We start from the raw sequence: 141,421 nt of genomic DNA, 5'->3' as shown, positions 1-141,421 counted from the left end.
GTAATACCAAGAGATTATTAGAAAATAATGTTTAAAAATCATATTTTTATGCTGGCATCAGAAACATTAAAAAAACAAGAATGCATCTAACCAAAATTCTAATATCTTTTCATAGAAAACTACAAACATACCATTGTATTAGTTTCCTGGGTCTACCATTACAGATTACCGAAAACTAGGTAGCAGGCTTAAATGAAGCTCTCTTGTTAAGAAACAAAATTTAGTCCCCTACATGCAGACTTTTTAAACCCAAAATGCTTTTGGAACAGATTTAAGGCCATTCCAGATGCAAGGAAGAGAAGTAAATTCATACATACAATAGATGCTTTAGGGTATTAGGGCTTAATTCCATGTGGGATCCCTGGTTGAGAAGTGTTGTCAGATTAGTCTCTCCTAGAAGTATGGTGGGAAGTTGAGGGGAGAAAGCCAGAGTCCATATCCTACCCAGTCCTCCCAGCTGCCCTTTGACCCTATTAGCAGTACAGTCACTTATTTCCAGATACTGGAGAGTCAGTTTTCAACATTCAAGAGGTAATTGTGCCCTAAAACATAATTGTGTATTTAAGAGCTTCTTTTTTCCCTTCTTTCTCAGAATAGACTCTGAGATGTTGGCTGTACTTGGATTTCCTTCTCTCATTCTGTAGCACTCACTTCTCGGGCTGGATAATGTTTTCTATTTAGGAATCACAATTGAAGAAGTGGTTAAGCCACTTACGCTTCCAGGGACTATTGTTTGAGCATTTCCAATGAGGGCTAAGCTAAGAAGGGAATCACAAGGGGCCTAAGTGTTTACAAAGTAGGTATCTATAGCAGATTGCCTGCATCTGGGCATTTATAGACTTACATGAGGACGTTGGTCCCTTCTCTTTCACCCCACTCTTCCTTAGTTCCACCTCTTAGGTCAGTAATGGCCATTGTAATTGGGGAGCAGTCTAGAGACTAAACCTACCCTTGCTATATGTACTCCATGGCCATCATCATGGCCTTAGAGCCCTAAGAAGTTTCAATAACAGTCTGACCTGGCAGTGACTGTGGTTACGTAAGACTCACACAGTGGGGGCTTCGTACGGGTTGGCTCTTCAATGAACTTGAGCAGACCAACACAGAACAGAAGACTAGAAGAAGGAGGGAAGACTGCTGGACACACAGAAGCGGAGAGGGGGGGGGGTTCCTTTCTCTGGAGAGTGACCCAGAGATATAACACTCTTTCAGCTTAATAGTCTGCAGGCATGTGTATGAGAGAATGTCCTAGACCTTCATCACCTAAGAAAGAAGATAAGCCTTCATTTCCATGGGATTCTGGACTGGGTTAACGTTAAAGCATCCCACACAGGTCAGTCATTGTTATGCAGATTGGGGTGCTCAACCATGTTCCTCTGCTAATGGCTGGTGAAGATCCTAGCTCACTTCTGAGAGGCTTCCGTACCCACAAGGCTCTGAACGTTAAATGTATAATAGTGGGTTATAGTCTCAATAGTGGGACTGTGATTCATTCCTATGACAATCCTTTAATTTGCCGGCCAAAATATATGTGTGGAATGGGGATAATGTTTCAGAAGTGGCCTTATGCTGGTGCAGAATAGGCACGAAGGAAGGCAGTTCCTTATCTCTGTCAGTTGTAGGAGGCATGAGTCAAGAATGGATTTTTATCTTATCTTTGTATCATTTAAGAAATATTTATTGAGTACGTACTAGGTTCTGAGGAATGTGATGGCAACTATAACCTCAAGGAGCACTCAATGTAGTTAGGAAGATAGACATGCAAACCAATAGTCGAAATGTCATGGGATAGGGTTCATTAGATCAGGGAAAACATCAGAGTTTCTGTGAATGCAGAGATGCTGGAATGGAGTTCAATAAAATGAGTGGAGGAAACAGGATGTGCAAAGGAATGATCAGAAAGACCCAGATGTGTTTAGAGTAGTAATTAGGTAAGGCCAGGCAAGAAGACAGTTGGAGAGAGAGAGAGGAGAGTGAGAGAGAGAGAGAGACAGGCAGAGAGAGAGAGAGAGAAGCTAGATTGCAGGTACATGTGTGATGCTGGGTGGTAGGCTGAGAGAGGACATCAGATCTTGAAGCTGGAAAGACATGTAGAAGGTCTCTAAAAATCATATTATAGAATTCTGACTCTCAGAGCCAGTATGTACACTCAGAAAGCTGGTTCTTGAGACCAAGAAAATCACTGGAATCATGATTTCCTTTTGGAATTGGTTGGTGACATCATTCCACGCTTCAGAAGCAAATGGTTGTGAAGGAGGGTGGCTCAACCAGCATACCCCTAAAGGCGCTAAGAAGGAATTTTGTCCACCAGCCCATAATACCCTGCTATTCAAAGGCAATCCAAGAAGTGTTGAAATTATATATATATTTTTTCCTCTTCAGGTTTTTAAAGACTTGACTTATCCAGCTACAGTTTGGTTTTTTTTGGGTTTTGTTTTTGTTTTTTTAATCGATGAAGAGGGACCAAAACCTTACCATGAGACCTTATGTAAATTATCTAATCCCGCTAAGCTCTTGTGTTTTCTCAGCTTTGAGGATACTAATGGTCCCCATCCACCCGAGAGTTTCTGAGAAGATTTTATGAGAAAGTCTATGTAAGATACTTAGCACAGTGCCTAGAACATAGCAGAAATGTGATCAATGATGAACTATTATGGGGGTTTGGTTTTAAAAAAATCTATCAATTGATTGTGCCTCTTCGATCCTGTACCCTTGACCCTCTCTAAAACATCCTATTGGCTTGATCTCATTTTCAAACCTTATCTCTCTTCAAGGGAAGTTGAGTCTAAAATGTAGTTGGGAAACTGAATTAGGATCTCTTCTGCATGAAGGCCATGTTCTGATAAACCCAATCCAACTGTATTCCAGTTATGAGGGTGAATCAGGATGATGAGCAAAGAGCTTGGGAATCCTGGCATGAGATCTGTCCACAGGTTGCTGCAGCTGGTATAAATAGCTATGAATTGCCAGATGATTTGCTAAGGCACCACACCCTATACAAGGGGGGTACATATCCCTGCTAAGGGAAGGCAGCTAAAAGAAAACATTGTACTATGGAAAGAGCAAAGGGCATGTTCCATGGACAGCAAGAGCCAGTGAAAAGGCAAGGCTCACCTTCTACATCCTTGGAATGGCTGGAGAATATGCCCTTGAGCTTCACAGATGGCGAGTCTGAGAACAAGGAATGCAATGTCCTTGGAGAGTGGCTGCTGGGTGATTGATGAGGTAGGGACTCCACAGCTGTACAGAGCCATCGGCCCCTCCCGGGAAAGCTCAGAGACTTGCAATAGTCAAAGCACGTGACCCCTTGCAGAGTGAGCAATAACACAAAGATATGCAAATGGACAACATGGCCTAGAAAGATGGCTCTCTCCCACTGGCCTTTCAAAGGTTTTGGGATAGATCTCAATCTCACCCTTTTAACACGCTTTTTGGAGTTTTTCTATTTTGGTCAGTGCCTATGATGATTATGAATGCCTTGGAAACTGGCAGAAAATGAAGTGATCTGGTTCTCTGAAATGCATGATGTTGGGAAATGGCTTCATGGCAGAGACTGGACATGTAGAGAGAGCTCAGAAGTTGGCTGCCATTTCTGTTCTGGTAGGGGGTAAGGGCAAGGAGAAGAAAAGGAATGGTAAATGCTATTTTTGTTGAGAGCATGTCAATACCTACCATCTGCTAGGTATTGCCCAATGTGTTTTTGGAGGTATTTTGTCAGTTAATCCTCAAGATAAGATACAGACAAGGGCTATGATCACTCCCATTTTGTGGATGATGAAACCAAAATTTAGAGAGCTCAAGTAAATCACTCTTGGTCACAGAGCTAGTATATGGTAGGATGGGGTCTTTGAACAGGATCTGATCCTGAAGGCTGTACCCTTAACCACTAAGCTAAACTATCGTGACTTTTATCCAACCTAGAGAAATACTGGTCTAAGCATGTTTCTTCAGGAGCAGCACTTATATCTTTGATGAATGTCCTTGACTTTGACTAAGCTTCTAAAGAAAGGAGTCCGTGTCTTGTTAGAATTTAGTGTCCCTGCACCTGGCTGGTGGCCCATACTTGATAGCTGATAAGTGTTAGTCAGCTGAACTGACTGAATTGATGAGTTCTATATGACATTTTCTGAAAGCTCGCCTTGCAATTTAAGAAACGTGGTCCCTTTACATTCGAGCGAACAACAAAAATCACAAACCTCCCTCAAGAATTAGAATCCAATTCAATTAAAAAACATGACTTATTTATTTCTGGCAAGGAGTTGAAGTGAGAAACATTGTCCTTCTCCCCATCTATTTGCCATAAATTATTAACTTGCATGGTGCCTGATATGAATTTGTATTAAGTAACTGTGGCTTAAAAATATTTGTGAAATCATCAATGTATTCTTTACAAGACTTGACTTAAATATGTGAGGAGACAGGACTGCTGGCCACCAATGGAATGTTGTGGGAATCTGTTTAATGTGGGTTGTCACATTTGGGCAGTTATCAAGCCCAGGAGTTGTTTGGGACAAAACTCAGACCTTTATCTATAATTGTGTAAGTACCAGTGGCTCTGATCAAGATGAAAGTGTGTTTCTCCCCTGGGTATGCTGGTAAACATCTAACAAAGAGCTCTCTTGAAAATAAAAAAAGCCCTAGTTTGTAGCATTGGCTTGTTTGTGTAATTTAATATTCACTCCATGGTTGATTTTAATTCCATTGAAGATGGAACTGAAAAGAGATGTACATAATCTTGTCTCTTGAAATGGTTTAAATGGCCTCTAACATATCACTTATTCCTCTAGAACTTCTATCCTGGTCTATGTGGGATTCCCATCTCACTATCTATGCATAGTGGGTGCTGGGCTGGTTCCACTATTATGGCTTTTTGTCTACTGAACCAGATGCTTAGGATTAGGCTTCAGATTCATAGGCTGTGCAATTTCCTGTGATGTTTTATCCTGGACAGAGTAGTAGCTAGAAGGTCCCTGAGAGTCCATATAGCCCAAGACTTTACAAATAAACAATCATGAGGATGGTGGGAGCAGAGTACACCCAGTCTTCATGGTCATCTGTCCAGAGTGAGAAATGCCCACCATTTAGGGACCAATGGGTGGAGGAAGGAGCCATGTCAACCATCAGATGTAGGTTGAGTGGGGAGGTTCTGCAAGCTGCCTTGATGAACTCTTACAGGCAGCATTTGTCCTCTTCCATCCTTGAATCCCCAGAATCCTTGGCTTGGAAGCTTCTGTGTAGTTTAGTAAACTGTCATGTGCTAGACCCACGAGGCGACTGATGCCCAGACCTTCTGCCAAGGAGCAGAGCATCAAAACTCTGTGCTACACACACAGAATGGTGATCTGTCCTTCGTGCTAAGGGCTCAGAGAGGAGCATGCCTGAATCAGACAGCATGCCTAAATCAGACTGAGCTGTGTGGGGGTGGTAGTCAGGGAGGGCTTCTTGAAGAAGGGAGGCCCAAATGAACTCTTAAAGGATGAGTTTCTTTCTTCACAGCTCACTAGATAGGACTTAAGTCATTCAAGTTAGTTGGACTCTCATTCCTTAAAATCTTCATAAAGGAGTCTCTTTCATCTGCTTTGGACCCCAGGCTCCAGGAAATAAGAAGCATTTGGTAAGATTGTCTCTAGATGAAGCTATTAATAGTCCTATAAATATAATGAATTTTTGTTGGGGGAATTTACTAGTTCTTAAAAGAATATTTCTGATCAGCAGATATCAAATTTCTAACAGAAAAGGGGCCGAGGGCTGATCCTATAAATTCCCCTTGCCCTTTCAGACTTAACCAATTATAATTGTTTAAAGAAGAATGAAGATTATTATTGCAAAATGAAAGTTTACAAGAGCCACTAAATGAAGACAAGTCTTCCCAAGGCTCATGAAGAAGCCAGAGTGAATCATCCAGGATGGGATGATCACCTTGTCCAGTAGGTTTATTCCTCTATGTCAGTATGCTCTTCTGAGATGAGTTGGAGAACTTCCACAGAGTTTGAGAACTAACACATGCATGGTGGGTAAGGTCTTTGGCTACCAAAAGACTTCAAAGTAAGGACATGCTTCATCCCAGTTCCTATGAATATGGAAGATTACCAGGGGCAGTGTTGAAACTCTAGCTATGGTACAAAGCCGCCCACTCTTTAGGACAAATAAAAAGGATGAAGGGTGTGTTCTTAAGAAGAGTTAGGCTTTTATCACTGTAGAAAAAAGGATGACTGCCCCAGGGTGGTGGCTTTGGTTTGGGGGAGACCTGAAGAACGAGCTGTTTGTGTTTTGTGTGGTTTTTTTTTTTGTTTTTTTTACAAGAATATCCTAGTTACCAATTTGTCTTTCAAGGGACTGATGGTGGCCAAAGGACACTGCCGGAGGACTGGGAAGGGGAGGTCCCCACTGATGCCAATGGTGGGACAGCCAGAGAGGACTCAGGGTGGCCTTCAGTAGAGATGCCTGTGTGGTTTAAAGGGATGGGTGGGATGGGCCCATCAGAAGTCAGAGATAGTACTAGCTAATCTACTCTCTATTCCGTAATCTCAGGCTTGGAAAACTGCCATGGCACTTGGCTTTTGCCAACCATAGAGATGCCCTGGGAGACCCCCCCAAATTCAACTAACTCTATGAAAATGAGTTCTGTGAGCTTTAGAATTCCTCTCAGTGGGGGGCAGTGCCTATATACCCAACCCTGTGTTGCAAAGAGATTATAACTTTATTCAGCATTTCTAAGAGGCTATTCTGGGGAATGTTATACTGATGATGTTGAGGGAGGGGTACTGTGGAAAAAAGTTATCTATGTTCAAGCAAGTCTGTAAAATATGTAGTTAAATAGAGTTAGAATGTTTATGTTCTACAAGCTTTTTCCAGGCTTCTCACCTGCTATCCTGAATTGTGGGTCCCTAACAGGGATATCTTAGGGACCCACAATATCTCAAAATTCAGGTTCTAATGTAAAAAGTAGGTGATGTTTCTACTTTGGGGTTACACTGGTAACACAACATCAACAGCACACTGCAGGCATGGATTTGTGTATTTTGAATAAGAACCAAACAAATGCCATATGTACAAAGAAAGGACTAGTGGGGGCAGGGGCAAAAGGGAGAGACTGGTGGCAGAGACTTAGAAGTCAGCCACCCCTGGTTGAGGGTTAAGTGCCCATGATTCTAATTCTGAATTACTGGGTGACCTTTGCAGGATCACTCAACATATCTGGTTCTGTTTCCCCACATGCAATGCAGAAATTTAAAAACTCTCAAACTTTTCTTACAAAATATTGCAAGCCTATTACACAAGCCAATGCCGTGAGAAGGTCTTGAGCTCTGTGGTCAAGTACATGGCCTAATGACAGGGCAGGATGCTGGCCATCAGCAGGATTAACTGAAGAGTTTGCTGGGCAGGCACAGAGAGCATCTCCTGCCAGGACTGGGGGGCAGCTGACATCCTGGGGTCAGGAGGAGGCAAGCCTGGTGTGCATGAACACTCGGGCAGGTATTCAGGTTGCACTCCTGGGTGTTAGTGGCTTCCATCCCCAAAGGACAACCCTGAAGACTTGAAAAGACAAGAGAACCCAGAACAATAATAAGCAGGTGGTCTCTCTTCTGCAGCAGGCAGACAAAACAGCCCAGCTGACCCTCGTGGGAGTCTCTCTTTCTATTTGTCCTGGGGCTTTCTTAGTCACTGGATGTTTTATAGGACTTGCCCAAGGGATTATTTGCTTAGAGCACAGCTAAATCCTACTAAAGGACGGGACTTCCAAGAAAGGACACATCTAAAAAGTGTTTTCTTGTTGGTTTTTCTTCCTCAGTTGGTGGTTATGGCAAGCTTGTGTACATTGGGCCCATAGGCGATATCCTTTGTCCTAATTTTATGATTCCTCATTTCCATTGCTGAGTCATCCATTGGGCTGTCTTGGAATCCCAGGGGAAAAAAAAACCTGGAAGGAGGAGCCAGCAACAGGGCGGCCTGACCTTTTTGAATAGAGCAAGTTCGCCACCTTGAGTTGCAAGTGAGTACTGCCGGCCCTTGGGTGATGAGCAAAAATTGGGAGAGGGGACAAATGGGGCTGGTTCTCTTTCAAAACAGAACAGTAAGGCCTGGCCTACCTCTATGACATCCTGAATTTTTTAAAAAGATTTTTATGTATTTATTCATGAGGGACACAGAGAGGCCGAGACATAGGCAGAAGGAGAAGGAGGCTATCCGCAGGCAGCCCGATGTGGGACTTGATCCCAGGACCCCGGGATCATGAACTGAGCCAAAGGCAGACCCTCAACCACTGAGCCATCCAGGTGCCCACATCCTGAATTATCTTTAAGAAGACCTAGTGTAGGGATCCCTGGGTGGCGCAGCGGTTTAGCGCCTGCCTTTGGCCCAGGGCGCGATCCTGGAGACCCGGGATCGAATCCCAGGTCGGGCTCCCGGTACATGGAGCCTGCTTCTCCCTCTGCCTGTGTCTCTGCCTCTCTCTCTCTCTCTCTCTCTCTGACTATCATAAATAAAAATTTTTAAAAAATTAAATAAAAGAAGACCTAGTGTATCAGTCACGGTTGTTCAGGGGAACATAACCAATAGAATATATATGTATACGACTAAGAGATTAGGCAGGAGTTGATGTTAGGGTCTTGAGGCAAAATTTCTTCATTTCTAGGAAACCTTGGTTTTTGCCCTTAAGGCCTTGGACTGATTGGATGAAGCCCATCCACATTAACCAGGTTAATCTCTTTTACCTAAAGTCAACTGATTGAGGATTTTAAACACATCTCAAAATACCTTCACAGCAACACCGAGACCAGCATTTGATTAAATAACTGGGTATTGTTAGATAAGCTGACACATCATCAATGTGATGTTGAACGAGGCAGATGCAGCCCCAAACACTGGGAATCCCTCCTGTGCAGACCCTTGGAAAGCACAGAGGACGACAGGAGATCACCACGAGTCCCATTGATGTGGGGAACAAAGGCAAAGAAAAATTATTAAGTTTCCTTACTACCGACAGCCCACTGACAAGTCCTTGAAGCCGTCAGAGTGACCTTCCTCTAGGGACTCAGCTGCCTCGTTAATACTTTGCTAAGGGCAAAAGGCAATCTTAGCTCAATCCCCCAGGATCCTGTAAGTCTACTTTAACATATAAAAATTCCTTTGGAAATGTCCTTAATCTCAACACCAACCCCTGAACGCAAGACACACGTTGGCAATCAGCCCCCAAGTATATGACTCACTGATATACATCTGAAGGGTCTCATTGAATAAAGGACAGGTGGGGCTAGGTAGGGAGTGATAGGTAGGGGGCTAGGGGATCAGGCTCACAGAAATCTCAGAAATGCTGAGGCATAAAGAAACCAGAGATAAGGGAACAAACGAGACCACCCTGCCCTAGGTGTGGGTGGGGAGGGTGTCTTTTTATGACAGCCACTTGTGACCAACAAAGAATAACCAGAACCTAAAAGAAGTAAGCCATTAAAGATGTTATCACCAGCCCTTACTCAAACCAGGACATCACAAGAATGATCGGGCCATAAGCTCTCTGGTCAGTTCTAAATAAAAGACTGTCGGTGGAGGTTGGCAACCCCATCAGGTGCCCTCTCACTCCTGAGAGCTTTTTCTCTATCTTTGCTTAATAAACTTCTATCGCTTTACTGACTCTCCTCTGTCTGCAAGATTCATTCTTTGACTGTGTGAGACAAGAACCTTGCTCTCCTGCTTCAAACACACTGCTGTGCAGAATTTTCTTCAGCAATCGTCCATGGGGTTTCCCGACCTTCCCTGTCTTTTGAAGCTAGAAGCTGCATCTGTAGCTGGGGCCATGTGTGCAAAATGCCTACCTTGCCCACCTTGCCTCTTCCAGCTGCCACCACCCTCCCCACAGAGCCCTGGCCTGGGAAGCCCCTGAACCAGGATGTGATTTCTGAAATGCCTTCCTAAAGCATTTCCCTTCATGAGCTCATCGATCGGTTTTCTGTGGGCTTGGCAGGTGTTTGCTACAGGTAAGGAAGGAGTAAGGAAGAGGAGGACATGATGGAGAGGCCCTCCCATCTGATGGGAAGAGAATCATGAAGAGAACTCTGGGTTCTGGAAACTGAGGTCAAAACCTGAGAGGAGGGGCTGTCTGTGTGTAGCAGGTTCCGACAGAGCCCCAGTTTCAACAGGTAGGCAGCTAAAGAAGAAACATAGCAGGTGAAGGACACCCTTCTGTTTGGCAAAAACCATTAATTACCAATCAGCGGATGAATCTTGATAGTGACACGTGACCAGATGTCTGTGTCTCTTCCCCTAACAGAGCTAAAACTCATGTTTCCCTGCTTAAAAAAAATAGGCAAAGAGGGCTAAGATAGCTAGCTTAATAATGGAGATCGAGTTTCCCATGCTTCCCCTATAATACTGCGGGGCCCCAAACATCCCCACGTCCACCTGATTGGGGAAACTGTCTTGGATCTTTTTTTTTTTTTTTTTTTTTGCAAAAAAGAAAGGAACGTTAAATATGTTTCTTAGCATTGTCTCTCCTTTTCCAGTGCAGGAGTCTCTGTAGTCAATAAGATTGTCACTGGCTGTGTTAGCTTCAAAGTACAAGAAGACAAGAGTGAATAATCCCTAAAAGGACTGGGCTGTGCTCATGGAATGTTAGCCTAGGAAATGCTGAGATGCACACGCCCATAGGGGGGCAGCATTTCTCCTTGCCTAAAATGTCTTAACTATTTCAGACACATCAGTAGGGCAGGGTATCTACATCCAAGAAGTGAAGGAAGTCATCCGGGTTCAAGAATGACCACAGATGCCCCCTGGAAGGGAGAAATCACTGATGATGTGCTCGATTGTCGTTAGAATTGGTTCCTTCACCTCCTCGGCCAGGGACAATGGAAGCAGATGGAGGATCAGAGGATGAGAAAGGATAGATGCCCCCTAAGAAGAAGGTTTCATAGTGAGAGCTGGGAATTCCACTTTCATAAGACCAAGCAATGGTCACAGTCTCTCTTTTGGGTTAAATATTGTGCCGTTTCATGCCTGTCCCATGCTCCATGCCAACAAAGGCTTAGATTGTTTTTTTTTTTTTTTTTTTTTAGTATTTTATTTATTTATTTATTTATTTATTTATTTATTTATTTATTTATTTATCCATGAGAGACACACAGAGACAGGCAGAGACACAGGCAGAGGAAGAAGGAGGCTCCCTATGGGGAACCCGATGTGGGACTTGATCTCAGGACCCCGGATCACGACCTGAGCAGAAGGCAGATGCTCAACTACTGAGCCACCCAAGCATCCCAAAAGGCTTAGATTTTAAAACTTGAAGAGAATGAATGCCTTGTTGAAAAAGAACACTGGCAATCTCAATATTTCAAGCCCAGTAAGTGAGATAGAGCCTTTTGGAACTCTTGAAGAGTTAAAATTCTAAGGGGACGAGGTGACAAATTTATTTGGGGAGAATCTTGTCCCAGAGCATCCCCTCAGCTTTCAGATCCTGGGTATTTTTTTTTTTCAGGATTCTCAAGAGAAATGCCAACAGTGCCTCCACACCCTGCAAATGACAGCCGCCTAACTCCTCTGAGGCTTTTCTCTTCACCTTAATCACAGCTAGATGAAGAAAAATACTAGCAAGGGCGTCATCAGTGAGATGAGTACATCTACCCTCTAGAATATTCATAATTGCACCGGTCCCTGGAGACAGGTGGGGACTCAATCGAATTGTCAGGAAAAGCCTGAACTGCTTGCTCCACACCCTGGGCCCCCCAACCCCACCCCACCCCACCCCGCCCCAAATGTCTTGCTTTGACTTGCTGCATGGTACCAGCAATTTGTGATCAGAAATCATCTGATCTCTCAGTCGTTGTGGGCAGAAGTGACTATGGGAAGCCCCTTGACTGTGTACAGATCTTCCCATAGCAGAGTGGAGAAGGACTGGAAAGATACAGTCTCTCATCCTTGCATGAAAATAAAGACTGTGTTCATGAAAGTAGAAATGTGGCTCTTCTCTGACTTTTACTGAAAAGAATGCCTCGCAGTCAGATGACCATCCCTTTTGTAGATGATGAGACATCAGGTTGAGCTCCTCAGTGGGAAAGAGAGGAGATCTCCTTTCCCAACATCATCTGACAAGTCTCCTCGGGGTGGGGGTAGGGGGTCATTGATGGCATTCATGCGATTATGTTTAAGAAACTCAGGGTAGATTTGTCAGGGCATGGTGTTTAATTCTTTTTTAATTGTATTGGTTTTTTTTTTTTTTTCTTCTTCAGATAGCAAAATACAGGGAACCAAATCCAGAGGAAGTCTCTGTGGAAGATGAAGGTCAAACAGAAGGGAGGAAGTGGCCAGTTTATGATTTAGCACTCTCCAGAGGCAAAGCCAATTGCATTTCTCCAGGGAGATTTGCTCAACCCTCAACAGGTTCAGCCAGAGAAACCCATTTGCAATTCCCCAGACAATGATTATGAAACACACTTCTCCCTCCCCCATCCAACTGGGAAACACAGTCCCCATGCTAGTGACCCAGAAATAAAAAGTCCTTATGCCCAGTGTGGAGAACATACAAAAAGTATTCGTACAAATTTAAATTTCCAGGGAAGGCAGAGAAAAGGACAACACAATGGATTTCTTGTTCACTGCTCATGAGTGTCATGAACTCTTAAGGCTTGGTGGGGGGCGGTCTTTGCAAGCCACCCCAACCCAAGTGTTGTCATTTTGCGCAGAGGACATTTTTGGAAGAGTGATGTCTAGTGCGAGAATTCGAGGAGCTTTAGCAGAGCCAGACTGTTACTATAATCACGTTAGAATCCAGCTCCTCATGTACCACTTGGATGATTCACATCCAAAATTGTTTTTTAGGGAAGCTGATTTTGTTGTTGTTGTCATAACTACAAGCCATGCTGTCATTTCCCAGCACCCAGAGAGTTGTTACAGGCAAAGCTTAATGGAATAATATAGATGGGTCTTCAGCAAGTCAAGGATCTATGGTTCTATGTCTCCTTTCTGCTCTCAGGTCATGGAGTTGTTTTCATTGTCACATAGCAATGGCACAGTGGTCCCTATATTGAGGCCCGTCCCTCCTGGTTCTGGGAATCGGATCATCAACATCAACCAAATCATCATGACCAACAACAAAAATCTCATCCAACCTGCTTGCTTTGTGAGCAAAGTTTCTTACACTCTGTTCATTAGGGCACTGGTTCCTTGACATCTTCTTAGATCTGCCTCTACATGAGGTTGTCTTAGCCCATAAAGTTTGCAAATTTTGATGATCAGTGAATTTAGTCTGCTAAAAAAAATTAAAATAAAATGTGATCTGCTAAAAAAATTTTCCTAACCCTCCAAATTTCTCGAGCAAAAGCTTCAGATATTGCTAGAATTACCAAAGGTGGCACAGAGACACAAAGTGAGCAAATGCTGTTGGAGAGACGTCGCCAATCAACTTGCCCGGTGCAGGGTTGCCACAAACCTTCAATTTGCTTAAAAAAAAAAAAAAAAGAAAAAGAAAGAAAGAAAGAAAGAAAGAAAGAAAGAAAGAAAGAAAGAAAAAGAAAGAAAGAAAGAAAGAAGAAAAAGAAAAAAAGAATGCAGTATCTGCAAAGGGCCATACATTGAAGTGTAATAAAATGAGGTATGCCCATAAACAAATGGAATTTCAGATCCAGGATCTTGGTTCTCTCTCTCTGTCTCTCTCTTAATCTTTCATTATTAGAGACACAAAAGTAGTTTTGAGTGTGTTCAGACAACTACAAACAAACGGCTTATGCATCTGATGATATTGGCAGCTGAGAGCATATGACAAAGGTCCCCATTCAATTTCCCTTCTCAGGGTTGAACCAACCTTTAAACATAATGGGTAATTATTCTTCAGTAGGAACACAGATTTCCAAATCAATAAGCACTGAACTTTTGGAACCCTCCCATGGCTTAATTTGAATGCAGCTCAAGCTGTCACCACCCAGGAGGCCCGGATTAAATTCTAGGAAGAGAAGTGTTTCTTGTCCGGCCTTCCTGATGTGGCAGAGGCTTGGCACTTGGCTAAAAAGCAAGCAAGAAATTGGCCATGGCGGTTTCTTTGTTTGACCAGGAGGTGGCACGATCTGAAAGCCTATTACCACATCTCACTAGAAACAAGGAGTTTCTGTTTTTTCACAGTGAGGTCAAAGATTCAAAGCAGGACTGGAAGAAGACCAAATACTGTCAAAGACCATAATTCATATCTTGAAGGTTCTTGCAGTCCCTGGGTGTATTTCTTTGGGAAGGCCCAGAGGAAAAAACAAAAAAACAAAAACACAACCAGGCAATAAGAAATCTCATATGTACATTCTGGGAATTGTAGAGACGGTTTCCCATGTTCTTTTAGAGAAAGGTACAAAAACAAGGCGCTTTTATGTTGTCATAAATAATAAATTGGAGTAGAGAGTGGGAGAAGGACCTTTCGTTCCTTTTCTAGAAAGAAACAGCTTCATGATTCCATGACCTTTCCTGTTGCCCTGGAGGAATAGAAACTTCCTGACTTCTACAATTAGACCATTTGACGATTCTTATCTCTCATGGTATTTAAGAACTGGGAAGGATTTTAGAGAACACTTGGTCCAAGTATTAGCCAGCACAGGAAGCGATCTCATGAGCAGATAGAAGAAACGCTGTCTATTTGCAAAAGTCACTAGGGCCAGTGGTACATTTCCACATCATTCAGCTCATCCTTGGGACTGCATGTGAGGTTTTTGTTTTAGTTGAGCTACTGATAGTCCTAATGCTGCTTATTGGGTACTTCATTCATTCACGATCCATTCATTACATGAATATCCGCTTCTTTCATTAGTACTTAACCATGGCTTCCCATGCTAGGCACTGAATGAAACAGGTTATGTGCCTTCTCTCACTAAACACTATAGTCAGCACCTGAGACAGGTACTATTATTTCCCATTTACAGATAAAGCAATGGGCACTCAGGAAGATTAGGTAATTTGTCCACAGGAACCACAGATCCAAGGGACCACAGCTAGCAAGTGGTGATGGTCACTGCGATGCTCTCATGGACCCAAAGAGCATGTGGATGGCCCTGTAGGGATCCTGTCTTCTCACCCTGCCACCAGAGCATCTTCATCTGAACTCTGCTGGGCACATCTGCCTTACCGGGCACCTGGATCGATCTTCAACACCTGAGTTTAACAACTTCCTTTTCATCCACATGATGACCCTTCAAATACTTGCGTGCAATGAACGTATCCTGGCACTCATTCTATCAATTTGGTTTCTTTTAGGCTAAGCAGACCCAGTTTTCTAACTGTTCCTTTAAAGACATGGCTTGTGCCTTCTCACTACCCTGTTGGTGCTCTCTGCAAGCAACTCATTTGTCAGTGTTTCTCTTTTTTGAAAAGAAATTACCTCACCAGAAAACAGTGGGCATAATTGCTTTCCTTGATCCACACAGTGTCCTGTCCAGGGTGGGAAGATATGAGTTCTGATGATATTTCTGAAACCAAACCAGCTATCATTTGACGCTGTGTACCACTTAATCTCCGTGGTATTCTATTTCCTTATTATTTCCTATAGGTCTCTTTGTACCTGTCATAACCTTCTGAGACTTGCCATTCCTCGTTCATGGGCCATCTGCCTCCTGCGTTAGCCTGGGCTTTGTGATGGCTGAGGCTGGCTGGGGCTGCTCTCACCACCCTTAGAGACTGGCCCAACCTTAGAGCACCACACAGCCGTGTAACTGGCAAAATCATGGATCCACCACATAGAAAAATTATACTTCCTCTTCCTCCTTCACAGGATTGTTGTGTAAATCAAGTGAGAAAATCCATGTAAAAGGACTCTGCTAAAAATAATGCTACTCCCATTACCTGCAGACTCCATTGCTCATGCTTTTTTAAAAAAAAGGCGAATCATGGTTTTGCATGGAATACAGCACTCCCTGGGTAGTTGTTCCTTACTTTATTCAGCTGCTCATTAATTCTGTATTTTTTAAGAGTCTACTATGGGCTCAGATCATGTATTTTAGTTTAAAGGACTATTTATAAGCTCAGCAAATTCCTCTGGTCTACTCAAGTTGCACTATTTTCCTTGTCTAATCCTGGCACTCTTTCTTCTCTTGCATCTACTTTTATCACTTACATGTGGACAATCTAAACCTATTACTTTTACTGCAATATGCAGTGACCAAGTTGGGTTTTGACTGCGTTAGTTAGATGCATAAAATCCACGTGTTTGATTTTGCTTGCCTGAAAAATCACATGGGGAGAATGGGCCGTAGGGGCTGTTTCCAATATTGGAAGGGGTTGATGTGCTTTAATTTATTTCTCCTGATAGAACAAGAACAAGAAAGCATGGCTCAAGGTGATTTAATCACATCAGGGAGAATTTTATCATGATGGAAGATAATCAATCCCTACATTAACTTGCCCAGTTCAGGCTGAAAGGAGCCTAAAAAGTAAAGACCTTAAGAGAAATTGATACTGGTGATGATGGTGTATTTTTCTTTTCCATTAGAAGTCTTTCAAAGTAGGTGAAATGCCTTTTTACTTCCTAATGTTTCCTATGAAGGTGTTCCATGGAACTTTATGCAATTAGATTCCTTACAAAAGACTCGTCTATTATGTGCCTTTCTGGGAGATTTATAATGTACAGTAAAGAAACCAATAGAACTTTGTTTAACCCAGTGTTGTCCAATCTTGACTTTAGAATTCTTTGTTCATAGGACTGTTTATCATCTGTTATCACCTTGGGAAACGTATGCATGCAATAATTTTGGACAGATCCAGCACTTGAAGCCAAGGAATCCCACTCAAACTCTAGTGGTCTCTGCCTTCTATACAGTCTTCTTCATTCTTAGACATATGCTATTTGCAAAACCCTCCAGCAAATATGCAAGTGTCTTAAAAAAAAAGTCTTTCCTTCCTGTAATTTGAGTTTGAGGTGCAAATATCAGATGAGGCCTCAGAATTCTCTATTACCATAATTTATAAAGGTCAATGTGAGACCTGACCAGACTCTAAAGTCTTTCTGTGCCTCAAGATATTCCAAGCGCATTTCATGGAGTTGTCTTCCAGCCACAGGGGCTCTTGTCCTTTAAGTTTAGCCAACAGAGTGGAGAAGGTTGCCTCTTTGGGGTCAGCCAGCTGAGCTGAAGGAAGTGTTCTTTCCTTCCCAGACATTCTGCTTTGGTCCTCCTGCAGAAGGTGGGACTAGGTCCTACCAATACCCAAGCCCAAAGCCTGGGAATCTCACTCTATCCAACACTCATGACATTTTACCTAATGCATCTGGCCCAGAGTCATGCCAAACGGAAAGTGGGCTTGCCATTGCAGCCTGCATCAACTTTGCTATGGAGAACTCTATTGTTCTACTCTGCTTCTTCCTTGAGGGATCTAACCAGCAGGGACTTGTAGTCCTTTAATCTGTCTCACAGCAGGAGGAGACTGCCACAGCACCATGATTTTGAGACTCAGTCTACTTTGGGGGATCTCTGCTTCCCAGATCTTTTTTTTTTTTTTAAGATTTTATTTATTTATTCATGGGGGACACACAGAAGGAGAAGCAGGCTCCTTGCAGGGAGCCTGATGCGGGACTTGATCCCCAGACCAGGGTCACACCCTGAGCCGAAGGTAGATGCTCAACCATTGAGCCCCCCAGGTGTCTGCTTCCCAGATCTTAATGCCTGCCTATTCTGTCATAGTCCTAGGGCCACAGCCTTACTCCCTAACCCCTCCAGGATCAGAGCTCCATTTTACCCAGAAGCTGATAAAACAGGTGTTCTTCTTCTTGAGCATTTACATACTGGCCGACCCTGACTCTTTCTGCTCCGAAGCCAGCCAGCAGCCACACAGATCTGAGTATAACTTTCACTTAATGCTCCCCTTGGTAGAAAGGTGTTTACTATGGAAATGTTGGCTCATGTGGTAACTCTATGTTAACATTCTGAGGATATGCCAAATTCTTTTTAACAGTGCTGAATCCTTTTACATTCTGAGCAGGGACGTACGAAGTTTCCAGTATCTCCACGTCATCTTCAACACTTGCCAGTTTTTGTTTGTCTTTTTAACTGTAGAGGTCCTAGTGGGTATAAAGTGCTGTCTCATTTTGGTTTTGGTTTGTACTTCCCTTATGCCTAATAATGGGGAGCATCTTTTAACATGCTTATTGGCTATTCGTAGATCTTGTTTAGAGAACTCTATTCAAACCTTTGCCCTATTTTAAAATTGGGCATTTTATCTTGTTATACTGAGTTGTAAGATTTTTTGAATATATGTTTTGGATATTTGACCTTTGTCATGTTTGATTTGCAAAAATTTTCTCCCTTTTTGTGAGTCATCTTTTCACTTTCTTGATAGTGCCTTTTGACACACAAAAGGTTTAAATTTTGAAGTCCAAATTATTCATTGTTCCTCACACTTTTTGCGTAATAGCTAAGAAGTCATTGCCTAAACCATGGTTGCTAAGATTTACACCTAGTATACCTAGTTTTATAGCTGTAGTTCTTATATTTGGTTGTTGATCCATTTTGAGTTAATTTTTATAGAAGGTGTGAGGAACGGGTTTGCTTTCATTCTTTTGCTTGGGAATATCCTAGAATATACTTTTGCCTTGTACTTCTTCTTTTTGAAATTTAATTTTATTTATTTATTCATGAGAGATACACAGAGAGAGGCAGAGACATAGGCAGAGGGAGAAGCAGGCTCCCTGCAGGGAGCTTGATGCAGGACTCGATCCCAAGACCCCGGGATCACGACCTGAGCCGAAGGCAGACATTTAACCACTGAGCCACCCAGGAGCGCCTTGCCTTATATTTCGCTATGGGGAAAAGGCCTGGTAAAGTCTTTGCAATCACGTCATTGCCAAATTAGGAAACTAACTACTTGATTCCAGTTATGAATATGTGTAGTTGGAACTGTGAGTTGGATACCAACTTCTGTTAGGGGACAGAATCTCATTGTAACAAACCCCAAGAGACTCTTAAATTATCATGTTGGCTTTTCTATGTAGAGTTTCTGTATGGACTTAGCAGGCTTCAGATTATTATGTTCCAGCAAGGGGGCCATTTTCTGGGAAAGAGACATCTTTTAGGCAGATGGAGATTTTGGCAGTGATGGCATTTGGTTAATGGCATTTGGCTTGCAGAGATCTTGCAACATTGAGTCTTGGGACTGAAGATAGATAATGTGATGATGGAGTCAATTCATGGTCCAATTTCAGGGAAGACAGCAGGATTTTTTCTAGGGAGTGTCTCTTTTTTTCCTGTATGCCACTGGCTCTTAAAAATATGAGACATACCAGACCCAGAAAAATGCTAACAATCTCACCCTTTCCACAAAGGAGATTAGGAGACTCAAATGAGTGTCATCAAGAGTTTTTATTCCTGCTCAGCAACATATGAGCTAGTTTTTTCACCCTTGATGAAAAGTCATGCTTTATAGAGCTTTTGTGGGGATGGGGGAATCCTCATTTTTTTGAACCATCTTTCCACTCTTAGATTTAATTACTATTAAGTGTCCAAAAATTTAATTAAGATCCATTCTTGTGACAAATGCCTTCCATCCCCCCCAGCAAAAAATTGCCACTGGAGAGCATTTAAAACGTGAGGCCGCCTTGACCTTGAGTCCAAGAGAAAAGCTCCCACACAGGCAGCTCCTTTGACTAGGTCAAGGATGATTTGTAGCTCTGAGTTGCTGGGTTTCTTATGAAACAAGCATGAATTGTCCTGGCCCGTGTTGAGAGTCTGGAATGGAATGTTATGTCACCCTGCAGGGTGATAGGAGTTGGGTTTCCTTGTAATGAAGATTGCCCGTCTTTGACCAAATGCCAGTTCTAAGGATGTAACCTTCCTAGAGAAGGGACCGCTTGTTCCCTTGGCATGAATAAGACTCACGCTGTGTTTGTGTAGCATCATGTGCCAATTTCCAGCAGTGCTGGGAGGACTAGAGCATACCACCGTAGGACAGTATCCAAGACACCAACCGCCAGCATCATGTGACCATTCTGTGAGTGCAATGGGTTTAAACACTGGATAGAAAGGGGACAACAGAATAAGGAGCCAGGGATTTTTTTTTTTTTTTCTCACAAAGAAAGGAAGCCCCTATCACTCCAAGAACTTGTCCCTTGGTGCGAAAATTTTTTTCCACTCTATTTATCTCTCTCACTTACTTGTTCATTGCAAGTAGCTTAAGCACGGTAAACATCTGAATAAAATTGATTCTGATTATGGTTATGAATTCCCGGTAGAAATCTAATGCGGAATTATAGCTTCAATACACCGCTGCTATGAAATACATACTTATTATCTTTATTCAAGGTACTGTAAGACACCAGGCTCTGGCATGCAAACATGAATGCAGGTCATCCCTGCCATTTGATGCTTGAAGCAGCAGGAATAATAGCTCTCTTCTCCAACTGAGTACAAACATAATCACACTTTGGGCTAAAATTCACCCCCAGGCCCCAGCCCAACAAGCAAGGTGACTTAAGAAACAAAAAAGTGAGAATGGATCACATTCTTTTAGAAATAGGATGCTCATAGATAAAAATGTAGACACAGACCCATACTAGCTGAGATGAGACAATTTTCATTGTACCTACCAGCATTTCTCTCTCCACACCACCCTTTCCAACTCCAATCTCCCTTCCAGTCTGTCTGAAAGATCTGTTCTGTGCTGGTCATATTAGATCTTTAATCTTGACTACCATTAATTGTTAACCTACAAATCAGAGGCGGTCAGGTTTTCTTCTTGTAAGCTTCTCTTTATGCTTTAGCATTTTATATTCTGCGCTACAATTCACTGCTTTAAAGCCACACGGGGCTAAGGTTTAAATTTTACAGTTTGTCCACCTCATTACGTACAACTTGAAATGCTTTCCTCTCTTCTTTCTGTTCTGTTTTCCTCCTCTTGACTGAAATAGATATATTAACTTAAATCAAAGCAAATTGCAAGCACTTGACAATGAAAAGATGTACTTGAGGCTATGGGCAAGTGGTAATGTCTGTGACTATGTGTCATTAGTAATGATGGCTCCATAGTAAAAGCTTTAAGTGTCCATGAATTACCCTGAACTGTTCTTCAAATTTGGGGTGATGATGTTGGTGATGCTTTCCTTAAGATTTATTGATTCCTTATCAGGAATCAATATGTTCGTAATTGGCTTTCTGGTCATGATCTCACTTAATCATTGTGATTCAATTATAAGGTAGGTACTCTTATCAACCATATATTCCACAAGAGGAGACCAAGGCTGGAGAGACACAGAACTTGTTCCAAATGGCAGAAGGACTGTGGATAATGACAAACACCCACAAATCCTCCCCCCACCCCCACCGTGGCACAGTGGTGAAGTACAAAGGTCCCTGCTAACAGCCAGGGAAAATCCTAATTCAGCCTTACATTTGGGTTTAAAGATTTTAAAACTTATGAAAGGAAAGGATAAATGACTGGCGGAGTTCAGATTCAAAGATGAAAATCAGTTTGATGTCTGTACCATATGGCGTCTCACTGTCCCATTTCCGGTTTGTACCCCATAAAACTTTGATGGGGATTTTCATCTTTGAATCACTGGGGATTGAGTCAGACAAGATTTGTCGGTGTGCCTTTCATATTAAAATTCCCTATGTCCTGGGAATCCTATGGCTCAAAACAGACATCAGCTTATAGAACACAAGCACATGGGTCACTGGACTCTACACTGCAAAGTGGATAATGAAGAAATGAAAAGAAATACTTTTTGGCTATTTACCTCTAAAGTCTAAAAAGTGTATTAACAGCTGCATGGACTCAGCAACTCATGTCAAACATCACATTTACTTAAAATGTCCAGGCTAGAAGTACTGCCCACACTACTCAACTTAGAGATCCTTGTGACAAGACAAAGAAAGTGGATTCATTTGTTGTTGCTGGGCAATTCCTTGAGCCAGTCCTTGGATGATAAGTAAGGCATTTCATTTGTTATTTGTAATTAATATTTTTGAGACTCAAATGAGGCGTTGAACAATACTAAATGTTCTGTGAAGCAAGAGGAAAGCCAACAGCTTCTGACTTTTTTCTATCCTTTCTCCCTCATTTCAAAACAAATATGTTAATATCATTCCAAGGTGTGTAGCAGATGAGTGGGTAATGTGAAAATGGAGGGAGAGTAGAGTAGCATTAGGAAGAAGAACATTTGTGATTGTCATGTGTTGAAGGACAAAGCGAGTGAGAGAGTAAGTAATGGAGCCCAGCTCTGTAGAGGGTTTTATAATTTACAACATTGTTTGTATTTTTCTCCCAAAGTCAGAAGGAGAAAAGGCAGAGAAGCAGATGGAGCAAAGGTCAATGCAGAGAAAGAGACTCAATAGAACATCCAGTGCCTCATCTACCTGAAACTTATATATCTGGCAATTGGAATAATCAGAATCCAAGTAAGAATAAGAAGCAAGAAAAATGCTTTTCGCATATGCTGGGTTAGTAAGTGGCTACTTCTGTATTGTTATTTTCATAAACGTTGTAGACAAAAGGCTTTCTCTTGTAAGAGGTTTGGAGGATTGTGTAATTTCCCTTTTATTTTGTGGTACCATAGACCACAGGATAAATTTATCCTTAGGATAAATTTTGATAAATCTGAACGAAAATCAAAATTTCAGCCATTACTCTCTGCCATCTTTCTTTCCTCTCATAAACCAGAGTTGACAAAATTTTGACAATATACATGTTATTTCTTCTGCGTACCACTTCTTTGGCTTGGGGCACATTTTGTGCTGTAAACATGGGCTATGTATCCTGTTTCATCTTTCTGCCTCCTAGACTTTACCTACAACAGTCACACCAAGGAAAACATAATACAGTAAAGTTATGAAGAACAATTACTCTCCGGATTTAATCCCATTGTGGTCAGATCATGCTTGTTGGGAAAATCTAGTGTCTTTACCACTGTTCACCAAAACCATAAACATCAGGTAGCAGCTATAGGTCCTCAAGGTTATGGGTTCCTTTGCACGTAGGGTTAACCACATTCTACCTTCCTACAACTAAATATCCTATTGTTCTAGTCTATAGGAACTGACTAATGAATGCTAGATTCCAAGATGTATTCAAAGCCAGCCTTCAAATTCCAGGCCAGGAAGAAATTTAATTCTGGAGTTATTTCTGGAAATAAAGCATCCTTTTGGTAATCTTGACTTCTCTCAGGGTATCTGATGGTGATGATTGGAGTAAAGAGTGTGTCAAAATAGTATTCTCCAATTTAAGAACAAGTGATTGGATTGAAAGCTCATTTTTTGAATCTAAAGGTTTTAAAAAAGAAGGCAAATAAATAGCTTTCACAACTCTCTTTCCATAGTCACACATGCTAAAATTTTGAGTGCTTTTTTAAAAAAGCAAAACTTTTCTCTCTTTGAGCATAAAATTTAAACACATGCATTATTGATTTATTTTTTAGAAGACAGGCATGTGTCTGTGGCCCAAGGGGATAGAATTTAGTGATTCCAAGGCTTCTTCCTCCCTCAGGTGGAAATACTTTCTCTTGAGTATATCTTGAATGCAATGTAGGTCATTATACATTCTTGCTGCAAAAGGGGTCAGAACATCCCAGTGAGAATATGTTTTTAAAATAATGTACCAACCACCATAATAATTCCCTATTTCTGGTTCCCAGATCACTCAGATGGACCAGAAAACCTGAGCCTGGGGCTGCACCTGACAAGTCATCTGACTTACAGAAGAGATCCTAATGATGAAAGTTTGCAGTGCTTAGCTAAAAAAGAAAAGCCCAACAATGTGCTTGGAAAAATCTTGGAAGTAGAAATGCTCCTTGGCATTAAAAAAAAAAAAAAAAAAAGATTAAAGTGAAAAATGCAACAGGAAGCAGAAACTTGAACAGGCCATCCTAAGGCACTTGTCTTTGAGTGGGTTTGGGTCAGGGTCACAGAGCCAGCAGGCCAGCATTGGGTTGTTTGAGTGAGAAGTTTTAGGCCTTTGCAAACAAGCCATCAAAGAAGCATGATTCAATGCACAGTGAATCATTTGAAACCTTCAGAGCTAGAGATTAACCACCAGGAAACTGGCCCATGTTTGCAAAAGGTGGCCCGGCCATCCAAAGAGCATAGAACCACAGTCTCCACCACCAACTGGGGGACATTCTGTTTAGTACAGGCAGTCACTACCCCAGGAATGTTCCTTTATTCTTTTCCATGGCTTACATAATTCAAGCTTCCATGGGTGAAGAACTTTATTCTGCATCATTTTTACTGTTTAAATTGAGGACTTTTTCTTGGATTTGCAGGGTGGCCCAAAGAGAGCACAAATGCTACAGGCTGACAGAAGAGGGAGCACTTGTAACTTTGAAATAACAAAAAACACAGTTTCCCCTTTAAAAAGTAGAGCTCTGTTTATTTTTTAAAAAACAGCTCTTTCTACAGCTGCACACAGCACCAGATGTTCTCGCTGTGAGGTTTGGGCATAGAAAACCCTTGGAGGCCCCAAGCTCACGTTTGTTTCCAGAACACCCACCTACTCTCTCCTTTCCCATATTGTTTATGAGAAAAATCCATTATTCTTACTGCCAGGCAACTTGGAAGGCTGTGCAATCCCTTAAGGGCAGAAAAAATAAACATGAGTGAGCTAGAAAGAAGATAAAGTAAGATAAGAAGCTGGTAAATCCTAAATCAGGAGAAGAAGCAACCAAGAAGGATCTGGAAGACAAGGTAGAGGAAATGATTGCAGTTTTGTGAAGATAGTTGGCTGAAAAGTGAATAAAACAAAACACAAAAACACCAATTTTCCCAAATTCTATTATGCCTTTTGTTTCCAGTATGCAAGACATTAAGTTTGATGGGCTTTGTTTTTTCATCAAGACAACTTATTTTCATGCCACAGATGCAAACAGAAAGGGAAAATAATAAGATAAGAAGTAGGGCGTCTGGGTGGCTCAATCGGTTAAGTGTTTGCCTTCAGCTCTGGGTATGATCCTGGGGTTCTGGGATCTAGTCCCATGTTGGGCTCCCTATTCAGTGGGGAGCCTGCTTCTCCCTCTGCCTCTGCAGCTCCCCTTGCTTGTGTCCTATCTCTTGCTCACTCTCTCTGAAATAAATAAATAAGATCTTAAAAAAAAAAAAAGTAAGGAATCCAGGTATCAGGTCACATACCCTTACTATTAGATCCAGCCATACGCGATTGCCAATATTCGACTTTTTCATCTACTGAATTGACAATATCATGTAGTTCATCTTTTTATTTTTATTTTTTTAGATGGGCCTTGTTTTTTTTTTTTTAACTTTTTAGTTAAATTCGATTTAGTTAACATCTACTGTATTATGAGTTTCGGGGGTAGAATTTAGTGATTCACTGGTTATATCTAACGCCCAGTGCTCAATCCATCACATGCCCTTCTTAATGCCCATCACCCAGTTATCCCATCCCCCCACCTACCTCCCCTTTAGCGACCCTAGTTCATCATAATGTACTTGTGAATGAGACAAGACTGGGTATATAGGGTGCATACATTTGCCACATATATCACAAACTGATCTTAACCAATGTGGTTATTACAGTGATCAACTTCCTTTTGGCAACTTCCGTGATGAAGATGCTGTCTTGGCCCATGCCAGATCTGGCCTATTTTTGTATGGCCCATGAGCTAAGAGTGATTTTTATATTTTTAAAGGACTGTAGAAAAAAAAAAAAGAATATGCAACTGAGACCATATGTAGTCTGCAAAGCCTAAAATCTTAATGATATGCCCCTTTACAGGAAAAATGCATGACCAACAGAGTCCCCAGGAGTACCTAGTATACTGCTTTTTCTTGCCTCGTCTTATTTTATTTTTTGCTCTTATTGTGATCATCACAATGTAGTATTTATTGAGAACAAACCATGTGTCAAGCATCGTTCCAAAAATGTATATGTTAATCTATGTTAACAAAACACTGTAAGTAGGTACTATTATTGTCACCACATATGCAACTGGGAAGAGCTGAAATGGGGATTTGAGCCTGGGGACCCGACTTCTGCCAATGTAAAACGTAATATGATTTCTTTGCTGTGTGATTTCAGACTTTTTGTCACCTCTATTCTGACAAATTCCTGTAGGGGCCAAGGGCAGGCTCACCCCAACATGGACCATGTTGGCATAAAGATTATTTCAAGTTAAAAGTAATCAAAACCCAAACAGAAGCAGGAACAGCTCTTTGCCTCCCTTTCAACTGTTAAAATTTGCATCAGAAAGAAGAGCCTGTCCCAAGAAGAGAGATATTAACAGAGACTCCCCTTTACCTAAGAAACTTACAGGCATAATAGGGCAATCCTGTTTTTACAAACATCTCCTTTCTCCCTACTGTTAATGGCCTACCTTTCTTTTGTTTCCCTGACCCTACCCCTCTCCTTAGCTCCTATAAGATTTATGTTGCCTCATTTTCTTTGGAATTTCCAGTCTGTGTAGATTCCCTGCACATACGCCTGTTACATTTGGTTTTCTCCTGCTAGTCTGCTTCATGTCAGTTTGATTTTAAGTCCAGCCAGAAGGACCACAGGGCAGAGGAAAGTCTTCCTCCCCAACACTACATATAGTGGTTAGTAAAGTGGGAGCTGAGGAAGGGAGAGAAATTAATTTCCTAGAGCAAATTAAGTATTTTATACATTTGCATCTCAGTTGCTCTGCTGAAGTATTTTACTTAGTGTTTAATTCAGCAGTTGAACAAATATTCACTAGATGATGATTTTGTCTTGGGTCTTTGAGAGGTTTAGGGTGTTCTGATCCTCACCGCATAAGAAGAAAAGAACAAAATTAAAATGAAGAAATTGAGAGCTCAGCACAGTGGTTATAGTAGGTGAGTTCTGACTCCTAGAGTATGATTGGTTGTCTTTTCATCAATTGTTCTGGTAATTAATGGTGCACTTAATGCATTTAGGTAGCATTGAGTTACATTTAATCTCCTTTGCATGGTTTCCAAAAAAAAAAAAAAAAAAAAGGAAGAAGAAGAAAAAGAAAGAAAAGAAAAATAAGAAAAAGAAAAAGAAGCACATGACACATCCAAAGGACTATTGGATGAGATCAGGATGGGTTAAATATTAATGATTGTGAAGCCTCTTCTATACTTTTTGCTGAAGCCATAGTCAGCCTGTGTCTTAGGTAGAAGGAACAGTGGAGCTCTTTGGAACATGATCAAAACTTTATATTTTCCTCTAATAGACGTCTTGTTTGTGGAGCTGTGTGTGTGTGTGTGTGTGTAGCTTTGTAATGCATCTGGGGCTTTTATTCTGAAAAATTGAAGATAGAGATATGACAGCGAAATGTATCACGGGACCCTAGACTGGATCCTGGAAAGATAAAAGACATTAATGGGAAGAAAAAAAATACAAAACCCAAATAAAATCTGCACTTTAGTTAGTATTATGCCAACATTGACTTCTTGACTTTGGGATAATTTCATTATGACTATGTAAATGAACATTAGGGGATACTGGGTAAGAGTAAATAAAAACGTTCCTTGTGATTTTTGAAAAAATTTTTTTTAAATTTTCTCAACAATTTTTGAAATGAAACTCTGGTTCTAGACAATTTCTCCAGCACCGTTTACCAACCGTTCTATCTTGTCCCCAACCATTCTTGCTTGTCCCCACAAGCAAAATGCTTCTACTTGTGCAGAAATATGCTTGTAAGAGCAAGTTCATAACAGGTGCATTTATAGTAAAAAAGAAAACCAAACTAATTCAAAACCATGACTTAGATGTTTTAATGGTATTTGTGTATGTATACTCTGGCTTCACTGAGGGTCTTGAATCTGGAGCTTAATGCTTGAGTAGGTTTGGGAGAATTCTCTGTCTTTGTCCAGATACTATTTTAGTCTCATTCAGCCTCTCCTTGGCTTCTGGGAATTCCAGGTATATGCATGGTAAACCAGATGACTCCATCGCACATATTTCTTGTGGTCTCTTTCTTCTTATCTTTCTTCTTCTCTTTTTGTGCTTTAGTATGGATATTTTCTGATGACTTGTGAGCCCACTAATGCACTAATAGAGGTGTTTATAAACCCTTCCTACTTGTTGGACTTTGCAAGGATAGCATAGCTGCTAAAATCCATCAGCAGTTCGGTCTGCCTCTGCTGCTTCCCGCTGGGATTTCTTGGAGGATCAGTCTACACACAGCTGTTGAGGTATCCACTAACTATTTCAGGATTATTTCTTTCTTTTTTTTTCTTTTTTAAATTTGTTATTTATTTACTCATGACAGACACAGAGAGACAGAGACATAGGCAGAGGGAGAAGCAGGATCCATGCAGGAAGCCAGATGTGGGACTCGATCCCAGGACCCCAGGATCATGACCTGAGCCGAAGGCAGACGCTCAACCGCTGAACCACCCAGGCATCCGTCAGGACTATTTCTCTGTAGAATTTGCGGCTCACCCTTTGTGCTTACTTCCTCTCCAGGATTCATTTTCAGTCACTTATCAAAGCCATGAATTCTAAATACTGTCTCCCAAATTCAGTATGACTGTTACTTTCTGCTTAGGCTCTATTCCCAGAATGGGAAAGTATTTCCCTGAGGGGAAAAGTTGGATAAATATGGAGCTTGTCTAATATGTGTTCTTTCTTTCAAGAGTAACATCCTATCCAGTTTTTGTATGCTTTAGTTTTTCTTTGCTGCCTTTGAATATCTTTTTATAATTGCTATCATCAGGAAGGTTACTTTGACAAAACTATTTTGTCATGATTGCAACCAGCACATGCTAATTAGGATTTCAGGTGTACATTTGCACTTGGAAGAGTAAGATAGGACTTTAAAAGTTGACATGATCAATTATTTAGTGACTCAAATAAATAAGTGGGATTACAGTATTTTATGTTGGTATTAGCTTCAGATTTCAGGGTCGATACCATTTTGAATGTGTATAAGAGGCTGGAAAGCACATGGCTTGTGGACTTCTGGTTCCTTTGGCAGGAAAGAGCACAATAGAGCAGCAACCTGTCCCCAGTGCAGAGACTAAGTGCATTTGTAAAACATATGTTGACACTTAAAAGCTGCCTCTAAATCTGCAGGCATTATATTTTTGCAATCCTCATCTGTTAGAATGCATTTCCAGCCAGTGCCTGCCAAGAAGTTTGAGTCAGATTCTCGGAAGATGGAGACATCTGATGCCACCCAGGTGGCTGGAAATAGAAAGCAAACATTTCTCTATTCATGCAGGGCCACTGAACAGTAAGCTTCTAGAAGCATTCTGGAATGGGGAGTCCATGGATATTTCAAAGTCAGACCAAAAGATGGCACCCTTTGAAAATGTAGCTTGATAAACAAAGAGGAAAAATACAGAAAGGTGTTCTTTACATCGATTTCAGAAATGTAAGGCAGTAAACATCAAATGTAACATTTAAACATCTTAATGATGATTTAAGGGATTTTTTGTTGTTGTTAAACTGTTTTCAGTTTTGAAAAATTGGCAAAGGAATCTCATGTATTTTTCTGGGTAAGTTGGAGACATTTTACTATGTTCTCAAGAAAGTTGCAAACAAAACCTTTTTGTTGATATAAATAACAGGATGGTGTCTGAAGCTTTTCTCTTTTTCCTTTTTTTCTTTCATTCTTTCTTTGCTAGGTAATAATAGCTGCTGGCTAAAGAGTCAGGAAGTAAGATGAGGCTCTAAACCATGAGACTTTTTGCACTAATGTTAAGTGTAGATGTAGTGAGTTGACTACCTAATACCTGGCATTAAGGTTAATTATTTCTTCCCATCATGAATCAAGAAGGCCCAGTGTAAGACTTCAATTAAAATCCTGCTATGTTCAAAGTTGTAAAGCATGGTAATAGCTTTTCCTTTTTTTTTTTTTAATGATATATTCCCTAAAAGCAGTGATGTTACACTAAGTAGAGGTGGGATTCAATTTGTTGGACAGAAGAAGAGAAGAAAAAGAGGTAACTCTAGGGAAAAGGGTGATTTTTATTAGCAAGAAAGTACTATATGGGGGCATCAAGCTCCAAGCACCTTATGGGGAGACGTATAGGGGAAATACTCAGAGGGATACAGTTGCCAAGATATAATATCGCCGACTTTGCAACTTTTCTTAGAGCTGGTTGTGTTTCCTTAATTCCTAGAGTTGACCTTTGTTCTACACAGTTCTTAATTGTGGGAAATATTTCCAGTATCATTGATTCTCTGTACAACATGTGCTCACAAACAGGCGTGGATGATATGGATGGATTTGTCTTTCTATTCTATATTGAACAATGATCTACTGGTTATTTGATGTGATGTTGGAACACCCCTCTGCCCTAGAGGCAAACTATTCCTGCCATACCAGACAACAAGAGCTCTTGAGTTTGCCTTATGAGTTTCTGCCTCTGTATCTTAGTTCCATGTATCTTCATCCAAACACTATTCTGCATGTGGGTGTGTGTCCCCAGTCAATGAGGAAATGCCAGTTTAATTATCACAACATCTTGCATAGCCTTGCTTTATTCTATCTTTTCTCCCACAAACCATTACAACAAAGGGGAAAGTTTTGGTGTCATTCTTCATGAGTCCCAGCCAATGTTCGTATCTTTTTCTTAAGCCTTCTAGATGGGTGTGACCTGCAGCACCTGCCAACTAGCACTAGTAAAATTTCTGATGATGTGCATTTCCAGCATCTGAACACCAAGACACAGTCTCAACCCACACGCATCCTACACAGCCGAGTAAAACTAGGATGGGTTTCAAGTTCCAGTGTAGACACTGGGATGAGATGATCCAAGTCCAAAGCAAGGAACAGCATTAATGAAAGGACAAATATAAGTGAAATCCAAAGAGAAACCTCTGATGGTTTGAGTTGCTAAACTAAAATGGGATTTTATTAAAAATATGTTCTAACTTACAGAACTTGATCAGGCTTCTTGATTAGAAAACAAATCAAGAAACCTGTTTATACTTGCATTTTGATTCCATTGGTTTTATTTTGTTTTCTTTTTTAAAGATTTTATTTATTTATTCATGAGTGACACAGAGAGAGAGAAAGAGAGAGAGAGAAGCAGAGACACAGGCAGAGGCAGAAGCAGGCTTCAAGCAGGAAGCCTGATGTGGGACTCCATCAGGGGACTCCAGGATCATGCCCTGGGCTGAAGTTTGGGCACTAAACCACTGAGCCACCCAGGGATCCCCTGATTCTATTGGTTTTGGATGTATTTTGTATTTAATGGTATTCTCATCTCAACTGATAGACATTGACCTTTGTAATAAGTCCTAGATTTTTTTTTTTTTAGATTTAAAAAATTTATTTATTTGAGGGAGCACCCTGCACAACAGAGCAAGAGAAGGGTGAGGGGCAGAGGGAGAAGCAGACTCCCTGCTGAGCAGGGGACCCCCACACACACATGTGGGGCTCCATCCTGGGACTCCAGGATCATAACCTGACCCAAAGGCAGATGCTTAACCGACCGAGCCACCCAGGCACTCCGAGTCCTAGATATTTTTCACGACTTTTTATTTATTTATTCATTTTTTATTTTGTAAAGACTTTACTTATGTATGTATGTATTTATTTATTTAACAGAGAAAGCACACAAGTAGGCAGAGTGGCAGGCAGAAGGAGAGAGAAGCAGGCTCTGAGCCTGATGTGGGACTCTGTCCCAGTATCCTTGGATCATGACCTGAGCTGAAGGCAGATGCTCAACTGACTGAGCCACCCAGGTGCCCCTTTAATGACTTTTTAATACTATTAAGCTTCACTTGAGCATTAGAAAGTTCAATTGCTATTACAATTGTGGGAAATAGTTCAGAGGTCTATACATTGATTTTGATGAATTATGCATTAATTACATGTGGATTTCAAACCCTAATATTTAAGCACTAGTTTAATCCACAAATACTGGCATACTTTTCATTATTCAGGAATAGATCAAGCTTGGAAAAAAGATGGATCCAGGAGCTCCGAAGCACTGCTACATTGGGGGCAGGGGCTTGCCCAATTATATTTGAGGTGGGAGGCTCTTTATGCAAGACTTCCTGATTTTAGATACCATTGGTAGCTGTAGCTCTGTCTGGGTTGGAGGTACACTGGAGCTTCAGTGATCTGCAAAGGGAGATAAATAGATATACTTCTACCTGTTGGTCTTGAAATTCCATGTCTTCTCCATCTTCTCCCACCACCAGCCAGTACACTAAAAGTTAGGCAGAAATTTGAGGTCAATAAGCTGGAGGAGAGAGTTCAAAGTGTTTACAATGGAGGGGGTATATTAATGAGGGCAGGCTAACTATTATAAAGAGATACAAATCACACTGACTTAATACTCAGGGATTAAGGCTCCTTCCATGTGGTACTGAGATGCTTAATTGGAGGTCCACAGAATGCATGGTTACAGGGATACAGTTCAGGGGTCTGTGGGCTTGATGAGGGGAAAATGGCATCTTTATTTTCATGAATCCCAGCTAAAAATTAACACGATTTTCCCAAATGAATGTGGTTTGTTGCCAGGGAACGAAGAGATATCTGCTCACGGCCTATGGTGTGTGTTGCTGAGATAGCAAGTTATCTTACAAAGAGAACAAAAAGGAAAGCCAGGAAGATAGTCCAACCTGGTTATTGATCCCCAAAGACAAGGATGAGAAGGGACATGCAGGTATGAGATAAAAGAGTTCAAAGGGTGAGAGTGAAAGGCAGAGCTTGGAGGAATTCTCTGGGCTATAGGAATGCTTTATAGATTTTATAAGTTGCCTGGAACCTTGCACCCAGGCAGGAAGCGCTTAGGGGCTCTTGTCTGGCTCAAGGTGAGAAGCTTAGAGTGTGACCACAAGGTCAGTTCACGTCCATATTTCACCACGAGTTTATTGTAAAGACAGAATTGGGTGGGGTATACGTTCTTTCCCATGAATATCAGGCAATTTTCTGAGTCTCTGGTCATTGTCTAATGATTACAAACTAATTTGCCTCAGATCTCAGAAGAATTCAGTTGTCCATCCTGAGACTTGCTGTTATGTCCACAGCGAAGGTGTCCCTTCCAAAATCCACATGCAAGTTGGAGCACGTGCATAGACCTGCCTCCTCCAGTAACTGTCCTGACCTCACCTTCTACCTCTGCCTCCACTGCTCCCTCATTTCAGCCCCACCAGCTTTCTTTTTTCTTTTTTTTTTTTTTTTTCCCACCAGCTTTCTTCTGTTCCTCATGCCTGTCAGGTAGCCTCCCACCCCAGCACCCTTGCTCTTATTTCTTCTGCTTGGAAGACTCTTCCATGTGCTTGACTCCCTCACTTTCTTCAAGTCTTGGCCCAAATCACACCTGATCAGATCTACTTGAACTTTTCTATCTGAAAGAGCTACTTGCTCCCAATTTTCTCTCCATCTGCCCTTCATTCTCGATCCCTGTGAGTCCACTTCATATTTTCCCTGCATGAACATCACCACATAATTGACCCTTACTCATGATGCTTATTGCTGATTGACTGAAATCATCCCAAAATGCTAGCAATAATTATTGTTTGTTCCATTGGAAAGAATACTTTCAGGTGATGGGACAACTGCTTTTGAAGTTCAATCGTTTTGAATATTTGCAAGAAGGTACAAGGGTCCGAAATGTTTTCCACAGCAGAGCAGCAGGAAAGGCAGTTCCTGAGTGGCCAGAATCTGCTTGTTCTGGAAAACAGAACCTAACCGTGGGAGCTGAAGAGAACAGTGACTCTCAAGCTTAAGCAAGGGAGTGTGTTTTGGCCCAAGATCCAAAATCATCATCTAGTTTTGAACTGAAAATGAACTTAGTGATAATTTTTAAAAATTAAGAGATCAACATGTTCCAGCCTCTGCAGTCACACAAAGTATTGGGTGGCCTGTCCAAACAGCAAGGGCTCTGGGATCCGCCTGCCGGGGCTGGAATCCTGGCACTGCTCTTACAAACCATGTGTGGTGACTGCTGTGGGGCCCACCTCGGTCTCCTCTGAAATGGTGCACTCATCTCCCCCAGTTGCTGTGAGTTGTGTTTGCTACTGGATCACAGCCACTTTTTCCTCCCAAGAATTGCCATAGGCCCCATGGAAGCCACCTCACCACCCCCTAGGGCTGCTGGCAATCAATGGGCATGGGGTGCAAAAGACTGGCATACTCACCTCAAATGCATGAAGTCTGGTGCAATTCATTCTCCAGAGCTCCTGATGGAAGAGGTTGAAACTGTTCTCTAGCCCAGACCACTCCTTGCTTAGCTTTCTCCTCTTCTCTGTCCTTCTTACCTGGCTTCCTGTTGTGAGTCTGGCCAAGCTACTCCATGGCACTGTTGCCTCATCACTGATTTTGTTTGGCCAAGCAGCCACACTGGCCCCTTCCTGGAAGCCAATGCCCTGGGTAATGGCCCACAGAGTCATGAGCAAATGTGAGTTCCTAATATGAATTCTCAATAGATCCTGTGTTCAACGGTCTCCTCTGCCTCCCAGGACTTTCCCATCATACGTCCCTTAGATGAAACCTCTTGGGGCTTAACACTACTCTACCCTTTGGGTTTGAATCCATCAATCTGGCCTGAGCCGAGGATCACTAAAGTACCCCACCCATAGACTTGAATAAAGGCATGGGCCCCAAGCCCTGTTCTCCGTGTCTCCTGCCTTGATCTCCCCTTGGGGCCTGTGAGGGCACATCGTATACATCCTCCAGGACTCGTGAGTGACAAATTTCTCCATTCAGTTTTTCTTATGATCTGTTGTTGAACAACAACTCACCATCTGGCACCCTGTGCTCCACTTAACAGTTATTAACAGTGTGTGGTGCGGACAGCTCTGCGTTGCTCCCTGCAGAACTGTGTGCGGTACAGTCTGTCACGCAGCCACAGGGAGGGGTCCTGTGTTCCTTATTGGCACAGAGTGAAAATGTCAAAAGTTACATGTGAATTTACAGTCAATAAAATGTCTACTAGAAAAAAAAAAAACATAACTATTGGTGTCCTGAAGAAGATGATAGAGTTGTGTTGGCGACTGACCATGGATAGTGTTTTTTGGCTGCAAATGGCTGACTCTCCCATGGGGGTGGTTCTATCTGGAAGGGGCCACAGCTTGCTGGCACTGTCTGCACAGCACCCTCCCACCTGCCTATGCAGAACACAGGCTCAGGTTCCCAGCCCAAAGTGCAAACTCTGGATGAAAAAGCAGAGGCTTTATGAGCCCCAGATTGCTGCCCGTAGGCACTGGTTTGAGGTCACACAGCTGTGGCTTCAGCCTGTTAGCGCCCATGGAGCATGAATCCCCACCACAGGTGTTAGTTTGCTTTCAGATGTATTTCCAGACTCTAAGCACTGACCTCGCTGTTGATGTCAGGTGACTCGGCTAAGATTTTCCCTTAAGGGGAAATTCCTTAGGGTTCCCTAAGGTCCCCTTGCACTAGTTAATGGCTGGGACAGGCGCGTGGCAACTCCTGTTCCAATGTGGTCTACTGGATAAAGGGGCTGGGAAGTGTCCTTTGAAGGAGGAGAGGGAGCATCCTCTTTCTTGACCACTATATTTGTGGTAGTACCAGGCCTCCAAGTCCTAACCTGTATGATAGGGGCGCCCTTGGTCAGGCAGTTATGGTTTCTCATGAAGGCAAGTGTAGCCTAGGCCTGCACTCCCCCTCTGGCTGCAGACCTCCCTGCTATCACACCATGTGCACTGACCCTATGAAATATGTAGGTATCAGCCCTGGCATATGGTGGCTTAAGATATAATGACCTGATATAAACAACCAGGGGAATCTAAAACTCCAGCTCTTCACTGAATGTGGAACCCCCATAGAAGGGGCCTGGGCATGGCTCAGCTGTGTAGTGTGCCAATACGCCGAAGCACCAGAGGCCAGGCCCCATGATCCTGCTACCATTGTGCTAGTGGAGGTCAAGCCCAGTCCTGGTGATGTCAATTGAGACATTCTGGAGAGGGATGCAGCTGCTAAGGAGTCCCACCGCTGAGGACATTCCCTGTAGATCTTTACAGAAACACTTTGCAAGGGGAACTAGTGGGAGGTAATAGAGATTGAGAAACTGAAACTTAAAACCTGATGCTTTTCACCACCCTGTCCTACAAAAGGGAAAAGAGGGACCAACCGTTGTTGAGTGGTTCATACTGGCCCTGCGCTACTGCTCACCACCACAGAAGTGAGGCAACAAGTTGATGTTTCCAAAGACCCCAATGCATCACCTTTTAAAAGACTCCCACAGTCTGAGGGCCACATTCTTGAGAGACCCAAGTGATCCCAACACCCCACCCACCAGTCGTCCACTGACGACTCATACCACTAAGGAACACAGAATCAAGGCAAGGGCTGCCATGGTGGATGTTCTCAATATCATAATCAAGGCTTCCAATGACAAGAACAGTCCAAACCCAGAGGCGCGCACACGTGTACGTGTACACACACACGTACACAAGATAAGGATATCGTATTCATTAAACATTCAGAGCAAGATCAGCTGGATCTTCCAAACTTTCCACTCCATCTTTGAGCCAGGCACTTTATATCCATGAAAAGTGAAATGAAATGGGGTCACTTATGTCAAGGGGTTTTACAATGGAACTGAGAGGCCAGGAAGGAGATGGGCCTTATGTACATTCTCACAGGAAGAACCATATTCCAAGGACTCTGCCCAAACTGCAAGTTGCTACCCCCAGTTGGAGACTTTGCTTAGTGATAGCCTTGACAACCAGTTATGTTCAGTCAAGATTAGTTTTCTGCAGCCATTGCCAATCAAATTCTTCATAAATGACACTTATAAGCATTCCCTTTTGTCTATCGAAACCCTTGACCTTGTTCCTGGCAGGAATGGCACTATTGGGGTTATTGACTAATTCGGGGTTCCCCAAACTACAATTCTAAGACCCCAAATAAAGGCTTTGTTTTTATTTTAGCTCTGCCTCTCTTCTCCATGCATATATCATATGAATAGCCCCCTTTCCACCAAACCACACGCTCTGGTCCATTCTTCAGAGTATTTATCCTCCTCTTCTCCAGGCTTCCAGCTCCTGACCTTTCTGCTCTTTCTTCTTTCTATTTGATTCTCTGGACTTAAATGCTCATTTCTCTTTTCCGAGTGGCAAACCATAATCTAGAATTCTGTCTATATAATAATATATGCAATAATGTTATAGATTATTAGTAGCTATATTTTTCATATAATTCCATACATCTGTAATTATATTATAAAATTTTCATGCTATATACATTATATAATATTATATATAAATTTTGTATTTATATACAATTATTATATATAATATTTATATTATAATATAATAATACATATATATTACATAACATATAACTTATATTACAGAAAACTTTATATGTGTATTATCATATATATTTCATATATAGCACATATTATATACATCATATATATCATCATATATTACATAATATATAATAATATATTATATTATAATGTAATATATAATAATAAACATGTTATATAATACTCATTATGTATATATTATAGATAATTTTATATAATATGTGTGTTATATATTTTACATAATAGTATATATAATTCTATATTATGATTTATAAGAGAACCAAGAAATAGGCCCTCACCTCTATGGTCAACTAATATTCAACAAAGCAAGAAGGACTATCCACTGGAAAAAAGACAGTCTTTTCAATAAATGGTGCTGGGAAAATTGGACAGCCATGTGCAGAAGAATGAAACTAGACTATTCTCTTACACCATGCACAAAGATAAACTCAAAATAGATGAAAGATCTAAATGTGAGACAAGATTCCATCCAAATCCTAGAGAAGAACACCTTTTTGAACTTGGCCACAGCAACTTCTTGCAAGATACATCTATGAAGGCAAGGGAAACAAAAGCAAAAGTGACCTATTGGGACTTCATCAGGATAAAAAGCTTCTGCACAGCAAAAGAAACAGTCAACAAAACTAAAGACAACCTATAGAATGGGAGAAGATATTAGCAAATGACATAACAGATAAAGGGCTAGTATCCAAGATCTATAAAGAACTTATTAAACTCAGCAGGAAAGAAACAAACAATCCAATCATGAAATAGGCAAAAGACATGAACAGAAATTTCACCAAGGAAGACATACACATGGCCAACAAGCACATGAGAAAATGTTCCGCATCACTTGCCATCAGGGAAATACAAATCAAAACCACAATGAGATACCACCTCACTCCAGTGAGAATGGGGAAAATTAACAAGACAGGAAACAACAAATGTTGGAGAGAATGTGGAGAAAGGGGAACCCTCTTGCACTGTTGGCGGGAATGTGAACTGGTGCAGCCACTCTGGAAAACTGTGTGGAGGTTCCTCAAAGAGTTAAAAATAGAGCTACCCTATGATCCAGCAATTGCACTGCTGGGTATTTACCCCAAAGATACAGATGCAGTGAAAAACTGAGACTCCTGCACCCCAATGTTTATAGCAGCAATGTCCACAATAGCCAAACTGTGGAAGGAGCCTCGGTGTCCATCGAGGGATGAGTGGATAAAAAAGATGTGGTCTATGTATATGGTGGAATATTACTCAGCCATTAGAAATGACAAATACCCACCATTTGCTTCAATGTGGATGGAACTGGAAAGTATTATGCTGAGTGAAGTAAGTCAATTGGAGAAGGACTAACATTATATGGTCTCATTTGTTTGGGGAATATAAAAAATAGTGAAAGGGAATAAAGGGGAAAGGAGAGAAAATGAGTGGGAAATATCAGTGAGAGAGACAGAACATGAGAGACTCCTAACTCTGGGAAATGAACAGGGGGTGGTGGAAGGGGAGGTGGGGGGTTTGGGTGACTGGGTGATGGGCACTGAGGGGGGCACTTGATGGGATGAGCACTAGGTGTTGTGCTATATGTTGGCAAATCTAATTCCAATAAAAATATATACAAAAAATAAATAAAATAAAAGTTGACAAGAAAATGAAAAAAAATATATAACTAGGAAAGAGAAATGGGTATGTAAGTCCAAAGAATGAAATACAATTTACATGTTATATATAAATACACATACAAAATATTAGCATGCATAAAACAAGGATAACTTTATCTGCTTCTTATAAATTTGATAGAATTTATCCCTAAAACTCTCTGGACCCAGGGCTTTTTGGGTGTAAAGGGTTCAATTGTTATTTCAACATCATTAACGATTTTTTTTTAAAGATTTACTTATTCACTTTAGAGAGGTGGGGGAGGTGCAGAGAGAGAGAGAGAAAGAGAGAGAGGAAGAGAGATCCCTCAAGCAGACTCCCTGCAGAGCCAAAAGCTGCACAGGGGCCTGGATCCCAGGACCCCAAGATCATGACCTGAGCTAAAATCAAAGAGTCAGCCACTCAACCCACGAAGCCATCCATGTGCCCTCCATCATTAGCAGTTATTATTCTATCCAATTTGTTTTATTGATCCTTGTCTGTGTCAATTTTGGCATTTCAGGTGATTTTTTTCCAAAGATTCTAGGATTCCATTCTCTTTCTTTTATTAACAAATTCATGCTAATTCAATAGGACCCATACATATATTTATGTTTTGCTGTCAATTAAGACGATCATTTCTATATTCTGTCCTACAAAAGATGTGTCTTGATCCAGTCCAGGTTCTGTGGGTCTCTCCTGCTCCTTTGTTGGCATCCTGAGTATAGTTCTGCAGCGGGATGAATAAGGTTGCTGGGATGAGGGTTTTTTGTGCTCATTTGAACAAAAAATGAAGTCCATGGGGTCACTGACTTGTTCTTACTCCTTCTGCTATCTTTTGCTTCCTCCAGCATTATTTTTCTCTTCTGCTCCGATACTTTCTCCAAGAATGTGTCAAGAGAGTGTTCGTCTGATAGACTTTGAAAGGGCTTGGGGGTCTGCGAATATCTTTATGTCAGTGTCTCATTTAAATGGTACTTCAGCTGGTATACAATTCTAGCTTCAGAGTTCTTTTTGTTCAACCCAATGAAAATATCACCCCATTCTTAGTTCATGTCCAATATTCCATAACAATACCATCTTTATACTTCTGTGACTGATCTGCTTTTCCTCTTATGGTGCTTTAAATTTTTCTTTCTGTATTCAATGTCCTGAAATGTCATGACAATGTACTTAAATCTGAGTTCGTTTTTTTTTTTTTTTTTTTTTGTATCTCTCCTGTTTAGTGCTTTCTGCACTTCAATTTTAAAGCTTAATGTTTCTTTAATTCTGGAAAATTTCAATTGGTATTTCTTTAAATATTTTCCCCCGTGTTGATTTTTTCCTTCTTAGGCAGACCCTATTAGATTATCTTGATGCTTTTCATCTTACAAATGCCTCAAGTTTAATTTTATTTTTTTCTGTTTATTAATTTTTTTTCTGAAGCTTTGTGTGAAAGCTCTTTGACCTGACTCAGTAATTTTGAGTGGAATCCCTTCTCGGGTTCTGGAGACTGAAATCTGAACTTAGGGTACCAAGGTGGTTGGGCTCTGGTGAGGGTCCTCCTCCTGGTTAGTGCAGAGCCGCCATCTTCTGTTTGCTCCACATGGCCTTTTCTTGGCATCTGCTTGGGAGAGAGGAAGAGAGATATCTCTTCTAATAAGGCCACCAGTCCTATCTGATCAGCACTCTACCCTTATGATATCATTTAACCTTAATTATTTCCTAAAAGGACCATCTCTAAACACAGTTGCATCTGGGATTAGAGCTTCCACATGGGAATTTGGGCGTGGGGGTTGTGTTGTGGGGATGGAAGGGTATGAGTGTGGGGCTGGGATGGGAATAGGGAAAGGGAGAAACAATTCAGCCCACAGCACCATCTTTTATAATGCATGCCTTTGGAGATAATAGAGACAGTAAATATCTTTCAAAATAATACCATATTAATTTTGTTAACTTCTCTTAAACCATGGTATAGATCTGCCAAGTGTCATTAGTTTGAAATTTGGCGTATTTTGTACTGAACTGTGTTTGTCCTTAAAGATCATAACTTCAGTTGTTGTTGTTGAGGTTACTTAAAATTTGTAACAGTAAAACTATGTCATTGGCAGAGACAATAATGCTTATCTTTGTATTTGCTAGGGCAGAGGTCATGCTTTACAAGTTGCAACATCTGTGCAATGTCTCTAAATCCCAGGAAATGTGAAGGGATTTGAAATTAAACTATACACAAGGGTGGTTCTGTCGTTTAGCTTTTGAGCCAGGGAAAACCAATGAAAACTTATTGAACTCAGTTTACTCATCTTTAAAGGATGGAAAATCACTCTTGCTTATTGGGGGATGTTACTAGTCAAGTAATATATGGACACTCTTAATGTAATATAAAGTATTTTACATATCAGTTGGTAGGAGTAAGAATCATAGGTCCTGTATCAAGAGAAACTGAAGAAAGTCTTCTGCTTGTGTTGAGTTTCTTCAACTTTTATAAGATTTTTGTCCCTCTCCAAATTTATTTTTTTTTATTTTTATTTATTTATTTTTTTTTCCTCTCCAAATTTAAACGCAGAGCCTACTCTGCTCCTTGTTAAAGATTTGCCATTCAGAGGGTTTAATGACCAAATTTCTAGGAACTAGGCCAATACCCCAGGACAACCCTCTTGCACCATTCTAGCTTTTTCAGTGTTCTCTGAAAGTTTTAGAAATGAAGAAAGAGACCTTTTTAGGTAAAGAATTTTAATCTACTATTTTTATAAAACTGAATATACCTTCACTAAAGTTGAGTCTCACAGAATCTCGGCTCTACAGTATGTTCAGAGGAATGAGTATCCCAATGAGGAAAGAGAGGTAGCAAATAGCTAGCATAGATAGAGCACAGGCTATGAGTGTTCCAGACATTCTTTTTTTTTTTTTTAAAGATTTATTTATTTATGATAGACATAGAGAGAGAGAGAGGCAGAGACACAGGAGGAGGGAGAGGCAGGCTCCATGCCGGGAGCCCGATGTGGGACTCCATCCCGGGACTCCAGGATCACGCCCTGGGCCAAAGGTAGGTGCTAAACCGCTGAGCCACCCAGGGATCCCTGTTCCAGACATTCTATATGCACACTTAACTGTTTCAATTGTGGCAAAATACATGTAACATAAAAATTTCCATCTTATACATTTTTATGTATACAGCTCAGCAAGATTCATGATATTGTGCAACCGTCACCACCTTCCATCCCCACAACTAACTTTTCATCTGACAATAGTGAAACTCTGTACCCATTAAACACTTACCTCCTTATTCCTCCTCTGCCATCTTGAAGCCAAGGGGATTTAGATGCCAGGCAATCCAAGAGTGACTTCTTTCTAGCTTTGTGACCCCCCCAAACTTACCAAACCTTGGATTTGTCTTCCATCCTACCCACCTGTGGGTTGCTGTGGAACTCAAAGAGCTGTAGTAGGCACTGTCCTGAGTCCCAACATTCTTTATACCCAAAGTCTATAGAAGCAGAAAGCCATATGCAACTGTGTGCAATGTTTGAAATAAACCAAACAAAAGGCCCTGTCTAATAGAATCTAAACCTCAAACTGTCAAACAGGTCAAAGTTCACTGAGTATCTGTTCTATCCCCACTGATGCAGAGATTTCAGACACTGATTAATGGATTGATTTAATGATTTTTCTAGGATAGTAAATCAATGTTCAGAGAAGGCTAATACAGTGACCAAGACCATACAACTTCTAATGAGCCCACCAGGATTAAAACCCAGATTGGCCTATCATTAAGCTGGTGGTCTCCCCACTATCCTGAGTTGCCTATGCACTCACCAAACACAAACCGAGGGTCCTTCTCTTCGATTTCTTCACAATTTTATAAAGAAGAAAAATTACAGACACTTAATGCAAACCAAGGAAGGGAGCAGAACAACATAGCATCAGATGTTTCACTGCCTAGTACCAACAAGTATGCCATCTATGAGAATTTAAGAAAGAAAAAAGACATCGTACACTACACAGAACTGACAACGCTTTTTCTAGGTCATTACACAATTGAGCTTGACTTTGGAAAAAATGTACAATTTCGAGAAAAAGAAGGATAATCTAGTTATGGAGAAGTCAAAGAGCATAAGACCTTGTAATAATTCTGCAGTGATATTAAGGAATGTGTTCTGAGTCTACAGAAAAGCTAGACCAGAACACCAGGTTCTTATGCTAATGAGGTCTTAATCCAGGTAAGGGAAAAAATGGTCTTTAAGAAACAATTCAAGACCCCATTGCATCATTGAATGTATTTCTTGGACAAATGAAGTCCATTACTTAGTTGCCCCATTCTGAAGAAAAGGCAGTTCTGATTCTAGAACAACCTTCTAAACATAATTACAGCAATAATATGACCTCAAGTCCTCCCCAAGATGGGTGACACATTTCTGCCTTTTCTACCTCCATCCTTCCACCACAGCCACTTGGAAGATACTTTGAGTTTCAAATAAGGAAGAACTTTGAAAATTTCTCTTTGGTTCACTGAACTAAGAAGCCCATGTCCTGTTTAAGAAAAGGACAGTCAGCTTGAGAATAATCTGGGATAGGACCTGAAACATGAAGGCCAGCAAGCTTCCATGGCCATGACAACAATATAGTGGGACTGGAAATGATCCTGTAGAGTGTCATTTTTGGTGCTCCTTTTAATCAGTTTTTTTTGCAGTCTTTCCCCCTGTATATCTTCCCAGTGTTGATCCTTCTGGTGTCCACTCAATCAAGTGTCTTCTCCGATAGTATTTCATATTCATCAACATTTGCTTGAGACACAAAGACAAGTAAGCCACATCCACAACCTCAGCTGGGTTACATTCAGGCTACACATATTTCAAGGAGCCAATGAATAAGGTTCATTACTGAAAAAATTCATGATTGTCACATTTGGAAGAACATTGAACTGTCCAAGGTAGGTAGGTGGCAGTAGGTTCAGAGGATGCTGATACCAGGAATGTTGGTCACATACATTTTAGAACACAGAGTAGCAAGCATATGTTCTGTGTGTCTCTGTGTGTGTATACACAATATATAAATATACAATAAATATATACATGTAGCTTTTGTGAACCAAGTGTCAACCACCTTCACTCAATACTCTTTGCTCTTGTGGATCATATTCTTCCAGACTATTTTAATTATTTTTTAAAAATATTCTATTTATTTATTCATGAGAGGCACAGAGAAAAAGAGAGAGAGGGAGAGAGGCAGAAGCAGGCTCCATGCAGGGAGCCCAACGTGGGACCCCATCCCGGGACTCCAGGACCATGCCCTGAGCTGGAAAGCAGATGCCCAACCACTGAGCCACCCAGGCGTCCCCTTCCAGACTATTTTAGAAAGAAGAGTTTATTAGGAAGAAGACATTGTGCTACCATCCACTCCTTGGTTACCCCTTCTCCCATACTGCCTCCTTCCCTAATACAACTCTTGAAATGTTCTCACCAAATATAATGCAGCATCTGAAGATGTGCAGCTGAGGAGGCTGCAGGTAGTCCTGGATCTCTGGTTGCCACCTGTCTCATACTGCATTTCTCTCTGACTCTGGAACCATATCTGTGGGCAGCATCAAGCTCCCACAGGTATCTCCTTAGTGGAGCCAATCTGAAGGTAAACAGAACTCTAAGTTTCAATTATAAATACCAGAGCAATGAATCAAAGTGTCCTCTTTTGGGTCATGAGCTCACTGCTTTGAGCTAACTGCTGGGCCAAGAGGGGGTGGAGCACATGACCAGTCCAGCTTGCCAGGGTACAGCAGCTGTCACAGAGAGATATGATCCTTCAAGAAAAAATGGACATGGTTGAAGAATAAGGAGAAAGAGATGCTGGACAAGTAAAAAATCAGTTATGATTTGTATTTGTCTCACCTAAGTTTTGTTATTTTCTTAAGATAGAATTTTTATTTCTTTATTTTTTGTATATTTTTTATTGGAGTTCGATTTGCCAACATATAGCATAACACCCAGTGCTCATCCCATCAAGTGCCCCCCTCAGTGCCCATCACCCAGTCACCCAACCCCCTGCTCACCTCCCTTTCCACCACCCCTTGTTCATTTCCCAGAGTTAGGAGTCTCTCACGTTCTGTCTCCCTCTCTGATATTTCCCACTCATTTTCTCTCCTTTCCCCTTAATTCCCTTTCACTATTTTTTATATTCCCCGTATGAGTGAAACCTTATAATATTTATCCTTCTCCTATTAACTTACTTCACTCAGCATAATACCCTCCAGTTCTATCCACGTTGAAGCAAATGGTGGATATTCATCATTTCTAATGGCTGAGTAATATTCCATTGTATACATAGACCACATCTCCTTTATCCATTCATCTTTCGATGGACACCGAGGTTCCTTCCACAGTTTGGCTACTGTGGACATTGCTGCTATAAACATTGGGGTGCAGGAGTCTCGGTGTTTCACTGCATCTGTATCTTTGAGGTAAATCCCCAGCAGTGCAATTGCTGGGTTGTAGGGTAGCTCTATTTTTAACTCTTTGAGGAATTCCAGAGTGGCTGCACCAGTTCACATTCCCACCAACAGTGCAAGAGGGTTCCCCTTTCTCCACATCCTCTCCAACATTTGTTGTTTCCTGTCTTGTTAATTTTCACCATTCTCACTGGTGTGAGGTGGGATCTCATTGTGGTTTTGACTGGCATTTCCCTGATGGCAAGTGGTACGGAGCATTTTCTCATGTGTTTATTGGCCATGTCTATGTCCTCTTTGGTGAAATTTCTGTTCATGTCTTTTTCCTATTTCATGATTGGATTGTTTGTTTGCTGTTGAGTTTAGTAAGTTCTTTATAGATCTTGGATACTAGCCCTTTATCTGATACGTCATTTGCAAATATCTTCTTCCATTCTGTAGGTTGTCTTTAGTTTTGTTGACTGTTTCTTTTGCTGTGCAGAAGCTTTTTATCCTGATGAAGTCCCAATAGGTCACTTTTGCTTTCATTTCCCTTGCCTTCACAGATATATCTCACAAGAAGTTGCTGTGGTCAAGTTCAAAAAGGGTGTTGCCTGTGTTCTCCTCTAGGATTTTGATGGATTCTTCTCTCACATTTAGATCTTTCATCCATTTTGGGTTTATCTTTGTGTATGGTGTAAGAGAATGGTCTAGTTTCATTCTTCTGCACGTGGCTGTCCAATTTTCCCAGCACCATTTATTGAAAAGACTGTCCTTTTTCCAGTGGATAGTCTTTCCTGCTTGTTGAATATTAGTTGACCATAGAGTTGAGGGCTCATTTCTGGGTTCTCTATTCTGTTCCATTGATCTATGTGTCTGTTTTTGTGCCAGTACCACACTGTCTTGATGACCACTGCTTTGTAGTACAACTTGAAATCCGGCATTGTGATGCTCCCGGCTCTGGTTTTCTTTTTCAATATTCCACTGGCTATTCAGGGTCTTTTCTGATTCCACACAAATCTTAAGATGATTTGTTCCAACTCTCTGAAGAAAGTCCATGGTGTTTTGATAGGAATTGCATTAAATGTGTAAATTGCTCTGAGTAGCATAGACATTTTCACAATATTAATTCTTCCAAACCATGAGCATGGAATATTTTTCCATCTCTTTGTGTCTTCCTCAATTTCTTTCAGAAGTGTTCTGTGGTTTTTAGGGTATAGATCCTTTATCTCTTTGGTTAGGTTTATTCCTAGGTATCTTATGCTTTTGGGTACAATTGTAAATGGGATTGACTCCTTGATTTCTCTTTCTTCAGTCTCATTGTTAGTGTATAGAAATGCCACTGATTTCTGGGCATTGATTTTTTATCCTGCCACACTGCTGAATTGCTGTATGAATTCTAGCAATCTTGGGGTGGAGTCTTTTGGGTTTTCTATGTACAGTATCATGTCATCTGCGAAGAGGGAGAGTTTGATGTCTTCTTTGCCAACTTGAATGCCTTTTATTTCTTTTTGTTGCCTGATTGCTGAGACTAGGACTTCTGGTACTATGTTGAACAGCAGTGGTGAGAGTGGACATCCCTGTCGTGTTCCTGATCTTAGGGGAAAGGCTCTCAGTTTCTCCTCACTGAGAATGATATTTGCTGTGGGCTTTTCATAGATGGCTTTTAAGATGCTGAGGAATGTTCCCTCTATCACTAACCACACTCTGAAGAGTTTTGATCAGGAATGGATGCTGTATTTTGTCAAATGTTTTCTCTGCATCTATTGAGAGGATCATATGGCTCTTGTTTTTTCTCTTGTTGATATGATCTATCATGTTGATTGTTTTATGAGTGTTGAACCAACCTTGCATCCCAGGAATAAATCCCACTTGGTCATGGTGAATAATCTTCTTAATGTATTGTTGGATCCTAATGGCTAGTAACTTGTTGAGAATTTTTGCATCTGTGTTCATCAGGGATATTGGTCTATAATTCTTCTTTTTGATGGGGTCTTTGTCTGGTTTTGGAATTAAGGTGATGCTGGTCTCATAAAATGAGTTGGAAGTATTCCATCCCTTTCTATCCTTTGGAACAGCTTTAGTAGAATAGGTATTGTTTTTTCTTGAAATGTTTGATAGAATTCTCCTGCGAAGCCATCTGGCTCTGGACTTTTGTGTCTCGGGAGGTTTTTGATGACTGCTTCAATTTCCTCCCTGGTTATTGGCCTGTTCAGGTTTTCTATTTCTTCCTGTTCCAGTTTTGGTAATTTTGTCTCACCTAAGTTTTTGGTGTTATGGTGATAAAACTCCTTTTGCCATTGTAAGGAAAATAATCTTTAAATATTCATCATCTCCTCTATTCATCATCTCCTCTTTGAGGGAGAGATCTAGACATTTTCTTTTTTGAGATCTAGAGATTTTTGATGGGTTTTAAGTACTTAACTAAATAATGACACTTGATATGTTAATGTGTAGTTCATGTTTTACTAAAAGTAAAGTTCCTCTATAAACCATACGTATGGTAGCACAGCCTAGGGCAAATCTGTAAAACCTAAAGCACTAGTCTAATATTGATCATGCTACAGTGGTCATTTAATACTTCAGAACCCAAATTATTTCAAAATAAGGACCCAAATTATTTTTTTAAAGATTTTATTTATTTCTTCATGAAAGAAACAGAGAGAGAGAGGCAGAGACACAGGCAGAGGGAGAGGCTGGCTCCCTGAGGGTAGCCCGATGTGAGACTTGATCCCAGGACCCTGAGATCACGACGTGAGCCGAAGGCAGGCACTCAACCACTGAGCCACTCAGGCATCCCAAAGGGCCCAAATTCTTGATGAAGCTGGTACAATGCTTAGATCATATTTGTGGACACAGAACACAAATTGAATTTTTTAAAAAGATTATTTATTTATTTATTTATTTGAGAGCGCATGAGAGAGAGAGAGAGAGAGAGGACAAGCAGGGGGAAGCAGCAGAGGGAGAGGGAGAAGCAGACTCCATACTGAGCAGGGAGCCTGATGTGGGGCTTGATCCCAAGACCCCGGGATTATGATCTGTGCCAAAGGCTGGCATTTAACTGACTGAGCCATCCAGGTGCCCCACAAATTTAATTTTTTAAAATACAATTTACCTCTAGCAGCTCTCATCTCAGAAATTAATGCCCCTTTCACCAAGACCCATGCTTGCATCCTCAGAAAAAGAACTATTAAATCATTCCTTGTCTAATTACATAGTAGTATAGATTATACTTATTATGAATGCTAGACTGATTTAATTCCCATTTATTTTTAAAATTTATTGACATGCTAACCAAAATTAACTATATTTGATGAAACTATTATGTCTTCTATAAGGTATTTTTGTTTTGTTTTGTGTAGTACAAACAACTTTCAAATCTCTTGCCACAGTTAACAGGAAATACCCACTATTGGCCTTCCTTTCTGGCTCATTTCTCTCCTGTCTGTGTATCCCAATCGATGCTATGTTTAAATCTGTGCCCTGATATTAGTTGTGTCCATTAGGCATAAAGGATCCCAATATGAGGGACTTCCCTGGGAATTTGTACTTTTGGAGTAGAAGGCAGAGATGGACAGAGGGCAGGGAGAGCCCCTGGGGATGCTAGAGCCAGAGGTCCTCCCAGGCAAAGATGGATAATATCCACATCAATACACCCAGGCCAGGAGGTGATGAATCCTGAGCTGCTCCTTCAGAAAAGTCAAGGCTGGAACATCCCTGAGAGACCAAACAACCCTGGATCAAAAAAGCCTGATTTTGCTAAGAAGAGAGAGAATCAAGCTAGGGAGAGAATTAACAACAAAGCTTAATGACTTCAGTGGGGAAGAATTTATCTCTAAAGTAGCATAAACAGCCCGCTCATATGGAGAACAGATGTGGCTTCATGTAAGTAAGTACCAAATGAGGTGAAAAGCTCGCAGGCAGATGGGAGCAGGACTAGTCTCTCAGAAATGCAGGATTAGTCCCAATACATTCCTACACTTCCGTTGGTCTTGTTTTGTCACCCACTGACCTCTTCTCTCTGGTGTTCTGCAGCCATGTGGCATGAACACTCTTGGCCCAAACAGAGGATGCCATGCAAGGTCAACCTTTCCAAAAAATTGTCAGCTCTTTGGCCTTGGGCTCCTGTTACCCTTGGCATCACCTCTGCTAAGTGTGGAGCACTAAATCCCTCCTACTTTTTCATACAACCCTGCTGATCTGAGTGTTGGGGTAACTGACCTTTTTTCCAGTGTGCTTCTAGAAGCTTCTATTTTTTTTTTCAGGATTTCTTCACATTTCTGGGTTTACCAAACCAATTGTCTCTATTTTTTTCTCATATGCACTATGCATTTTTTTTTTTTTTGCATCTTTTTCACAATCTCGGAGGATTTTGATTGGGAGGGAAGGATGTGGCTACTTATCTCTAAATAGAAATCTTCCATTTAAGATTGAGATAGCAAATAACAAGGACACCAAGCACCAGCCTCCTTCCATTTTCCCCTCCCATCACCCCCTCAAAAGACTCCCCACCTTCTGGTGTATTTGAGAAAGAATGGGCATATTGCTCTACATAAAGACCTTCCTGGACAATTGGAGTCATCAAGGAAAGTAGGGTGAGGCTCCACTATCCTCCTGTTTAAGCAAAGTCTTGAGTCTGTGTGTGTGAGGATTGAGTTCGTCAAGTCATCACAAGATGGGATATTGAAAGCTGGATTTACTCTACTGGTATCAAGAACAAACAAAAGGAGTAAATGCGGGATCCCTGGGTGGCACAGCGGTTTGGCGCCTGCCTTTGGCCCAGGGCACGATCCTGGGGACCCGGGATCGAATCCCACATCGGGCTCCCGGTGCATGGAGCCTGCTTCTCCCTCTGCCTCTCTCTCTCTCTCTCTGTGACTATCATAAATAAATAAAAGTTGAAAAAAATATTAAAAAAAAGGAGTAAAGGCACTTGGTTTTAGTTGATTTTTTTTTAAAAAGCTATATTATGTAAGAGCCCCAGTAGTTTGTTTTACTTCTAGCATTTATCAGTGTTACATGGGTTCAGATCTGAGCCTACTTTTCTGACTCTAAGAGGCACAAAATCAGTCAAACTCTGCTTTTAATGACACGATCACAGAGTTTCAGTTCGTTTAAGGCAAAAGAGTATTGTGAAAATTTTCTTGTCTTGGTTTTATGTAATCCAACGTTTGTAAAATTTTCCATTTCCCTCTTGACCTCAAGCAGCTCTCACTTGGCAAACTATCCAAATCATAGAATATCCCTCGTTGAAGGAAGATCTCAATGTTTGGCTTGAAAATGTACAGACACCGCAGGTTTGGATTTCTGAAAAGAAAGGGGGGAAAGCCCCAGAGTATAGTTTAAATAGAAGGTTGGAATCCAGTAAAATTGTTGGTGATTCTGGAAAGTCTCAAATCTGTTATCACTGTGTCATGAAAGAGTGAATCAGAACTAGAACAAAGTGGTCATCAATCTTGTCAACATGCAGGAAGTTACTTGAAATCCTGAGGACGCTTCAAAAGCAACCAGCATTGTGGTTTACAAGTACAACAAAGTAGAGAGAATCAACTCTTTACTGAGGTCCTTTGGTAAGGATGTTGGGAATTATTCATTAACCTAAGGAATCAATCGTCAACACTATCTTGTTATTCTTTTCTCCATCATACAAAAAATATACCTAAAAGCATTAAACTAGTAAGTTTTCTGAGATTAAGAGCCAACGTTTAGTAAGGGGTTTTTGTTTTTGTTTTTTTTTGTTTTTGGTTCTAATATTTTACTTGAGTATGGGAGACAATCTCATATGAAGTCCAAATATTTAAAATCTTTAAACTGAAGATAGCTAATAATTGATGAGTATCCAGAAGAATATGGGGATCCTGGGAGAGTGACAAACAACAAACCACAAAAAAGAATACAATAAGAAAGTCCAGCGATAAATCTGATTTTTTTCTGTGTGTCGTTGAGTGATCTTTATCCTCTCATACTTTCACAGCTGCTGATCTTCCAGATGTTCTCTCCCGTGGAGCTCTGTCTTTTATGGGGTATGTGTTCCTTCCATGATAAATCAGTCTTTTCCATTCCCCAAAGCACTGCTCGCTCAAAGCAAGCCATTTTTCTAATCCTCACGCAAACTTTCTTAAATTTAGTACAACTCTTTCAAACATTACACTGAGCAAAACTGATAAAGTTTAAGCCTCGGTGGAAGGCAGAACATGGCTCCCCTCCACTATGGATGCCAAATGGACCAATCTTTCCTCTCAGTCCATCCAATAAAATGCTCCAGCTTGAGTCTTTGAACCCAGGGGAAATGAGATAAAGAAGTAAGGACAGTAGAGACAGTCTTCGTGATGACAATGCTAAGAGTTCAGGAGCAGTGACAACATCGAGAATTGAGTAGTAGTGGCCATTGCTGTTGGTGTCAACAATCTTGTAGTGATGGTCCTGGTACTGTCACCTCGAAATAGATTCCTATGGCCTAACCTCTGATTTCTGACCAGTTTCTGAGACCAGGCATTTAGTTTTTCCAGCATTTCTGTGAGTTCCTAATATCTTTAAAATAAAGGCTTTTACAGCTGCCAGACTTGACTTCAGTTATTTCAACTGAGACTGTTACATAATCTGCAAAACAATTCTTTGGATGAAGCTTTGGCTTGTGAGTGGGACCCTTCTTGAGTTTCTAGGGGTAGCACAAAGCTAGGGATGTACTTATCCTTGAGTCATTGTATAGGTTAGTTAGCCTATCTCTGCAGAAAGATGACACAGAGAAAAGAACAAATGTGTCAATGTAATTCATTATCTTAATCCAGACTTTTTTTTAAATGAACTTCACTATTTTGGTTAAAGACATTCAGGAGGGCAGAGGGGGATGTGTCTGCCGACTCATGCTGGCTCCACCTGGGAACACTTCAGATTTCGACATCCCTGTGCCTTTTTTCTTCCCACTGAGTTCATTTCTGCATCCCATACACTCTTCCAGAGTCCTCTCTGGAGGGTGAACACCACGTCTTGCCTCATTCTGTGCGCCTATTGAATATATTTTATATGATGCACACCTGTCACTACCTGACCGTCATCTTCTGCTGCTTAGATAGCCATGACTTGTAATAAATGATCCTACCCCTTGTCCCCAGGTGCCCCAAAGGTACCTGAAAACCAGTATTTTTTTAGAAAAGAGGGAGCAGTGGGTCACGGGACAGGGGAAAGCACATGTGTAGACTGTTGGCTGTACGCTTTGGAGATCAGACAATGATTTGGGCAGAGATTATGTTCCAGACATGTGAAGCCTGTGGGGTTTCCTCTTGCTGCTGCCTGAGCTGTGTGTGAGTTCAGGGGCGCATTCAAAGTCCTAGCAAGCTCTCCACTTGTCTTAGGTTTCATGTTTCTGCCAGGCTATCCCAGCATTCATGGGCATGTGGGCAGTCACCTACACGAGGGGAGTTTACCTTCATCTTCCTGTGGCTTGCTGACTCAAAGAAACTCTCCATTAAAATTCTAGCTGCCCTGAATTAAAATTCAGTTCCCTGCTTCTGGCAGTAAAGTGGTGGGCCATCACCGCCAGCTCGAAGCCGAGGTCCCCCCTCTTCTCAGGGGCAATTCTGCAAATTCTGCTCCCTGGCTGTATGCGGGAGGGATGAGAAGATGCCTTGCCTGGAGGTTTCCAGGCAAGAATGCTAAGAAGTCGCCATTGTCCTACCAGGTACAGGATTGTCCTCCTTTGCAGGAGGCAGATGTTCACAATTTGTCATTTTCCATTGATCATTTTCAGGATCTTAAAATGGTTGTTCCCAAGAATTTTGGCCAGTTCTATACTGGTTTTCTTTGATGGAAAATAATCTGCTCTTTGATGCTTTCACTGCAAGTAGTCTCACAACTGCTTTTGGCTTATGAAATGAGAAAAATGAATTTCCACGTGACCTCAAATTCTCACATATCAGTGTTTATGCTCTTTGCACAAGAAAACAAAGTTTTTCTCAATAGAATGTCACCATTATGGAAGTATTTTCTTACCTAACTACAAGGGCGATTTATTTCCCCTTTGTTTTGTGGAATGTTCCAGGTTAATATAGCTCATTCTCCCAGAGGTCTTCTGCAGCTGCAGTATTTCCAAGTGTTCATTTATTGTGAAATCTGTCTGGCTAGATTAGATTAATTCCTTTGAGATAAAGCTACAGCCATGTTTAATGATGAAAAATTATTCCATTCCCTCTTAAACCCATTTGCAGAAATGGCATATCATTTTACATGTGCCTAAATTTTTATTCATCCATTTCCTCCTCCTCCTGTGCGTTTTCTTGGCATTCTAGGTTTTCTTGGTTGTTGTTTCAGTTTTTCTGTTCTTTTACCCTTGCCCTAGTAGTCTGATTGTATTTTGCTTAGGGTAAGCTATCTCAACTCCTTTTATCAGTGTGAGATGGTAAGATCGATAAGTAATAATAAAAGAGACTATTATATTCAATAATTCAGTCCTTTTTTTCTACAATTCTTGGGTGAGATGTGAAACAAACAAAATATAATGATCTTGCCTAATTTGAGGATACATCAACCATCAGCTCAATATCTTTGAACCCCGGTGGAGGGGTTAGAGTTCTAATATCCTCTTAGAACATTACTCAACTTGGATTTTAATTTATAAATGTAATTAAGAATGTAACTAACTTGAGAAAAAATTTAGCTAACTTGACTTGGTAGCATCAAAGGCCTAAATGCAACATGGATCCAGTGGGAAGGGCAGAAAGTCTGGATCCTGGATCCCACATGCTCATGGGGCCTGTGACATTACTACTATCTCTATAGCTACTTGTTACCGCAACCAAAAGGTAGGGAAACAGTATCTCGCTAAGCCCTTATAAAATTCTTACCCCGAAATTTAGAGCATACAACTGAGCAGCATGGTTTAATAAAAATAAAAACAAAAGCAGTGTTATTTTTGAAGTTTTGGTAATTCGAGGTAACGAGCATGGTGATTTTGAGTGCAGAAACAATGCTAACATAGCTTTATCTTGACTTGGGATATTTGTCCTAATTGCTCTTTCTCACTAGTCTTAAAAGCTCCAGGAGCTTAACAGGCCTTCCCTGGTTCCTTGTATTTAAATTTTTGCAAATATTCGTCCTTCCAGAACTCTGGTAATGGATGATTCTAGGATGATGAAATCTCTAGAGACTGTTATCAGTGGAGAAGACTTGGGCTTAACCAACAACCTCATCCTTCTGCACAAAATGGCAGTCCCTCTAGTCCAGGGTCCTTTAGCACCATTCCTCTCATTCCACAGCTCATTCTTCTCCTTTTCTGTGTTCTTTTCCAACATCTTCTTTCTGCCCTGCTGGGATTTCTTGAAGGAGCCAGCTTCTTCAACTTTATGAAGCATAGAACACAGGTTCTTCATAACATCCCAGTTTTTGAATAGCAGGTATACAGCACAGAGTATCAGATATCTGTGTTCACATAGAAATAGTGATCTCTCTGTATTCATTTTTAAGCCTCTCAGCTCTTCAAAATCCCTCTTCAGGGAAAAAACAAAGGAAATGGCTATTTATAAAGGGACCCACAGAGGCTCCAATAAGCACAGACTTGATATGTCACCGCTTAGACAGCTGCAGCTAAATGCCCAGCTGTTGTGGTTTGCATGTTGTGACAAATCCAAGAACATCCACTGAATGGCCACGAACCATGGCCATGGCCATTATACAAACAATGGGCAAATAATCTTGGGTTCAAGGCTCAGATCTGAAAAAAAAGTGGGCCTGGGAACTTTTTCAGTCTCCCCTTCCCAATCTCCCTCCTTCAGTTCTCTAGGCAGTAAAATAATTATCTCACAGTTCATTGGTCTTGGTCTTCTCCAGATTGGAATGGCAACTGGGTCATCAGTTTCATGACTTCCTATCACTCTATGTGCTTTTTGTTCTCCCTCTTGAAGGCTTGCCATTTACCTCCTTCTTTCTTTAGGACCTCACTTCAAGGACACCTTGAAGTTTTCTCTGCCTCAAACTTAATGCTATCAGGAAGAGCCAAGAGTCAATTACCCTCCTCTGCCACCACTGTGGTTTTAGGTAATTATGTTAGCATGGCATTTATCATATTCTATTTTCATTCTAGAGACACTGGAATAACCATGGGAGCTTTGGAACGAGACCAACTTGGATTCAAATTCCAGCTCTGTCAACCATGTGATTATAGGTGAGTTATTCCAACTGCCAGTAAGTTTCCTTACTGAAGAGTGATAATAATCATCCTTTTAAGGTTGAGCCTGAATAGCTGGTATAGAGTAGTTGATTAATTAACAGAAGTCCTCTTCCTTCTCCTTCCTGATAGCATTTTACTTTACTTGCCATTCCTGTAAGAGTGTCAGTGTTTGGCACATAGGAGCTCATAAATATTCAGTTATTGAAGAAATGAATAAGAAGACTTCTCTAGGAGAGAAGAAAATATATGTCATGTATTTTTCATCTGGAAAGAAGCAAACCACCCGTCTCAACTTTGATCTATTTTCCTAGCCATTTATTTTGTGATTTTCATTTGTCATTCAATTTTCAAGTTTTTGGGGGTCTCAGAAGCTCACAGATTGTAATTAGAAGACTCATCTGCTGCTCAAATGACCCATAGCCCTTTGGTCCAGCAATGTTCAGGTTATTTTCAGCCACACACCTTATTTTGAAGTATGAACAATTTGTCTCAGATAATTTTTCCCTTACTCTCACAGATATTCTTCACTTCTCCGAGTATTTACCTGATATTTCCTGAGCATATAGTATGTATTGGTAACTGGGGATACAAAAGACAAATGAGACATAGCCCTTCCCCTTTGTCAAGGAGCAAAATAAACCACTCCAAAATATGTCTCTTTGGCATAGGGATTATTCTGAGCTGCTTATTTTTAAGAAACAGCAGACCCAGGAAAAGCTCTGAAAACCAAGTAGAAGTTACCCCTTGGTAAGGGAAATGTACATTTATAAGGGCAATCTCCCTGTGTCAGGGTGTTTCCCTGGCTGTACTGGGAAGGGGAGGATGATGAAATCTCTAGAAACTGTTATCAGTGGAGAAGACATTGGCTTAACCAACATCCTCACCCTTCTGTACTGTGCTTTCCCGAAAACCTCCCATGCCTGGCTCTCCCCTGCCACCCACCATCTTTTGTTTATTGCTGGAGATGGCACTTAGAGAGATGGCTTGGGCCATTTCAGGGAGTTACTCAGTTTTCCTGGGTATCTCTCACTTGTTCTTTTTTTTTTAAAAAAAAAATCCACCACTGCACTAAAATAAAATTCAAGCTCCCTGTTCAGGCTATGGATCCTCATATGATGTGGCCTCTACCCACTGCTCTGAGACTCCAGCAACATGGAGTCTTTCTGTTCCTTAAACACATCAAGATTGTAAGGGAGTTCAGGACACCCTCTTCCTCAAATGGGCTACTTTGGCATGTGGATTATTTTGAGCTGAAGGCACTTGAAACCCTGTGGGCTCAAAAGGAACTTCTGTCCTTCTTAACCACTCAGAAGAATCTAAATTGGGGGTATTTGGCAGAATAAGGGTTATTAACAGAGATACATTTTATTTGGGGAACGGAAACATCTAATTGTCAAACATCTGCTCTCCTTACCACCCTGTGAAGTGCATTCCTGTCCTCTGAAAATCCCAGATCCATCCTCTCTTCTCCTTAGTTCAGAATGACATATATTCCAAGCCTGTCTTTGGAATTTCCATGTCTATGTGGATTCCCCATATGTACACCTATGAAATTTGATTTTCCCCTGTTATTCTGTCTCACGTCAATTTCATTCTTAGCCCAGCCAGAAGGACCTTTGAAGGGACAGGAAGTTTGGTTCCTCAACAATTATTCCTACCTCAGGACCTCTGCATCTCCTTTTCCCTCTGCCAAAACTTCTTTCCCTCAGACATTCACATACTTGGCTCCTGACTGACCTCCAGGCCTCGGCTCAAATGTCTCCTTTTCTAAAATATCACCCAATCTAAAGTAGCTCCCAGTCACGCCCACCATTTGCCCTGCTTTATTGGACAGTTTCATTGCATTCAATAAATTGGACTCCAACATCTATGCTATCCTTTCTTGAGCACTTTCCGGTATTATAGAGGCTGGAAATGTCTCTTCTCCTTCAGTTCAGGGTCACCTCAACCAGGCCAGGAAGTCAGATTTCAACTCAGCAGGATAATAAGAATTCTTGGCACCTTTTATGGTCTGTTTTTCTGACTGGTGGCAGGAGAGCAGCATCGGCCTCTCTAGAACCTGGGTACAAGCTACCTCTCAATCCCCATAGTGAGACTTAGGTCACTCAGGCTTCCAGGGGTTAAGACCTCAACCTTAGAATCTCTATTTAATTTATATGTCATGTATTTTTTTTTTCTTCGAGGTGAGGAGCAGGAAGAAGACATGAATTTTAAATCACCAGGAAAATGTTAGGGACGTTTTGGAATTTATAAAAAGAGTATTAAGCCTCCTCCCTTCAAAATGTTGCATTTCCTTTATGTGACATGATGGTGCTGCTTTAGTTGTTTCTTTAATTCTTTCACAGCTGTGCATGGCCCCCTCGAGTGAAGTAGACAAAGGACGTCTCCTGAGACACTTGAGTCTCACCATATTAAAGTCATTGCATTTTTTTACCCTGATGCCTTTAGCATTCGTTATTCAACATAATGTATTACTTGACCTCTCTGGGATCTTGGAAGACTGTATTTTTTTTTTTTTTGAATTGTGGGAAAATTCTCCCCCACAGTTTTACTTCCACGTCATAGAAAAGGATCTGAAAGTGACATAGATCCAAATAGAAGGAGAGGAAACCAACAAGTGAGCTGGAAAGGGATCAAGCATGGAGACTGGAATAAGATGAAGTTGGGGACAAGGAGACACAAGCCATGACCCCTGACGCTGTACATCTGTAAAATAAAGATATTGGTCCATTAGCTGGGGTATTGTTTCTACCATGCTAGTCAATCTACTATTTTTTTTAAAGATTTTATTTATTTGAGAGAGAGAGCACAAGCAGGGGGAGTAGCAGAGGGAGAGGCAGATTCCCCACTGAGCAGGGAACCCCACATGGGGCTCGATCACAGGACCCTGAGATCATGACCTGAGCTAAAGGCAGATGCTTAACTGACTGAGCCACCCAGGTGCCCTAATCAATGACTTTAATTGAATGTTTCCTTAAATGCTATTTTGTTGGTTCTCTACACAACCAAAGGAAAGGCAAAACAAACAAAAAACCAGAAAAAGTTAGAAAAATATTATAGGACACAAGTGAGATGAGACAAAAAGAATGGATAGAGAAAGATTGACCATAAGGAGCAAAATGAGTTATTTTTAGCCCAGCAACGCTCTGTGCCTTCAGTGGCCTGCAGATATAATGGGCTGTTACAGGTTGGGGGTAAAATCTGCCGAGCTAGTCTGTGATTTTAATTTCAGGTTTCCTCACTGGCCTCAGAAAATGTCAACCTCCCCCATGTGGTCATCAACCATTTCATAGTTCACCATATTGAGTGCAGCACCATGTCTGCGATATAGCAGATGTCCTTGGCAGGTGTATCAAGTGAAGCCAATGCCAGACAATGGTCCCACAGGAAGCCATGTGAAGACTTGGTAGGCTTTTCCTTGCAGGAGAGAAAGTACAAAAATTAAGCTTAGGTTTGACACCATTGTCACTTTCATTTGTCCAAAGACCTGGTTGTTTGGAGGGTTAAGGCTGGTTCGATTCACAGGCCGAGTAAAAAAGCTACTTGGTGCTAAAATTCTGCTACCTTCAAGAGGTGTCTCCCACTGACCTCCCAGATAACTTCAAATGAAACAGAGCTAGTTTGTATTATTCCTTTGGGTTGTGATACGATGTCTTCTACGACTTTGTTTGTTTCGCCTTTCCTTTGGTTGTGTAGAGTTAGTATTCAAGGGAAAGATTCAACTAGCAAATTGATTGGCATGGTAGAAATGACACCCCAGCTAATGGACCCATATCTTTATTTTTCAATCAACTGTATAATGTCAAGGAGGCATGGCTTGTGTCTGAAAATAAGTCTGTTCGGTGTTATTATTTATAGATACCTCAGCTGGCCCTTAGAAAATGTGGTGAAGCAGGTGCATGTTGATGTATCCTTGAGAACTGAGGGCCTATGGATGAGAGGGAGCCTTTCGGGATGTGTGGTTGTGGGGACAGCTTCTTGGAGACACCGGACACTGGTGACAGCGAACGGCAGCTGGCTCTGTTACTGCGTTTGTCACTTTGGGTTGTCATGGTAACCCTATGCGTTGGGTACCACTACCTCTGAGATGGGCACCGGTAGCTCCATATTGTGAATGGTAAACTAGGTGTGCACAGGTTGGGAATGGTAGACCCCAGATTGAATTCAGGCCAACCTGTAAACCTCTGAGTCACACAGCAATAGTCACAGAAGGCAAGAACTGAGTTTTGCCTTCTTAGCTTTTTACTCTTGTTTTTATTTTAAGCTCTGTGGCCCAACCACACAAACTCTAAACCGAGGTTGGGTGATGGCCCAGGGAGACTGAAGGAATGACCCAAGGAGATGGAGATGTAGGTTTACTGGGGGTGGGGGGCTTATGTACTGGGCATCCAGGGGCAGCAAGTGGACAAAGTATCCACTGTGTGGACCCATGTGTAGTGAGGTTTTATAGCCTATCAACTGGCTTTGCAACTACTTGTAGCTTCTCTCCTTCTTGCAGGGCCAGTGTTCTAAGGAGAGCAAAATCTGCTATCTGGATAATTCTCTTACAAAGGAGGTGCTCCAGGTTGGCCACCCTCGGGGCCCCTGACCTGGAATGCTGAATAGCATGTTCTTCAGGACATTCTGCTTGAGGGGAATACAGAGGGAGGACAGGATCCCTACCTTCTCAAGGTAGTGACTGGAGCGGCATTCAGGGGGTGCTGTGCTTGCACAAACCAGCCTTCTGACACATACCACACACCAGCACCCGATGAGCAAATGGACCTTGGGAAGAGGCTGTGGGAAGGGTTATCTAGAACAGAATTTTCTAGGCTGCTCAAATTTACTGGAGTCTGACAGGGTCAGGGATTCCAGAGGGAAAAAAGGATACGGAAAGACTGATCAGAGAGTCATTTCCCCAACTCAGAAAATCTTGTTTAACTACATGTTCTGCTTGATAATCACATGCAGTGATTTTTTAGAAACATTGTTCTAGGAAATATCTCTGTTTGCCACCACCCTTAACTTCTTCAATCATGGTGTGGTGTTTTTTCTTTCTTTACATTTGGTAATATGTTGATTAAGGCAACAAACGAGCTCTCACATGATCAATTTTTTCTTTTTCTTTTTTTCTTGAGCAATTTTTTTCAATTTGATTTCAATGAATTTGTGAATATGGAGGCCACTTAGTCAAGAAAAAGACACATGAAAATACTTGAAATAGAAAATGTATTTCAAAACTGCACATATGAGATTCATATTCCCCACCAACTCGGTCAATTGACTTGTTACTACATGTATCAACATTCTTAGATCAAGTGGCAAATAGCCACGAAATATCAATTACAAAAACAGGCAACTCTAAAGCCTTGTTTTTAAAATTCAATGAATGTGGGACTTCACTGATTTATGAAAATTTAAGAACTACAATAAATTCTGAATGGCAACTATCTCAATGCTATTGACAGTGTTACCAGTGGATATGTTTTCAAATATATAGACATCGGATATTATGACCAAAAATGGTTTAATATTTTTAGCCATAAGAGTATATATGAAAATCTATTTCAAAAAGTATGATGCTTTTGACATGGTCACTTAAAATTCTTACTAAAATATCAGCTCACAAAGTATAAAACTGGTAGAAGAATAAATGCATGGACTTCTCAGTCTAGATTAGAGAAAAGAATTTCAAGGTTCTGCTAAAAAATTAAACAAGATGTACTTATCATACTCAGAAAATGAAACAATTTCATAAAAGTGAATTTATTCGATATTGTACAAAAAAGTAGAATCAAGGTGACCCGCAAAGACACAGAGGCGATGACTGGGAGGTGGGCTCAGCCACATGCCTCTGTTCATGTGGTGGCTGCAATGGCCCTGCCCTTGCTCTTCCTCTCCACCGCAGGAAGAATCATGTTGGGTTTATAATATACTTTCTAAAAATATGACATTGATGCTATAAAAATAAATGTCTTAAAAAATAACCACAGGTTTGAACGGAAACATAAAGTATTTGGGGCTTCCAGGGTCTCTCTGTGGGAGGAGCTTGGGGCTTCAAGGGTCTTCCTGTGGGAGGAGCTTCCACTTCACTGAAAGGTCAGGTTCTTCATCGAAGTCATCCAGCTCCTGCTCCTTGGAGAGCTCCAGGAAAACCTGAGAGGGGCAAGACAGAGAGAGACGGAGATGTCACATTGCCCCCTGTAGCTCCAAGTGAGTGCAAGGTGCATGCACATGTTGTACATGGATGTTCCACGGATGACACAGGGTCCCTACCGCTGACCCACCTGCTCCAGGGTGGACTGGGAGAGGCTGTACTCCTCCAAATCGAAGCTCTGTTTAACTGCAGAAGGACGGACATATGTTAGGAGTTCATCTACTATTATTATTATTTTTTTATATCCAGACGGTCTTAGAACTCAGCATGCCATACAAACAGCAAGTTTCAAAAACATCTTACATAAAAAAGTTTCGATAAAAATGGTCCTGATTTAAGTACAGCGTGCAGTTCAAAAAAGAGCTGTGCATTCACTTGGGTTTGGGGAGAAAAGTACATTTAAAGAGGAAACGGTGCTGAAAAGGTTTCCTTCCCTGGATGTGAGTCAGTGTTTTTGCACATGCAGCACAAGAAGAGGTAGAAGGTAGATGCATTTTGCAAAGGGAAGCCTCAGATTATGGAGAAAGATGCCTGAGGTTTCCTAGGGAACAGATAGCTTTTGTGACCCTCTTCCTGCTGTGACAGCTTGGTCCTAACTTGAGTCGAAAGCCTTTCTCCTTGACCAGAATAGATGGGAAGGCTCCTGGTTCTAGAAGACTCTTTGTACCCCTGCTAATAGTCTTCATGATCATAGTGATACCCCCTTTTTGTTCTCTGCACCAAGCACCCCAACCTTCTGGACCACGTGGTCCCAAAAGCACTCCCAGATTGGCACTGTGGCCAGTACCAGCCCAGTACCATTGGTGACATATTTCCAGGCTGCTGCCCTCCTATCAGGGCTGTGACTACCCTTCTCTAGGGAAGGTGACAAGCAAGCAAAAAAAAAGAGCTGTGACAATGAAAAGAGCATAGGGAGGAAGTTTCAGCCAGCACAATTCAGAGAGGTGGAGTTCATGACCTCGGGGGGGCAGGAAATCATGGGGCGGTGATGGTGGATGTGGTGAGGTCAGTGGTGAAGCACAACAGACACACACAGAGATTGTTTTCATGACCAGACAGGAGGCCAGTTTCTTAATACATAGCCTAAGGCCATAAAATAATATGCAAGGCCCTATAAAATTAAATTGTAAATATGCATCACACCTTAGTGTTCCCAAAGAAAGTATCCTCCTTGAATGTATACACAACTGAATTTTTAAAAAAGATTTTATGTATTTATTCATGAGAGACACAGAGAGAGAGGCAGAGATACAGGCAGAGGGAGAAGCAGGCTCCATGCAGGGAGCCCGATGTGGGACTTGATCCCATGACCCCGAGATCACAACCTGAGCCAAAGGCAGACACTCAACCACTGATCCACCCAGATGCTCTTTTGTTTTTTGTTTTTTTTAAAGACACAACTGAATTTTGACCTAGGTTCTCCATATATATTATGGATAAACACATGGGTAAAACCCCACAAAGCAGAAGTAAAATCACTTCCATTAACCCCCATCCCCCAACACACACAGAATGCCTCCACTTCTTTGATTCTGTGCCCCTAAAATTCAATTGGGGATTTTTAATTTTAAAAATTAACACCTTAGAGGCTCCAGAGTGGTACAGTTAAACACCCGACTCTTGATTTCGGCTCAGGTCAGGATCTCAGGGTTGTGAGATCGAGCCCCGAGCCAGGCTCCACACTCAGCGGGGAGTCTGCTTGGGATTCTCTCTCTCCCTCTGCCCCTCCCTCTTGCTCAGGTGCTCTCTCTCTTCAAATAAATACATAAAATCTTTAAAATGAACCCTTAGCTCACATTCCCTTTGCATCAGGTCGATGGACTAGTCTATGACTTGGGATGACCTGCTTCCTGGGATCTCATTTCAAAGTTTATGACTCTTACCCCTCTCTAATGTGAAGAAAGCTTGCGCTAAAGGTCGTACGTCTTCCATTGGCAGTTTATAGACCATCACAGGAGAGTACCTGCGGGGAGAGGGGCGGGGCTGAGGCTGAGACCACCTGTGCAGGTGCAGGCTGGCTGCGGCCCTGTCTCTGGTCGTTATCCTCATCAATAAGAGGCAGCATGGTGCAGGCAAAATGCCTGGGGGGAGGCTGTTCACAAGGAGAACTGGGGGAGGACCGGGGGAGGCTCAGGTCCTTGGTTCCTGGGATGGGGAGGGCAGGTGCAGTGCAGAGGAAACGTGCACATCTGCCAAAGCCACCTGCCACCTCATCTTTCCAGCTGGGCACTTGGCTCCTCCAACTTCATCTTCCAGGCTGGGACCGATGCCACGTAGTTTCTTCAAGTCGCCCAACTCAGGTGGGGACTTGGTCTTTTCTCCAGAGAACTCTTGCCTCTCCAACCTTCCCCATGCTCCTCAAAGTGCTTTCCTAATTAGGATGATATAACTGAGTCTCTGATGAGGCGCCTAGAAATTGCCAGGAATTAAGCACCAAATAATGCTCAGCCACAGTTTTTTAAAAGATAATTTGTCTCCCAGATTAACGTTTGTCTTTTTAGCATTTGAAAACCAAGAAGATTTAGATTTCATTTCTGAAGATGCGATTTTCTCTATTTATGGGGGCGATCATTCTCATCTATTCTATTCATTCCCTGTGCCTTTATGACCTATTTCTATTCAGTCATGGGCTGCACACTGAGGAATGGCATTTGCTTTGATATCTATACTCCAGTGTAGAAATATATTTTCCCACTGTATCATTTTTTAATAAATTTATTTTTTATTGGTGTTCAATTTACCAACATACAGAATAACATCCAGTGCTCATCCCGTCAAGTGCCCCCCTCAGTGCCCATCACCCATTCACCCCCACCCCCCGCCCTCCTCCCCTTCCACCACCCCTAGTTCGTTTCCCAGAGTTAGGAGTCTTTATGTTCTGTCTCCCTTTCTGATATTTCCCACACATTTCTTCTCCCTTCCCTTATATTCCCTTTCACCATTATTTATATTCCCCAAATGAATGAGAACATACACTGTTTGTCCTTTTCTGATTGTATAATTATGACTTATTATTACCTTTTCCTATCTGGTTCCTCCCCTACCTCCTAAATCATCTGTCTTCTAGGTAAATTCTAGGTGTTAAAAATGACCCTAAAGTTACCCTTTGATTTTTTTACTATTTTCCTGAGAGCTCTTCCATTACCATAGTGTTAACAGATTTGAAATAAAGTAATTATATTCTACTTATGCCACCTGTTAGCTCTGTTATGGTAACTTATCAGTTTCCTATTCTAAAAGATAACAATCAATTCCATTTCTTATGATCTTGTCGTGGCCAGACTCTCACAGTACCTTTTGGAAACCATCTGATTTTTCACTGGAACAACAGTGTCTACCTTGGAAAGACTCATTGCGGATTCAATAAGCCAGCACAACACCAGGACGGTATCTGGCACATAGTAGGACCATGACACAGGCTATGTCTGATTTTCCATCAACTCTTCTCTTTTCTAAATTAAGTTTCTGCGGTGGCCAACAAATAATGTCTTGCAAGTTTCCTTTTGGGCTAAGTATGGACTCTCAATCACCACAAATCAGTGAAACCAGTGAGGAAAAGGTGACATTTGGTATCAGATCCAAACCAGCAAGCATCTTTACCTTTTCTGCTGAGCCGCCTGGGGGAAAGCCCTCAGAATTTCCTGATGGAGACTTTCCCTTTGCTCAGGGGTCTTCACCTTCATCTCCAGGTAGTAATTCTTGCCAAATTTACTCTTCAGGTGTTGGATGGAACCGATACATCTGGAAGTCAGAGGTGGATGAGGTGGTCACAGTAAGGGGAAGGAGACAGGGAACACAATGTTTGAGACTCTTGACTTGCCGCTAGGGTTGTCTCAAGGGCCTTGGTGTTAGCCTCAGGTGCAGTAGCTAGAGATCTACTGTCCGCAAGCTCCCCCAGCCGTGCACCTGGAGCCCAAGTGTGGGTGGGGACAGGCACCCACCTCAGCTTTCCAGACACCATGATGGCCACACGGTCACACACGGCCTCGGCCTCTGCCATGTAGTGGGTGGTCAAGAGGGCGCCCCTCTCTGTGTTTTTAAAGGTGGCCCGGATCGCCTGCCTGAATCGTCAAAAGACTATTTGCAATTAAGAAAGCCTTCTAATTAATCATAAATGGGCAAAAAAATAAAAAAAACAACATTAAATGGGCAGAGAAAAGAATTTTTAACTGGCATGCCTGTGAGCAATTAACAAAAGGAGCATAAGCAAGGGAGGAATCCTGGAGGGGGTAGGTGGGGTCAGGAAGGGGGAGCCGGGTGAGGGCTGGTGAAGGGGAGGCTGGCAGTGGACGAGGAGCAAGGCACAGACAACAGCGTTTCTCACGAGGCTGGGGTTGAAAGAGAAATGCTGAGCAAGAGACTGCGTATGAAGAGGCTGTGCCAAGGAACGGAGAGCTAGAATCCAACAGCAGAGGTGTCACCACCTCGTAGGAGAAGATAAATGCAGAATAAATACTCGAGACAACATCCAGAACCCACCCCAACCTTTACAACCTAATGGGCATGACCATTCATTCCCCTCCGGCCGGGGCCCTGGACACCGTGACTGTGGCCCAGAGATGCGCCACCACTACCTGAAAGATCGGTGGGACAGTGTGTCTGGGTCCTGCTGATGTTTGTTCTCTCTCCAATGATGAAATAGTATCAGGGGAAAGGTTTGGGTTTTGGTTTGCAAAATACCGGTGTTACTAACCATAGGGAGAGGTGTTGCCCCTGCCCCCCCCGCCCAACACTAAGAAAGAGTGTAAGGGACCATTTTTGCACAAGTAGGACAATTCACAGATGCCCTGACTAGGTAGCGGTCCTCACCACATTTGCTGCTGCCCCTCGGGGTCCATGCCCGTGGACGGCTCGTCCAGAAGCACCACGGATGGGTTTCCCAGGATGCTCAGTGCAAAGCACAGCTGGAACGAGAGGAACAGTGTGTCTGGCACCGACAGGCAGGGTGCGCAGAGTAACACTGAGTCTCCCCTCTTACCTTCCTCTTTATTCCCTCGGATAAGGTCTTCACGGGCAGCTTCAGCTGGTCCTGCAGCTTGAGCGCATCTGCCAACCTGAAGCAAATATAATTCCACTAAGGAACTGGGTAGGAGGACAGGTCACCCAGTTAGAGGGATGGGGAGCAGAGCTCAGAAATGCACTTTGGAAAACAGATGCCAGGCAATCTTTTTCCTTTTTTTAAAGATTTTATTTATTTATTTATTTATTTATTTATTTATTTATTTATTTGAGAGAGAGAGAGAGCAGGAGCATGGGGGAGACGCAGAGGGAGAGGGAGAAGCAGACTCCCTGCTGAGCAGGGAGCCCAAGGCAGGGCTCGATCCCCAGGTCCCAGATCATGACCCGAGCAGACACACAACCCACTGAGCCACCCAGGTGCCCCAATGCCAGGCAACCTTAAACTGGCTGGTCTGATCCCTCCAGATAGACACTTTTCCCTTTTAAAAGAATATCATAAGCCCCTATCATGATTTCTAAACAACTGTTCTAGGATGAATAGTTTATACTTAAATTTTAGTATTTTTGATAACTTTCCCCAATGGTTACTATTTTGATATTTAACATGAGAAGAAAATGAACACTTGGAAATCCGGGAAACCAGGTTCTAGTAGGGAGTCTACTCAGTGTGGTCTGATCTGGGTCAGGGTTCGGAGTCTCCTGTCCTGAACTGATAGTGAAGTTCCTCACTCCCAACCCTCTCCCGCCCCTGTAGAACAGAAAAGGTGTGGCTCCCACCTACCTGGAGATGGTGACTGCCGCGTCTGCCTTCTTCAGCCCTTTTACAGCAGCAAACACCTCCAGGTGTTCCTTCACAGTCAGGTTGGGCCACAGCACATTCTCCTGGGGACAGTAACCCAGGAAGCCCAGGGAGCCGTCCCCGCTGCTCCCTTTTAGTAGCACCTGCAGAGAAAAGTTCACTCTCAGAGCCTGCCCTTGGGGTTTGTTTTTCCTGCATTTCTCAATGGCCTCTTTCTCTTTACCAAACCTAGAACAACTAGAGACTCTCTAGGTCCTAACTAAGTTGAATAACCTGTAATCATTCCACGTTGGAGAGATGTTGTCAGAGAGTAAACCCATGAGCGACCACTGTGTGCACCACCTAATCTAAGCTGAAAAATCAAATATCTCACAAATATCATGGCCAACAGTTTATATCCAATTTTTCTCATCATAGTCAGAAAATAAGTATATGAATTTATGAATTTAAGTACTTGCTATTGAACACACTCAGTGATCACATGTTCTTTGAGTACGTAACAAATGTTGTGCTGTCTGCTTTGGATACATGGGGGAATGGAAGGCCTAGCACCCTTGTTTCTTGGGTGTTTTCGTTCTACCGAGTGAACTGGGCAATAAACAAGAAGAAAAATGAGCTACTGGAATAAATGGTGCTATAAAGGAAGTAAGTCAGGATACTGAGGAGAGGACTAACAGGGAAGGTGACTGGGTAGGATGATTACAGAAAGACCCTCTGCTGAGGGACCACAGAATGGAAGACCGAGAGGGCATATGCCATGGAAGAGTCCAGACGAAAGGAATTTGGAGCAGAGTCAAGAACCAGAGCAAAGCCCTGTGCCATGATGAGGCTGGATGTGTCCTCAGACCCGAGGCACAGCTGGGGGCCAGGTGCAGAAAGAGGGAGGGACGTGACCAAGGCCCCTTTGGACGAGCCAGCAGGGTAGAGAGAGGGGGTCCTTCAGCCTCAGTGCAGCAAGAGGTTGTTGAAAATAAGTAGGACAATGGCATTGTTTATAAATAAAGATCACACGGGCTGATCCAATTAAAGCTAATTTCATGACACCCAAACAGTTCAGTTTGTTAACTCAGATCTTACTTAACCTTTTAAAATATTTCATTTCATCGAAAGATGAATGGATAAAGATGTGGTCTATGTATACAATGGAATATTCTTCAGCCGTTAGAAATGACAAATACCCACCATTTGCTTCGATGTGAATGGCCCTAGAGGGTATTATGCTGAGTGAAGTAAGTCAATCAGAAAAGGACAAACATTATATGGTCTCATTCATTTGGGGAATATAAACATTGGTGAAAGGGAATAAAGGGAAAGGAGTTCCACTCCTTTTCATGAGTGAAAATATCAGTGAGGGTGACAAAACATGAGAGACACTTAACTCTAGGAAATAAACAAGGGGTAGTGAGGGGAGGTGGGCGGGGGGTTGGAGTGGCTGATGAGGGGACACTTGGCGGGATGAGCACTGGGTGTTATGCTATATGTTGGCAAATTGAACTCCAATAAAAATAAACAAATTAAAAAATAAAATATCTGGAAGGATAAAAAAAATAAAATATTTCATTACCATATACCTATGAACAGATACTACCTCCTTTTTAGCCCATGCTTAATGAGGAATGGTCTCCACAAAACTAAGGAGTCCAGTTAGGGTTGAGCGAGCCACCAACACTCCTGAGTGGCCTCATTCACAAACACATGATCTCATCTTGGCTTTGGAGGGATTGTGAATCTTTGTTTTCTCCTCCCTCTTTGCTGGGATATTCATCAATCCCATTCCTGGAGGTCCTTTCCCTTTTGGGCTGTGTGGTGCCTTATATTCCATTCTCCACAATCCCTGTACATCCTTTCCAAAGGAGCTCTTAAGGTTTTCTATTTTCCACCATAGTTTTTTTGGGGAAATGTGTTCTCTATACCTCGTGTTGTCTCTCTCTTTGATAAAACTGAGCTCTTTTTCTTGTGTCTGGCCACCTTACACAGTTCAGTTCCATGTACAATTCAAGTTGACTTCACATCACTTTTGCTCAATTTTGAGTCAATCCTTGAGAACTCTCCCAAGAAACAGTGTATTTCTACAAAAATATGTCTCAGGATCCAAGCACTTTGTGAAGGACAATGAATATAATTGCTTACAAAGGTTTTTTTTAAATTAAAAAAAAAGATTTTATTTATTCATTCATGAGAGACACAGAGAGAGAGGCAGAGACACAGACAGAGGCAGAAGCAGGCTCCATGCAGGGAGCCTGATGTGGAACTCGATCCTGGGTCCCCAGGATCACGCCCTGGGCTGAAGGTGGCGCTAAACCGCTGAGCCACCAGGGCTGCCTTTTTTTTTTTTTTTTTTTAAACATTTTAATCTCAGATGAAAGCATTACATACTGGGAAGACAATGTTCATTGAAACTGCTAATCCTGTGTGTCAACTATACTTCAATTAAAAAAAATAAAAAAGCAAATTGTAATGTGTTACACTGTACTCACTGTTAATAAATGGAAGCAAACAGTTGGCAAGAAAATAAAAGTGCAAATCCATCTGTTTCATGGTACTATATATTTTTTTAAGATTTTATTTATTTATTCATGAGAGACACACAGAGAGAGGCAGAGACACAGGCAGTGGGAGAAGCAGACTCCCTGCAAGGAGCCCAATGCAGGACTCGATCCCAGATCCCAGGATCATGCCCTGAGTCAAAGGCAGACACTCAACCACTGAGCCATCCAGGTGTCCCATGCTTCATGGTACTATAAATAAGACTTATAGATTCTGATAATGATTTCTGATCTGATACAGGATATTCCCTCTAAATGTCTCTGAAGGCATAAGTAATTATTCCCTGCCAGCGATAAATTTTCCCATGTATTATCATGTTAATTCATGAATGTATTATTCTGCTACTTGAACTACTTCAGTCATCTAACGATTAAATGAGATTTGCTGTTTACTAAGTTTTCACAGTTTAAGTTTTTTCTGAGCACCATGAGATAGCATATTCTCCACAGAATTCACCTACCTGTCCAGCAGTTGGTTTTGTGTCTCCAGTTATCACCTGAATGGATGTACTTTTACCAGCTCCGTTGTGTCCTAATAATCCTAAAACCTCACCTGAAAAAAAGTTGGTTACACTTAATATTAATTGACTCTAATAATAAAATTAAGAATAAAAAAGTCTCAAGTCTTGCTATGTGACAAGTGTTGTGCCATGTGCCTTAAATACAGTATCTCCTTTACTTGTCATAAGTTGTTATCATAATCCCTTTTTACATTTTGGGGACAGCTTTCAGAGATGAGGTTGGCTGCCCAAAGTCACGCTGATAGGAAGGGGTAAAGCCTCTCTTGGAAGCCAGTGTGTCAGGCTCTGTCTCCTATGACCCTAAGGATGTGTGATAATACCACAAAATGAGGTCATCTCAAACCTGCTGGTCAAGCCTTCAGACTGTGCTGGCACAACCCCACTTAGCTCTCTCCTGAAATATAACAAACTACTAGCAAATCAATCAGGCTCGTTAAATAGAAATGTCATGGCTTCCGTGGTCTGTTTTCATAGAATGCTTATGGTTTCCGTGTAGAGGTGACTCCGCCCCATCTATAGGGGGAGTTAAGTTAATTTTACTTAGAAAAGGGACCCGTCAAAGGAGCTGTCAAGGTCACCCGCTGATGGGTCTGTGTGTGAAACCACAAGATGTACAGAACAATTCTCCTCAAGAACCATAAAACTGATGAGGGCCCCAAGCCAACAGGGGAAGAGCTATGGGGTGGGGGTGGGGGAGCAGTCAAACCTTTTCTAACACAGAAAGAGACATTTCTTGTGGCTATTTTCTTCTTCCTCTTGGAAGAGCAGTATTTTCTCTTTCCTGAATACTCTTTGCGAAGACAGCTGGCAATAATGACTGGTTTCTGTAAATGACAAGTAAATCACATTAGACCTTAATTCTCTTCATCAACTTTGAAGAAGCCCTGTCTTTGCACTGGGTTGGCCCCTCATGGCGCAAGCCATGACATCACAGAAGACCTTCTACTAGGTGACACGTTTATTGGCCATTCTCCAATCCCGGTCCTTAGTGTTGGAGGGAAGATATGGCCATTCTGCCCTCCTACAAAGGCAGTTACTCAGACACACATTATTCTGCGTAGAACAGGATCAAAGGGATTTGGAGAAGTACTGAGTCATGCTCAAAGGGCAACGTGCTGTGGACTACACTTTGCCCTGTGGTCTGTACATCACACCTTCTCCAAGGAACAATGCTAAGGTGTCACTTTGTTCCTGTTCTAAAATTCACAAGTTCTGGGCCATCTAAGTGATTTGGCTGGTTAAACTTCTGTCTTCAGCTCAGGTCATGATCTCAGGGTCCTGGGATCAAGTCCTGCATTGGGCTCCCTGCTCAGCAGAGTCTGATTCTCCCTCTCCTTCTGCCCCTCCACCCCTGACCCCCATGTCCCAACTCAAATAAATAAAACCTTTCTCTGCATCAAATAAATAAAATATTTTAAAATAAAATAAAATAAAATTAAATTAAATTAAATTAAATTAAAAAAAATAAAATTCACACATTCTTTCTTGGCTTTTGCAACTTGAGTTGTACTCTACTTCTTGGTCTTTATCCCAAGAATGATGAACTGAGGTAACATGGCTTTTAACCTGTTTCAATGTAAACAAGATGATTACATAACTAAAAGGAAGTTGTGATCTGTGCTTGCATGGATGGGAGGAACTCAGGATGATTCGAGGATCAGACTCCTAGACTGACCGCTTTAACTGACACACTTCTATGTTATTTGATGATACGATTACTCCATATGGTTTACCCCATCAGAGTTTGTAGAATTCAAGGCATCTGCTGTTCTCACTCTTTCCATTTGAACATCTTCATCCTCTCCTTCTAGCGCTTCTGGATTTTGACACACATCATTGCTTCTTGGAGAAATTCTAGAACCAAAAGGCATCCGCGGATCATTGATAGAGGGTTTTCATTCTTGTGTTAAGAATATTGTTTTCTTTAAATCTGATGCTTTGAGTATTTTGGGTATTATTAAACTATCATCACCTCCTTTCAGTGTGCTGACCCTTCCTCCCTTCCCGACCTTGTTCCTCTGAAGGGTACTGTTGTACTTAGTGACCCTTGCTTCATACGTATCTTTCATTCTACTCATCTATGGAACATTCTTTTTCCATTATCACTGGGCAACTTGGTATCTGTTATCTAACAGAAGATTTTAAAGCATAGTTTAATGACGTGGTTTTTCTGGAAGCCCTAGCTTTAACACCACCACCATGTAGGCATTATTACATTCCCATGGGGAGGGTAAGCCAGAATATTTGAAGTATTTGAAGTCAGAATGATCTCAGAACATACAAGTTAGATGCTTGGTCTCCTGTTAAGCTTGGCCATTTCTTGGGAATATGTGTCAGACTTTCTCCTCCATTTTGAGTCTGGTCCTTCATACTCTTATCTCAACCTAGTCCCACATACTGATCTTAGATTTGTTAAAAGTCATCTTTCACCTTGCAAGTCATCCACCCTACTGTCTATAAGAGTTAAAGATGAAACCAATGGGAGACAAAAAGGGCATAAAATATTTATGGCCATGTCCTTGCATGGTGGAAAAAAAAAAAAAAAGAAAAGAAAGAAAAAAGGACAGTAGCTTTTAAGTCCCATTAATAACTGGACCAGTCTGTGATCCACCAGTTGGGCTTCTTACTACCAGAGGAAAAGAGCACAATTATTTGTCTTTGGCCTACTGATCATTCCATTCCTCCTTCCTGGATTGGCAGTATTCCTTCAATTGCCAATCTATTAAAATTGATGGCTCTTTAAACTGAAGTAGTGGCATGTAACTAGTCCTCTCTTTCACTGATCATGATGACAGAGACCGTAATAGTCAATGTTTCAGGTCTGTTTCTTCCTCTACTTAAAATCATCTTTCATTTAGGTACTTGGATCTCTATTTTTTTATATTGGCACATTGTTGCTACCCCAGCTTATCCCAGGACTTGGCAGTTCTTTGCTGATTGGTTAATTCATGTATGAAAAACTTTTTAAGTATTAATGATTGAAATAAAAGAATCCAATTTGATTTCTCCAACCTAAAGAAGGGATCCCTCCTCATTGATTTCTTTCCATACTTCCATTCCAGACATCGAAGAGTAAAAAGGAAGATGATAAAATGAAGGAAAGGCTAGGAAGAAAGAGAGGGATGAATGATTAGAAGCATTCTAAGATAAATGTTTACATCAGATGTGAATTAGAAATAGTCAGCCTTCTCCAAAGATGCAGTTGGAAAAATCATTACGAATTTCCAATAATCTATTTGTCAAATTGTGAAATTACCCAATTCATTTTCAATCTTGTTTCCAGAAACATTGAAAACAAATATAATTATGGAATACCATTACTTTACGTCACTCCCTCTAATACCAGGACAGTGTTTTCAAAAATTGGAAAGCATATTATCTGGTCAGTTGATCTTTAGAGAAAAATTTGTTCCATATCTTACAAATACTTTATATCCATGGGCTACAAATATCCATATCTATCTTCATAAAAAAAAGTTTTATTGTGTGTACAGGAATTAAAAAGATTCAGTACAATAAAAGACACAATGACTTTTAAAGACAAGTGTGTTCTTACAATTAAGAATACCAGAAATGGTCCTACACTTCTTGGTTCCTGAGTCGTGTAATAAGCCATGGCTTGCTGCTAAAGAAAAAACAATGATTAAATACTAAGTTTTCTCGTTTCATGAATTTTATCCATATAAATGTGAACTGGCTCGTTAAACAGCCCTACTAGCACATGCCCTGATGTCACCATGAGTATTGGTAGGTGTCCATTCCAAAATGTGTGGCAAGAGGTGGTATTCCTTCCTCCCAAGGTCTATGAGGCACTGTGCTTTTATTCGAAGCAACAGGATTTAGCCTATTACATGGTGAGACAATGCTGGACATCTGTGTTAGCCTCTCCAAATGATGAGAGAGAAAGTGTTTCTCCTTTTCCCTGAGAGCTTACACACCTTCCTGTGACCACTGATCCATCATAAGGCCCCTTCCTTTTTTTGCCTCTTCCCATCTTCACTCCCATATCATATCTATTTCCCTTTTGTAAAAGTCTATACTTCTACATCTGTATCTATATATTTGTATTGGTTGATACTTCTCTATTCATCAGCAAGGAAAAAAAAAAGGACTTTATTCCTATGGAGTGCCTCTCTAGAATCTCAAGATCCCCCAAATTAGGGGTCTTAATTTCATTTGTCCCCTAAAGTGGAGCATGCCCAGGCATGTAGAAAGGCTGCTCTATTTCCCACCACCTATTACCTTGTCTCCCCACACCTGAACGAGGGCCAGGTTTTCTGACACAGTTTAGCTGGAGCACATGCCCTATCTGGGAGGAATTCAGTCAGAATCCATGAGGTAGGAATCTTTAAATGTCATGTATATTCAGCATATAGGAGAGTCCCAACCCTAAGTAACTTCCATAGCTAGTTATGAGTTCCAGGACACCGGGACAGATGGGAGCACTACTTACAATAAAATAGAAGACCATACAGCCAATTAATGTGGTTTGTGGTACTAAAAAGATGAGGCAGTACAGTGCGACATGTTCATGGTAGTCAAATAGCAGTATAAACACAGAGAAGGCGGTGATCTAAAGAAGATATGAACGTGCACGTTAACCAGTCTGCATTTCCAGATAGGCTCCCAATTGAGATGACTCATCTTGAAGATATTCCGAATTTCAACTCCAATCTCAGAAACTTAAGTGAAATCAGCATATCTCTCAGTGACTTAGCTGGATTACTCTAACTGGGTGTATCAAGAATGAGACAGGACTGGGGAAATCTAGGATCTAATATATGGACTCCTTTCATTACAGAAAAGGAAAAAAAAAAGGTGGCATTATATTGTTCTTGGAGGTAACATTAGTAGATAAGCAATAATCATAGGGAACGCAAATTGACATTTAATGGGAATGACACAACAGCAACAGTGAGAGAAGACTTCTGTTAGGGACACCAGGGGAAATAGAAGCTCATACCAACCCGGAGTAGCTTCAGTGAAAGTACTCAAATTAAAAATTCAGGGATAAGAGATAGTCACCAGGACAAGGGAAGCTCTCAGAATTTTTCTTCTAAAACATTGCAGTGATTAAAGCCTCCTAAAATTTTTTTATTTCTTTTATTACTAATGACCATTTTTATGGTCAGCATATTCTTCCTAAAAGTATGTTTCTTTCTTTCTTTCTAAATTTTATTTCTTAAAAGATTTATTTATTTATTTTTTTGAGAGAGAGAGAGAGAGAGCACAAGTGAGGACGGGGGGAGGGGGAACAGAGGGAGAGAGAGAGAAAGAGTCTCTGCTAGACTCCTGGATGAGTGTGGTGCCCGATTCGGGGCTCGATCTCACAACCCTGAGTCAAAATCAAGAGTCAGATGCTTAACCAACTGAGCCACCCAGCACTCCTAAAAGTATACTTATGATTGTATTTCTTTTTTGTACTCTAGGCTTCCACGGCCTCCTGCAGCCTGTAGAATAAATTTTTGAGTTCATCATTAAGGGCCAATGTGGTTCCAACCAATGTTTTTACCATAACTAGGGCCATGCTGAGGCTGCACATTGTTTTATTTCCTTTTCCATACCAGGTCATCAGCAGTTCCTGGAATAAGCCTGGAGTACCCCCCCACACCCCGAATTTCTCTTCATTTACTGAATCATCAGTCTCCTCTAGCTACTAAAATCTTACTCTTCCAGTTTCAATTCCTCATGGAAGTCTGTGCTCTCATTTTCCTGAGTTAATCTTTCCCTTCTCTGGTTGTCATAGAGATAATCTTTTAAAAAAGAGATAATCTTTTCCTTATCACTTTGTTTCAATAGGTGGCGGTTCCCTCTGTGTTTACCCTCTGAGTACCCTCTCAGGGTTGAAACTGTTATTTTTTTCGGCATTATCAGTCTTAGTTTGTGACACATTGTTAGAAGTCAACTAATATTTGTTGGATTAATAATTTACTTTCTGGCCCCAGAAATAACAGGAAATTAGAGTAGGTAACATATTTTTCATTTCTAATTTAGCGAAAATAAGTATTGCTTTTATGGAATTAAATTCAGTAGATTATGGAGAAGTAGTTTCTAGTTTTAACTGTGCTAGCAACAATATTTGTAATCTTGTATGGCCTTGTGGAGGTCCTTGGGCTTATTTCTTTTTCAGTAAAAAAGAAGATACAAATGGTTTCAGGGTTTCTTTCTAGCGCAGCTATTTTTAAGAGAGATAAGGGTAGAATTAGAAAGATAAAACATGCAGATTTTGAAACGAATCCTAAGGAAATATTTTAGACTGTAATTTTATTTTATCATTCTACTGAGGGCACATTTTAAAATACTGGCTCAACGATGTCCTTTGACAGGTGAATGGATAAAGAAGATATGGTATATGTATACTATGGAATATTACTCAGCCATCAGAAATGATGAATACCTATCATTTGTTTCGACGTGGATGGAACTGGGAGGGTATTATGCTGAGCGAAATAAGTCAGTTGGAGAAAGACAGTTATCATATGGTTTCACACATATGTGGAATATAAGAAATATAATATATAAGATATATATATAATATATAATATATAAGAAATAGTGAAAGGGACTATTAGGGAAAGGAGGGAAACTGAGTGGTGTAAATTAGAGAGGAAGACAAACCACGAGAGACTCCTAACTCTGGGAAACAAACAAACGGCTGCAGAAGGGGGGAAGATGGGGTGACTGGGTGATGGGCATTAAGGAGGGCATTTGATGGGATGAGCACTGGGTGTTATGTATGTTGGCAAATTTAATTTAAATAAAGTATTTTTAGGGACACCTGGGTGGCTCAGGATTTCAGCGTCTGCATTTGGCTCAGGGCATGATCATAGTTTAGGGATCGAGTCCTACATTGGGATCCCTGTGAGGAGCCTGCTTCTCCCTCTGCCTGTGTCTCTGCCTCTCTCTGTGTCTCTCATGAATAAATAAATAAAAACTTAAAAAAATAAAATAAAATAAAATATTTTTAAAAATAAAGAACTAGCTCAGAATTGTGTATTTAAACACAAAAAATGAATGTTTACAAGAAATATACTTACCATACAGAAGCCAAAAGACCAAATGCCACTATTTCGTTTCCCCTTGCGAAAAATGAATGAAATCACATATGTCAAGAAGATAAGTGAGGTGGAATAGCCAACAGCACATGGGATCTGAAATCAACAGGAATGGTGTGTTTAGTTAAAGACAAATGCAGTCTAAGAAAACAGTAGGATCCAAAAGATTGTCAGAGCACAGTGTTCTACAGTTATTTCACTAGTGACAATTTAATATCAATGAAAATAGTTTACACCTTCAAATTTTTTCATTAAATCATACAACAATATTTGTTCTATGAAGATGGTCACTTACTTGTATAATCTGACTTGTAATTTTAAAGAAAGTCTCTTGGAGATTTAAGCCGTAGTCCATTAAATACATAAGAAGGAAGATCAAGCAGTACATTGGAACATCCACCAGCGCCTGCCCAAACCAGTAAGCAGAAGGGAAGAGGCCCGAAATCCGTAGCTGGGACTGAATTTTGTTCTGATTAAAAAAACAGCAGAGATACAAAGTGGTATTTCAATTTGAGGTTTAAGAAAATGTGGATTATGTAAGGAAATATTCAAACAAAATTTTCATATGTAATAATTCTGCATCATGCTATAAGCATCATCTGGACCAAGGGATATGGATAATTCCAAACATAAATGATCAGTTTGCTGCTGTGACTAACAACATTGATATTCATCACACACCTGGCAGAAATATGTGAAAGAAAATCTAAGTATTAATGCTGCAGTAAACAAAATAGAGATTAATGATGTATGGGAGCATAAATCAGATTACCTCTCAGACAGGAGCCTCATTTACGTAATTAGAGACCATCAGCAAATTAACTATCTTTTTAAAAATTTATTTATTTATTTGTGGGGAGAGAGAGAGAACAAGCATGAGTGGGGGAGGGAGAGTGGGAGAAGCAGACTCTCTGCTGCAGAGAGCTGGACGTGGGGCTCCATCCCAGGACCCTGAGATCGTGACCCGAGCTGAAGGCAGATGCTTAATCAACTAAACTATCTAGGCACCCTGAATTTAACTATTTTTAAAGGAGAAAATATACTTGAAATTGCCTAATATATTATAATTGCTTAATTTGTGCCAAACCCCACATCACTTGATAAGTAGTTTTAAAATGTGTGATTTGGTATGTTTATTCAGAGTATGACAAGGAATATAAAATACATAATATTTATGAATGTAATAATATTGATGTACATATGTATAAATATTTGGAAGGATAATAAACATTTGAACATGTGCTATGCCCAAACGACCCTAAAGTATCACTTACTTAAAAGAATAAAGCTGTTTTAAGTGTATATAAAAAAACATATTATATATATCTATGTATAATTTAATCATAAATAAAATATAGTATTTTATGTATATAAAATATATAATCTTTGGGGAGACAGACTTGTGCTCTCCCTATATAATAAATATATATGCAAACTATGTGGTTAGGTAAAGGGGGCTTGAGCTCTAGGATTAGTTAAGCTTGCCTAGGAGAGAATGAAATGTAGCATGAAGAGAGATTTAGGGGCTGAGATCTGAGGAGTTCCAGAATTTAGAGACAATGGAAATGAGTTACAAGTTCCAATGGAGGCAGACAGACAGTGGCCAAAATGTTGGGAGAACCATGATGGAATTGTGGCATCACACTGGCCAGAGAAAGAAAGTGTTTGCATTTCCTCTGGGAGACATTTTTTAAGTTAGAACTATGTTAACACTAAGGTGACTGGCAGTTCTATCAGGCCAGCAGATGGCATTCCCCAAGATTCCTGGAGGTTCTGCACCAAGAAGGGAATAAGGACGTGGATAGCACCCCCTTCTCTTGGACAACAGAATTACTTTGGAGAGGGAGAAATCGAAACAGATAAAGATGGCTATGCACGGTCATTTTCAAAGTTACAAAAATGGAGCCACTAAACGATATTCTATCAAGATTTGTAAATAAAGCTAATGCAAGTTGGCCTGGGTTGATTAGTCATGGAAATCCATCATCCTATGACCGCCACTCAAAAGTTGTCTCTGCTCCAGAGCTACTGAAACAGAATCTTCGTCTTACAAGATGCTCCAAATATTTGTAGATACATTAAAAATCACTGGGATTAATGAAGGAGGGTCTGTGAATGAAAATGTATAAATAGATCGTCAGTTGAACATTGAAATTTATTTTTTATCTAAGTGCTCACGTTTTCAAAATATCATTTTCTCTTATTTCAAGGATCTCTTTTTCATTAACTTTTTTGAAATGCAATTTTGAAACAATGCAAAATACCCCTATTAAGTATACAGTTGCATGGGGTTTGACAAATGCATGTATTCCTGTATCACACTCATCACCCAAGTATTGAGCATATTCATTACTCCCCCTCCCCGATTTCCCATACTCCTTTGCAGCCAATAGCCTTTAGCACTGATTACAAGAAACCACAGGTCTGGTTTCTGTCAATATGAATTTATTTTACTTTTCTGATAATTTCCTATAAACGAAATCATTCAGTATTTACTCTTTTATGTCTTCATTCCCTCAGTGTAATGGTTGCAAGTTGTATCCATGCTGATGCATGTTTAGTGGTTTCTTCTTTTGTATTGTTCAGTAATATTCCATGGTATGGCTACACAAGGATTTACTTACAATTCACAGTTCGATGGAAATTGGGGCTGTTTCAGGTAGTTGCCTATTACAAATAAAGCTACCAAGAATGTTAATGTACCAGTCTGTATGTAGAAAGACATTTTCTTTTCTCCCAGATAAATACTTCGGAGAGAAATTCTGGGCCATACAATAAATGTATTTTTAGCTTTATAAGACAAAGCCAAATTGCTTAGCAAAGTGATCGTGCGTTTTATATTCCCGCCAACAATGCATAAGAGTTCTAGTGTCTCCATATCCTCACAAACTTGATATTAATGTTATTCATTTCATTTAAAGTGTTGAGGGACCTCACTGGGGCTATTTTCCTGATTACTCATGATACCAGCCATCTTTTTATGGGAGCGTTTTCCTTCCATATATCTTCTTTGGTGAAGTATTTGTTCAAATATCTTGCCCATTTTTAAAATTAGCCTCTTTTATTACTGAGATAGAAGAGTTCTTTATATTCTTGACACCATTATTTTTTTTTAAATATGGAATGCTCCACAAATTTTTGTGACATCCTTGTGTGGGGACCATGTTACTCCTCTTCGTGTCTTTCCAATTTTAACGTATGTGCTGCCAAAGCAAGCACAATGCAAGTCTTCTGTTAGATGTACAAGCATTGTGAATATTTTTCTCCCAGCTGGAAGCTTTTTATTTTATCATTGGTGTTTTACAAAGAGAAAAAGGTCTTACCTTTGATGAATTCCAAGTTCTCATTTTCTTTTAAGGTATATTCTTATTCTGTCCCATGTAGGAAATAACTGCCTACCACAACATATATGATTTATTTCAAAATAATTTTGTAGGGGCACCTGGATGGCTCAGTGGTTGAGCATCTGCCTTTGGCTCAGGGTGTGATCCTGGGGTCCTGGGACTGAGTCCTGCACCGGGTTCCCTGCATGGAGCCTGCTTCTCCCTCTGCCTGTGTCTCTGCCTCTCTCTCTCTCTCTCTCTCTCTGTGTCTCTCATGAATAAATAAATAAAATCTTTAAAAAAAGCAAAATATTTTGCATATGGTGTAGGTGAGTGCTAAGAACATTTTTCCCCCTCATGTCAATGTCAGGTTGTTCTGGTAAAATTTGCTGTATTCCCTGGCAGTTTTACTGAAAATCAACCAATAATATCTGAATTGTCTATTTTGTTTCATAAGCCCATATGACTATCCTAAATAAATGCAACACATTCTTCATTCCTACAACTTTGTGGTAAGCCTTGAAGACAGAAGCATAACTCACTCAACTTCGTTTTTCTCTTTAAAAGTTATTTTGTCTATTCTAGGCTCTGCATATCCACATAAATTTTAGAATCATTCTCTATCTGATTCTCTATCTGATCAATTTATTTATCCCTATATTTACAAAGCCTTAAAAAATTTAGATCTTAGGACTTACTGCTGAATTGGCTGCTCTCTTAAATGTGTACAAATAGCTCTATGGAAAATCCTTTAATTATATTACCTTCAGCTTCTATTCATACAAAGTAATAAAGGTTTCATTATTACCTTATAATCATCAATGCTGCCCATGGCGATATAAGGAGCACAAGATGATGCCAGAATCAACCAGAACGTGGTATATCCTGGGAATTCAAATGGATTACTCTGTCTCTCCTGAAAATGCAAAGAATATAGTGAGCTGAATAACAGATTCAAAATTCATTTTCTGGAATACATTTTTAAAAATATCAAACTGATTATATATACTCCTGCCTTAAGGCCCTGTTGAGGTTGCCAAACTCTTTTATTATCCATCCAGTTTTGAAGCTTGACTCTTGTCTTTATACGCATTCATGAATAAGGAAAATGACTCAATGAAGGTGAGTGAATTGATATTACAAAGTTGGAAAAGAAAAAGGGAGTAGATTTGTCATTTTCTCTTTTTAAAAAATTAAAAAAAATTTATTTATTTATGAGAGACACAGAAAGAGACAGAGACATAGGCAGAGGGAGAAGCAGGCTCCCCATGGAGAGTTTGATGCGGAACTCGATCCTGGGATCCTGGGATCATGACCTGAGCCAAAGGCAGTTGCTCAACCACTGAGCTACCCAGCTGCCTGTCCCCAATTTGTCATTTTCTTCTGTTACGATTCTAAAATTTATTCTGATGTTAAATAATAAATAATGATAATTCATTTGAAACATTCCACTTTTAACTCCTATTTAATTATTTCAAATGTGATAGCTTGAGTCAAAAAATCCTTTCAGATGTTTCGTGGGCACAATGATGATAAGAATCTTTCTAGGTACACCACAAGACCAGATAAATATTGGTTGAGGGTTCAAAAATAGAGATAAAGTAGAGGACTAGAAGGGGAAGTGAAATCTCCAAGAAAAATCTTTGTACTTGGCTACACATCTGGTTGCTCCTGTCTAGAACAGTCTTGGAGGACAGAAGATTCACAGACTGTCCTGAAGGCAGTTCGCATGTTACTTTCAGGATCCACATAGGTGCTGTTTGATTACACACATTACTGAAAAAAGTTATAACTGGAGTCCAGTCGTCTTCAGGCTGGCCATCAGAGACACACCTGCTAACTACAGAAAGGTGAGACTTAATTAAGCTTATTGACCGAATCTCTTCGGTATATCTCACATGCTGGGTGGACTCCACACTCAGTGGTAAGTCCATGACTTTGAGCAGGACATGAGCAAGGTCTGACACTACAGAAAACTCTTATTTGAACAAGGAACTGGTAAATTCACATAGAATATGAAATGATTTGCAGGAAATAATAGAGTTTAGATATTGGGCACATAAATACAGGTCAAGTAAGGTAGTTGCTATCAAATTCCTTGTAGCTAAAATAGAATGTTTTTATAGATGGAAGCTCAAGGCAATTTGCTCAATTTGCATCCCTCCTCAGACACCAGCAAATTGATAGGAGTTAATTAAATGAACCTTAGTATATATTCTAAAATTAATTAATACTTGATGGATGATTAGAACTTTTTGCTTTAATGATTTAGTTTCTTACACATTGTTACTGAAAGGGATTTTTATTTCCTGAACACATCATGAACTACATTGTGAAAAGCTAACCCAAGATCTTGCAGGAGTGAGTAAAAATAATGGTGGGTTCTTGGCTCTTTCCATAATCAGGAAAAGACAATTATCATATGGTTTCACTCATATGTGGAATATAACAGTGCAGTGAATCATAGGGAAAGGGAAGGAAAACTGAATGGGAAGTCATCAGAGAGGGAGAAACACCATGGGAGACTCTGGAGTATAGGGAAAAAACTGAGGGTTGCTGGAACGAAGGTGGGTGGGGGTAGTGGGGTACCTGGGTGATGGGCATTAAGGAGGGCATGTGATATGAGGAACACGGGGTGTTTTATGCAACTGATAAATTATTGAACACTACATCTCAAACTAGCGATGTACCATATGTTGGCTAATTAAATTTAAATTAAAAATGTAATGGTGGATTCATTTATATATATGTGGGTGCCTGGTCCTTAGCCATATATATTATCATAAAACCCAATAGTGGAATGGAATATAGATAATTTGTTGAACTCTGACATTCATTTATGCATTTAACAAATTAATTAGTGCTCGAGGCCCTATCTCAAGTATAACATTTTTTAAAGATTTTATTTATTTATTCATGAGAGAGAGAGAGAGAGAGAGAGAGAGGTAGAGACATAGGCTGAGGTAGGCTGAATTAGAGGCAGGCTCCCTGCAGAGAGCCCGATGTGGGACTCGATCGCAACCACTGAACCACCCAGGTGTCCCTCATGTATAAAATATTATGTAGTGTTAAAAATACATGGTCTCTGGGGATGCCTGGGTGGCTCAGTGGTTGAGCATCTGCCTTTGGCTCAGGGGGTGATCCTGGGATCCAGGATTGAGTCCCACATCGGGCTCCCTTCATGGAGCCTGCTTCTCCCTCTGCCTATGTCTCTACCTCTCTCTGTGTGTCTCTCATGAATAAATAAATGAATCTTTAAAAAAAAAATACATGGTCTCTGTGTTCAAAGAACTCTCTAAGAGGAAGAAATATATTTAGGAAATAATCAAAAAAGAATAATTACAAACTCTAATAGGTATTCAGGTTTGTATAGAGTCCAATCACCTGGGCTTTTTTTTTTTTTTTTTAAGAAATAAGGATTTCCCCTCCCCCCCAGGTATGAAAAAGCTGGTTTGGTAGGTCTAGGGTAAGCTCAAATAATTAGTATTTATTATAAGGAACTAGAGTAATTCTAATGTAACCATTCTGCAATTTTGGCCTGAACTTTGTCCCAATTTTTTTTCCTTTTCTAACATTTCTAAAAAAAATAATAAGACCTCAGTTTTGTTTCTCTTTTCTTTTTTTTTTCTTTTCTTTCTTTTCTTTCTCTTTTCATTTCTTTTCCCCTCTCTGTCTTCCTCCTAATTTCCCTCCTCCCCTTTCCTTTCCTTCCTTCCCTCTTAATGTTTTTGTGCTGGTTTCAGTGCTGTATAAGTTCACTTTCATTACCTCACATTCTCCTTGAAAAGATATTTTATTAGTTCTGTTTTTCATTTAAAAAATTGAAGCTCTGGGGGGACTGGGCTGGCTCAGCTTGTAGAGCATGTGACTCATGATCTCGGGGTTGTGGGCTCAAGTCCCACGTTAGGTGTAGATATTACTTAAAAAATGGAAGCTCTAAAAAGCGTATTGATTTTTCACACCCAGGAGCTAGCATGAATCCAAATGGTAATTTATTATGCAAGAGTTTACACAACAAGAACAAGATCGCAGCACTTCAAAGAGGGGTGATCTGGGAGATCCTGTGGGAAGAGAGTCCAGATTCCTGATGGAGGAGAGTCAATATACTTACACTTGAAAATGTACTTCTGTCAGTTTGGATATGTGCTGATGGTGTAATCATTCCAAGTAGCGCATTACTAATGATATCCATAAGAACTGGGAAGCAATTTAGTCTTTTGGTATTGCACGCTAATGAAAAACTGTAATTCTAAAATATAAAAAGCAAGATTATAAATTCTCAAAGATCTTCATTTTTTTTTTTTTGCTGAAGTGGTCAAAATTCAATATTTTAATGAAAAGTTGTGGTTTTAAAATGATGTCAAATAATCAAAGAAAAAATACCATATAAGTAAAACAAAATATGTATGTAGGCTGTATTTAATTTTCAGGACCCCAGACATCTGGCTTAAGGCTAGAATCAACTATTAGTGTTTAAGAATAAAACAGAGGTTTCAGAATATATCTATTATAAAATCCCTGAGAGGAAATCTGAGTTCTTTGGACTTAAATATGCACTTGACAGTGGGTATTATACAGTATTTATTCTGCTAATACACACAGTTTGTATTGTTAGACGGTGACTGCGATTGAATTATTCAATATACTAATGACTATCACTGAGTAAGTAGGAAATGAAAGCAGTACTTGTTTTTCATTTTGTTTCCTGGAGAACTAAGTATCTTGATATTATGTTAGCTTTCCACACCTTTGAGAAACATTATGAAACAGAGACCAGCATACCTTTGTATTACCAGATACTGTGATGGCTCCATTATAAGATGGGTCATCCAGGCCATTTTTAGTTCCAAATACATCTACTTCCAAAGCTATGTTCTGATGCTCCACAGAATGTATAAAGTCATCAATGCTTGCCCCTAAATTATAATTAAATATATTAGGTATACCACAAAACTTAGAAAATCAATATCAAGTTGTACCGTGAAATTATAATTAATGTCATTATGTGATCCTTACTGTAATATGTACTGTCATAAGAACATAAGAACAGGGATCCCTGGATGGCGCAGCAGTTTGGCGCCTGCCTTTGGCCCAGGGCGCGATCCTGGAGACCCGGGATCGAATCCCACATCGGGCTCCCGGTGCATGGAGCCTGCTTCTCCCTCTGCCTGTGTCTCTGCCTCTCTCTCTCTCTCTCTCTGTGACTATCATAAATAAATAAAAATTAAAAAAAAAAGAACATAAGAACATATTTGCTACTGTGAATTAAGAATCTATGCACTTGTCATGGAGTTTACTTTATAATATGTTTGTTTGTTTCTGATTATTGCTAATGTGAAAGATAAAAGTCTTTTTTAGCACCATATGGTATTTGGTGCTATATTTTTCCTAGACTATTGAAATGAGTGGCCTTCACAGTTAAAGTTTTAATGACACATATAACCTCCACTAATTAACCGCAAAAATTGCTAAATCTCACTTTACTACTTCTAGATTATTAATTGACTTTAAAAATGTGTCTTGATATAGGAAGACAACCTGTTGGATGAAGACATGAAGAGCTTTGTGGACCTTCCCCTAGAAAAGCAATCACAACTTGAGAAAATTACTAAAAATCCAACAAGTTAAAAATCTCCTGATTATCTTAGAGGCATACAGAAAATAGAAAACAATAATTATTTAAGAAAAATGTAATACACTGGGTAAGAACACTAAGAAACTGGCATTTGAGCCAAAACCTATACCTTCACTCCCTATCCTCGATTAGTATGACAGAAGCTCCACTCTGACTGGATCTGGTCAAGAGCCCAGGAATCCTTCTTCTTCCAGCCCAGTCTAGGGCTATAGTATCTTCCTGGAAAGAACTGGATCCTTGAAGACAAGGATAATTGGGCCTTGTTATTTTTGGCCTCTTGTGCCTAGGATAGAGCTTCCATATTATGAATAGAGGATGGATGGAAGAAGAGAACTCTAGACCTTTCACTGCCTGGGATGGAGTTTCTGTAACCTGGACCTGGAAGGAATGAGAAAGGTTGGTGGCCATCCCTTCCCAGGATGATAACTAGATAGTCACTGAAGTTGCATCCTTTCTTCACACCATACACAAAAAATTAACTCAAAATGGATCACAGACCTATATATGAGAACTAAGAATACAAAAACCTTAGAAGAAAGTATAGAAGTGAATCTTTATTATCTTGGGTTAGATAAAGCTTACCTAGATATGACACCAAAAGCACAAGCAAGGAAAAAAAAAATAAGTTAGACTTCCTATGAATTAAAACATGAGGCTTCAAAGGCCACTAATGAGAAAATGAAAAGGCAATCTACAGGATGATGTTTTTTGCAGTTGATTCTTATTATTCATGGTACATATATTCTATAAAGTCACCACAAACACTGAAATAGTGAATTCCTTTTTTTAAAGATTTTATCTATTTATTCATGAGATACACAGAGAGAAAGAGAGAGAGAGAAAGAGAGAGAGAGAGAGAGAGAGAGAGAGAGAGGCGGAGGGAGAAGCAGTCTCCATGAAGGGAGTCCAACATGGGACTTGATCCCTCCCCAGCATCAGACCCTGGGCTGAAGGCGGCACTAAACCACTGAGCCACCCGGGCTGCCCGAAATAGTCAACTCTTAATTATTGCTCCTAGGGGAAACACAGGGTTAGGTTCCTGTGAGCTTCTGGTCACAACAGTTTCTTTGACCAACCCATGTATCACCACATTTTATATATGTTTTGGTATATATATTGTTGATTCATTCACATTGATATCACAGCCAGTGGCACTATAACTCATGCCTGAACAAAGCTTATTTAACACACGTATTTTCTCTGTAAGGTACCTTACAGCCTTCTTGACTTAGGGACACTGGAAAGCTATTCAGCACCATACTTGGGAGCCTTTTTCAATAGCAGAATCACCAACAAAAAGCATGAAACTGTGAAAAAAATGTGGCACTAAACAGACTACAGAAAGGATACTTATGTACAGCATGAGAGCTTAAACAAGAAGGCAGAGTGTCACCTTGTTCTACCTCAGGTGCAAAGTGTGTGCCCAGTGACTCAAATTTTCACTTCTCTGAGCATGTCTGTGAATGGCTATGAGAGAGCCATGAGTATTGGTTTTGCTACTGACTAGACAAGTTTGCAAATACCTCACCCGTGAACAATGAGGATCTATTGCAACTAATCAGAGACTTGTATCTAGAACATATAAAGACACTTAGGACTCAATAAAAAGAACATACAACCCATTTTGTTAAATAGGAAAAAAAGACACTTCTCCAAAGATAGATACACAACTGATCAGTAAGCGCATGGAGAGATGCCTACCTAAGGTCATTAGTGATTAGTAAAATGCAAATCAAACCACAAGATACTAGTTGATTCAAACTATGATGAGTATGACAAAAAAAAAAAGACAGGAAATAACAAGTTTGGGTGAAAATGTATAGAAATTGGACTCCTCACAAATTGTTGGCATAAATATAAATTGGAGTAGTCACTTTTTAAAAGTTTGACCATTCCTCAAAAGGCTAAATATAGTCACCACATGACCCAGCAATTTCATTTCTGGGTTTTATATCCCAAAGAAAGGAAAAAAGAGTTCATATAAAAACTTACACATGGATGTGTATAGGAGCATTATTCATAATAGCCAGTTATTGGGGAAATATACCCATCATCTGATGAATAATAAATAAAATGTAGTACATTCACACAATAAAATATTATTCCACAATTAAAATGTTAAATATCGAAACATGCTACAACAGAGATGAACCTTGAAACATCGTGCTAAGTGAAAGAAGTTAGTCATAAAAGATCATATCTTGTATAATTCGACTTATGTTAAATATTAAATGTCCAGAGTAGCAGATCTGTAGAAACAGAAAGAAAATTTGTGGTTTCTCAGAGCTGGGGACAAAGTGAGTGAGAGTGAGTATTCACAAGTATGGGATTTCTTTTTGAGATGAAAATATTCTAAAATAAGTTGTAATGATGGTCACAATATTCTGTGAAATACACTCAAACCTACTGAATTGTACACTTGCAATAAATGAAATAGTACAGGAGTTATATCACAAGATGTTACAAATGCTTTCATTTTGCAAACAGCTGCCAGGAAATATTTTTCTCCTTGGCAAATATTTTCCTGATTCCTTTTCCATTTTGGGCTTGTATTCATCATCCTCAAGCCTCATGAACAGTCCTATGCTGAAGAAGTCAAAAGCTCATTTTTCCCCTCTCATGTTTTATGTTTTATAAGTATTACTTGTAACAGTGAATGCATTTGGGAATGGTGTATTCACCACAGAATACCTGTTTTATTGATGATCAATAGTTGAGTGAGAGGATCACGTGGTTGTTGTCCAGGAGCAAGGAAGTATAAATGAGGAGAAAGGTCCCAAGTGTAGCTCCTTTCATAAATTCTCATGATGATATTCTCCAAAAGAAGGGGGCAAATTCCAATTCCTAGAATCAAGAAACTACACAGAAGAAAGATGCCAGCATGAATGCACAGTCATTTCTGAACCTTTTGGAACCATCTGAGCAGATTATGATGTGATGAGATCAATAAATTATGAAAATTAAACATAGAGCTCTCTGAGTCATTTCTTGAGTATTTCGTCCTTTTCCTACCTCTTAATTAAAGATGAGAAAATTAGATTTATCCTTTTCTCACTTCTCTTGTTACTCTCTGGCCCCTGCATATCCCACACGAATCCCTTTAACTGTGCATGCAGATTCTGCTTCTCCTCCGAGACTCCGGTATTTTGCCCTCCCTTCCTGCTAGTTAATCAGTCAAAGCTCTGTACTCAATTTTCTTCACACCTACTCCTTTTCACATAGTTCCTATTTCTTTAGTGACAGCAGGATTTCGTTAGTCTCCAGGCTCAAATTTTCAATTATTCTTTACTCTTTATTCTCCTATATTCTCTATTTAAAATAAGTTGATTTTTTTTTTTTTTAATTTGAGAAAGAGAAAGAGAGAGAGCAAGAGAACAAGCACATGAGTGGGGTGGGGAGGAGCAGAGGGAGAGGGAGAGGAAAAATATTTCCAAGCAGACTCTTTGCTGAACTTGGAGCCCAATACAGGGCTCGATCACATGACCCTGAAACCATGACCTGAAAACCAAGAGTCATACGCTTTGCCAACTGAGCCACCTAGGCACCCCTCAGTTGAAAATTTTTATCATTTCTTCATTATATCTTGCCTCAAAACTTTTCTATTCCTAATTTCTAATTTTACAATATTACATCTTATTTGAATTCTTGCTAAATGCTCGGCATCTCTCCAGACTCTGTCATACAGGGTTGCCAGATTAATAATAAAGGTTTTTCTTTCTTTTTTTTTAATAAGGTTTTTATTAAATCATGCTATCTCCTTGTCAAAGATTCTCAAGGAATTCCCATTATTTATTTATTTAGCAAGTATTTACTGAGACTCTATTATGTGCTAACAAGCCTCCTATTTTTCGATGCTTAATCAAAGAATTCATAGACTAGGTAATGATTGACAGCCAAAGTGCCAAAGACACAAGGGTGCTAATGAGAGGTGATGTGACTCTTAGGAGCAGGGATAGTGCTCACCATGCACACTATGGAGTGAGCTTTCATCACGTAAGAGGGCTAGTGGGGAAGTCATGACACCTAGGTAAGAGAAAGTAGAATACAGTGGGAGAGTCGGGACATCCAGGGAAGAATCAGGAGCATTATTGTAGAGCATCTAAAATAAGGCATCAGCATATAGATATGCTGGGGGAAAAATCCACATCCTGATGTGTCAGTCACCTACCATAGTGGAAAATTTGAAAGAGATGGAATAACACAGGAAAACTACATTACTTCAGCTTTTTCCTGAAACTTGACTCTAAAACATTATAAACTTCCCCTGCTAGCCTGCTGATAGATAACTACTAAAACCATTTACTAAACGGAGTATTATTCTTTATCCAGTTTTATAGGTGGAAAAATTTATTTTTATTATTTGGTTGTCTTCTCCTGTTTTTACATCTTAGATTTGTTTTGTTTTTCTTTTTGTTTTTAATGTTTTGACTGAAAAAAAAAAGTCCTATCACACTCTGGCACTCACAGTGATAAGAAAACTTTTCTTTCATGCTTTAATTTCAAGAAGCGAACCCTTGCAATTGTGCAGATCTGCTGTCTCCAGAGAGCCATGCCACCTAATGTCGTTCTCATTTCATTAAGTGAACTGAGAACTTGTTCTGTCTCAACAAGCCTCTCCGTGTCTCCGGTTCTTTCTGCCTGTGCTTCTCCCAACATGGCAAAATCTGCAAAATACAAAAAAAAAAAAAAAAAAAAAAAAAGAAGCAATTCATAAAATGCCACTTCGGATGGACCTTATGGAGCTTACTGGAGGAGTTTGTTTTACCAATGATATCAGAGTCTTCTGCATAACTGTAGGCATTATGTGGTATTATTGGCCGCTGCCCTGAATCAGAAAAATCAATGAAAGTTTCATTCCTTGAACAAAAGGAGTAGAAAGGGGCTCTCAGATCATTTGGATACAGACAATACATTAAAGAGGTTACGATGAATATGCAAAATAACATAGTGCCTAGATGTCACTTGGAAACTTGGTAAAGGAAACAACAATCTCAGGTGCTCACCTAGAGAAACAAGCTATAAATAGACATGCTATCCACTGAGGGTTAACCGTTCATTGTTGTTACTGGAAAGATCTCAAATCTGTTGACACCATTTGAGGCTGCACTGTCTTGGATATACCCCACAATTTCTAGATACCCAGGATGTTGTTCATTGTGTGGTGCTAGAATAAGCCTGACATCAAACCTCAAAAAAGCACACACCCATAAATGTGTAATCACAGACACAGAAACACACCATTCCAGTTACTAATAAAAATGTAAGGATCCTATACAAGATAGTCAACAGTACATTAAAAGAATAATTCTGAGATCTTCTGCTTCCACTTAGTTGCAAGAGACTGTCACCTTTCTTACCAAGAAGAGAATAGTGCCTGCTATTCTGAACTGATCAGATACATGAAAGCACAAAGACAGCAAAATAATAATAATAATTTTCATAGAGAGAAGGGCCATTCCTAGGGGAGGCAAATTTCATGTTAGGGGCACAGTAGAAGAAGGAAAGAAATTTAGACATGAATGAGGAGAGAACAGTAAACAAACACGGTCACACGGCCTGGCAGGACAGACTAGAGTCACGTGGTACCCAAGTCATAAAATGAGTTTACACCTTTTACCAACTCTTTCCCATGAGAACTTCACCAAATACATGGGAACAAAGGCTGGAGATGGGAAAGAAGAGCTAAGAAAGATACACACCAAGTCACATAGAGTCTTGTGCAAGATGTCATCAAGGTCCATGGGGTCTTCCTTTGTGAAAGAAATCCACCAGGGGCTGGCTACTGGACAAATGAGCAGAGAGAGATATACTGAGATAGAGTGGACCTTGGCTGGGTACATGGTAATGTCTGAGTGTAGGGTGGTAAGGTGGAGAGATCTCTCAAGACATGGTAAGCTGTAGTCAAGAGTGGAGAGTCAGGTTAATTCCTTAGTAGTAGAAAAACTGAAAATCCCCCCCAAAATAAAAAATGACAGCAAGATGAAAATCAAGGAGATATCTCTTCTCCTCTTCCTCCTCCTCCTCCTCCTCCTCTCCTCCTCCTCCTCCTTCTTCTTCTAGATATCTTTTCTTGTTGAGAAACTTGGCAGTGGAGCAGTATCACATAGAGAGAGGTCTAGAATTTTGTCTGTGCTGGAATATGATTTTAATGTCAATAAGAATACTTAGACCCCTGGGTGGCTAAGTGGTTGAGCATCTGCCTTCGGCTCAGGTCATGATCCCAGAGTCATGGGATCGAGTCCCACATTAGGCTCCCTGAAAAGAGCCTGCTTCTCCTCCCTCTGCCTGTGTCTCTGCCTCTCTCTCTCTATGTCTCTCATGAATAAATAAATAAAACCTTTAAAAAAAACAATATCTAGGAAATCCACAAATATCTGTACATTGAACGACACATTTATAAGCCAAGTGTTATAATAATCTCTCATCAAATAGGGTGTATCATTGGAAGTGTAAAAATTATTTAAAATAACCAAATAGAAATTTTGTAGTTGAAACATATAATAACTGATTTTAAAAATTCACTGACAAAAACAAAAGCTCAACAGGTTTCTTCCAGTGGAAGAAAGAAATCAGGGAACATCACAAAAGATAAATTGAGATTATTAAGAAAGAAAAAGGAATGAAAAAAAAAAATGAAGTCTCAGAGAAACGTGACTCACTATCAAGCAAACTAACATACACTACCATGTACGTTAATGGAAGTTCCAGAAGGAGAGTTGAGAGAGAAGGGGTCAGAAAGTATAGTGGAAAAATTAATGGCTAAAAACTTCCCAAATTTGATGAAAAACATTAACTACAGATATAAGAAGCTCACCAAACAGGATAAATGCAAGAAGGATGAATGCAAGAAGCAGCAGGATAAATGCAAGAAGGGGCACCTGGGTGGCTCAGTGGTTGAGCATCTGCCTTTGGCTTAGGTCGTGATCCCAGGGTTCTGGGATCGAGTCCCTCATCAGGCCCCCCACAGGGAGCCTGTTTCTCCCTCTGCCTATGTTTCTTCCTCTCTCTCCATGTCTCTCATAAATAAATAAATAAAATCTTAAAAAAAGGATAAATGCAAATGAACACCTAAAGACATCAGAGTCAAATTGAAGCCAGGGACAAAGACAGAATCTTGAAAACTGCCAAAGAAAAAAACAGCTCATCATACATGAGAGATTCTCAATAAGATCTAAAGCTGACTCCTCATCAGAACCCCAGGCCAACAGGCAGTGCGAGAACGTAATTGGAACGCTTGAAGAGAGGAATTGAAAGTAAATATTTTGTCTGAAATTGCTCTTGGGAAACAGGATGAAGGTAGTCAGCCTTGGTTAGAAAATGGGCCATCTTTAATAACAAGGCAAAACTAGCAATAAAGGGAGCAAATGTGACAGGGATGTATTTTGGCTTTATTTATCCTTGTTTAGGAATGGACTTGCATCTTATGGAAATATATAACCGCAGTAGGTGTTGTGAATACATTTACATGATCGTTTTCGTGCATTTTATTTACCTGATTCATCGATAGCTGGTTTTCCTTCTAGTTTCAGGAACACTTCATTCAAAGTTGTCATGGAAACACCGTAATTCTCAATTCCCAGGCCAGGACATCTATCCAGATCCTCATAAAGTGCTGAAGAAGACACACACAAGCGAACTGAGTCACAACGTCATTCAAATATACATAAGATGTATATTTGCGAACTGAGGACAACTTTGCAAACTAAAAAGGACAGATGCATGAAATTATACTTGTGATATGTCAGACATTTAAAAACTAACATTTCAGAATAAGTAAACTTACTCTTCAAATTCTATGTTATTTTTAATTTTATATTGTTAATAGCCTCTATATTAACTTCTTTTAATCAAATGCTAATTTATATTTACTTATATTAAGATCATTTTACATTTTTTTTTCTGACTTGCTTTTAACATTTAGTTACCAGTGGAACCTCAAGTTTTTTCAACTCTAATGAACTGAAGACTCTTTTCCAGGGCCATTTGTGCTTTAAGCGGCCCAAGGGAAAGAACTAATTTTTTGAGAATTAGTTGGATGGTGCTGAAACTTTTTCAGTTCAAAAGATATATGTTAAAGGAAGTACATAAATTATAAATCATTTTTTTGATTTCTGCCTTTGACTGTGGAAGAAAAAATTCACAAGATCTCCTAGAGAATGTACAACTGACCCAGGGCATCTTGGAATAGTCAGGAACTGGCAGGCAGGACTCCTGCTAGCAATTCAGTATCCAGTCATTCTTTAGTTTGTTCACCAAAAATACTTTTGGTTTTCTAAAAACAATGAACAATGCCCCTGCCTGCATGGATCTGAAAAATAACATTTAATTAAATGAAGCTTGGATAAAAACCTAATTACAGAAGTCCTGAGGCTTCCACCTGCAGCTTCTAATTGGGCAAAAGGATAAGTTAAAGGCTTTTCATCTTGTTAGAGTAGCATATACAGAAAAGCAGAAAAGAAGATTCAAACTGCTAGTGAGCCTTATGTGTAATTCTTTATTTTACCTAAAATATTACAAACCTCCTCTAAATTATAACTAGTATGAATACCCTAATTATAACATTAATTAGGGTTCAACTAACATTTTGCCTGATAGCTCTAAGGAATACTTGCACTGTCACCACAAAATGTATACTTGAATGACTTTGTGGGGTAATTTATGTGTTTGATAACCACACATGGCCTGGTTAATTGCTTCAACCACCTAATGTGGCTCTCATTGTGCCCCATTACCAAGGAGTAAATCTTCCGGATGACATACATTACAAGTAAACTTTTTCTTTCTTTTTAAATTAAACTTGAGATTATTTTATTTTATTTTATTTTATTTTATTTTATTTTATTTTAGGGAGAAAGAGTATGAGAGGGGAATAGAAAGAGAGAGAGAGAGAGAGAATTCTAAGCAGACCCCACACCCAGTGCAGAGCCTTACCCCAAGGCTTGATCTCATAACTTTGAGATCATGACCTGAGCCAAAATCAAGAGTTGAATGCTTAACTGACTACCATCCAGACATCCCTTGAGATAATTTTAGATTCACATGTGGTTGTAAAAAATAATAGAGAGATCTGTACACTTCAGTCCATTTCCCCAGATGATAATATCTTAAAAAGTCACAGTATGATATCACAACCACGCTATTGACATTAATACAATCAAGATACCGAGCACTTCCATCACCTCAATGATCATGCTACCCATTTACAGCTACACCCATCTCTCCTGATCCCCTCTTCTCCCAATCCATGCCAACTATTAATCTGCTTTCCATTTCTATAATTCTGTTATTTCAAAAATATTATATAAATATTGTCCTACAGTATGTAATCTTTTGGAATTGGGTATTTCCACCAAGCATAGCTCTCTGAATATTCATCAAGGTTGTCGCATATGCCCGTCAGTAGCCTGTTCCCTTTTATTTTGTTGAGTGGCACTGCACATCATGAATGTACTACAATTTAACCATTTACTTGTTAAAGGGCATCTGGGTCCTTTTGGCTATTGTCTGTTCCAGATGAAGCTGCTGTGTGCATGTACAGGTTTCTGTGTGCATATATTTTCATATCTCTAGGATAAATGTCCAGTAGTGAAATGATTCAGTTGTATGGGAGTTGCATGCTTATTGTTTTAAAGAAACTGCAAGCTTTTTCTCAGAGTGGCTGTGCCATTTTATACTCCCATCAGCAATGTATGAGTGATTCATTTTGTCTATATCCTAGCCAGTGTTGGATAGTATCACTGTATAAAAAATTTTTTTTAGCCATTCTGCTAAGTATGTAATGAGATCACATAGTGGTTTTAATTTGCATTTCCCTATTGACATATGATACTGCACACCTTTTCATGTGCATCTCTGCTACCTGTACATCATCTTCAGTGAACTGTCTCTTCTTATATTTTTCCCATTTTCCAATTAGGTTGCTTGTCTTTTACAGTTAAGTTTTCAGAGTTCTTTATATGTTCAGATACCAGTCCTTCGTGAAGCTTGTGAATACTTTCTCCCAGTCTATAACTTGTTCTATCATCTTCTTAACGGGATCTTTTACAAAGCATTTTAAAAAATTTTGATGGAGTACAACTTAGTTTTTTTCCTTTCATAGGCTGTGATTTTGGTGTCATGCCTAAGAACTCTGCCTAGTAGTAGATCCTGCAGGTTTTCTTATTCATTTAAAAAAATTATGGTTTTACATTTTATATTTATGTCCATCATTTACATTAAGTTAATGTCTGTATAAGGTAAGAGATTTAGGTAAAGGTTCTTTTTATGCCTGTGGATCTACTTGCTCCATTTGTTGGAAATGTTATCCTTCTTCCATTGAATTGTTTCTCCACTTCTGTCAAAAATCAGCTAGGCATATCTGTGTGGGTCTACTTCTAGGTTCTAGATTCTGTTCTATCTAGCTTTGTGTTGATCACTCTGCCAACTGCACACTCTCTTGATTATTCTAGTTTAAGTAATGCTATAACTCTCTCCCCTGGCTCACCACAGAGTGACCTGACAAAAACCACAGGTGCTTTCTTCAAAAGAGTTGATGGGGGCACTCAGAATCTCTGACCAGGCTGATTTCTGGGTGTCTTCTGCAGGAAGCCAGTCTGTGAAGACTGAAACAACATGCCCGCTTTATCTGGTGCAAAGTATCAACAGAAAGTATCAAGGGAAATGAAAATAAAAAGAAAAAAAATCAGTAGAAGATGTTCCCCAAAAAGGGACAAGATAATTGTCCAGAAATAGACCCTCATGAAATGAAGCTACATGATTTACCAGACAAAGAATTCAAAATAGCTGTCATAAAAAAAAAAAAAAAAAAGATGGCTGTCATAAAGTAGACTTCTATGCTTTGGCCTAAAAACCCCAAAGTTATCACAAAAGTCTTGTCAAGAGAAGAATCATGGGACTGTTTCATGTAATGGTAAAGCCGGAGGTTTTCAATACTTTGTGTTCGTTCACAGTTATGAATACTAGAATTTCTGCCTCTGTAGTCACACGACTACAAAGGGAATGGGAGATTTAAAAAGGCTCCCTAAAATACCCAGACATTGAAATACAACTATTAGATTATAATATTTCTCACTATAGACAAAATCATCCAGTTACTGTATTATTCTTTACATTGTGTTTCAAATACCTGCACGCATTGTAAGCTCTCAATATAAGAATTACCATTGTTTCTACGAATATTATTTACATATTTCATTTCATAGTGTACATTAGTACATAGTACATTACCTGGAAATCTATTTGTTCTTTCTAAGGGCAATGTGTAGACAAGTTTTCCTTCACTTTCTGCTGATAATTTGGCATCAGGGATGTGCTGTTTAATAAGCGATGTTATATTTTCCTGAACATGCATTTCATTCAACTGCAAACTGGCATTTGAAAAAAAAAATCTATGTTATTTGACACAGTCTTCAGTGGCATGAGGAAAATTACTAGCTTCTAAGGGACAAAGAAAAGTCAATTAAAATCTAATGCAAGAGATAGGTCATTCAAACATGAAATGAGAGAACAACAAAAAAAATCAGATCATATAAATGTAATGGGAGAAAACAGAGGGAACTAGTCAGAAGTACTGGTCTGGTTATTCTGGGGTGATGTCCAGACAAGGTTGATATTGACTCAAGTCCTTACAAGGAGAACAGCACCAGAGTACAGATACCAGAGACACAACCAAGACTATACAAAATGGAAAGGTGTCGATTTTTGGAAGGGAGTTTAAGTTGGATTAAAAGGATTATTGTATTGGACAAGAAGAAGGGATTTTTGATAGGCAAAGACACAAGGCAAGGTTCCATTACTTGGTTTACTCTTTCGTACAAATTTATCAAGTTATTAGTATGTGACAAAAATTTCCCTAAATGCTGAGGGTACAATGGTGAATGAAAGAGCATTGCTCTACACTTACGGAGTTGACTTCTAATGGGGAGACAGGGAGAAAACAAATAAACAGATAACTAATAGATTAACAACAGTGGTAAGTGCTATGAAGGAAATGGGTTGCAGTTAGAAATTAATTGTGGATGAATGTGGGTATGGATTGTTGAGATCAATAAGTTTTGCTTTCTTTGTATGCTAACCCAGAACTTTGGCTAAGAACAAAGTATCATAGAGAAAACTAGTGTATCCATTTAAAAAAGCATGGATATTTCCCCAGAGTAGAAAAACAAACAAAAAATGTATTAATCAAGGTTATAAATATGTAGCCGACAAAATATCAGGGGTGACATGGCTTCTAACTTAGTTTTGCCATTTGAAATATGTTACTTAACCCTGTAAGGAACCTTGTTACTTAACAGTTTGCTCTTTAGCAGAAATGGAATGATTCTCAACATCTAAAGTTGCCCTGAGAACTAAATAATAATGATGTTTTAACTTAGCAAGTCCTTTAAAAATGGCTATTTTATTTGATCAAATGCTTATACTGAAATTATACTCTTTATTCATAACTATTAAGACCATGTGAGAATATGTATTATTTTTAGAAGCAGTGAAACCCCCTGAGGGAATGAAGCAAAAACCCCAAAACTCATAATTGTTCTCCATCTTATTGTTTCTCCTTGAAGTAAGAATAGTTTAAGAAATACTTCTTGGTCACTTACAAGAACTTGTGTGGGTCAAAGAGAGACCTGCATGAGCAGCACATGTATTCTCTCTCCAGGAGTGTGTACCTTGGAAATGGGGGTCAACAAACTTTTGCTGAAAATGGCTAGATAGTAAATATTTTAGACTTTGCAGGCCAGTAGATCTCCACTACAGTTATTCAACACTGCTGTTGTAATGTGGAAGCAGCCATAGGCAATATCTAAACACACGGGTGTGGCTGTGTTCCAATCAAACAATATTTACAACAACGGGAATTGAGCTGGATTTTGGCTCATGGGTCATAGTTGGCTGACCCTGATTTTTTTAAAAAAAATATTTTATTAATTTATTGGAGAGAGAGAGAGAGAGAATGAGCATGAGCAGGGGGGAGAGGCAGAGGGCAAAGTAGATTTCCCGCTGAGTAGGGAGCTGGATGTGGGGCTTGATCTCAAGACTCTGGGATCATGACCTGAGCAAAAGTCAGTTGCTTAGCCCATTAAACCATTCAGATAACCCTGGCTGACCTGATTTAGAAGAAATAAGGCAATTTACACAAAGTATTGTCTAGGAACACTTGCGGATTGGGTAGGGATCTTGATTAGCATTTTTTATTTTGAGGACATTTCTGTTACCATGCTTTTTGTGCTAGGTGCCATGTAATTTACTCCTCTACAACCTTCACTTGCAACTAGGAATTGTTATTCCCACTTCATAAGGGAGAAAACTGAGTTTCAGAGATTTTTAATTATCTTCCAAGGAGCAATTGAAACAATGTGGGATAGGAAATGAAATATTAGAACAATACACAGAGCTGGAAGATTAATAAAGGCTACATGAGATAGCACTCAAACAATGCTTTAGGACTGAACAGGTGGTAATGGGTCCAACGAAACTGCCAGCCTCAGCAAATAACCTCAAACAAGGTGAAATGTAAGTCATGACAGGACATGTGCAATGAACAATGAATTTTTTAAACTAGTTTTGACTAATGGCTATTGAATTGGCTAAGGGCAAATAATATGGAAATCATAACAGTGCGGGCCACACCAGCATCACACGACTACAAAATCTGGATTCTGGAAGGTAAAAATGGTACCATTAAAGATTTTTTGTTTGTTTTGTTTTATTGTTGTCATATATATATATATTTCTTTAAGGTATAGATGGTTTAAATCAGAGCTGTACTTTGGACAAACTGACCAATTCACAAATATATTAAAAAGTAATTTAAAATATGGATTTGGATATTAGCCTTCAGGGTTAAAAATATCCAGGTACGGTTCTGGCTCTATCACTTATGAATCTAGGGAGACTCTCTGTTCTTCTGTAGAGTAAAAGTAACAGCAGTTTCTATCTCAAAAGACAAAAAGATTTAAATAAAATAATGCTAAGTATCTTATCTCTGGATGACTCAATAACAGCTAGAACATGCTATTTAAAATAATGATAAAAATAAAATGAAGAGGATGGAAAGAAGAGGAAGCACATGACAAGATGTCTGGAAGAAAGAGTGGAAACAAGGAGCCTACTTAAAAAATTATGTTAATAGGTGGGTGAGAGAGGAGGAGGGTGATAAGTACAATGTGTCAGGTATGAGAGTTCCCTCAATCCAAACCTTCCTAAACAAACAATGTATTGTGGATATATTTTCTATCACATTTATCTCCATTTTTTTAAATTATCTTATATTTTCTTTTTTTTTTTTTTTGAGAGAGAGAGAGAAGGGGCATATGAGTGAGAGGAGGGGCAGAGGAAGAGAGAGAGACTTGTCAGCAGGCTCCACACTTTCACAACCCCGAAATCATGACCTGAGCAGAAATTAAGGGTCAGCCACCTAACCTACTGAGCCACCCAGGTGCCCAAGTTATCTTATGTCTTCAATCTCTATCATCTACTCATCAGTATCCCTCATATATACACACAGCAATTCCATTTTGTATACATGTATCGCCAACATCTGTATATGCAAACATCTGTGTGGAAAAAATCAAGTGTTTCTCGTGTGTTGTAATGTGCTGCATCATGCATCATGCTTCGCTAGCTCATTTCTCATTTTCCCAGCCATTTTGAGTGGCTCTACCTTAAGTGATATCCAATGCCCCATTTCTTCTTTAAAAATAGAGAAGAACCTGCACACTTCAGCTTCCCGCTGGAGAGAAACACTTTCCTATCTGAAAAGGAAGAAGAAAAGAAGAAAGTCTGTAAGCTTGTTAAGGAGTCGCCCACTGTTTCCCAAGAAAAGACAGGTAATCATGATCCAGCTCTAATCTAGGAGCTTCTGCCTATTTAAATCCGGGGCTTAATAAAGACTCATGGAAACAGGCACACTTTAGCCTTATTTGTATACTTCAGGCTATTGTTTTGCCATCCAGCCAGCCACGGAGGTGATGTGGATAGATCTTGTAATACAGACTATCATTGTGTATTTTAATGGACCAAACACTAAAATTATTTGAACATTTCAATTTGATTCACCTTAATTTGGTGTAAGTATTAGAATAGACTCTCATTTCACAATAATCGACTTTCCTGGCAGATCATGCCCCAGTGTAATCAAATGATAAAATTCGGAGAGACACATGGAAATGGTTGGGAGCGAGACTCTTTGGGCTCTGTTCATAGCATTACCAGCTGTTCAGATTTCCAGGTACAGCTAGATGACCACATTATAAAATACAGCTGCTCGGAATACCAATCCATATTTCTTAAGTCTCATGAAGACCTCATCATGACACTTAGTGAAAGCCAGCAGTTACCAGCCAGGATGTCAGCCTCATCCATGAACTGGGTACTGAAGAGGATCACACGGTCTGCTTTCCGCTCCCTCAGGAGGTTCCAAACTTGGTGCCTTGAAAAGGGATCCAGTCCAGCAGTTGGTTCATCTAACAGGAACACCTACCGAGGAAGGATATATATCAAGAGTGTCTCCAGTAAGGCGCAGTTCTTCCAGAAAACATGGAGAAACCATATTACTTATTATTTAAAAGGATATTGATGTTAGGATCTTGTTATCCTATTTAATGCTCTATCACAAATATTTTATCACAGACATCCTTTACAAATAAAATATTTGAACTACTACTAAAAGTTTCATTTTTAAAACTTTGAATTTACCTCTAAATTTAGTCTGACTTACCTGAGGATCTCCTAAAATGGCAGTTGCAAAGCTGAGTTTCCTTTTCTGTCCACCACTTAAGTTCTGAGCCAGGACATCCTGAATATTTTTCATCTCCAATTCCAGTAAAATTCTTTGTATCTAGCCAAATGACAACATTTATGTCACACACCAAGATTTCTTTTCTTTTCTTTTCTTTTTCTTTAAATTTGAAAATACAAAGTTGTAATGTGTAATGGTTAAAAGCATGGATCCTGAGGCAGACTGCCTGGATTTGAACACCATGCCGCTCTAACTAGCTGCGTCATCTTGGGCAACAAGCTTGTTCTTGAACTCCAGTTTTCACATGTATACAATAGGGATGATCACAGTACCTATTTCATAGAGTTGTTGTGAGGAACAAATCAATCATTATATTTGAAAGTAAGGCTAATGCTTGGCATGTAGTAAATTATACATCAGTGTTAGCTATTATCTAAAATTTTTTTTGCCCAATATTTAGACATGATTTGCACAAATATAATTTAAATAGAGCATAAAGAACTCAGTGCAAATAGAGTCAACAATCTCATTTTGGCCAATACATCAGTTCTTATATATTGAGTACCTCTTTGTCCAGTTCATGTGGTCGAATTCCTTTTATTTTAGCAAAGAGCCTGAGATTTTCTTTCACAGTGAGGAAGTCAAACTGTACATTGGATTGTGGACAAATTCCAGTGAGCTGGCTGATATTCTCCAGATCAGTTATTTCTGAAAGTTTATTGTTATAAATGGTGACTGAACCTATAACAAAGGTTAAAAGTTAATATCAGGATCATGCTTGAATTAAGATATTTCTAGACAGGCTCTTAACTTTAGAGGATACACTGATGATTACCAAAGGGGAGGGCCCTGGGGGGTTGATTGGGGGAAATAGGTGATGGGGATTAAGGAGGATGTTTGTGATGAGCACCAGGTATTGCACAGAAGTGCTGAATCACTATATTGTACACCTAAAACTAATATTACACTGTATGTTAACTAATTGGAATTTAAATAAACACTTAAAAAAGAAAAGCTCTTTCTAGATGAAAAATCCCTATATATTTATTAACTACATTTTAGACACATGATTTTCTCTTCCAGGGTTTTTTAATTGGCACTACAAACTTCCATTATAGTTGTGTGGTATACTGGAAAGGAGAAAAAAAAAAAAAAAAGAAAGTCCCATCTGCAGCTTTTCCTATCAAGATCTCATCCACTTATCCACTGCTCACATTTAGTTTGGTTATGTAACAAAGAGAATCCTAGCAAATGGGATAAACACAGAGGCTGTGAAGTTATCTCTGCACCAGGATTTGCCTTCTCTTTGTTTCTGGGATCATGAACCCCTGGGTGAAGAATCCCAACCAGGCTCTTAGAGGATGAAAGTCCATGTGAGCAGAGAGAAGCAGAATTCCTAACTGCAGCCCTATATATGTGAGTGAAGACACGCCAAAACATCCAGCACCAGCCAATTAAGTCCAGAGAGAAGCACTGCCAGTCGACCCCAGAACCATAAGAAATAATAATTTTTATATTAGGCCATTAACTTGGGGGATGCTTGTTATGCAGCAAAAGCTAACAGATAAAAGTTCAAATGTCAAATAATAACTAGTGACCATGACAGTGATTCTCATGAAAGACTCAAATTTCATGTATAACAATCAAATATGTCATACCTCATAAGCAAGTTCTATAAAATAACTTCCAATTCTCCATAGTTATCTGTGTTTATGATTGATGATCAGAAAGACTTTATATTAACAGCTTGATTTATATGTTGACCTGACTTTGGAAAAAAAAACTCTTACCTTTGGTGGGAACAGATAGCCCGCTAAGAATGTTTAACAGTGTTGATTTTCCAGCACCACTGTGACCAAGTATTGCAGTGATTTGGCCTTCATATATGTCAAAAACCAGATCTGGGAGTGGGGTTGGGGGGGAGAAAGGAAAAATGGATGGGAGAAAGGAAGGAAGGGAAAGACGTAGGGAGACAGGAAGGAAAACAAAATTACAAATAAAATTGTATTACAAAGCTAATGGATTGCCTTTTTATTTCCTCAACCATGTTTTCTAAATATTAATACAGTGGTTGGTAAAATTCAAAATAAAAACAGTAGAATGTGTTTTATCGGTTTATATGCCTATCCTGTTTTGAAATTTTGAAAAAACTTGGTTTCACAGAAGGAAACACATCTAATACTCCCAGGTTCATAGACATTACCTGGTATATGGTGGGTGGATGCTAGTATGTATGGACTAAACAATATATTAATGGTTCAGTAAATTATTATGTGGCTAAAAATCCTTTGAGATAAATTGCTCTTTTTGCACAAAAGAAAAATATTCAGTATCTACAACAGCTTTGAAATTACAGAAGGAAATTTGAATTTGTAGGGAAAAAAAATCCAGAAAACCCTTAAACTACCTCAGTGTTACACAATACACCTTTCAAGTACCTTTGATTCTAAAACATAATCAATTTTTTCTAACTTTTATGTAGTCAAAGCATGTGTTAGAAGGGAAATTTTATCATGGGGCTCGAATAACTCATTTCAAATTTGAAATGCCACCACTAATTACTCACAAAGCACACACACAAAAAATGGAATTAAAATCACAAATCACTATCAATAGAATAACTAAATGTTCTTTTTTCCCCCTACCTTTCAAAGCTTCTATTTTATCAGGCTTTCCTTTATATTCTTTTGTAACATTTCTAATTCTGAAAAAAAAAGAAAAGATATTTCAGGATATGACAATTTTCTTTGGTTTGTACTTCTAATTTTGGTTGCCAGGATTGGATAAATCTTATCATCAGGGTACAGAAAGCTCTGGGATTTCACTCTTATGAAGTCATGCTTGTGGGAGAGAATCACCTAGAATACTGCTTCTCATTCCTAGCTGTTACATTAGCATCACCTGATGAGTTTTATAAATTTACCTATGCTTAGATCCCATCACCAGATCTTCTGATTCCAAAGATTAGGCAATGGCCTGGCATTAGTATTGAGAACCAGGATCATGTCTAACCTGCAAAACCAAGGAAGCTAGATCAACAGGTAACATGGACATCCAATACTGAAAGGTTCATTATGAACTACTGGCACAGATTGGAAGTATCTTTGGTTTACCTTGAGTCAAGGTCTCCAGAAGTTGGTAAAGAGGTACAGGGGTGCAGTATGGAAGAGATGCAAAGACTGCAACAGTGACAGTATGGGTTTTATAATCTTATCTAATTGACCTCACACTATACCATTTAGTAGCTGTTACCTTAACCAAAGTACTTATTCCAGGTAAGTTTCACCTTTTGCAACCTGAAACATTTTTTTTTAAGATTTTATTTATTCATTTGACAGAGAGAGCACAAGCCATGGGAGCAGCAGGTAGAGGGAGAGGGTTAGGGAGAAGCAGCCTCCCTGCAGAACAGGGACCCCGGATTCATGACCTGAGCTGAAGGCAGAAACTTAACTGACTGAACCACCCAGTCACCCCTCAACCTGAAACTTTTGAGTGTTTTAGGGTTGTGCTGAAGGACGAGTAAAATATTTCATCTTGCGTGTATAACAAACATAAAATGGTATCAGATTATGATACTAGAGAAGAATAGAATTCACATACGCTGGGTGCTATTACAGATCTGGAGCCCTAAGCACTTTATTGGTTTTATTCTATTAGGTAAATATGTAATTCATAAACAAAATCAAATTTATGCTTTTTATTTTGTCATCTAGGATTCGGGCTCCACTCATATTGAATTGTTTGATTAGATTCTTCACTCTATTTTAATCCCATTTACCATAGCACTTAGAGTGGGTGAGATGCTAAAGAGATAGAAGAAATACAAAAAGAAACATAGAAACACATTAAATGAAGCCATTGCTTTGCTTCCTCCCAGCTGCTCTGCTGGAAGTTAAACCTAGCTTAAGTCACAGGACAAATGTAAGAATAGAAGATAAATATGGAACAGGCTAAACTAAAAACTGACAGGGCCCTAAAAGCTCTGTAGGCTGGAGTAATCTGAGACCATTCACAGAGGACTGACAGGTGGGGATCACGTGGACAAGTAAAATGTCAACAGTCAGGGGTCTTGAGGACTTTATTCCTATTTTCTTATCTGGAAAGAAAAGTTGCCAGCACCAAACAAAAAACACATCTGGAAATGCATATGTGCAGGACACCCTATGGCTCCCCTTCCTCAATTCCCTTTGTGTCTGTGTTCAGATCCTTCCTCCCTTCCTCCCCCTACTCTTTCATTCTCTTCGAAAAGAATCCATAGGAGAGGAAAGAGAAGTTTTAAAAACTGTGAGAAAAAAATAGGGAGTATGATAAAGGAGGTGGGACAAGATGTGAATAAATGAGACCAGGTAAAGCAACGAGAGAGGCTAAGGCCAAAGAAGAGAAACAGCAAAGAAAAGATTGAGAATCCAGGCGTTTTCATTGGATTATCTTAGTTGGTGAAATCAAATTTTGTATTCAATCTAAAGGTCAACCACAGAATATAAGATAAAATTAGTTAAAGGAATTTTTCTCTAAACTTGAGGTGGCAGGGCATCTAGGTGGCTTAGTTGGTTAAGCATCTGCCTTTGGCTCAGGTCATTACCTCGTGGTCCTAGGATCGAGCCCCTGCTACGTGGGGAGTCTGCTTCTCCCTCTGCCCCTCCTCCCACTCGTTCTCCCCTTCTCTCTCACTGTCTCTCTCAAATAAATAAATAAATAAAATTTAAAAAAAAATAAACTGGAAGTGGGAAATGACAAAGGTAGCATGGAGGGTGTTAGGTGGGAGCTATCCGTAGGGAGCAAAAGAGAATTATGATGGCTTCTCCATCTTTGGCCTGCTCTCCATCTGCATCCTTGTTACCTGATGGCTTCTTTTCCATGGAATTCTGGAGGCATTGGTTCAAAAGAGTCATTAGATGAAGGATTGGAATCAATTTCATCTTCGAGGGCCACATGATCAGCTTTATGTTGCCGAGACCAAAAGGAGGGTTTCAGGAAAAACAAGGGGGGATATTCATGTCCATGTTCATCTACGTGACCAAGAGACAATGAAATTTTGGATCAATCATCAGTTTAAGGGAAAGAGTCACTCTAATAAAGCAGAGTAATGTAACCTTTCTGCCCAGGCATCTGAACAAAACACTGACACAACAAAGGCACGTATTTTCCTTGATATGTGTAGTCGCATCAGGAAAAAAAAAAGTCTCTAAGATGTCTCTATTATAATCATTGTTGGGTGGCTCAGTCAGTTAAGTGTCTGCCTTTGGCTCAGGTCATGATCCCAAGGTCTGGGATGGAGCCCTGTGTTGGGCTCTCTGCTCACCAAGGAGTCTGCTTCTCCCTCTCCCTCTGCCTTGCCTCCTGCTCCTGCGTGCTCTCTCTCTCTCTTAAATAAATAAATAAATAAATAAATAAATAAATAAATAAATAAATAAAATAGTTCCTACAGGAGGAAATGAAACTGGAATTCTTAAAAATCCAGGAATGACTTAAATAAATGTTAAGACCCCAAGAAAACCAGCTATTGGAAAACACATACAAGATATGCTAGGCATGTTGAATGGTATCCAGGAGTCCAGGTGTCAGACACTGGCAAAGGAAGAAGAAATGGACAAATTGGGAGTTTGTGTCCAATGTCACTTTTGATTACAGAGATTCCAAGAGAAAACTGAACAAGATTTAAGGAAAATGAGGGACACACTGTAAGAAAGGGAGAGAAAGGGGTAAAATAACTTATTGAAATTTAGCAGAGTGGAATTTTTAAAAAAGCTACTTTGTTTTTATGCTTTATCTCATTGCCAAATAATAACTTTCCTCTGAAGCAAATTTACTCCTTATGACTCTTTCTGGAAATTAATCCAGTATATTTGCATTTAATTATCATTTGTTTCCCTACATGTTAAGAGACATTATAAAATGAAAAAAATATATTTTACTAATATTCTGCAACTGACCTCCAGCGTAATAATGATATGTTTTCAAGTTCACGTGTACTTCTCACGTGTTCAATCATTCATTCATGCAATATTGACTGAACACTTTCTCTACACCTGCCATTTGGTAAATTAGTTAGTACTTAACTCTTTCTTTTGAGGAGGAAATCTAGCGAATGAAAGCTCTACTGCTCTCCCAGGTCCATTCTACCACCAGATTTACTATTCCATGATTCTGTCATTTTAGCTGGTTAATTTTTCTTTCTCTCATTCATATTTCTTGATTTTAACAGGATTGTGAACAAAATCACGCTGTTTGAATTCAGGCTTACATTCAGGCTTCAAAAATTTGCAAGTGTATACTAAATGTTCTAGTCAAAATTGCAGATCCTGGCAACTATTATTCTGGCCAGTCAAGTAGCAAGAGATAAAGAACTAATGTGGCCATGGGCAAAGCCCTTGTTTATTTCCTTCCCACTGATGCACAAACTAGTTTTTAAAATATAAATAACACATGTTAGGAGATTCATTTTTAGGAAATAATATTCTATTTTAATCGTATCACTACTCACTTGGCAAAATTTTCTCAAAATAAATCGTCAATGCCACATAGAAGAAAAGATCAAAAGCCAACATGAAATTTGTTGCTATTATCAGTTTTGAGTCATCCGATGGATAAGGAAATGCATTAGAATTCAAATCATAGTCCAAGTGCAAAAGCTGAAAATTAAGAAGTAATTAATGAAAGGAAGTTAGGTTTGTGATAAATTTTCAACAATTAGGTTTAGCATAAACCTAGAAGAGCTACTTTTTGCTTCATACTGGGAACACAAAGTTGAATGAACCTGCCTTCTTCACAACTCTCAAATCTTTGGGAAGGCACAGGTATGTGATCAGCTATAATGAAATGTAGTGACTACTAGGATTAAAATATGTTCCAAGTGAAACTGGAGCATTAGGAGTGTCACAGGATTTTTGTTCCCTTAATGCCCATGGCTCTTGGTCACACTCCTTCAAAGAATGAAGAGGTGGACTGGATGAAGAGTACTGGGCAGCAATGCTAAGTTTATTGAGGGATAGTATAAAGCTCCCAGAGAGGGAGGGGACCCAAGAGGGTTGCCATTTTGGCGTTCAAATCTAGAGGTTTTTATAAGCTCTTTTGCAGAACTATTTTGAGTACCCTGAGTGTGGTCCCTCTGTGGACTGGCTGCTAAGGTGTGCCTATCAGGACTTTGATCATGCACCTGCCTACCTATTGGGTTATTGTTCATGTGTTGATGGTCTCTTCCGCTAACATTTGGGACTAACTACCTCAGATTGTGATAGCAACTGATGTTTTATGATTAACTGTTATGTTTCTGGATTTTTCCAAAAGTCACTTCTATGGAGACTGCTAGATATGATGCTATTATGGTCTGGTCTGAGATGTAAAACAGGATGCTTGTGTGGTTTTGTCTTAGATGTCCCAGCTCCCTGCTTTCTTGTTAGGGACTCTGGCCCTGACTATATTAAGTGTCTAATTAACTCCCAACAGTAGGATGCAGTGAAGTATGGGAAAAGATGACATTTGAGTTCAACCTTAGATATATTTTTACCAAATGAAAAAAAATTGAAAAAAAATTTTTTACCAAATGGAACACAGGACAAAGATGGCTACATGAGAGAATTCATGCCCTTGGAAAAACAAAACGCATCAAGACTGGTGTGTTTAAGGGGAGCCTACGGGAAAAGTGGACTTGTCTATGATGTTCAAGTTAATGCATCTTTTATAACTAATAATCCTTTCATTAAGAACTAAATGCCAGATACATATGCAATGATCGACATTGCCATTTATTTTTTTTTATTTTTTTTTTCGACATTGCCATTTAATTGGAGGGATAGCAAAGTAAGTTCAATGTGAGAATCAGATAAAAAGAAATGACATTTGATGAGCAGAAATGTAATTTGCTGGTCAATTAATGTGTTTCTAACATTTGATTTTCTTTTACATAGTGGTTTTTACATTCATGTATGTCATTCAATTACAAAGTCAAAATACAAGCTGGAATAATTAGAATTGGATTTGTAATATCAAATCCATATTTAATTAATAGCCAAAGAAAATGCTTTAGATTGTCTCTAAAGAATGATATGCTGACTTTCCATTTGTTCACTCACCACGTGGCTTATTTTGCTTAGCTCGGTATGCCCAAAGCATTTAAAAGTTCATCTCTACAGGGCATCTGGGTGGCTCAGTCAGTTAAGCGACTGACTCTTGGTTTCCACTGAGGTCATGATCTCAGGGTCCTGGGATGGAGCCCTGCATTGAACTCTGTGCTAAATGCAGAGGGATTCTCTTTGGATTCTCTCTCTCCTCCTTCTGCCCCTCTTCCCTGCTCGTTCTCTCTTTCAAATAAATAAATAAATAAATAAATCTTTTTTAAAAAGTTCATCTTGGCAATGTCACAGTAGTCTGCAGTGGGGCTTTAAATCTGATAATGCTAATCATAGAAATAACTATAGACAACTGAATTCCAGACACAAAAGATGTTTCTGAAATGCCATCAATGAACAGTTGGGTTGTTTCTCACCTGGGCCATTCCGAGGCTGAAGGCAAAGGGGCTAAGAAAACTTAAAATCCACTCCAAGGATGTAGGAAGGTGCCTGTACAACGCTGTAAATCCCAAACTCCCCCAAAAGATGGTAAGAAGGAACACGATCAGGCCAGTGAGGAAAGATTTCTTTACCAAGACGCTCATTAGAAAAGCCAAAGCTATCTAAAATGAGAGAAGATCCAGTTGGTTCATATTTCTCTAAGGATTATTCTTAGCATAACACACTAAAGGATTGAACATACAAAATTAGAGTTACATTTTTTTTTTTGTCTATAATACCAAACTGTGCTCTACAAATTGCACTATAAGCTGGCATTACAAAACACTACAAATCTTAAAAAAAAAAAAACCCAAACACTACAAATCAAATACATAGATGTTCTCAGGCAAATAGCAGACAGTGAAGAAAAGGGATATGGAGAATAATTACTTATTCAGAAAGCAACATTTTATCCTTAGGGTAAGAGTTGAATGGAAAGCAATGTAATTCACAAACTCACCAAAGACAATCCATAGAGGAAAAAGAGGGTGAAGATCGCCATGAAGCCAGTCAGAATGACAAACTGGACAGATTTAATAATAAGTGCCAAGAAAAGTGCCATAATGAAGATGAAAACAGCATAGAGCAAACCCCAGGAGAGCCTACAGTGGGAACAAGACGTTATTTTAAAATTTTGTGTTTCATCGAAAAGAGGATCTAGAATGGATTCTAACACTATTCATTTGATTCATTCGTTCTTTCAGTAGATATTTATTGAATTTCAGGACATGTAAATACAAGGTAAATGTTCTGGGAAGAATTCTTTAGGAACTAGGGATATTCTTTGTCCTGAGATTAACTCCAGAAATACACATACACACAGGTCATTGTGGGGAAAAGGAGAAAATAGTCTTCCAGTCTAACTGATTTTGATCCAAACAGTTTTCCTGCTGCATTCATACTCTGTGACCTTGAGCAATCACTCATAATTTTTTATTGCTCTGGACACTAGGAATAATACCACAGTATTAGTTCAATGAAGTCATGTCTATGTGGGACACTGGCCTAGTACATGGTAACCCCCTCAATGAATCTCAGATCCTTTTCTCCTCTCTGGGGCCTTTATAGGGATGAGAAGTTTCATGAATTTCCTAGAGATTAAAAAAATTCTCCCTTATGTGTAGCTCTGTTGCTTTCTCTTTTTTCAAGAGCTTTCATCTTTCTCTGGATGCATACACCAAATAGTCTACATACTTGCCTCTAACTCCATCCATTTACTATTAAGATAGGATACATCACTTTCCTTTCTTCAATTTTTTTATCACATTGATTAACATTCTTTGAAGGGCAAAATGAAATAATGAAAAACAAAAATAGCAGCAAAACTAACAGAATAATAGCTTAAGCAGGGACACCTGAGTGGCTCAGCAGTTGAGCATCTGCCTTCAGCCCAGTGTATGACCCTGGGATCATGGAATCCAATCCTGCATCGGGCTCCTCGCAGGGAGCCTGCTTCTCCCTCTGCCTATGTCTCTGCCTATTTGTCTCTCATGAATAAATAAATAAAATCTTTAAAAAAATAGCTTATGAATACAACAATTACTCTGTGCCAAAGAGTGTTTTACCAACTTGGCAAATACAAAATCATTTTATTTTCACAATGGCTCTATGCAGGAGCATCATTATTTTCTTCATTTTATAGACAAAGAACTTACTGAACAAGGATGCTAAGTAATTTGGTTTTAACTTCAGGCATTTTGGCTCTAGAGTCATTAGATTTTACTGCTCCGCTATACTTCCCTCCAATATTAATTCAATATTGACTTAAAGGATTTTCTTTCAGATTCCAAATTAGTTGCCATTTGCATATTTCACCCAGCTTCCTAGCTTCTGTGTTGCTTTACTTTCTCCTCACATCACCTCCATGCTTTTTCAGTGGTTCTCAAGTTCGCTCTTGCACTGGGCTTTACCCATCCTTGGAATTAGCCAGCTTCCAACATTTTAAATTCAAACTATGCAGCCTCTATTCTCAATCCTGTTCTGCCAGCTTGTTCTTTCAAATGTATCCCTCATACCAGATCTTTAGTCTCAAAAGAGTTTCTGATCTTTGACCTCTTTTTCCCCTCCTTTCAGTCCCATCCTGGCTTGAATTCCACTTCCATCTGGCTTAGGCACCCAAATCTACCATTTCTACCGCACTCTTACCAGTAGACTCAACGGTCATCCTTCATTATCCCTACCTCACAACCCCACACAGCCCAAGCCTGCTGTTCTTCCTTCAGTTGGAGAAGCCTAGTGACCCACAGCCTTAACTTGGCAAGTGTTACAAACAAGGACAATTTATTCCATCCATAGGGAAGAGTTAGAAAAATCATTAGGTTTGAACACTGATGCTTTAAAGAGGCCCATTTTCCTGAATCCCTACACTTATTTATTTGTGCTATACTTGACTCACCAGAACGCTGAATCTCGAAGACCCATCATCTTCATCAGAACTTTCATCTTCTTCCTCTCTCTTGTAACGTTAATAGATGCATAATAAGTGAATGAGGAAAAGGAAATGATGCAGAAGAAAATGAAGAAATCAGCTACAATGCCTCCTTGCCTAATGAAGGGATGTATCTTCATATTCTTCCCAGTAACTGACATCAATTCCTCCATCACTGAGTGATTTGTTGTGGTCTGAAGAAATATATTAATAAACAAAACTGATCTATTCATAGATGGCATATTCTGTTTTCTCTCATCTCCTTTCCTCTGAACACATTACTGGTCAATCTGGATCTGATGCTAGCCTGAATTTTCATGTCCGCCTTCTGCCACTGGCCTACTTGGGGCTCTGACACCAGGCATTCTGAGCTTCTCACAGTTCTCAAAATTTACTATGTCATTTATCGCCTTCCTGCCTAACACTGCCTTATAATGTGCCTGAAATACCTTTATGACCTTATATACTTGGCAACTCTTAACTCAAGCTTCAGTTTTAAATGTTACTTCAATTAGGAATTCTTCCTTGGCACCCGAGTCTCAGAAGTTTGCTTATTTACTTACAGACACTTTATACCTTCGTGATACCCTACGTCTCCCATTCTAATAATGCTTTTTAAAAATGTTTTACTTTTCATAGCTTTTATTTAAATTCCAGTTAGTTAATGTATCGTGTAATATTGGCTTCGGGAGCAGAATTTAGTGATTCATTACTTACATATAACACTCAGTGCTCATCACAAGTGCCCTCCTTAATGCCCATCACCCATCTGGCCCATCCCCTGCCCATCTCCCCTCCAGCAACCTTATTTGTTCTTTATAGTTAAGAGCCTCTTAAAGTTGCCTCCTTCTCTCTTCTTTTTCTTCCCCTAAATTCATCTGTTTAGTGTTTCTTAAATCCCATGTCTGAGTGAAACCATATGGTATTGGTTTCCTCTGGTTTATTTTGCTTAGTATAATATACTCTAGCTTCATCCATGTCATTGAAAATGACAAGATTTCATTCTTTTTGATGGCTGAGTAATATCCATTATATATATGTATATATACCACAACGTCTTTAGCTCTAATACTATTCTTATGATATGCCTGGCCTCCTGACAAGGTTGAATTATTAGGAGAGAAAATTTCTTTTCTATTTATGTCTGTAACCCCTATGGCATATAAAAACATAAATACACTTTGTTCTAAAGAACCAGTGATGAAGTGAAAGAACAAGACTATCCATTTATATTTTCTTTTATGAAAATTTGAAGCTTCTAATACTGTTCATCTTCATGGAACATTAGTTAACATGGAATATTTGTACTCACTTCTATAATAGCAGCATTGATAGCAGCTTGAAGAGCCACAAAACCTTGCTTCCAGTATTTTGAAACTTGGCACTTAACACCTTCACTCAGATTATAACAATGAGCTTTAAGAAAGAAAAAAAAAAGAAAGCCATAACTTATCATTATGGATTATTTCAGTCCTGATTATAGGAAATAGTGGACTTTACGATGGCTGCACATTCTAAATGTTTACTTTGACTCAAGGCCTATGAAAATATAAACTGGGTAATGATTCTTAAAACAGGGCCAACAGAGCACTTGTAGGGGACATTCTGTATTAAATTAGAATACACTATCTTCCCTGCTTCTTCACCAATCAAGAATTTTGTTGAGCTCTCCTCTTCTATGGTTTTGTATTGTCGAAACAATCTTTTTATGTGTTTCAAAGGTTAGCAGCTCTTGTATGGATTGAGAAGCCTATGGATTGAGAACTAAAGCTTTGTCTGACATTACACACAATACAGGTAATAATGAGCAACCGGCTGTTCAGAAGAGGTGAGATAACTTTTGCTCTAAAAAAAAAAAAAAAAAAAAAAAAAAAAAAAGCCCACCAGTCCACTGAGTATTAAACTGCATTAAAGGGCTACTAATATTTAACATGAAAAGTTAAAACTGAGTATTGGAATTAAATGCATGTTTCATTAACATTTTTAATATTTAAAAATCATTTGGAAATAGTTCAGGCTTATAAATGACAATATAATGAATACATATGTACCTAAATTTTAAAAATGAATAAATCATTACATATATAATTAGAATCCCCTGTATATTGTTTACGATCCTTTTTTAAAAAAGATTTTATTTATTTATTCATGAGAGACACAGAGAGAGAGCCAGAGACACAGGCAGAAGGGGGAGTAGGCTCCCCGCAGGGAGCCCAATGTGGGACTCAATCCCAGGACCCTGGGATCACGCCCTGAGCTGAAGGGAGATGCTCAAACACTGAGCCACCAAGGCGTCCTGTTGTCTATGATCTTATTGCTCTTCCTTTTTTTTCTTTTTAAATATTTTGTTTATTTATTCATGAGAGACACACAGAGAGAGGCAGACACATAGGCAGAGGGAGAAGCAGGCTCTTTGCAGTAGCCCAATACAGGACTCAATCCTGGATCCCAGGATCATGACCTGAGCTGAAGGCAGCCACCCAACTGCTGAGCCACCCAAGTGTCCCCTTATTGCTCTTCCTACCACCAAGCTCCTTACTGGCTAAATACCTTCCTGAACTTTGTGTTTATATATGCTTTCAAGTTTTTATAATGTATCCCCATACTACACATGTAACTTAAAAATGGCTTACCTTTATATCTTATATTTCATTACAGTCATCATTCTGCATTTTGCTTCATTGCTCCATATTATGATTTTGCAATTCAAATAAATGGCCTTATTTTTTCTACTTCTTATGATTGTATAGGACCACATTGCAGGAATGCAACTCAATATATTTATCCAATGATAATTTGGTTAGTTTCTTTTTACTTTTTTACTACTACAAAAAAAATAGCTACTTCTATGAAAGTCCTTATATATGTCTTCTCATGAATATGTGTGTATCAGTCAGGATAGTCTATGATATGCCTCGTAACAACCAACCTTCAAAATCTTACTGTCTTATCATAGCAAAAGCTTACTTCTCATTCAGACTACAGATTTAGCACAAGTCTTTGGAAGGAGGGGAGCAAGGTTTTCTGTTTCACATCTAAGGGTTCCCGAGGAAACAGAGTTTCCATCTAGTTTGCAGAAGCAGGTGAGGAAAGCTCGTAGAGAACTCACATTTGCTTTCCAATGCCTTGAATATCGGTATCTAGCTATAGTTACAAAAGAATTATTCTATGCCCTCAGAAGGAAAGGAAAATAGGCTGATGCTCAAAAAAAGGCAGATGCTCAACCACTGAGCCATCCAGGTGCCCCTATAGTTTATATATTTTTTGTTTGTTTAATAATACTATACTATTCCACAGTTATAAAGATATTCTCCTATATTGACTTCTAGAAAGTTTACAGGATTTTTTTTTTTGAGTTCTGTACCTGGAATTGGTTGTTTAGTATGAGATAATTTCATTTTGTTCTTGATGGAGAGACAATTTTCTCAGCACCAATCACAATGTCTTATGTTAGTTTTCATGTTTATGTGAGAGCTTTCCAGGTTTCCTTCTTCTGTTTCATTGGTCTATCTGTCTTTCACTATGACAATAGCATATTGTCTTAATTACTTATAATTTCATTCTTTTTAAAAACCATCTTGGCTTTTTTCTTTGTCTACTCATTCACTGAGTATCAGTCTCTTCAGGTTCCAAATTAATACAGAAATTTTCATCTCATATAAACCCAAGATTTTCTCACCTGTCCTCATGTAGCTAAAACCCAAACCTCTTGGTTACTGAGACTGGCAAAATCACACAGCTTTAATAATAAGCAATCACTCTGGATTTGGTGCCCTCTTCATTTTGGGCCCTCGAGAATAAGCTTACTCAGACATTTAAAGAGAAACTTCTACTTTATCCACAAACAAATATACTTTCCTTTAGCAATAATATAGTATAACCACATATTACATTTAATATATACATATATGGGAATTTGTATATGTATATATGTGTGTAAATATATATGTGTAAGTATTTACATATATACATATAGAACCATATATAACAACCATCTAATATGCTAAGTTAATAAACCCAAAAACCAACGTACATTTTTTGAATGTGTTGATTATCCTGACATCACATCACAGGTATTTTTAAATTTGCTGTATTAACATCCACTCCCATGTACAACTTATGACATAATTATAATAGCGAGCACTGGAATTACATAGCTGGAAAGTTACCTTCATGGTCTCTGTGTTCCCTCCTTGTTGGGATTCTGTGGCCTAGCGTGAACTTCAAATGATATGAGAATGTATTAGTAAAGATGACTTGTATTATTTCCTCAGGATAATGTGTCATTACTTCTTTAATACTTTCTTCATTGGACAGTCCCAAAACTTTTTTATCTGCCATTATGAGAAGAGAATATATTTGTTAGTAAATTATGAGGAGACCAACTTCAAGATGTCACTTTAAATTACTTTTACTAGAGTTCTTTTATGGAAATACAACAAAATCAAATACCAACTTTGAATAGGTCAGGCAAAGTAAAGTTTGGGAAGAGACATTGCTGAAGGTCATCTAGATTCATTCAGAAGGACTACATGAAAATCAGTGATTTTATTTTCATTTGCAGTTCTTGAACCAATTTCAATCACATATAATATCATTTCATACCAATTAAACTATTCACAGGCAAATCAGCATTGCAATAAATCTACAATGATAGTAAAAAAAAAAGTGGCCACGAGTGGTAGGTCATTTGTGGCCTAACTGTAATTTAAATATCACAGATGGAAATAATTATAAAAATTCATTTCCTGTTAACAATCCTAACAGTATGGTAAATATACTTTAAAAAATGAAAATCCTAAAAATACGTTGACTGGCTATATTGACATCACTAAAAAGTCCCTCTTTTCTGTGGACATTGTGTTAAATGCTATAAAGATGTCTCATTAAGATTGAAAAAATGAGAAGGAATGCAAAAAAAAAAAAAAAAAAAGTCCTGGATTGGGGTGAGAGTGTTGTAGATGCAAGCAGAGGAAGAAGGTAACATGTATTTTGATGGAACTATATTTTTTTCCTGGAATCTATTCCTTAAATCCATGTGATCTTGAGCAAGTCACATAGGCTTTATTACTCTATTTCCATTATTTGTAAAACAAACAATAATACCTATTCGTAGTACAGAATATTACTACAGAGTACAGAAAAGTATAATACAGAATAGTAATATTATTACAGAATAATATTCTATCACTACAGAATTAAAGTCTCTATAAGATCTAGCATATGATAGCCTTTAATGAATATCATAATTGCAGTTACATTATTTATGAAACAAAGATAACAACCCATTCATTGTAAAAATAAACTTGATGTGAAGACCCTGCACATTGTAGTCATTTAACGAATATTTATTAACCCAGTTGCATGGGACCTTGAACCAGAGTGTTGTTGAGAGGCATAAATTTATGGCATTGTGACCTCCCAAGAGGACATCTGTAAATCAGAGGATGAGTGGAGACACACCCTGGGATAGAGAGGGAGACAGACCAGACCTTAGGTGGACAGCGCAGATCAGTTTGGGATCATGAATCTGAAGTGGAATCAGTGTTTGTAGGCAAGATGCACAGTGCAAATATTCCAATTCAGGTGGAAAGTAAGGGAGTGGTGGTTGGTGAGGCATGATGGAGAAGCAAGTCTGGAGGGAAGCCATCCACCTGTCCCAGCAGTGTGCAGTGAAGCATGGACAGGACAGAAAAGTCCAACATAATTTGGGAACTGTGGCCATACAAGTTCCATAGTAAGAGCCTGAACACAGATCACAGAGAGGGAGACTTCTGGATACTGGGTACTGTTAGGGGGTCAGAGTCCAAGCACAAAATTGATAATTACATAAGCTGTAGTAGAATCGTGGACATAGGTTAGCAAAGAGAAGAGACCTTATATAGACTTCCAGTGACTGGGTGGAGCAAGATCTAAAAGTTCCCCCTACATTCCTACATTCCTTCCTTCCTTTCCTCCTTCCTTCCTTGAGCATAGGGAGGGGCAAGAGAGAGGGAGAGGGAATCTCAAGCAGACTCCACACTTAACACAGAACCCAATGCAGGGCTCAAGCTTACAACCCTGAGACCATGGCCAGAGCCAAAACCGAGAGTTGGGTGCTTAACCAACTGAGCCACCCAGGCACACTAAAGTCACATTTTTATGTTCTTTTTTAAAATTGACATATAATTCACATAACATAAAATTTATCCTTTTAAACTGTATAATTTCATGATTTCTAGTATATTCACAAAGTTGTGCAAGCTCTAAATTGTTTTTAAATTATAACTCAACTCATATTTATGGCTCAATCACCATAGATCTCGCTTTGAGGTATGCATTTATATTTGCAAAGAAGAATCGTTTCTCTTTGGCTGACTTTCAGTCCCCTTTCTAGTAAACACTCTAAAATTCATTTGGGACATTGCCACTCTTCCACTCACATACCATGTGGTTTGGACGTGGTTGAAAACCTAGTTTGAAACCTAGTTTGGGCGTGGTTTGAAACCTAGAAACACAACCAGTGGGCAGTGACGATACTGTATTCTTCTATCCAGTGAGATTAGTTCTTGGTAGACCAAGACCAACGCTAATGCAAAGTAGACCATCATTCCAATGGATCTAATCTTTGAAAGTATTATGAACTATTGGGAAAGGCCTGTACACTTTTCACTGAAGTTGTTTGTGGTAGGGCTTAAATCTGGAGATTCTGCGGACTAAATCTGCTTCTATCTGGGGAGAGCCAACCTGAGAATGAGACTAGCACACAATACTATAGACCTGGCAATTGAGACATATTTCTTCCTCTGTTGTTGACAGATCTCTATCCATACTCATTTCCTTAACGTGAGACAAAAGATGCCCTCCTTTCTTTGAGTCAAACTGAATTGGGATTCTCTCATTCTTAACTGATATATTCATGAAAAATGTAGCAATGTTAATCTTATTTTCAATATGGTGATAATGTGGCTCAGAGATGTTGATGACTTGCAAAATGCCCTGCAGATGCAGTCACAGAAGTACTTTTAGCCAAATGTTCTTTGACTCTAAGACTAGTTCTCTTGCCTCTGCATGAGGCTGCTTTTCCTCTGATTTCAGAAGACTATTCTTCAGGAAAGTGATCTTGACAGTAATAATGCTCTTCTTATTTTTCATTGATAGGTATTTTAACGCTGAAGGGTGGAAATTTGAAACACAGAATATTCATCAATTGAATCTTCAAATACAGTAAGGCAACTTTCAGTAGTAAAAAGGTAGAGATAGAATTCCTATAATCAAATTCAAGAAAAGACTCATGTTTTTTTTTTGTCCCTAATGATAAGCTAATGCCAGAGTGACAGTCTCATTCTAGTAATAATGCCTCCACAACTATCTGTCAACAATTCCCTAAACATTTCCACTTTCCAAAGTCTGCCAAACTCTACATTCATGCTTTTCCATACGCTATGCAAGATCAAGATTTCTTTGTTGAGAGTTTGGACACACAATTTCACATAATCTATAAGTTTTGACAACACAGTTTATCAACTGAAATGCAAATTAAATGCATGCATCTGCACTCAAATGAACCAGATACCAGAAATTCCTCTTTGGTTGCTAGAAAACTCACCTTTCATGAAGGAGGCTAAGGCTACTTTATCCATTATCTGTTGGGTTGTATTGGTGATAGGTGTGTATACAATAGAAAATAAAGAATCTTTAAACGAGTCTACTGGTCCCAGGTCCATGTCAGGCAGTGAAGAAAAATCATTAACTTTATGATTAGTAGGAAATAGATACAAACAAAGTAGGAGGAGCAATGGGTTGAACCATTCCTATACAATCCAAGAGAAAGAATAAAGAAAATTAGGACTTCAAATTAGTTATCCACAGTCATTTGTTCATAACAGTTTATCTCATGCATTTTTCTGCTTTCAATATATGCCACCTTATGAACTGTTTAAAATATGTACAGTGCAAAATTCAGCAGTCTGAGTAATTCCAATGAGCTGTTAATAGGAATTCCAATGTATTGACCCACAGCACCAGTCTAAATAAAGCATGCACTGATCATGAAAGTATGAGAGGCAAGAGTGGAAGGCTATTATAAATTATCACCAGCTGGTACGACCTACTCATGCTGTATCTACAACTCTCTCTACTGAGAGCCTAACTAGTGTTTCCTGAGACAGTTCTGAGGCACTGCTTACTTGGTAACAAAATACTGGCTATATGCTAAGATCCTGGTATTGGAATTTCAGTACCATTCCCATTCAGGCAACCAGAGAAATACTGTCTCAGTGAGTTATCATTACTGGTTTCCTGCAAACTTCCATTAAGACATTATTTTATTTCCTAAATGGATGAGTATAGAAAAAATTCGCAATAGGTATACAGTAAAATTCTAATGTAGTTAAAAATGGTACTTGGGGCACTGGGGTGTCTCAGTGGTTAAGCATCTGCCTTTGGCTTAGGTCGTGATCTCGGGGTCCTGGGATCAAGTCCTGCATGAGGCTTCCCACCTGTAGCCTGCTCCTTCTTCTGCCTATGTCTCTGCCTCTCTCTCTGTGTCTCTCATGAAGAAATAAATAAAATCTTTTTTTAAAAAATGCTACTAATTTATATCTATCTGATTTTCAGAAGATATCCAAGTTCACAGGATTTTTTGTGATACGGTAAAATGATGGGAGCTAATGCTAATTTTCTTCTTGGCACTAATGACATTTCCAAGTTTTCTACTCTTTGGAAGAGAATGATTTACTTTTAAAAAGAGAAGAAGAATCAAAAGAGAAAATACCAGTTACCTACTTCTGTGGGTTGATTAACCAAGCCTTCAGAATCTCAGTATCTAAACCTGACTATCCATGAGTAGGACCACTGACTTTTAAAACACTTACTGGATTTTTCTATCACTGGCCAGCTTCAGTGCTTTTAGAGCTCAACTCAGGGTCTGTGTCAACTGAAATATCTGCAGACCGACTGCAGTTTGAGGAATAGCTCCTTCTCTTGTAGAAAAGTTTTCTGCTTTGATTTGGTTTTTGAAGGGGAGATAAAGTATAGTTACTTCCCAGGGAATACACATTTTCCTGTTATAAATACAAAGTGACAGAGATATTGAATCATACCATAAAGGACTCTCTTCTCATCCTCCATTTTTTCAGAAGGTTCTTGCAAAATAATGCCCAGGTCTGTTGACAAACACTTATCTGTCTCTTAGTCATTTTGTCCTGTTTAATAAAAAAAAAAAAAAAAAAAAAAAAAAGGAGGGGGAAGATAATATAAATGTGACCATCTTAATGAGAAGAAATATCCTGCAAACAGAAAAAGCGCAGCCTGATAGTTGCAGTGCTACAAATGAGTGCTTAGAATCTGTGAGTTCCAAAGTTAGTGTTTTATGACTCCCCTAGCTTTTTTTTCTTCCCATTTCCAAACTCTTTACTCCCTGATTTTTTTTTTTTTTTTTTTTTGTCATGCACTGTGTCAGCTATCAGTGTATTGCCCCCAAATTCATTCATTGCAGCCTGCTCTATGAAAATGGATCTGGGACTTTTACATAGTTTTCTTTGACAGCTACATGATATAAAGCTCTGTCAGTAAGGAGGACCAAAGAGACATTGCAGGAAGAAGAGGCTCTCCTTTTTGGTGTCAGAGTGGTTCATTTTCCCGGTTCCTAAAGAATACATTTTTTTCCCCGGCTGCTTAGACTAAATGATTTTCTCCAGTGCAAAGTGCCTGGATGGTGAAGGGTTTTCAATAGCTCTTGACTAAAGAGCAGTAATGTATCTGGGAGCCCCCAAAAGCTAGAGCCTTTCACCCAGAGCTTTGTTTTCTTCATATACCTTACTGCAATGTCACTTATTGTGGCTTGACGTGCAGTAGGCTACAACCACACCTATCCAAACACACCTTAGTTGATGCAACATGACCCTTGCATGGAGTAAAAAGTGATAGCCATCTACCACCAAGAATGGGGTAGGAGACCTCCCTGCCCCCATTCCTAAGCAAAGATGACTTGCTGCTGAGGTTTGCTTGGGAACCCCATACTGACACAAAGCAGAGACAGGCTAACATCCAAGGAGGGGAGAAGCAGCTCTCACATATTCAAGACCTCCCAACAGGTACAAGGATAGATTGTGCAACAGGCCACAAAACAAGTCTTAGCAAATTGAGATTATACTATGTTTTCTGATCAATGGGATAAAAAACTAGAAATCAGCAACAAAAGAAAAGTTGGAAGGACACTGAATCAGTAATCAAAGACTTCTCGGGACCAAAGAAAAGCCCAGGACCAGATGGTTTCTTTAGTGAATTCTATCAACTATTTTAAAAAGAATGAAGGGTGTATGGGTGACTCAGTCAGTTAAGCATCTGCCTTTGGCTCAGGTCATGAGCCCAGGGTCCTGGGATCAAGTCCCACATAGGGCTTCTGGTTCAGTGGGGAGTCTGCTTCCCCCTCTCCAGGAGTCCCTCATGAAAGCTCATGTTTTCTCCCTCTCCCTTTCTCCATTTTACCCCCTCCCCATGCATACACACACTCTCTCAAATAAATAAATAAGATCTTTAAAAAAAATAAAAAAGAATGAATGCCAGTCCTCAAAGTCTTCCTAAAAATTGAAAGGGAAGGAATACTTTCAAACTCATCCTGTGAGGCCAGCATTACCCAGAGGCCAATGCCAGATAAGGACATTACAAGAAGAGAACATTACAGACCCGTATCCCTGAGGAATTTAAATGCAAAAATTCTCAACAAAACATTAGCAGACGAATTCAACCATACATTAAAAAGACCATACACCATGATCAAGTGGGATTTACTCCTGAGATGCAAGGATGGCTCGACATATGTAAATCAATAAATATCATACACTGTGTGAACAGAATGAAAGGTAAAAAGCATATGATCATCTAAACAGATGCAGAAAGAGTATTGCACAGAAGACAACATCCTTTCATGATAAAAACACTCAACAAAGTAGGTATAGAAGGAATATATCTCAACCTAATAAAGGCCATATAAAATAAGCTCATGGCTAACATCATACTCAATGGGTGAAAGGTTGAAGGCCTTTCCTTCATGATCAGAAACAAGAAAAAGGCTCCCATTCTTATCATTCCTGTCCAACATAGATGAGGAGCTCTACTTTTGTCCATACCTTTTGTCTGGTAAATCTGGAGTTCCTTCCTTAAAGGCAGACTATAACTTTGACCGTAGAAAGGAGTGGGAGCAATTATGAGCCAATTCTCAGCCTAGTCCTTACGAAGTCTTGGGTGTGTCTGCTTGCTCTTGCGGCTCTGTCATTGTTAGAAGAGCATACTTGGGCTAGCCCTGGGACTTGAAAAGCACAAACAGCAGAGCTGAGTCATCCCAGTCATATGCCAGTATAGAGTAGCCTACATCAGACTCCAGCCAGCCAGACTCTAGGGATCTGAGCAAGCCTATCCAAGTCAGCAGAACCTCCTAAAAACCAACCTGTACATCCCAGCTGTAAATGTTTATTTATTGTTGTATGTTATCTGTTGCTTCTTTTTCTTTTGCTGTGAAATAGTAAATGCAGCAATAGACCACAGATATATTACTTAGGATCCCCTCTTTAGTTTCTACATTATCCTGTTTCCTTGGTTTTAGTGGCTTTTTATTTTTGATTTCTAATTTGATCATGCTGATCAGAGGAAGTGTGACTCTATAAGAGATTGCATCTTTGAAATGTATTGAGACTTCCTTGGTGGCCAGTATATTTTAATATTTGGAAATATTCCATGTATGCTTGAAATAAACATATGTCAGCTTTCGGTGTGTTTTTGGTATCTTCCTAATTGTGTTCTTTGAAATTTCAGCATCTTTCTAAGGTTATGTTTACTAGATCAATCATTTCATGATAGTATTCTATTAAATTTTTCAATGATGATAGGTTTGCCAATTTCTTGTTGTATCTCTGTTGCTTTTTAGTGTATGCATTTAAAGGCTAAGAGCCTAGGTACATAAGACTATTGGTCATATTTTAAAGGGTAGGTTACTTCTACTTCTGATAATAACACAGAGACATGAAGTTTCTTTAGCTTAATTAATACTTGCCTAACATAGCTTTATCCATATCTTTATTTTTAACCTTTTGTCCAATTTTTAATTTATTTTTTATTTTTAAAAAATTTTTCCAATTTTTAATGTGTGATTAATGTAAGATTCAGAATTAATTTTTAGAAATCCAAGCTGATAGATGCTATATATTCTTTTATTTTTTTAGATGCTATATTTTTAAGAAGTAAAATGTATAAATTTTCTTTTTGGATGATGTTCCACTGTGTTTTATTCTCATATAAAATCTGCTTTTTCTCTGCTTCTAGTTTTGTCCATATTACCTTCTATTGAAAATTTTCAAGGCCCCCCCATCATGTTTTATTCTTGTCTCAAAGATATAAAAGATGTTTATAAAAGATATTCTTTTGATGATTGCTCTTAATTTTTGGACTTTCCTAGAAAAACATCTTTCTTTTTCGAATGGAAACTCCACATAATTTATTATCACTATCTTCTTACACTCAAAGACTTTCTAGGTCATTATGTCTCTGCTGAATTTCAAACCTGAGCATTCTGGTTATTATTATATAGAAATTTGGTTCAATCTTTAGCTTAAAGAATACCTAAAGTGAATTTATTTTAGCCACCTATAGTTAATTAAATTTGCCAATGGATTACCCAGGTTACTCTGGGGGAGGCTGAGATATTTGGGCTTGTTCTTGAGATGGAGAGTAGCAGCTCTACCTGAACGAGGCTTGGATAGGCTTTAGCCAGATTAAGAACACAGGACCCTTTGACTTACGTGTAGGTTAATCCAGTGTGAAAACATCCGATGGACTCTACCTAAAATTTCCTGCTGAGAGCAGCATTATTCTTCCATAGATACTGTGCCACCATCAGAGAACTACATAGGAAAAGACCACGCCTTTCCCCTGAACAAAGAGCATTTATGAATATATATGTATCTGCGCATGTGTGCATGTGTGTGTATGTGAGCTGGTGGTGGTGATGAGGATTAGGTAGGGAAATTTATACTTTTTTTTTTTTTTTTTTTTTTTTTTGCAGAGACCCAAAATACCTCTCAGGAGGAAGTTTCTTGGTGCATAACAGTAATACCACATCTTTCCAAAGCCCTAATCAACCAATACTACCCAAATATGATTTGCTGAGCTTCTCTGGAAAACTGTAGAAATTGAGTGCTCTCAAAAGGTCCTCACTGCAGGAGGAAGCAGTGTATCTAAGCTGAATTATGAAAAGTAATGATATTCTGGAGTGATCATCAATTTTCTGGAAAGCACACCAGGGATGTGACTTGGGAGAATGAGTTGGGACTTTAGAGCACAGACCAGTAGCTCCACCTTGAATTGGCTGTAAGTCCTGAATTTGAGGCCTGTGTTCTCTTCCTTTCATGTGTAGGTCACGTTGGCCAGTGATGGAAAACCACGTGGTTGCTCTGAATTTCCTCGTAGTGATGAGGAATGGGTGTGCCTTCCCCAGAAGCTGTCATTCCATTCATGCCACAGGATGACACTGAGGGCTGTGTTATTTCCTGGAGACACTGCTCAAGTAAGTTGGTCAGAAGCCAGTTCCAATGGGAGGCAAATTAGCCAAGACAGTCTCAGAGACCGTTGCCCCAGGGAAAAATCTACACATGTCTGCTGATGAGGCTGAGATGCAAGGGTAGGTGGAAGCAGGTTGCATGAAGAGGTTAGAAAGTTTAAGGAATGGCAGTTGGTGGGAGGAATTTCCCAAGGGGAAAAAAAAACACATTAGGTCGGGTACCCAGTAATACTGGCTTGACGATCCCTAAAGGCTGTTCCAGTGCAGAGACTTCGGACACTTTTAAGGAGAGTGTTGCAGGGCTGGTGGGCAGGAAGGTAAACTGGCCAAAAACATGATCTCACTGTGGAATCAGCCGCAGCTCAATATAGCATGGAAACTGCAGTCTGGCTCCAATCGCCTTGATGTTTCACTGAAAATTAGTATCACCTACTCTATTTTCCTCCAATCCACAAATGTTCTATAGCTTATCAAAAGACTAACAACAACCTGAATTCTTTATTATACAAGCAGTAGACAGTTTCAAGTTGTAAGGACTGAGTTTTCTCCTCTTATATGGTTCTTAAATTCAGAGCAAAATGCTTACACTTTAGGAGCTTGAAATCTCTGTTTATGGAAATAATGCACATTTGAAATAATATTGTGATACGGAAACACAACATATTTGAACTCTGATTCAGTACATCCTGTGCACAGATTAAAAAATCCTGGAAATCATCTTACATTTCCCAAATTCTCATAGCCTGAGAGTGAAAGCCAGAAACGAGTTTTTCCGTAAATGCTTCTGGTAAACAGTCTCACGGTCATGGAACAGTTTATCCAAAATGCCCTCACATTATTGTGCAATAAAAGTAAATAACTATCACTTGGAAAACAATTCAGGTTTACAAATCAATTCTCAAGATTCTTAGTTCTTTCCCGTCAAAGTTGTTAAGCAAATTTGGGCTTATTTCCACACTCAATTTCTGATTAAAAAATCATATAACAGTTGCATAACGTTTAAAACCCTGTATTTTAACTCAGTACTTTCATTTATATAATACTAAATTCTGAGTATTCAAAAACATCAAAATAGCCCATTTGTTTTCAAAATAATTTTCCCATAGATGGTCAGCATTCAGTTCCTAAAGGCTTATTTATAATTGTGCAACAGGAAAAAGGAAAAAGGAAAACTCCCAAAAACAAACCAACAAAACAGAAAAAATACAGTGAACTTACTTTCTGAGAAATTTGAAGCAAGGACTCTTGAAGAACAGTCTATCCACTGATCTCCTTATTGAGAAGAAAACAATTCACATCTTTTTCCTGGTTCCTACCACATCTCTAGAATTTACGTTAACTGTTTGACTTCTGTGAAAAGTTCCTGAGAAGGTTGCTTTCAGAAGTTACAGCCTGAGCTCTGTGGGCCCTGCCAAACATTGCATTCACGTGATCCCTCTTGGACTGTTGGTCTTCTCGTTGACATTCAGCCAGTTTCTGCAGAGTGCAGTGGCATTTACACTTGGTGGCCTGGCCCTATCATATTATAAAGAGCAATCTTATCAAGGAGATTTAGTTTTCCTAAGCTTTTGTCCATTCTGCCCAAGGCAATTGTTGGTTACTATTAAAATTTAAAGCAGTGGCTTTGGAGACAAAGTTTAATCAGAGAAAAGCTCTTCTCTACACACACAGCTCTACATTGCCTGATTGACGTCATCACTTTGATAACCAAGGTTTTCATTTTTACTCAGCTCAGAATATTTCTAATCTCCCTCATGATTTGCTCTTTGACCTGTTAATTATTTAAAAGTGTGTTAGTTTTCCAGTGTCTGGAGATCTTGGTTATTGATTTCTACTTTAATTGTATTACAGTAACAAAATATATTTTGTATGTCAAATTTGTTAAGACTTGTTTTATGACTCAGTATATGATCTGTCTTTGTGAATATTCCATATGCACTAGAAGAGAAGTGCATTCTGCTGTTGGGTGAGTGGAGTATTACAAAGATATCCATAAGATCTTGCTGGTAGATGGTGGTGTTCAGTTTTTCTATATCTTTGTTGTTTTTCTTTTGATGAGGTCTCCTGATCACCAAGAGAGGAGTATTGAAGATTTTAACAAAAATTATGGAGTTTTCTATTTTTCTTTCAGATCTAACTAATCTTATCCAATCCACTTTGACACTGTGATGTTAGGCACATACATAGTTAGAACTGATATGTCTTCTTGGTGAATTGGTCTTTTTATCATTATGTAATAATGTCTATCTTTATTCCTGGGACTTTCTATGCTTTAAAGTCTACTTTGTCTGATTTTAATATAGCTATTCCTACTTCCTTTTGATTGGTTTCCATGGTATGTTTTTTCCATCTTTTTATTTTCAACTATCTATATAATTATATTTGAAGTGAGCTTCTTTTAGACAGCCTACAGTGATGTCATCTTTTGCTTAAATCCAATCTGATAACATAGATCTTTTTAAAAAAAATATTTTATTTGTTTATTTGACAGAGAGAGCGTGTGCGTGTGCATGAGCTGGGGGCAGGGGGGCGGGTGGCAGGCAGAGGGAGAGGGAGAAGCAGACTCCTCGCTGAGCAGAGATCCCAACATGGGGCTCAATCCCAGGACCCTGAGATCATGACTCAAGCTGAAGGCAGATGCCCAATCGACTGAGCCACCCAGGTGTCCCAACATATGTCTTTTAATTGGTGTGTTTAGACAAGTTACATTTAACATAACTGGTGATATTTTAGGGTTCAGGTCTGCCATTTTGTTATGTGTCTTCTTTGATTTTCATTCTTCTGTTTCCCATTTCCTGCCTTTTTTTGTCTTATTTGAAAATTTTAAGCATTTAATTTACTCACTGTGATGTAGTATATATTTGTGTAGTTATTTTAGGGATTGCTCTAGGGATTACAAAAGACACACTTAACTTTACACGGTCTACTTAGAAGCAATATTTTACCACTTTAAAGTGGCACTCCACTTAAGTGGAGTGTGGAAGTCTTACCATTATATGGGGGCAAAACAGGTAGGCAGCCAATGGGGTGCTGCTTAACAGCTATAACCAGAAAGAGTCAAGAATGGAGAGTAAGATACAGTCGCCATTATTCTAATATAAAGTTATTATTCCTTGTGTAGTTCTCAGCCCTGAGCTAGTTTTCAGGTCCAGAATCCATGATCTAAAGAAGTAGCCAGAGGAAGGATCCCAAAACATCTTGACAAGTATATACTCTGATAGTTTCCCCTAGTCCTTATTCAAAGTGACCTACAGCCATTTACTTAGATGACTGTGTGCACTGGAGAAAGAAAACAAATCCTCAGGTATTTCAAGAGCTAATGGGCATATGCCTAAAAGGACAGAGATACCTAGAAAATCAAAATGTCACATGGCCTCATTGTTGCAATGAGCACACAAAGTCAAGGTAATAAATGGAGTTATGGTCAAAGCCCAGCTTTATGTGGTCCTCCTGGGTCTGTGAACATACCTAGTGGCCATTTCTCTAATACCAGGTATATCATTAGACTTACTATACTTGGTATTTGAAATGACCCCCAAGTTGAGTCCTGGGCCTGTTGGGTAAGAAGTCTCACATAATGGGAAAGCAAGTGGGCATTCACTTAACCTTCCCCCAGCCAAGACACGGAATCAAGAACAACACTGCGTCTTGAGGAAGGGAAAGTAGAGACCGTTAGTGACCTACAGAATACAAAGGAAGTATATTTACCACATCTTCATTTAATTTACCAGTCATAACCCTCCAGAAACCAGATAGATCCTGAAGAAAACCAGATTATCGTAAGCTCAAACAGGCAGTGGCAGCTGCTTTGCCAGACATGGTATCTGTTCCTAGAATAGGTCTGCGATATTCAGCTAGTGATTCTTTTCTATTCTGATTAGAAAAGAGTTCACATTCAGATGAGTTACACAATCATATTCCTTTATAGTTTTGCTTCAGGGCTATGTTTAATCCTCTTGCCTCTGTTATAGTCTTAAGAGACCTAGAGTATCTCCTAGAACATCATATAACATCAATAACATCATGCTGATCTATCAGGACAAAGAGAGAGGACTAGTGTACCACAGGTGACATGGATAAGACACAAATGCTCCAGAGAGTAGGACACAAATTCTGTGAGGATAAGGAACCCATCATGTCACCTCTGGGTCCAGTGGTCAGGAGTGCTCTGCATATCTCCTCCAAAGCAAAAGATGAATGGCCACATCTTGCATCTCCAACCAATAGAAGACCAGTACCTAGTATGTCTCTTTGGACCCTGGAGGCAACACATTCAACATCTAGTAATACTTCTCCAGCTCAAGAACTGCCTGCTAGGGAAGGCTGCTGTCTTTGAGTGATATTTGAGTGAGGCCTGGAGTAGGAATGGACTTTATGGCAGCTTCAGAGTGTTCTGAAAACAGTTGCCACTCCCATCATGTGATCCATAAGCCCTATGGTACAGGAGAGGTCAATGGTGGAAAATTCCTGTTAAAATGAGAATATTTCAGGGACAACTGGCTCACAGTAAATAAACTCAGGGACAGCTGGGTTGAGCTTAGGTTGCCTAAGCTTAGGTTGTGATCCCAGGGTTCTGAGCCTGGGATCGAGTCCTACATCGGGCTCCCTGCAGGGAGCCTGCTTCTCCTTCCACCTATGTCTCTGCCTCTCTCTGGGTGTCTCTCAGGAATAAATAAATAAAATCTTAAAACTAAGAATGTTTTGTTGTGTGGGCTTCATACCTGGGGAATAGATCAGAGACTTACCAGACTGTGACCTCTCTACCAGTGAAGATTTTAGGAGTCCAAGAAAATCACTTTGTCTAGTCAAGGGCACACATTGTGTGAATGTGCCTTCTGCTTCTGTAGAAAATTTGCATAAAGAGCTTTATGTTTTATAAAAGCTCCCACCTGTGGTTTCTCACTTGAGTTCCATATAACCTAGGGGATAAAAAGGACTCCGAGGACACTAGACTCAGTAAGGTTATAGGTTTTAGTCTCAACCACGCAGCCAGAAAGAAGGCAATGCAGTCTCAGATGACCTGGGATTCCAAATTCCAACCTCTTTCTCAAATTAGATATTTCATCTGCATTAGCAAATAGATTGTTGAGGATTATACTCAAATTGATCACCGTTTATGGGTGTGTGTGTGTGTGTGTGTGTGTGTGTGTGTGTGTTACTTTTATCATAAACCTAAAGGGGGTCCAGGAGATAACTGGAATTAGTTCTTAGTTTTTATATTTAGCACACAGGATAACAATCAAGCCAAGATCCAAAATGACCTAAATGAGAGCTGCATTCTTTTAAAGTCCAGGCCTGTGCATATGTCAGTTTGATTTGTCATCAAAGATAACTATTGATTATCTATCTATTCTCTCTCTCTCTCTCTCATTCTCTCTGCCCACCCATCTATCTCTGTCCATCCACCTACCTATCTTGGTAATGACAGGGTGATCTTCTCAGTTAATATCATCACTGACTTTACCTTAAGACTTGTCCTTCTTCTGGCATGAAGACTCATTTCAGCACCTTGACGTAAAATCATAACATGAGTTCTACAATAGTTTATACCAAATAGTTGGTATAATTATTCAACATGTAGGCATCATATTAAAGCTACAAAAATAATTCTCTTTCAAAACAACCTGAGGCATAAACAGAACCGTAGGGTACCTGGGCTTTATGGGTCTTCCTGTAGGAGCTTCCACCTCACCAAGGAATCAACTTTCTCCTCCAAATCAGCCCAGTCCTGCTCCTTGGCAAGCTCCGAGACTGCTGTCTTCCTCCAGATTGAATTTCTAACTCCAAAAGGATGGAACTCTTGTTAAGAGTTCAGACATTTTCTTCTTGAAACTAATGTAGCACTCTGTCAACTATATTTCAATTAAGAAAAAAAAAGAGTTCATACATATTTGTACCCAGATGATCTGAAAAGCCAACAAAGTATCAATGTCAAGGAGCAAGGTAAGATAATCCAAGTTCATGGACTGAGTTTGCCACAGGATTAAAATATATCATGCATTTGTTTATGCTTAGAAAACAAAAAGTGCTGAGATACTGTATCTGAACTCAAAGGCTCCTTCCCTACAGGAACAAGTGTTTTAACATTCAGCACAGTGGCAGGAAATGGTGGGAGGCAGGAACACTTGAAAAAGGAAGTGTCAGAAGATTATAGAGCTGGTTATCCACTTTTCTGAGGGAACAGATATCCTTCTGTGTCGCTTTCCAGAAACCAGGGCAGCTGCCCTTAGTTGGGTGCTCATCTTAATCAAAGAATGGAGAGAAGATGTGTCCCTGTGCCCATGGCTTCTACCAAAAGGAGTCAGGAGTCTTCCAGAACCAGAAAACCTGAATGTTCTCCATAGAGTAAGTGACAAGCAAGCAAAGATATCATCGAGCAGTTGCCAAGGAAAATGCCACAAGGAGGAAGTTCTGACCAGCAGAGCCCATGAGCTAGGACAAGAAAAAACAAACAAACAAAAAAAACGCAAGACCTAGCTGGAGGAGGCCGGACGCTCACTTGTAAAGTGCAACCAACCACAGGAGGATATGTTATTCGCATTTAGATGAGTGGCCTGTTTCTTCATTGATGGTGTAAATCAATAAAAGAATATCAATTACAAAGGGATCTTCTGATCTTTTCTTTTTTTTTAAGATTTTATTTATATATTCATGAGACAGAGAGAGAGAGGTAGAGACACAGGCAGAGGGGACTCCATCCCAGAACCCTGGGATCATGACCTGAACCAAAGGCAGATGCTCAACTACTGAGCCACCAGGTGCCCCTAAAGGGATGTATCTTTTATTTTGTGCTGTCTGTGCCTCTATGCTCTAAAACAATGATCTCCTCTGATGAACATATTTAACTGGGTATGTAATTAATTAGTTTTTGTCTTATATTATGCCAACATACATGCAAAACAATGAATCAAACACACCAGCAAACATGGAGCAAGAGACGAAACCATCCCAGGTTACCTGTTCTTGGTTACCTGCTCTTGAATCTCAATGGGAGGTTTTAACATTTTTCATATGATGGCCAAATTCAATGGATCCTATATATGGATTATTTTATTTTATTTTATTTTTTTTTTATTTTTTATTTTTATTTTTTTATTTATTTATGATAGTCACAGAGAGAGAGAGAGAGGCAGAGACATAGGCAGAGGGAGAAGCAGGCTCCATGCACCGGGAGCCTGATGTGGGATTCGATCCCAGGTCTCCAGGATCGTGCCCTGGGCCAAAGGCAGGCACCAAACCGCTGCGCCACCCAAGGATCCCTATATGGATTATTTTAATGTTTGAAATTATCTGCTTCCCAGAGTCTCCTTTCAATAGTATATCTTTTATCTATTTTTAAGTTGAAGAAAGTTTGGGCTAAATGCTGCACATTCTCCTCCAGAAATGGATCGACCAGTCGGGAGGAACACCTCAGAGATTAGGGTGAGGCTGGCCTCCGGGTTATCAGATTACCACCTATGATAAATTCAAATCTGTGGAAAACTACTTTCTAGTCTTTATTGGGTAAATAGGAGTCTGTTTTGTATACTCGAAAGAGTCTAGAGTGAATTCACAGTAAATAAAAGGATCTGGATTACAAGAAGGACTTTGGGGATGGAAGGGAAATTTGGGGGAAAGTCAGTTCAGCATCTCAGGGTCTTTGGAAGGAAGCAGGTAGGTGCCAGCCTTTTTGACATCTCTTACCTGACTTTCTAAGCTGCATGCTTGGCCCTGGGCATCACTAGTCCAAATAAAAACTCAATGTCCTGATGACACCGACCCTGTTTCCTAAAAGTTCCCATGTGTACTGGAAATCTAGGTCTACTCTTTTCACTCCATCTATGACAGTCAAACTGTATTCCTAAGCGTGGGGTAACATGAATGATTTTCTGAGTAGGAGACCGAAAGTATTTAAGAATTCAGTATGAAAATCTGTTCAGAAATGTTCAATATTCACAATCTGTTACTTAGATAAACTGGCCACATTTGGAAATCAGAAAGCATTAGATTCCCTTTCATAAGATCTGATTCCATTATTTGCGGGTCAATAAACCTCCTTGATGATGCTTATTGATGGTACCATGGTGATATTCTCGTATTACTGAGTTATGATGCTTCCATGTTCCTGCGGTGGACATGAAGCTCTTTCATTGAATTCTCCATTCAAGGAAGCTCTGGAGAGCAGGATCAGGAGACAGCCTCCAGCTGTCGGTTCCTTCTGGATCTGCCTTCCCTGCAGAAGCCCATCTGACACAAGGTCACATTCTTCCCAGGGCCACTTGCATCCAGGGACTGAGCTAGGCTGGGATACGAGCCCAGCTGTTCCTGCTGTGGACAACTCTGATGGCAAAACTTGCCCCGAGCCCTCCACCAGGTTGCCTGGGGCTTTCCTGCTCTTGGATCACAATTCCATATCCCCCTTTCTCCCATCCCCTTTCTCCCTTTTAAGAGACGTTAATCCTTTATTGATTATCTTGCACTCAAAATTCCAGTTTAGCATCTTGCACTAGAGAATCTAACATTTAATATCAGACATGGTCCAAGAAAGTGGGCAATGAGATGGGGTTTTGAAACTGGGTCATTCATGTCCTGGCTGGAAATGGAAACTTCCCTTCTTTGGGTAGTATGGTGGTAGGAGAACAAAAAACCCATGCACAGGGTTGTGTGGACCAAATGTTAAAACTTCCACCATCGGAGATGAGGATATGCACTGGTGGAAAGGAATGCACTAGCAAGTACACATCTATAAAGCATTTGAGAGTAAGGCCTCAACAAGTAAATACTGGGGTACCTGGGTAGCTCTGCTTTAGGCTCAGATCATGATCTCGGGGTCCTGGGATCGAGTCCCACATCCTGCTTCTCCCTCTTTCTTTGTCTCTGCCTCTCTCTCTGTGTCTCTCATGAATAAATAAATAAAATCTTTTTAAAAGAAGGTAAGTATATAAGAAATTTGAACAATATCATCAAGCTACTTGAACTAATTGGCCCCCACTAACACTCCAGACAAAAAAACAGATAAAAAAATAATAAATGCACTTGGAATACTCATCACAATATTGTAAACACAAAACAAATCTCAATACATTTAGTAAATTAAAAATATTTTAGGGCAGACCCGGTGGCCCAGTGGTTTAGGGCTGCCTTCAGCCCAGGGTGTGATCCTGGAGACCCGGGATTGTCAGGATCCCTGCAGGGAGACTGCTTCTCCCTCTGCCTCTCTCTCTCTCTCTATTTCTCTCTCTCTGTCTCTCTCTGTCATGAATAAATAAATAATAAATCTTTAAAAAAAATAAAAAATAAAAAAATAAAAATATTTTAAAAGTGTACTTGACCAAAAGGGAAATTAATCATAGCAATATACCAGGAGATTTCCCAAATAGTTGGAAATTAAACAACACACTTATAATAATGTCTATTTCAAGGAATATATTAAAAGGAAAAATAAAGTATTTTGAAGTGATAAAAATAAAATGCAACATATCAAAATTTATGAGAAGCAGCTAACATAGTACTTAGAGGACAATTTATGGTTGTATGTGCTAGTGTAAGAAAAAGGAAAAATCTGGGGCACCTGGGTGGCTCAGCAGTTGAGTGTCTACCTTGGCGCAGGTTGTGATCCCAGGGTCCTGGGATCGAGTCCCACATCGGGCTCCCTGCTCTGTGGGGAGTCTGCTTCTCCCTCTGCCTGTGTCTGCCTCCCTCTGTGTCTCTCATGAATAAATAAATAAAATCTTAAAAAATAAGGTACTACATAGATATAGTGATACATAAAACTATAGTTATTCCTATTTATAGTTCTATTTACCTGTTTTAGACAACATACCAAGGAGGTGCTATATGCGTGGCTGGGTCTATGTGTGTGTTTGTGTATTTTGCACGTGTGCAAGCACTCCTGCAACTTCTCACTAACTCTGAATTTATGTCCATAGATCATTTGTCAAAATAAATGACACCCTGATGACAAGGAACACGCCTTCCTCTCTACTGCACGTGAACCCATCAGAAACACTGATCCGATACTGGGTCACAAAAATCAATCACCAGGTGCCATGGCCAGTGGTGGCAGCCAGGTTGTAACAGAGCTGTTCCCCACAACCATGAGGACAGACCCCAAAGAAAAGTATGCAGGTAAAATAGCAGAATAGACTCTTAACAGGCATGAGGCTGCATTTATTTCAGATTTATTTGCCTTTAAGTTGATAAATTGATATATTCTTCAGCAGAAAAGGTCTGGAATAGAGACTATTTATCTCAGAACTGAGTATTTGTCCCTGGTTCACTTCAGTCTCTTTTTTTTTTCCTGCACTGAAATCATTCTTGTCCTTTTAGGTTCTACAGAAAACAGAGATATAACAAACAATATTCTGAGAAAATGATCTGATAAGGCTAAGATGCAGCAGCAGCAGAACGTAAAAAGCATTCCTTCTGGAAACTGGCCACCCTCCTTCTAAACACCTCTTGGATGGAAAGGGAAATAACACCGGAAGTTACTGCTTTTATAAAATGCAGAATACCTGTCAGAGTCAGGGGCATATCTTTAAGTGATCAAAGGCCTTCAAGGCTGTTGGGTGGCACCCTCAGGAGTTCTCTGGGTGAAATCTGACACTGCCCCCTCCCACCCCAAGGAGGGAGGCCAGGAGAACCAGGGGACCAGGCAGGCTACTCCACCTGCGCAGGTGGCGGGTTGAAGAAGCAGGGGAACTTACTCAGGAGCTTTGTCTCCCACGCTGACCACACGAGTAGGTCTCCAAATGGGCCAGAGGATCTTAAGTGTTTACACTAAGGCCTTAACTGGGCTCAGCCGTGTCCACCCTCCATATGGTCTCAACAGCACATCTGAGGGCTGAGACCTTACAGTGACTCTGGGAGGGAGGGGGGTGGGGTGAGGTAGGGCAAGGGAAGGGGATGGGGAGGGGATGGGTCATGCATTCCAGCCCCAGGGGAGGAGCAGCAGCCTGGATTGCCCCGGCCAGGCATAGGAGCCTGGGGCAGTGCTGTCTTCCTGATGACCTCTTACACTTAATCCCATGGGGGGGAGGGGAATAAAATAAAAGCATGATTCAATTCCCAAGACAGAAAGCTAGTAAACTAACAACAAAATAAACCAGAAAGAAAGCCAAAGCAAAGAGACAATAATAAAGATTAGGAAGTGGAGACTGGAAAAACTAATTTAAACTAATTTAAAACTTTTTAATAAATAATAATAAATATTTAAAGACATGTAAACCACCAGCTAACTTAATTACTTGGGGGCCCAAAAGGAAATGTGGATTAAAATGAAATATTTTCTAGGGGTGCCAGGGTGGCTCAGTCCCTTAAGGATCTGCCTTCAGCTCAGGTCATGATCTCAGGATCCCAGGATTGAGCCCCACATGGGGCTTCCCGCAGGGAGCCTGCTTCTCCCTCTGCCTATGTCTCTGCCTCTCTCTGTGTCTGTCATGAGTAAATAAAATAAATAAATAAATAAATAAATGGGAAAGAAATGGGACCCAAAAAGATGCCAAAATGATATTTTAAACAGTATATCAAAATGAAAAATTAGAAAACATTATTTCTTAATGATAATGAAAATACAACATATCAAGCTTGTGATTATATCTAAACTAATGACTACAGGGCAATTTATAGCTCTCAAAGCATATTAGAAAAGATAAAAGGCTAAAAAAATCAGTGACTGAAGCTTCTGTCTTAAGAAGCTAGAAATCGAAACAGCAAATTTAACCCGACAGAGAAGACCAAAAGAAAGACCAACAAAAACTAGAGTTTGATTCTTGAAAAACAATTAAAAAATTGTTAATCTACTAGGAGGATTGACTAAGAAAATATGAGAACAGAAAACAAATTACTTATACCAGAAATGAAAACGAAAGATTCTTTTTTAAAAAAGATTCTATTTATTTATTCATGAGAGACTCAGAGAGAGATGCAGAGACACAGGTGAAGTGATAAAAATAAAATGCAACATATCAAAATTTATGAGAAGCAGCTAACATAGTACTTAGAGGGGAAGCTGACATGGGACTCAATCCCAGGACCCTGGGATCACGACCTGAGTCAAAGGCAGATGCTCAACTACAGAGCTACCCACATGCCCCATAACGGAAAGTTTCTTTGTAAATCCTACTGATATCAGAAAGTAATGAGGATATTATAAACTACCACACTATCTTAATAAATTTGAAAATTCAGATTAAATGAGAAATCCTTAAAAACACAGCCTACCAAAAGTAACACAAGAAGACATTTTTTTTTAAGTTGAATAATTAAAGAAGATGTGGTCTATGTATACAACAAAATATTCCTCAGCCATTAGAACGACAAATACCCACCATTTGCTTCGACATAGATGGAACTGGAGGGTATTATGCTGAGTGAAGTAAGTCAATCGGAGAAGGACAAGCATAATATGGTCTCATTCATTTGGGGAATATAAAAAATAGTGAAAGGGAATAAAGGAGAAAAAAATGAATGGGAAATATCAGAAAGGGAGACAGAACATGAGAGACTCCTAACTCTGGGAAATGAACTAGAGGTGGTGGAAGGGGAGGTGGGCAGGGGGATGGTGTGACTGGGTGACGGGCACTGAGGGGGACACTTGAGGGGATGAGCACTGGGTGTTATTCTATATGTTGGCAAATTAAACACCAGTAAAAAATAAATTTATTAAAAAAATTAAAATAAAAATTGAATAATTCTACATCAATTTAAGTCATTGAATCTATCACACAAACTTTTCCCTGGAAGGTAGGAGGGAAATATCCAGTCTAGATGAAAAATTTTTCTAAATACTTAAGGAAGAACTGGTACACTCTTACAGAAACTTTTCAGACAATAGAAGGAATGCACATGTCAAGAGTTTACCTTACTGCTAGATGGAAGGGATCCATGTTATCTCCAGGGACATGGGAAGTTGGCTACTGATCCTTGGCCCAGAGAAGACTAGAAGTGCCTAAAATGTGAAATGCCCCTGGCAGTACATGGGGCTACCTTGTCTTCATTGTATAGGGATGTTGGGGGTGATGGTTTACATCTCATTTAACCAGAGACATAGCCTGGGTTGGGTAAATCACCAGTTGGGGATAAATATACTTTTCCTGGGACTCTCCTGAGGCCACTATTCCTTGTACTCATCTTGGTGGCTGATAATTAAAATACAGAGAGGAAACTGTGACTGAACAAGGACTGTGAGGACTTACTTCTGGAGTTCTCTCAGGCCCCAGATACTTTGCTTGTCCTTTGTTTTTCCTGCTGTACCTTACGGAAATACAACCCAAAGAGTCTGGTGAGTTCTTTCAATCATCTGCCTCTATACAATTGATGGAATTGGCACAGTGGACAAGTTTTAAAGTATCCTTGGCTCCACAGTTTGAATAATGGCTGTGACTTTATTTGGGAGAGAGACAGATAGAAAAGATGGCCAAAGGAGAACGTAATGGAGAACCACTGATGCCAGCTGGGTTTCATGGCCATCCCTGGGGCCAACTCCCTAAAGCACCACAGTCATGGCTGTAAGGAAAATCTTATCTGGGGCTTTGGTGTTGGTATATCTAGAGCCAAAGATGAAGTACAAGTGCATTGTAAAAGAAATTTGAGCCGAGGTCAGAAGGGAAAATGGTACCTGGGGGGCTTTGAACTCTTTCACCAAGAATGAAGTAAGAAACAGCCTGGACCACCAGGTGAGGACTTAATGTGTGCACTCCTGGCGTGTTTTGTTGTAATTTTTTTTAAATAATTAAGAGTAGGTGACTTTTAGAAATTAAAAGAAACTTGACTGCCAAGTCATGGCTGGTGATTGTTAAGAGAGGGACATGACATCATAGAGAAGCTTGAGGGAAATCTGTTTTGATGGGAATATGGTCCCCGTCCAATCAATGATCACCAAAAAAAAAAAAAAAAAAAAAAATACATAGGTAGCGGCGGGGGAGAATCAAGACTACCTAAGCATGGGGAGATGTGGTCAAAGACTCAGGCTGTTTTGTGAGCAAGCCTAGGGAACTCCCTTCCTCTTGAACATCTGTTGAAGTGAATTTTACACATGAATGAATATCAAAGAACTCTTTTTCTTGCACCAGATACGCCCAAGTGGAAGGGAATGCTCGGTCTTATTCAGACCCTCAGGTAGCACCAGCTTTTGCAGAAATTGGTATAAAGGGACAAATTTCCAATCTCCAATGAGTTAACCAGGGTAAATGGGGTGGGGAATTGTATAAAGTACAATAAGACAGGAATTGTGCAACTCTAGTCCTACGTAGGAAGTGGAATACTCCTTCCAAAGTGGCTGTGGAAATGTTGGGAAAGCAAGCAACTTTGGACTTGGCAACTGGTGAGTCTACAGTTTCTTCTCATTTTGTCTTTATTTTTATTTTTATTTTTTTTCCTCATTTTGTCTTTAACTCAGTTGATGTGGGAGGCTGTAACATTATCATTGTTTTGCAGAAATGTAGGGTGTTTGGGGCTTCAGGGTTCTTCCTGCGGTAGCTTGCACTTCCCTGACAGGTGTCATTCCTCATCAAAACCATCCATTCCGGCTCCTCAGAGAAGCCCAAGGAAACCTCTCCAGAAAATGGGGGGTGGGCAAGAAATAGAGAGGGGGGTGTCACCCTGCCTCGTGCAGCTCCAAGTGAGTGCAATGTCTATACTCGTATTGCCCATCTGTAGTCCATGGATGGTGTAAAATCACTGATGCTGAGCCACCTGCGCCAGGCTGGGCTGCAAGAAGCTGTACCTCCTGCGAGCTGAAGCTCTGCTCTGCTGCAGAAGGGGGGCCGGGTGTTAGGAGTTCATATATTTTCAACGTGGATGGGTCACTATCTCACCTGAGGGCACAAACAGAAAATACAGGCCAATCTTAGATGAAATGATGGGCAGAGCACATCTTACAAGCTAACACACCAGCATGTCTGCTTAGGTTTGTGGGG

At 39.7% G+C, this 141,421-nt stretch overlaps 1 protein-coding gene, 1 long non-coding RNA gene and 1 other non-coding gene across 11 annotated transcripts; 1 reads left to right on the top strand and 2 right to left on the bottom strand.

The window, feature by feature from the left end:
* The first annotated feature begins 27,973 nt into the window (after positions 1-27,973).
* On the top strand, positions 27,974-29,700 carry LOC140607552 (uncharacterized). Its single transcript, XR_012009525.1, has 2 exons — positions 27,974-28,067; positions 28,145-29,700. It is a non-coding gene; the product is annotated as an uncharacterized lncRNA (long non-coding RNA).
* Positions 29,701-61,032: 31,332 nt separating this feature from the next.
* LOC140606922 (ABC-type organic anion transporter ABCA8-like) lies at positions 61,033-137,336 on the bottom strand. Of its 9 annotated transcripts, none has more exons than XM_072781027.1 (40): positions 137,210-137,336; positions 132,177-132,376; positions 122,074-122,175; positions 120,579-120,783; positions 117,160-117,324; positions 114,303-114,406; positions 112,958-113,184; positions 111,023-111,164; positions 110,499-110,684; positions 108,498-108,645; positions 106,854-107,022; positions 104,659-104,717; positions 103,804-103,914; positions 102,579-102,754; positions 101,993-102,112; positions 101,613-101,751; positions 100,937-101,027; positions 97,504-97,643; positions 93,770-93,889; positions 90,743-90,941; positions 88,969-89,135; positions 85,425-85,558; positions 84,754-84,891; positions 81,451-81,558; positions 77,615-77,788; positions 77,302-77,415; positions 74,718-74,837; positions 73,821-73,889; positions 73,277-73,368; positions 71,998-72,118; positions 70,971-71,088; positions 70,205-70,296; positions 67,180-67,340; positions 66,418-66,493; positions 66,249-66,343; positions 65,381-65,500; positions 65,040-65,180; positions 63,323-63,402; positions 61,570-61,625; positions 61,033-61,438 (listed from the first exon to the last, which is right to left on the bottom strand). In XM_072781027.1, the coding sequence occupies exons 3-40, from the start codon at positions 122,167-122,169 to the stop codon at positions 61,340-61,342; spliced, it is 4,872 nt and encodes a 1,623-aa protein (XP_072637128.1). In that variant the 5' UTR covers positions 122,170-122,175; positions 132,177-132,376; positions 137,210-137,336; the 3' UTR covers positions 61,033-61,339. The 9 variants fall into 9 exon arrangements, 6 of the variants coding, with proteins under 6 accessions (XP_072637128.1, XP_072637126.1, XP_072637125.1 ...); XM_072781025.1 differs by lacking the exons at positions 132,177-132,376; positions 137,210-137,336 and adding exons at positions 124,102-124,280; positions 127,743-127,888; XM_072781024.1 differs by lacking the exons at positions 132,177-132,376; positions 137,210-137,336 and adding exons at positions 124,102-124,280; positions 127,743-127,882 and having other exon boundaries at positions 73,821-73,886.
* Positions 80,432-80,538, bottom strand: LOC140607614 (U6 spliceosomal RNA). The gene has a single exon (XR_012009579.1). It is a non-coding gene; the product is annotated as a U6 spliceosomal RNA (small nuclear RNA).
* Positions 137,337-141,421: the final 4,085 nt, after the last annotated feature.

The sequence above is a fragment of the Canis lupus genome, chromosome 16 (assembly GCF_048164855.1).
Source record: "Canis lupus baileyi chromosome 16, mCanLup2.hap1, whole genome shotgun sequence".
NCBI classification, from domain to species: Eukaryota; Metazoa; Chordata; class Mammalia; order Carnivora; family Canidae; genus Canis; species Canis lupus.
The sequence above is the reverse complement of the archived record's forward strand: the minus strand, read 5'-3'. Positions and strand labels throughout refer to the sequence as shown.

What these genes read in the sequence shown, in the direction of transcription:
- LOC140606922 (XM_072781027.1), bottom strand. Translation starts at nt 122,169, where the DNA reads ATGACTAAGAGACAGATAAGTGTTTGTCAACAGACCTGGGCATTATTT. An exon ending in AAGAACAAATAGATTTCCAG is followed by an intron (nt 93,890 to 97,503) that starts GTAATGTACTAT and finishes TGTCTTCTTCAG; the next exon opens with CACTTTATGAGGATCTGGAT. An exon ending in GAGGGGCAGCAGCAAATGTG is followed by an intron (nt 65,501 to 66,248) that starts GTGAGGACCGCT and finishes TTGACGATTCAG; the next exon opens with GCAGGCGATCCGGGCCACCT.